The sequence below is a fragment of the Triplophysa dalaica genome, chromosome 15, assembly GCF_015846415.1.
Source record: "Triplophysa dalaica isolate WHDGS20190420 chromosome 15, ASM1584641v1, whole genome shotgun sequence".
In the NCBI taxonomy this organism is placed as follows: Eukaryota; Metazoa; Chordata; class Actinopteri; order Cypriniformes; family Nemacheilidae; genus Triplophysa; species Triplophysa dalaica.
In genome coordinates, this window is record NC_079556.1 from 15,939,962 (window position 1) to 16,084,140 (window position 144,179).

General features: G+C 40.3%; 2 protein-coding genes across 4 annotated transcripts; one reads left to right on the forward strand and one right to left on the reverse strand.

Annotated features, from left to right (window-relative positions):
• The first annotated feature begins 2,547 nt into the window (after positions 1–2,547).
• LOC130437140 (CAP-Gly domain-containing linker protein 4-like) lies at positions 2,548–43,770 on the forward strand. 3 transcript variants are annotated; one of them, XM_056768317.1, is made up of 12 exons: positions 2,548–2,643; positions 2,800–2,971; positions 3,077–3,195; positions 18,141–18,380; positions 19,901–20,036; positions 20,595–20,726; positions 36,830–37,012; positions 37,291–37,428; positions 38,493–38,616; positions 40,425–40,489; positions 40,619–40,688; positions 41,684–43,770. In XM_056768317.1, the coding sequence occupies exons 2-12, from the start codon at positions 2,887–2,889 to the stop codon at positions 42,075–42,077; spliced, it is 1,686 nt and encodes a 561-aa protein (XP_056624295.1). In that variant the 5' UTR covers positions 2,548–2,643; positions 2,800–2,886; the 3' UTR covers positions 42,078–43,770. The 3 variants fall into 3 exon arrangements, with proteins under 3 accessions (XP_056624295.1, XP_056624294.1, XP_056624296.1); XM_056768316.1 differs by having other exon boundaries at positions 2,554–2,643; positions 2,800–2,961; XM_056768318.1 differs by having other exon boundaries at positions 2,554–2,643; positions 2,800–2,961; positions 40,619–40,681; positions 41,684–41,869.
• Positions 43,771–46,485: 2,715 nt separating this feature from the next.
• On the reverse strand, positions 46,486–109,748 carry LOC130437299 (ALK tyrosine kinase receptor). Its single transcript, XM_056768602.1, has 21 exons — positions 109,685–109,748; positions 107,821–107,915; positions 79,456–79,578; positions 74,549–74,714; positions 73,733–73,880; positions 73,448–73,558; positions 72,926–73,067; positions 63,728–63,898; positions 63,520–63,618; positions 62,382–62,537; positions 60,826–60,939; positions 59,396–59,582; positions 57,708–57,798; positions 57,137–57,201; positions 56,899–57,028; positions 56,461–56,558; positions 55,555–55,647; positions 50,456–50,557; positions 50,094–50,228; positions 49,686–49,776; positions 46,486–49,350 (listed from the first exon to the last, which is right to left on the reverse strand). The coding sequence occupies exons 1-21, from the start codon at positions 109,735–109,737 to the stop codon at positions 48,394–48,396; spliced, it is 3,327 nt and encodes a 1,108-aa protein (XP_056624580.1). The 5' UTR covers positions 109,738–109,748; the 3' UTR covers positions 46,486–48,393.
• Positions 109,749–144,179: the final 34,431 nt, after the last annotated feature.

Genomic DNA, 144,179 nt, shown 5'->3' on the forward strand with positions numbered 1-144,179 from the left:
GCTTACTGCTATTTTTATAACTAACAAAGTTAGCTAACTAAACCAATGCGTTCAAAGTTAACGCTATTTGAAAAATAACTTTGTTCCCCAGTTTCTGATTTAGGCATACCTCATGAGATATGTTTAGACACATACCCAAATCATAAATAGCACAAAAACACATGCGTTCTTGTTCTTTTGCTTCGCGTTGTTCTAAAAATAGCTTCTTTTTTTCATTATAGTAATTTTGATTCGGTACTCAAGGGGGCCCTGTAATGGTGCAGGGGCCCTACGCAAGTGCATAATTTAAGTATACGAAGTATCATTTCATTTGAATTGTAAGATGAGGTGTAAAGATAAAGATTCACAGCTGTACTATTAATTGAAGTGTTTATTCGTATGATTTGCAGGGCTCTAGACTAACTTTTCGCTCTGGTGCGCCTAACTTTTTTTCTTAGGTGCATTTAATTGGTTTTACCAGTTCACTTTTTTTTTTAAATGTCCACATAGGCAAAATTGACTCGTAAATGATAAACTAACAATCTAGTCAACATAAAGTTCTTTATTTGAAGCACAAATCTACAAGAAAGGTTACTTACTGAAAAGTGTTGGTGTTTAAAGTGCTTCACTGAACTGAAAGTTAAACTTAAAAGATCTCAAGATAAATGGACCAGGGCCTGACATAACCTGGGCGGTTGATGATTCCGTGTCAGAGCATTGCTTACGATTTTCGTTCAATCAGGCCTTAACTTAACATTATTCACGAAAAGGTTTTCAATCGTTCGTTACATCTTCTCTCATTATCCCTCTGTTTAACTGACGCCCCTAGGCTACTCACCTCTCTCTGTCTGACTGCAGCACACCCATTTTCAAACGTACACATCAGAGGTAGGGCTAGACTTTTTTATTGTCCGTCATTTTGACTGAAAGGCTCTTAAAAATCCGTCATAGTCTAATATTACCCGTCACTATGGTGCAAGGTGGCGTTAGGTGGTAATTAGTATGTTCGTGACGTCATCACGCTGTACTAGCGTCTCGGAACTTGTTGTATTTTAATACAACTGAATGCCAAATAAAGCCGTTGTTGTTTATATTCATTTATATATTTAATCTTTTAATGTTTATGTTCATATGTGATTAGATCTGGGAAAACCAAACACATGGTGCAATTCTCCAACACATTTCTCCTGACCGTTGTGCAGGTCTGATCTGCAACTATAGGAAACGTTTGGTTGAGGTTATTGCTGCCAAAGGAGGGTCAACCAGTTATTAAACCCAAAGGTTCACATACTTTTTCCACCCTGCACTATGAATGTTTAAATGTTGTGTTCAATTAAAACATGAAAACGTATAATGTTTGTGCAGTATTAGTTTAAGCAGACTGTGTTTTTCTATTGTTGTGACTTAGATGAAGATCAGAACACATTTTATGACCAATTTATGAAGAAATCCAAGTAAGCCCAAAGGATTCACATACTTTTTCTTTCAACTGTATATAGGCCTATAACAGTTTTTGATACCATATTCAAGCCCTTTCCAAATTAGTTTTTATTTTGCTCATATCTTAGGTATGTAACAAAAGGTTGGCTGAGGCGCTATGAACGGAATTTGGAGCTTTGACTTGCGAGCATATCACACTCTAATGAAGGGAAACAGGGATTTACAATTTGCCCTCATTTTAATCCGCCGAAATGACTTTTTTCCGTTACAGGTAAATTTTTCCGTTACAGGTAAAAAAATCTGTCAATGACAGAGAATTTTCGGTTAACGCGACCTCTGGTACACACACGTACAGGAACATCTGGACCACGGCCAATCAGAGGGGGGATCCGCCCTTCGCTATCTCTGATTCGTTAAGACCACGATATGGGCCTAATGTTTGTCTGTTGTTGAATGACAGGGAAACTTTCAGAGTTGCGTACACTCTTTTTCTCCCTCGAACGGCTGGTCGCACCGATGCGACCTCTGATTATTTTTAGTTGCACCATTGAGAAATAAGGTCGCATTTACAACCAAATTGTTCGCACCATAGAGCCCTGATTTGCTATGCCGGTCATTAGGTGGTAATTGGAACCACTACTTTATTTTGATCTTAAAAGTTTGAGAACCTGCGGTTATATATATTTTCAATATAGTTGCCATTGACATAGTGCTAATGGTTCCACTTAACTCACAGATGTCTCGCAGAAGTCATTCCATGTCACGCAAACAAAACTAGTGGCCTACAAATGAACAGGATTCTTTAATTTAAATCAAAACTGTGACATCTAGACAGTTTTATTTCATATCTTTATAGCCAGTGTGAGCGTTGATCAAATAAACTGCCTAAGTCATAGTCGGGGTACTCTATAAAGAAAACTGTGTTCATTTTAATTGCTAGTTGGCTTATAGCTATCGTAAAACATTCCCACAACTTTCCCACTCTCTGCCTTTGGTATCAGGCTCTGTAGACTGCAATATTTCCTTTGCAGACAGTGTGTTTGTCTCTCTCAGCATGAAATCTTTTCCTTGAAGCCTTTGCTGTATCAGTTAAAAAGTGAGATTCAGTAAAGAAGTGCATTCTTTTGTAGATTCTGAAGAGAGGATGTGGCGTCAATGACAGAGATGGTCTCACTGACATGACTTTACTTCACTACTGTTGCAAAGCAGGAGCCCCCGGAATAGGTAAGGATGCAACTACATTGTCACTTTAAAACACACTCAATTTAATTGTTTGGTATTGTGGTACGCTTCAGAAGAAAACCAGACATTTTGGCATGGGCATACTATTGAATCAGCTCCTGTGGCAACAGTGTGAAAAAAAACCCCATCTGTTTACAGGTGATGCTGAGTGTGCAGCCAGTTTCGCCCGTCAGCTGCTGTCTCTGGGAGCCGAACCGTCCTCACGCAGTCGCTGGACGAACATGAATGCCCTTCACTACGCTGCATATTTTGATGTTCCTCCACTCATCCGGGTGGTTCTGCAGGCTTCACAGCCGGGAGGTGAGGAGAGGTGATTGAATGACAGTAGGAATAAAATTACTATCACAGTTTGAATTTCATGGATATAACAAACAAGGATGTGATTGGCTGTTCATTCATGGCCGTTTGGTTTCAGAGGTGGACTCAACCTGCAGTGATTTTGACTTTGGCACTGCCTTGCATATTGCTGCATCGAACCTGTGCATTTCTGCAGTGAAGTGTTTGCTGGAACTGGGAGCCAATCCCGCTTTTAGGGTAAGTTTTGTAGTAAATTAAAATATGGATAGATATTGGCCAAAAAATGTAGATTTAGTATATATGTCTGCCCAAATTGCTCATGAAAGTTTACCTGATCTTCTGCTAAGACCAAGTCTTGTTAAAGGTCCAGTGTATGAAATTTAGTGGCATCTAGCAGTGAGGTCACAAATTCCAACAAACGGCTCTCTCCACCTCTTCCCTTTCAAAGCCCTATGTGGCTGACACGGGGCTAAGATGTCGTCACGTTTTTCGCTTCTTTGCCAAAGAAGAAAATATATTTATGAAACACACTCTGTAGAGCAATTAGTAGGTTTAGGGCCTCTGTAGAAACAACGTTGCGAATTCCAGGGGACCCGCGATGCATTTAGATTGAAATAGCTCATTCTAAGGTAATGAAAACAACGCTTCAAAGGTCTTTATACACCTCTGAAATCATTTTATATTGTATGTTATATTTTTATACATAGAAACAAATGTATAGTTTAATGCAATCTAAGTGGTTTTGGATAAAAGTGTCTTGCATAAATGTAAATGTAGATATCGCATTTATGTCAATAAATCCTTCCAAAAAATATACACAGAACCTTAAATAATTAAATAATATTAAAAAAAAAACATGTTAATACTTTGTCTTTATTGACCCTGTAAAAATTCACAGTCCAGGTTGGAAAACATATTTAAATATTTACATGCTTAATGCTACATGGTACTTCCCGGGTGTGCGCACACGTCCTGAAAAGTGAAGCTGCAGGTTCTTTGATGATCCCTGGTGAATGGCTGCAATATAGGACATAGACCCCGCCCTCTCAATGTAAACAACTGGGACAGGTAGTCAGTTTTTAGTCAAGTTTGGTTGTAGTTAGTTATAAGATGTTATAAAAGGGGTGTGGTAAAATCTCATCAGGTATTATGGGCTGGACCTTCTACTGCACAGACTCTTGCTCCAAAAGAGGTCAGTGTCAGTGGCCATAACTCTAACGTTTTTGGCTTCATTTAGGGGTGTTCGATTCCGAGTTTTTTGGAGTCGACTCTGATTCTCGACCATCACTTTTGGAGCCGATGGAATTTACATTTCGTCTCCATTTAATTCAAAACGGGGTCAGGAATACGAATATGAAATAAATGAATGCAACTTCACAAATTTGGGAACTTTTGCCTGGCAATCAATTTCCAGACTAACAAGTGAATACACGTGCATTTGCAGGGCTCCGGACTGCAACAAAAATGCTGCATTTGCAACCAAAAAAATTAATTGTTATTTATCCACACTCAGTTCACCAGAGCCTGAGAAGTCAGCATGTAATAAGCTCCCGCAGGTCTCCGCAGAAGACTACATGGAATTCCGCAGATTTCTTGTTTTTGACAAATATGCAAACACAGGAGTGCATTACTATGATGTGCTGTTTGCTGTGACAGATTAAATATAGAATAAATGTGCCCTTAACAAGGCTAAAACAGTTTTTATTTACTTTTGCTTAAGAATTTAGTTCAACACTTAAAAAAAAAAAGGAGGAAAAACGTTGAGCCTACCATGTGTTCTTTTCTTAATGTAACTCATTGCGTTGGGCATTTATCAATAAAAAATATTAAAAAGTGTTTAAACATATTATTTTTAAAGCAACAAAATATGCTATAATAATAACCCATCAATTAGTCTGTTGCTGGTTATTAAGCTGGATGAAATGCTTTAAAAAAATTACACAAAGTTGATTTTGATTTGTTTCTAGTTATACTCACAGACTCACGTTTAAGCACGCTTTCTTTCAAAACAACTTACAAAGGCTTAACAGTTGTTTAGAGATCAGATGAAATATAGGACCGTTTTTAATAAGAATTTGAGAATTTAACGTGATCTGATTGAAGGTGCGAGTTCTGTTGCTTTGGGCCAATCACAAAGATAATTCAACCGATATGAGTCAGTGAAGACATTAAAAATTACGGAGTCGACTGGAGTCTCCTGTCTTTAAGTCGAATCCGACTTTCTGGACATTAAGAGTCGATGAATCGACTCTTTTGGAGTCGACTGGTCATCTCTTGCTTCATTTTTCTACAATGTAAGTGAATTGTCCATATTTTATATGATCTATGGTACTTCCTAACATCTTTTGACATGATTACAAAACAATGTTTGTGGGAGAACATCATAGACGTACTTACTGCTTTCAGAACTTCATGACTGAACATGTGAAGACAATTTATCCGTATCGTCTTGATGTTACACAGTGCTACTGACACAAAATTTTGTGGACAGAAAAAAACAAAGTTGAGTTGTTTGTAGAAATCAAACAAGCTTTCATCAAGCAACAAATCAAAAATTGTTTTTTAGAAGTGCACCTGTCCACTCCTTGAAACTTTATAAGAGTTGGGTGATGCAACAATACACCAACCACAAGATCACAGGAGTAAATGAACAATAGAATGGCTTCAATGAGAAAATTCACTGTCTGGAGTGGCCCATTCAGAGTCCTGACCTCAACCCAATTCAGAACCTTGACCTTATCCAACTCAGACGCTTGACTTCAAGAGATAAATTTACAGGACAGCCCAAGAATATTGCTGAACAGTGAAGAGACATGATGCGTAATACCTCCCCGCTTGTTGTCCATGTCTGATCCACAGTTACAAAAACATTTATTAGCCTTTTAAGCCACAGGTTTGTAAATTTTTTCCATCCTGCACTTTAAATGTTTACATTGTAAATGTAAGATTTTGTGTGTGTTTGTTGTTTGTATAAGCAAACTGTTTGTCTATGAATACAAAATTCTGTCATGGAACTCTAGAGTGTTATCTATAGCGCAGTTTTTTGGTTGGTGTCGTATCAGCTCAACATTCAAATATGTAGCAGTATTTGCTGTAAGCAGTTTGCAGCACACTTTCAAAAACCCTCCACCTTTCCAAGCTCCACCTGTATAGATCTGGAACAGGGGTTATTTATGCATGATATGTGCCGCAGCAGCATGTATTACGTGCTCACAGCAGGATTGTGAAGTTATTGGCGGTAGCAAGTCTTGGCACTTGCTTTGCAACAGCAGTTTAGCAGATATATTCCACCAAGACCAAATACATTACATTGCCATATTCATAAACAGGTTAATCTCCCAGAGAAATGTCATGACAGAATTTTGATTTTAATTCATCCAGAAATTCAAATTTAGGGATGCGCATCATTATCTTGCTCTTATTTAGCATAGAACAGATGAGATAATTAGCCACCCTTAAAGGGGTCATATGGCGTTGTCTGATTTGACAAAGACCGCCCAAATGTATATGCAAGTAAGGTGGGCGTACCCGTCAGTGCAATTGCCTTGGAAATTGATGTTCCAAATACAGTAAGAGGTGTAACATTTCCGTCTGACCATTACAGTATTCAACCAATCACTACGCACTGGTTAACTGGCCAATCATAGCACACCTCGCTTTTCAGAGTGATGAGCTTTGTAAAAATCTTGCGTTTCAGAGAGGCGAGCAAAGAGGAGATACAAACTGGGATGGTCCGATAGACGAAGACATCACGATGTTGGGCTGGCATCGTGGTTCCCCTGCATGACGTAATTTTCTAAATCAGGAGGTTCCGCGGTCGTCCGCACATCCCGTACACCTACAGCCCGACAAATGTTGACAGCCAAGTCCACAGAATGACATTCTGCGCATGTGTCGAGCTCGTCCGTTCATGCTTTTCTGCGGTCGAGTATGATTTGGAAGCTGCGAAACGCGTGTGCGCCAGACTTGACAGACGCAAGCAAACAGTGAATCGTAGTGATGCACTCATGCTGTGTGCGTGTAAACTTGTCAATGACAACCTGAACTGTGTGCGTCCACGATGGCAGCGAGAAACATCAGTGACGCTTGACCCGCGCAGTTAACTAGTCACACACACACACAGCACACACTGGTCGGCTCAAGAACTAATCGTCTTTCCATGTGAAATAACAACTGGAAGAAATTCAAAATATGCAGGCTGTACATCTCAACTCAACTCAACTTTATTTATATAGCGCTTTTTAAAATTTTCATTGTTACAAAGCAGCTGTACATGAGACACATTGAATACAAGTATGAATTCTAAATTCTAAAGCAGCCCCCCCGGCCAGGCAGAACAATACAAAACAATATGCAAACGGTGGTGAGGAACCCAAAACTCCCATCGAGAAAAAAAACCTCAGGGGAACCCAGGCCCAACCAGGGGATTCCAGTTCCCCTCTGGCAAAAGCTGCTGCCTAAGGCTTAATAAAAATATAAAAATTAAGGATTTAAGATTATCATTAACAATCTAATAGCATTTGAAATGTTGTAGGAAAAACAAAGTTGTCGCGTCCTTTATCCAGATCTCTCCTCTTAGCTCTTGTCAGGTCACCGCTTCCCATTCTCAGCTCTGCCATCAGGTCTGGGCATGAACTGCATCCTGCGGTAACCTTGGAACAAAGAGACAAGACTGGCTGAGAGTAGAGTACTGTTCTGCACTCTTTGATGCAACAAGTACATCATTTGTTGTTGGATGTGTTCCTGGTTCCGGTTGATCTAAACAATGCAGCCTAAATCCTCTGAGGATTAATATTATGGAGGTGTAGTGTATGCAAGATTAAAAAGATGAGTCTTTAGTCTAGATTTAAACTGACAGAGTGTGTCTGCTTCCCGGACCGTGCAGGGAAGAATATTCCAAAGTTTAGGCGCTAGATAAGAAAAGGATCTACCACCTGCACCTGATTTTGAAATTCTAGGTATTACCAACTGACAGGACGCCTGAGAGCGTAATGTACGTGGAGGTCTGTAATACAATAGAAGTTCATTCAAATACTGCGGCGCTAGACCATGTAGGGCTTTATAGGTAATAAGCAAGATCTTAAAGTTAATGCGATGCTTTATAGGTAACCAGTGCAAGGTTGACAGAACCGGGGTTATATGCTCGTACTTTTTTGTACGTGTAAGATCTCGAGCTGCCACGTTTTGAACCAGTTGCAGTTTTTGTAATAGGCCCGCAGGGCAACCACCTAGAAGTGCATTACAGTAATCTAGTCTTGATGTCATGAATGCATGAATTAATTTCTCTGCATCTGACAGTGACAGCATGTGACGTAATTTGGATATATTCTTAAAATGGAAAAATGCAATTTTACAGGTGTTGGCAACATGGCTTTCAAATGACAGAGTACTGTCGAATACAACGCCAAGATTCTTAGCTGATGACGAGGATTTTATGGGGCATCCGTCAATCGTTAAGCAGTATTCTTGGTTGTTACGCATAGAAGTTTTCGGTCCAGTAACTAACACTTCTGTTTTGTCCGAGTTTAGTAGTAAAAAATTGTTACTCATCCACATTTTTAAGTCAGCTATGCAATCCTTTATTCGATCGAACTGCTGGGTTTCATGAGGCTTCGAGGAAATATAAAGTTGAGTATCATCAGCATAACAGTGAAAGCTAATTCCGTGTCGCTTTATTATATCTCCTAGAGGTAGCATGTATAATGCGAAGAGCAGAGGCCCCAAGACTGAGCCCTGTGGTACACCGTACTGGACTTGTGATTTGCGGGACACCTCATTGTTAAATTGCTACAAATTGAAAACGGTCAGATAAATAAGACTTAAACCATTTCAATGCTATTCCGTTAATGCCGACGTAATTTTCGAGTCTATGTAGAAGTATGCTGTGGTCAATGGTGTCAAATGCAGCACTGAGGTCTAGCAGCACCAATAATGAAATACAGCCACGGTCAGACGCTAAAAGCAGATCATTTGTAACTCTGATCAAAGCAGTCTCTGTACTGTGACATGCTCGAAATCCAGACTGGAATTCATCATTAATGTCTTCCCTTTGGAGGAAGGAGCATAATTGAGTTGAAACTACTTTTTCCAGAACTTTAGATATAAAAGGTAAATTCGATATAGGCCTGTAATTCCCTAGTTCTTTAGGGTCGAGTTTGGTTTTTTTTAAAAGAGGCCTTATAACAGCCACCTTAAATGCTTTAGGCACATGTCCTAATGTCAGAGATGAGTTAATAATACTGAGAAGAGGATCTATAATTTCTGGGAGCATTTCTTTCAGTAGTTTTGTAGGTATAGGGTCTAGCATGCATGTTGTTGATTTAGATGATCTAATGATTTTAGACAGTTCATCGTGATCTACTGTAGAAAATAATTGCAATTTCTCCTTAGGGGTGCTGTAGTTAGTTTGTTCAGCGGATTTCACTACAGGTTGCATTGTTATAATTTTTTCTCTAATATCTTGGATTTTACTCGTGAAGTAGTTCATAAATTCATCACTGTTATGCTGATAATCAGAATCTGACGTCGATGACGACTTATTTTTTATTAATTTAGCCACGGTGTTAAATAAAAACCTAGGGTTGTGACGTTTTTATGGCATTCCTGTAATTTCGAGTACTATCCTTCCATGCTATACGAAATACCTCTAAATTAGTTTTCTTAAAGTTGCGCTCCATTTTCCGGGACGCTTTTTTTAGAGTCCGAGTGTGTTCATTATACCACGGTGTTGGGCTGCTATTTTTAATTTTCTTTAAACGCAGAGGAGCAACTGTGTCTAATATTTCCGAGAAAGTAGAGTTAAAATTTTCAATGGTAGTGTCAAAATGGTCAACGTTTTTACTCATGCTAGATATTTTAGACAATTCAGGCAGATTATCGAGAAACGCATCTTTGGTAAATCGTTCTACCATATTTGTAACAAGGTGTTTGATTTGCAGCCGTAGGCCATTGAAGCAAACATAATATCAGATAATGATCCGAAATATCTTCACTCTGCTGAACGATTTTAACATCGTCCACATTTATACCATAAGAAAGTATTAAATCTAAAGTATGATTACGAAGGTGAGTGGGTCCTGACACATGTTGACTAACGCCCATGGAGTTAAGAGTGTCTTTGAAAGCCAGTCCCAAGGCATCTGTATCATTGTCTACATGGATATTAAAGTCACCGACGACAAGGACTCTATCTGCGGCCAGTACTAGTTCTGATAAGAACCCACCAAAATCTTTAATAAAATCTGTGTGGTGCCCTGGAGGCCTATGTATAATAGCTAAAATAAATTTTAAAAATGTTTTGTCCTTAGTATTAGGTGTCGATACGTGAAGTACCATGACTTCAAAAGAATTGTATTTAAAATTAGACTTCTGAGAGGTGGTAAAAGAATTATTGTAAAGTGCAGCGACACCTCCCCCTCTACCTTTTAGACGAGGCTCGTGTTTATAGTAATAATCTTGGGGAACGGATTCATTTAGAGTAATATAATCATCTGGCTTTAGCCATGTTTCTGTCAAAGAAAGCATGTCTATTTTATGATCGGTTATCATATCGTTAACAAAAAGTGATTTATTTGAGAGAGATCTAATATTAAGCAATCCGAGTCGTAACAGTTGATTATCTGTATTTTGTTCATGTTTGATTTGTTTAACGTTTATTAAATTACTTTCAAGAGGTTTACGCAATATTTTATGTTTGCTAATCCGGGGGACAGACACAGTCTCTATTTTATGTTGTTTGTAAAAAGGGATTATTACATGTTGTAATCTTTTGTGTATTCTGTAACGCAAGACGGCAAGCAGACAGTTGGTTAAGCCATTCTGTCTCCTTCCTTACCTGGGCCCTAGGTAGTCAGACTTTAGCATTATTAAGACTGTGTGCCAAATTTCTAGAGAGGAGAGAAACCCCATCCCAGGAGGGATGGAGACCATCTCGTTTCAACAGGTCAGGTCTGCCCTCAAAACTCTTCCAGTTATTTATAAAATCTATATTATTCTGCAGGCACCACTCAGACAACCAGCCATTTAGTGATGATAATCTTCTATAAATCTCATCACCACAGTAAGCAGTAAGGGGGCCAGAGAATATTACAGTGTCTGACATCGTTTTTGCGAGCTCACACACCTCTTTAATATTATCTTTAGTGATCTCCGATTGACGGAGTCTAACATCATTTGTGCCGACGTGAATAACAATCATACTGAATTTACGATTAGTCTTAGCCAGCACATTTAAATTTGACTTGATGTCAGGCGCTCTTGCTCACAGTAAACATTTGACTATGGTGGCTGGTGTCTCTATGTTAACGTTCCGGACAATAGAATCACCGATCACTAGGGCACTTTCAGCAGGTTTCTCAGTCGGTGCGTCACTGAGCGGGGCAAACCTGTTCGAGACTTTAATCGGAACGGTTGAGTGATGTTTTGTCCTGCGACTATGCCGTCTCACCGTCACAAAGTTTCCCAGCTGCAGGGGATTTTCAACCGGAGCCGAACTGTGTGCACTAACATTGCTCGCATCCGAAGTGTTTTCTACAGTCCTAACACTCTTACTATCCTCAAATAAAGATTGGATGCGAGACTCTAATTCTTAGATCTTCTCCGTCAGCCTAACTACTTCCCTGCATTTATCACATGTAATAGCAGCGATGCAAATACTTGTTAAAAAGTACGCTGTCTTGAAAACTGATCGAAAAATGAGATTTGGTGGCAGTCTGGAGCAATGATATAAATTTTTTTGAATGTTTTGGCAGATGGCCATCTAGCAAACTGATATAACCCTGCCCCGTCCCCTATGTCATCGCCAATCACTATGTTTCACCTTAGGCATCGTCCGATACCAATGAGGTCGACATCACCCTAATACCCTTTGAACCTTAAATCATGTATACACATTGCATTACATATAATACAAACGAATAATATTCATTTTAGCCATGTCTATTACCCCTTTAAGGAAAAATGGCATATGGTTTTATGTTAGTTATTGTAGTAATGGTGTTTTCATTTGTATTACTTTAGTTTTTCTACAAATATCATAGTTATAGTTTGTTTTAGTAGTGAGACCATGGTGAAATTGTGGTTATTTAAGTTAAAGTATGGTTACACACACTCACACACACACACAGAAATATGATATATTCCATCCCCTAACCTGACCCCAACACCTTAACCTAATAATCACACAAACATGTTCAAGACATTAGATTTAAAGAAAAATACTTTATTTAGTGAGGACCAGTAAAATGTCCTGACAAGTCGGTTGTATTTATAAATCAATGTATTACTAAGGACATTTAGCCCCCACATATATAGATAAACCTGTACACACACACACACACACACACACACAAATGTTACACATTCACAGTCTGCTTTATTATTTTCCTCTCAGTCTTTTCCCACCACCACAGCGGTTAAATTAGCCATGCTCATTTCTTGATATTATTTATATATATTTTTCTAATTTTTGTAAAATATGTGAATTTTTCCAGAACTGTGGGGAGAGAGACATAAACCTCTGCCTCTTAACATGGCGTTAGTCAGAGTTGTTTGTTTGTGTATGAAGTGTTCATCAATGGTCTTGCCAAAACATAAAATGGGAACTTGCGAGAGGCTCGACTTGAGCAGTTATTTCTCTCATTTGTGAAGCAGCCAACGTTTCCCATTCTTATTTTTTTAACTCTGCGTTGTCTCTGCCAATAATGCATCGTTTTTGCCAGTTATATTTGCGTCTGTCCATTTCTCACTAGTCAGGGGATGTATTTTTAGGTTAGTGTTTTTTGTTCTTGAAGCAGCACTCGGATAGAGATTTTGTGGCCCGTATATCAAATCATCTAGTAATGTTATAACATCGGGCTTGGCAGACTTGTGTGTCAGTGAAAACAGAGGCAAGGTTTTAGCCATAGAAATATCTCTTTTGATAAGTGTTGCCAAGCAACAGCACTGACAATAGGAAACAAAGGTATAAAACGTTAAGAAGGAGTTTGGGCAAACCATTCTTACTCATTGTCTTTAAAGACCATGTCCCACCCTGTTACTGCTCTGTATTCAGGGGAACATGGCCAAACAAGTTTCCATATGCTTTAGTCTTTAGTTGTGTCTGCCTATAATCATCATTATTGTTTAACAAACTATAGCCTGTGACATTAATAAATATTCTGATTGCAGAGAAACTTCAGGGTAATTCAATGGTTAATAATTACTCAGTACAGTGGGATCCTAAATAAAGGGCATAATTCTTTGACATTTTGAACAATGAAATGAAATGGTTGATCTTTCTGTAGAGCTTTTTTTATCCACAAGGGGGTAGTGTGATGCTGTGAAAATGAGCTACACTATTTGGAGCATAACATGTGCTATGATTGTCTGAACTGTAGCTCCAGGAAATATATTTTCTTGTTTGTTCTTTGATACCATGGAAGCGTAATCTAATTACCTTATTAAAATGACCTCAGTTCTATCAGTGATCAGTATCATTTTAAAAACTACATCTGTGAACATCATGCTTCCTACAGCATTGAAGTTTTGTTTTGTTGCCTGTGGCATGGCCACTCGGAGACAGGGAAGTGCTCCTGGGCCAGTGTTGTTTACGTCTTACAAAATGGTTTATAGAGCGCTTGACACTTTGTTTAAAGGGGTCATATGACATGGCTAAAATGAAAATTATCCTTTGTTTTAGATGTAATGCAATGTGTATACATGATTTAAGGTTCCAAAACGCTGTATTTTCCACATACTATGCATTTTTCTATCTCCTCTTTGCCCCGCCTCCCTGAAACGCTCTGATTTTTTACAAAGCTCATCGCTCTGAAACGCGAGGGGTGCTATGATTGGACAGTTAACCAGTGCGTAGTGATTAGTCGAATACTGCTAGCATGTGACGGATAAGTAATTCCTCTTACCATATTTGGAACATCAGGTTTGGGCTGTCTTAGTCCAATCCTACCACCAACTGACGTAGATTTGTGGGGATGTGGTTACACAAGGCGTTTCAGGCAGGTCTGGGTGAGCATTCGCTTTTAGATTTTAGAATGCATCTTTTGTTCTAACACTTTAATTTGTGCAATTTTACGTTTCTAATATTTGCATGGACAACATATAACACACCAAATACACAGAAAAACATGTATTCGCGTCATATGACCTCTTTAAAATGTTCACACAGAGTGGCGGGGCTAGAGTTTTATATATGGGGTGGCCAACGCTACTTCAGGGGGACCACAGACCATTACAGAAAATGTGTGTGTAACCCTGAACTGGCATCAAATTATGAATAAATAAATCCAAGGATTAATGCATAGATGTACAAGTGATAATTTACTTCACAGTTTGTCACAAATGTGACCAATGTATACAAAACAATTGCACAACATAAAGGGTTCAATCTAATTCTAAATTCTAAATAAAAATGAAAATGTTAGATTTTATGACTGTTGCTGTTTTTATTCTCTAAGGAACATAAAAAAGCACTTATTCAAATGGGAAATATGTAAATGGGAAACTAAGAACATCCAAAATCACTTAAACAGTCAATGGCTTTAGGTTATACAGTAAAGAGTCTAACTACTCTAATGAATCTCTTTCCTACATCGTATCTGTATGAGGTTGTCCATGATAAACTTTGTGTGCCTGGAGCGTTCAGCACAGCTCTTATTCATCGGTGACTCATTTAAACGCCTCTGATTGGCCGGTATTTTCACCCCATGTACTTGATTTGCTGTAGTGCTCAAAGCTGTAGCAGAGCAAAAACGTCCACATTCGTTCATTTTCACCTAATCTATTTAGATTGTGACTGTTTTAGCTAGTGTTTTATCATGCAGGTAATGTTTTCCTGTTTTTCGTGTTATTGTTTATTGTCTTGTCGAGTTCTTTTTTATTAAGTTTAGTTTTTTGGGTTTTTCCCCATTGTGGGAAGTGTTGTTTTTTCATGTTTTTATATTAGTTGGGTCCTGGCTTTTCCCCCATCGTTGGTTTTTTGTTTGTATAATAAAGGTCTTTTTGTTCACCCCGTACTTTCGCTGCCTGAATCTGGGTTCTTCCCTCAAAACCCTGACACATTGATATGTATTGCTAAAATTATGTTTTCAATTTTTTTGTCACCTGTTTCCTCTGTTTTGCAGCAAGGCACATCTTAAAAGCACTGTATGAATGAATTGAATCAGCCTTTTTTAGCAAATTGCAGCTTTTTGTAGATTTGAAGCTTGCTGTGAACATAACAACAACATAAAATGTTATCTTTGAAAGATAATTTTATCCCTGATGGAGGGAACGTGACGTTGTGTCGTTGAGATCAACTCTGACTACTTTTTGAAAAGGCCAATGAAATTTGCATGCCGTGCTGCGCCTCCGGATGTCCGGTATAAAAGGAAGCCTACGTGCTTCATTCATTCACCTTGTGTTCTGAGGAGCCTGAGAGCCTCTCACGACTGCTGCAGAGGGCGATACGCGTTGTGGCATAAGGGACACAACTTCTCGTTCCCTCCATCAGGCTACAGACGTAACCAAGACGTTCCCTTTCTGTCGGTCTCTCGACGTTGTGTCGAACAGACAGATGGAGTTCCCACTGAAAAGCCACTACTCTGTATCGCGTTTCTAGGGGAGCGACGGTGACAGACCTAGGCTTGTCATACACGAGAGCTTTCGCGAAATTGTAACCTTCCAGTGTGATGGGTTTGGGGTCCCAGAGCTTTCTCAAGGGAAAGGTGGGAAGCCCCGACCACCCGTTTACGGACGAGTCCTTATCTCTCTTTATCGGTGAGAGGCTGTCCGGTCAGGGTTCACTGGTTATGCACTGCTTCCTTAATTAGGGATGTGCTGCAGCGACCTCTTCCTGCTGTTGTGAAGAGTTTAGTGAGATACCAACATGGTCTCACCGTTTAGGGAAGATCTCATGAAATAAGTGTGGACTGAGGCAGTTAACCACGAGGTGGAGGTCCACCTGGGGAGTTCAAGGGTTTCCAGAGATGGGAACCGTTCATGAGGGTACGTCAGATGGAACAGCCCAAGGGGGGGGGGGGGTGTTTCAGTCGTCCAGTAGCACTAGGTCCGGTTAGAGTTACACGTTAACTCATATGGGATCCCGGCCTAAGGGGCAGGGCTGCTCTGCCCAGCCGGCCCGCATGGGGTGCTTGCTTAGTGATGGATGGAATGCCTGTTCTTTACCACGTGGGGTGGAAAAGAGGTGAGGCTATGTAGAACACTGATCCAACCTACTGGGAGGGTGGGAAGGTGCTTTCGCAGGCATACGCCCAGCCAGCTGCCGGTCCTACACGTAGCCATGCAGGACGCGGGCTGATACAGGTTTACGCCGAATCGCGAGGGTGTTTGGGCGTAGCCCAACCTACAGCTCTGCAGAAGTCTGCCAGAGAGGTGTCCCTGTCCGGGGCCCCCGTGGGAATATCCAACTGGGATCGGGACGCTGTCGTGACGGCGTCCATGATCTGGTGCACCAGTCTCTGTTTGGAGACTGTCCTCCCTGCTGCTCTCCGAATCAGACAAAGAGCTGATCAGAGCTCTGAAAAAGTCACATGATAAAGGGTGGTGTAATCACCTTTGGGTTCAATTATGTGTGATGCATAGCTTAGAACGAGCACTACGATCAGTCAAAGATCATAGAAGACATTGTCATAAAAATGATCAGCATAATGCCTAAATGGTAAATAAACATCACATACACCAAGACAGAGAAAATGGTAGATATAAAGTTTTCCTTCGAAGTTTCATGAGATCCCCTTGCCAGAGTTCAGGAAGTGTGTGTGTGTGTTAACTTCTGATCTGTTTCTATTTCATTTAAAGCTGTTTGGAAAATGAATTATGTGTTTTGAATAGCAACTATAGTTGAACTATTCCTGTTGAAATAAAAACAATAGAACCCTCCCCAAAATACAACAGAAAATGTAATGGCATTTAATGGTTATAATAGGAATTGTATTGTAAGGATCCTTGTTGTTGTCTACTTGTATGTGATGGATTCTATTGGTGGGATGGTAAATCCTATTGGAATAATACCCAAAACACACTACGAAGAGGAATTCAATAGAAAAATCTAATTCACAAAGTCCTTCATTTTTCTGCAGGGATGGTATTTGCAGTAAAACCACAGTATCCACAAATTTACCATTGTCCCTACATAGTGGCCATACTCCAATTAAGCCATTTTTTTCATGTCATGTCAACTCACAGCTAAACAAAGTGAACAAAGTGAACAAAGCTCATATGGCTTTATAAAACGGTCAGTTGTGATGTTTGATTCTGATTTGTTGAGCTGCATTGCCCCTCATGGTCGACGGCCGGTGAATACAACATAAATACAAACATAAACATGTTCGGGCCCGGTCCTCTCTCTTTGACGGTCCGGTCGCTCGTTCTCTTATATGCTCCCGATCTCCTACGTGATTCGAGACCGGTGCGTGCAGGGCTGGCGCTCATTAACAATTACTCACCGGTCTTGAACCACGGTCTCGCCACGCCTACTCCACTACAGGCACAACAAGTCCAATATTCAAGCAGTTGGCTAGAGACACTGCATTTAATAATGTTGTTGTTTTGATGACAAAAGCTGCACTAAATACAAAGGATGGTCATACCAAATGTTGATTTAATTGATTTAATATAAGTTAATTGATAAAGAGAATCTATGTATGACATTCTTTTAACATCATACTCATTTTACAGTCTTTTTATACAAATGTCTAAAACTTTGAACAGTTCTGTGCAGGTAAGTTTCTTGAAGCACCTTGCAGACATTGCCACAGTTCTGTATTTAGACTGTCTTAGTTTGTTCTTTCCCGAAATACTGGATGATGAGATCAGATCTCTGTGTGGAGCACTGGCTGTTGTCAGACCCATTGTGCAAATAAAAATTGTACTGGATTACAATTAATGGCAACATGAATGTTTGGAAATGTAAATGGATATTTCTTACTGACACACTTCAGCAAAAGATACAAAATCACTGACTTAAAACCATTTTTTAACTGGTGAAAATACTACTTTTCTAACTACCACTACCACTGTATCATATCCTGAGGGTCATGACTAAACTGATATCCTTCATCTCTGTTGGTTACAGTACATAATTAAATGCATATTACCCACATTTATGTATTTTGGTTGCTGTTTTATGATTACAGCTTAACTGTAACCACTTATAATAAAAAAATGCTTGTCATTATTTATTTCAGAATGAAAAAAGTCAGTGTCCAGCTGATGTTGTTCCAGACCCTCTAGACATGCCCCTGGAAATAGCTGACGCAGCAGGCCAAGCCAAAGAGTTGCGTGCATTGCTGCAGGAAGTGCTCCCCTGGCCAGAAGCTCCTCTTCTACATGTCCGACCTCCCAGCCTCCTTTCAGACAAGGCCTGTACCCAGCTTTCGAGTATGGGCCTTCACCTTGGAGACAAAGTAGTCATCGCTGGTCAAAAGGTAAAGCATTTATAAATCCAGCATTACTTCACTGCAATAAAGTACATAATAGTACTGTTTCTTTAGATACAAAAAGTTATTTTTTTGCTCCTTACATATAGTATAAAAAAAGGGCTTACTTATTAGGGGTTGCTAGTGCTAGAACAGATTTATTATGACTGGTATGGATTGGAGCTGTTGAGAAAACCCATTTAATAGACACAGTTTCTCTCCTACAAAGCTTACATCTAAAAAAGAATTGTTGAAAAGAAAGTACTTCATAGCTTTCCATGAGGAAAAAAAATAACTTTTCTAAATGATATCCTAAAGGTGGAGGCATTAAGTTACTATAAGTTGTTTCAAACACTGTTCTGTTGAACACAAAGACATATATTTGGAAGAACGTTGGCATATTTCAGTTGTATGACATCATTGACTACTATAGCTGAATAAATTATTATTTTTTGTTCTTTGGAACTCAAAATGAGATATTTTTAAGAAATTAGTTTTAATTTTGCCTACTATGGTAGGTAAATTGGCAACAATACAGAGAGAAACATGTAGTAAATATTTACACAATTTTCTTTATTTAAATTCACAGTCATACCACAAATTGACACTTAAAAGCTTGCAAGGCTGTTAGTGCAACTTTTGAATTTCTAGACTTGAATTTTGCTTCTTTCGAAATGTACCTGTTGTAAACCTAACTTGTGCACTTGTAAACTTCAAAATGTAAGAGTAGCCTGTCTTTAATGATGTCACACAACAGAGCTACTTCACCTACCTATGGCATGCAAAGTTCGGATGGAGGGACCTACTTTTGCAATTTCAAATCTAGAATCCAAAGGCAGGCTCATGACATCATCAGTAATGGATAAAGGCTGCTATTGTTTAATAACCCATTAAGAGTTGGTATGGAAAATAGATGGTCAGGAGACTAAAGAGTTTGCAGTCTAGAGAATTAAAGGGTATTCTCATCTGCATCGTCCTTGCAGAAATAAATCATTTAAGTTGCGTCTGTCTCAAACGCCCTCACATACCCGCACAGAAAATTAGCCATTAATGAAATCCTCCGCCACATTGGGACTAAAGTGAGCAGAGTGCATCTAGAGATTGGCTAATCAAAACACCATTATCTTCTGGGATCCTTGGCGCCGCTGGCTTTCTTTGATTTCCATTTTACTTTTAACCTTATTTTTAATCCAAGCTTATTTGCCTGTTTATGAATGTCAGCATAAGAAAAAAAGCAAGGTTGGCTCTCCAGCGATTGACCAGTACGAGCCAAACTACGAACATTGTGTGCGAATGTGCTTGTTGTTTTCTGGAAAAAGAAGTAATCACTTTTCATTGCTTTTTCGAGAACAGAGCAAGATAAAGATAGCGTCAAACAGGTCTATTGAACGTGTATTTTCTCCTCTGTAGCACACACATCCAGTAAACTATTTCTCACACTTTTCCCAGAGAACCCCCATTTGCTAAAGTGATTTCTGCGAGGTGCTTCTGTGGTCCCATGATTAAATATAAAATGTTTTGTTGGTTAGGTTGGTAGGCTACGGTTCTGCGGCAGTACTGAATTTTCCGGTGGTCTTTGGGCTGGAGTGGAGCTTCACCAACCGGTGGGCAAAAATGATGGATCAGTGGCTGGCGTCCAGTACTTCAGTTGCCCTAATAAGCATGGTAAGTGATATGGACATTGTTTCTCAGATAAATTAAATTTACTTGCATAGTTTAATGTTAACTCTTTAATTAATTCAGGGTTTGGGCAAAAAGTAGCGTATGAGAGGCTGTGCTGTATCCTGACTTATTCACTACACAGCACTAGCACAATACAATACATTGCAAAACCAAAAATAATTTTAGGAAAAAGCTCTTTAAGCCTTCTACTGAAAAATACTGCAGTCCCTGACTGACTGCGAACAGCAACAGAATGTTTATGTTGCTAAGGGTGCGTATTATATTAGGTATGTTAGATATTTCTTTTATTTAAGTCATTAAATAATTTAACCATCAGACATTTTCGTATTCTTGTAGCTCAATATGTGTTTCTGGGGCTCAGATGGTAAACCATGGTTGTGCAAGGTCATGGGTTCGATTGCCAGGAAACATCAATACTGATAAACTGTATACCTTGAATACATTGCAGGGTGCTTTGAATACATTTTCATTCACATACGTAAATTTGGAATTTACATACATTAAAGTAAATGCAATTCATGCTTGCCTGCTCCTTTCCAGGAATCTTCGCCCCCCTTTCTAAAATCAGCAAGCTCTTTGAGCGCAGCAAAGAGATTTCCCGCCAGCCTTACACTCCTGTTCCCCGCCCAAGACGCATTGACTTGGCACGGGTCACGTCAAAGGTCAACACAGGTACACCTCTAATATAACTAGTTGCTTAATGATCCTCTTTACAGCCTACAAACCCAATATCAGATAAAGCCTAGAAGGCACCATAGGCTCAATGCTAATTAGCATCCCAGTGGAATAGCTTGATAAATAAACTCACACAAGTGTTAATGGTGACAGTGGTGATAAGGTCCCCTTAAGGGTTTTAGAGACAGTAAAAAGCAATGTGAGCACTGAAGAATGTAGAATTTATTGAGAGAGCTTGTGAGTATCACTTGTGTGCTAATTCAGTGCCCACCCCAGGCTCTGTTTATGGAGACATGACACTCAACAATGAAACATAAATGTAGGGGTAGCTACATACACAAAATGTGTATTTATCTTGGGTATCTTGCTATGTCATGCATTCTGACTTCTTTACACTTTTAAACGTGCTTGGTTCTCATGCTTAACATGCTCAACTTGTTAAAAAACGAGTTGGAAGTATGACGTCGTATTTCTGTACTTGATACACTCCCCCAGCACTCCAACTAGTTTCGGAAAGTTTTTAATAATTCTGGATCCCTGTGATGACACATTCCGGGAAGCTATTCCTTTCATTGGCCATTCTCCCGGAAAAGCACAGCAAGGTGAAAGAAAAAACACTCCCACAAGCCTACCAACGAGCGAGACCCGCTTACCATCAAGTTCCCTTTCTGTCGGTCTCTCGACGTTGTGTCGAGAACGACAGATGGGGGTTCGCCCTTGAGAACCAATCAACTCTGACTACTATAGAAAAGGCCAATGAAATTTGGCGAATGAAATTTGCATGCCGGGCTCCGCCCCCAGATATCCGGTATAAAAGGAAGCCGGCGTGCAGCATTCACTTACCTTTTGTTCTTAGGAGCCTTCGCTCATGACTACGAACAGAACGAATTCAATGAATTCCTCTTCTTCTACATTGCCGGATCTACGACGTGTTGCAGCGGATCGTCTTCACCTACAGCGACCTTCCCCTGGGCGTCTCGGCGATTCCGGAGGTGTTAGAGATTTTTTTCGGACTGACTGCGCAATCTCCAGCGCGGCATGTCCCGCTGTTCTCTGGGGTGCGGCACCCTCATCGAGGAGGGGGATGGACACGATCGCTGCGTTAGGTGTCTGGGCGTCCAGCACGCTGAAGCAGCGTTCGTTGACACATCTGCCCGCAGATTGTCATTCTGAAGTTGCGGTAACGGGTGGCAGCGTTAGTGATATGGGGAACTCTGCGAACGTAAACCCGCCAGCCAAGTGCTCACGGGCCGATCGCACCCTGATTCGCTCTTCTAAACTTTCCCCAACCGGCGGTGGCAAACCGTCCGGATCCTCACGCACACACTCGGAAACGATGTGTGACATAGATGAGATGTCGCTCCCAGCATCGGAGGGAGACTGGCATCCGACTCTGGCAAATCCAAGCTCCACCCCCAGCGGTCGAGTTCAGGAGGAAGCAGAAGTGATGTCAAATAATGCTAACGCGGGGATGCGTGGTTCCTGAGGTCGGAGCGCGGTGCAAACCGCGCCCACCCCGGGTGCCATGTTTTTCCTGGAGGTGCATGAGGAGCTGTGTAAAACTTGGAACGCTCCACTCACGGACCGTTCCAGTGAAACCAGCTCCGGCTCCCTTACTTCCCTCGTTGGTGGGGCAGCCAGAGGCTACGTCGAGATCCCCCGGGTGGAACGGGCGCCTGCGGTGCACCTGTGCCGCGGGCGGCTACCTCCTTGGGGGAATCGGCCACACCTACCGTCCAAAGCGTGTAGGACTTCGGCATCAGTGGTAGCCTTACACTGCCGTGGGCCAGGCTGCCTCCTCTCTCTATGCCATGGCCATCCTGCAGGTCCGCCAGGCCGTGGAGAGAGCTCCACGAGGGTAAGGCCGACCCGGGTATAACGCAGGATCTCCTTTCCGCCACTGACAGCGCTCTACGGGCGACTAAGGTGGCGGCGCGGGCCCTGGGTCGGACGATGTCCACGGTAGGGGTCCAGGAGAGACACCCCCGGCTATACCTTGTGCAGAAGAGTGACACCAAGGAAGTCCGCTTTCTTGATGCACTCATCTCGCAGTGTGGGTTGTTGGTAACACCGTCAAGGACTGCGCTCAGCAGTTTTTGATGGTGAAGCAGACCGTGGCAATTAGCCAAATTTTTTCACGCCGCGACTCGGCCGCCTACAGGCCTCCGAGATCTCAGGTGACGTCTGCTTCCCTTCGACATCGGCTCCGGTTCCTGTGCCCCCACAGGCGGCACCCCGGAAGAAGAGGTTGAGGGGGAAACCTCCACCCCGTCAACAACCTTCTTCCGAGCAGGGGCACTGACGCGAAGACCCAAGGGAGAAAAACATCGGGCCCGAACCTTTACAGCCACGGCTCTGATCGGTCGGTACGGGACGATTCCTGCCGCGTCCCCAAAGCCGGGACCTTTTCAGGGCTTGGCGCCCACTTATTCGCAGAGTTTTCTGTTCTCCCCGGGTGTACTTGCAGCCTATCGCACACTCCACTGGACTGTGCACGGCGAACCGACCGGCTGTCACCACTCTCAAACCGACAGTGCGTGCCATCGTCCCGCCAGGCAGGTAAAAAGTCGGAGCCAACCTTCCCTCTGGGGACACCCGCGACATGGTTAGCTCCGCCAGCCGACGAACCCCCCCGTGGGAATGATGAAGCAGACCGTCTACAGCTGTAGCGTACACAGATCGTCAGGGTGGCGTTCGCTCACAGCAGCTAACACAACTTGCTCGACGCCTCCTCCGGTGGAGTCAACAGGTGACCCGTTCCCTGCGGGCCACACACACCCCGGGCAAACTGAACTAGACAGCCGACGTGCTTTCACGCCAATTTATGCCTCGTGGAAAGTGGCGACTCTACCCCCGCGCAGTCCAGCTCATTTTGAGACTGTTCGGGTAGGCCCAGGTAAACCTGTTCGCCTCCCGTAACACCACCATTTGCCCGCTTGGTATTCCATGCTCTCGGCACGGATATCCTGGCGCACAGCTGACCGCAGGATGGGTGGAAGCATACCTTCCCCCCCAGGAGCCTCCTTGCACAGACGCTGTGCAAGGTCAGGGAGCAGGAGTACCAAGTGTTATTGGTTACACCACACCGGTCTAACCGCACATGGCTTCAGAGCTGATGCTCTGGACAGCGACTCCCCCTGAACCATTCCCCTGACAGAGGACCTGCTCTATCAGGGGAGGGACACGTTCTGGCATCCCAGATCAGACCTCTGGAACACCCATGTCTGGTCTCTAGACGGGACGAGAAGATCCTGAGATGGCTACTCCCCCTCTATGGCAGAGACCATCACCCAGGCTAGGGCCAGGGATGGGCATAAATACATGTAAATGTATTTAAAATACAAATACAAAATACTGTGTGGAAAAGTGTATTTAAATACAAATACAAAATACTGTGTGGAAAAATGTATTTAAATACAAATACAGTATTTTGTATTTTGAAAATACACAAAATACATGTGAAATTGGTGATTCAGTGCAGGTACCCCTATTAGGCTAAAATCTATCTGGGCCTATTCTAAATGCCAAAAAGCATGATGTGTTTAACTGCTAAGAAACTTTCGTTTTCATTTTATTTACCGCTTCCCTTCCCCTGCCTGGTAGGAAATACATAACTACAAAAAAAGACACTTTATAAAATGTTTTATTTTATTATGTTTTATCACCCACGGTGGCTTAACGGTTAGCACGTTCGCCTCACACCTCCAGGGTTGGGGGTTCGATTCCCGCTTCCGACTTGTGTGTGTGGAGTTTGCATGTTCTCCCTGTGCCTCGGGGGTTTCCTCCGGGACTCCGGTTTCCTCCCCTGGTCCAAAGATATGCATGGTAGGTTGATTGGCATCTCTGGAAAAATTGTCCGTAGGGTGTGAGTGCGTGAGCGAATGAGTGAGTGTGTGTGCCCTGCAATGGGTTGGCACTCCATCCAGGGTGTATCCTGCCTTGATGCCCCGTGACCCGAGGTAGTTCGGAAAAGCGGTAGAAAATGGATGGATGGATGTTTTATCACCATCATAACTTCAAACTCAGTAACAAAAATAGAAAGTTTGTCTAAAATAAAAAATAAATAAAATTAGAATTTGGCATTATTCAACCAAAGGTTGTTTTTTTTCTACTAAAAGCTAAAGATTTTGTGTGGTGTATCATTAATCAGTGTCATCACAGATGCACACAATCAATACAGATTGTTGGGTTGTAGCTACAGCTGAAGCTCACGTGCATGAATGTTAGGGCTGGGGAAGGGCGTGTCTGGCCTGAATTATGTTGGTTGATGCACGAAAACACCCTGATAAAAAGGTTGACTGGCTCAAAGTATTTTGAGTATTTTGAAAATACAAAAATACTCATCTTAAATGTATTTAAATACAAATTACATTAGATTTTTCCAAAGGCTTTAAAATACAAAATACTATTTTGTATTTCAAATACGTATTTTAAATACATGTATTTGAAATACTGCCCATCCCTGGCTAGGGCCCCATCTACTAGGCGGTTACACGCCTCTAGACGGCGCCTCTTCTCGTCCTGGTGTCTCTCTCAATAAGAAAGACCCACTGAGGTGCTCGATCAGGATTGTGTTTTCCTTCTTACGAGACTGGAGACTAACATCTCCCCTCCACACTGAATGTGTATGTAGTCGCTATTGCCACTCATCACGACTCAGTCGGTGGAAAGTTTCTAGGGCAACACGACCTGGTCACCAGGTTCCTAAGGGGCGCGAGAGGGCGGAAGCTGCCTCATCTCCCCCCCATACCCTCTTGGGACCCTAAGTGGTCCTGGGGAGCCTCAGTGCCCCCCAAGAGCCCCTCGGAGGTTCCGATCTTCCTCACAGAGTAAGACTGCCCTCCTGACAGTGCTCACATCCTTCAAGAGGGTAGGGGACCACCGAGCAGCCTCCGTGTCCCTGGATTGCCTTAAATTCGGCCCTAGAAACTCTCACGTTATCTTGAGACCCAGGCCCTGATGCGTGCCCAAGAAGTTCCCACTACTCCCTCCGGGGCCAAGTGGTGGACTTGCAGGCGCTCCCCATAGGGGAGGAAGACCTAACCTGATCAGTGTTGTGTCCAGTACGTGCTGGACCGCACGCAGAGCTCTGAAGCTCTGACCAGCTCCGTGTCTGTTGGAGGACAGCAGAAGGAGGAGGCTGTCTCCAAACAGAGGCTGGCGCACTGGGTCGTGGACGCCGTTACGATGGCTTTTGATCTCAGAATCTCCCATGCCCATTGGCAGTGAGGGCTCACTCCACACGGAGTTTAGCCACCTCCTGGGCACTGGCAGAAGCGCCTCTCTAGCAGACATCTGTAGAGCTGCGGGTTGGGCTACGCCCAAACACCTTCGCAAGGGTTAGCAACCTTCGCGTAAACCCGGTGTCAGCCCACGTCCTACGTGGCGACATGTAGGACTGGCATCCAGGGGGCGTATGCCTGCGAAAGCACCTTTCCACCCTCTAACAGGTTGGGTCAGTGTGCCATCTACCTTTTCTTCTTACCCAAACACATGGCTAAGAAACTGGTACCTCACCAACCTCCCTTCTTACCCAGACACTGGTTAAGAATAGGCATTCCATCCATCACTAAGCAAGCACCCCCAGGGGGGCTGGCTGGGCAGAGCAGCCTTCCCCCTCAGGCCGGGATACCATGTGAGCTATCACAGATAGCTCTAACCGGACCTAGTGCTACCGGACGTCCGTAACACCCCCTCCGTGGGCTGTTCCGTCTGATGTATCCTCATGAGAATGGTTCCCACTCCTGGTAACCCATGAGCTTCCCCAGGTGGACCTCCACCTCGAGGTTGACTACCCAGTCTGCACGTTCCATGCGTTCTCCTCCAAGGACGAGACCATACCTATATCCACCATATTCCTCCCCACGGGTAGGAGGTGGCCTCTGCAGCGCTTCTCTGATTAAGAGTTGGGCTCACCCGTTGTAAACCCGAGCCGGACGGCCTCTCGCCAGTAGAGAGCTAAGGCCTCGTCCGTGAAAGGTTACCGGTCAGGGCTGTACCCATCTTTCTCCAAGAAAGCTCTGGAACCCCCCGACCACCACACTGGAAGGTTACAGTTTCGCGAAAGCATCGAGCTGACACGCCCAAGCTTGTTTCCGTCGCTTCGCTAGAGATTGTGACGCGATACAGCGTTGTGGCGTTTTCCATAGGCAACCCCATCTGTCGTTCACGACACAACGTCGAGAGACCGACAGAAAGGGAACGTCTTGGTTACGTATGTAACCTCAGTTCCATGATGGAGAGAACGAGACGTTGTGTCCCTTATGCCACAAACACGTATCGTATTCTGCTGCAGTCGTGAGAGGCTCTCAGGCTCTTCAGAACAAAAGGTAAGTGAATGCTGCACGCCGGCTTCCTTTTATTCCGGATATCCGGGGGCGGAGCCCGGCATGCAAATTTCATTCGCCAAATTTCATTGGCCTTTTCTATAGTAGTCAGAGTTGATTGGTTCTCAAGGGCGAACCCCCATCTGTCGTTCTCGACACAACGTCTCGTTCCCTCCATCAGGAAACTGAGGTTACATACGTAACCAAGACGATAATCTGCACCAAGATGGGCAGCAGCTCGTTACTCTTGCGATAGTGAAGTTTAGGTGTGTCTGTTTGTTCAGGGCATTTCAGAGATGGTTGTTATATAAAGGGTGGATGTAACGCTGGATTTGGAGATCGTTTGAAACTGATAGATGATACTGTATCAGTGCTTAAAGATGCAGGACTTGAACTGCACGCGGTAAGACAAACTAAGTCATACGTCTGTGTTTTGGTTGCAATCGGCTTGTATGTGCATAATGTACAAAACACAAAGGAATAAATGTAATGATGTGTAGCTTGCTCGTGAAAAGCCTATATTCATTTTGAGAGTGTAGATTATAAATAATTATATGTATGTAGAATATCCTGCACACATTAAGGGCATCAGTTTTAAAAGCAATATAGCTGACACATATCAAAGCGTCCTATGCTTTACAAAACTGCAGTTTCTCTCAGAGAAAGTCTGCAGGGAACGACAGTGTACCCACATAAGTTTCCATTGGCACACTAATGTTGATGAACAGCTGTTCTCCTTACTTCTGTTACACCAGAGACTTCTTTTTGCACTCTGTGTAGGCTACTGTTCAGCGTGAGTGGGTGGTGGTCAGTCACTTTAGGTAGGGCTTCTGGGGCTTAAGCCAGTCATGTCTTGCCAAAAGCCCCTCAGCTTTTTGAATATTTAAAACGGTTCATTTCAAATACAAGACTATAATAATATGAATTTTAATAAGTTTTGCGACGCGGGTTGTAGTACATTATCGTAATTTGACACAGCTCTGAAGCACTCGTTGTTTTTGGATGGTAAATAGTACTTGATACTGTCAGGCGTATTTTATTTACTGAACTGTTGCCTGCGAAACAAACAATTTATTTCTAAATTATAATGATAAACTTTTACTGTTTTCAATGTATCTTTGCAGTTTTGCTGTTTTTGTGCAAACTTTGACCTAAACAGTACATCAACCATCAGGGTGGCATTCGCTCAAGGCAGCTAACAAGATTCGCCCGACGCCTCCTCTTGTGGAGTCACCAGGTGATCCGCTCCCTGAGAGCTACATACATCCCTGGCAACCTGATCCAGACCGCCGACGCGCTCTCTCGTCAGTCGACGCCTCCCGGAGAGGGGCAACTCCACCCCAGCGCAGTCCAGCTTTTTTGGGTGCGGTTCGGGTTCGCCTCCCTGGACACCATCCATTGCCCGCTATGGTACTCTCTGTCCAAGACCCCCTCGGCACAGATGCTCTAGCACACAGCTGGCCGCGGGACAAGTGGAAGTACGGCTTCCCCCCAATGAGCCTCATTGCACAGACCCTGTGCAAGGTCAGGGAGGAGGAGCATCAAGTGTTTCTAGTTGCGCCGTACTGGCCCAAACGGACTTGGTTCTCGGAGCTAATGCTTCCTACAAAAACTCCCCCTGGCCAATCCCCCTGAGGAAGGTCCTGCTATCTCATGGGAAAGGTACATTGTGGCATCCCAGGCCAGTCCTCTGGAACCTCCACGTCTGGCCCTTGGATGGGACGACGAGACCGTGAGTGGCTTAATCTGGAGGTGCTTGAGACCATCACTCAGGCTAGGACTCCGGCCACTAGGTGGCTATACGCCTATCAGTGGAGCCTCTTCTCTTCCTGGTGTTCTACTCAAAGAGAAGACCCACAGAGTTGCTCGATCTGGAATGTTTTGTCCTTTTTACAAGAGAGTCTAACCTCTCCCCTTCCACACTGAAAGTGTATTTAGCCGCTATTGGCGCTCATCACGACTCAGTTGCTGGGACAGCACGACCTGATCATTTGGTTCCTAAGGGGCGCGAGGAGGCGGCATCCGCCTTTTCCGCACTCCATACCCTCTTGGGACCTTTACGTGGTCCTGGCGGGCCTCAAAAGGCCCCCATTCGAGCCCTTAGGAGAAAGCACTCTTCCTCACCTAACAAACACCTAAATGTTTTGGAAACAATCGTGAAGCCGTATCAATTTTTTATTAATGTGATCAAACTAAATACTCTTCGAAAATACAAGTTTGCAATACTACTCTATAGGTACTCAAGATTAATATGAGATTGGCAGAAACCCTGTGTGTTACGCCCGTTTTAATGTCATGGACTGTGATGAAGGTGAAAGTAGTTTAGCTGTGTCAAATGTTTACAATCTCTGATAAACCAAACACTACTCCAGCGGCTCTTCCACTTCTCTAAAGAAGGACCCGCACATTTTGTGGCGTATTTTTTTGGGCGGAGGTTATTATAAGCGCTCGGAATAGTGACATCATGTACCCAGGAAGTAGAGGGCTGTAGTCAATTCACAATTCACTAGTGCAGTTATTTTTGGTTTTATAATTTTAGGTTTTGTTGTTTTGCTTCTTTTCAAATTCAGTTTTTAATATTCAATGACTTTAAATGTATTAACTTGACTTGTTTGATAATCAGTTTTACTGTAGCTCAGTGGTAAGAGCATTGCGTTAACAACGAAAGGTTGTGGGTTCGATCCCAGGGGATTGCAAATACCTATGTAAAATGTATAGGATAAAGCAATGTAAGTCGCTTTGGATAAAAGCGTCTGCCAAATGCCAAAATGTAAATGTGATTATGGTGGGTGCCTCAACAACACCTTTTTTTTTTAAACAGTTTGATTATAAACTGTAATGCCTTCACTGCCTTCTTCCATTTTATTTTACTTATCTTTCTTTTCTAGACCTCTTTGTTCTGTTCAGCCTTACACGCTGCTTTTATAGCCCTTATTCCTAAAGTTAACTTTTCTGTTTCTTCTAGTTTGAAGGACTTTTGGTTATACCAGTGTAGTGAATTCAATGAGGAACAGTATTATTTAAACACTATTCTTCATCAAATATGTAAGAATCATCATGAGCTTTGATCACAATTATAAGTAATATATTCTCCACCACCCTTTGTAAGGGAAACAAATATCAACCCAAATTGGGATGAATTTAATTAATAATGATCATTATAATTATCTTGATCAAATTCATGATTTGGGGAAATCACTTAGCATTACGAGCAGGTAGCAAGAATCGGCATGTTTAGGGACTCCGGATTATGAGCATGAACTACAAACAACATCACGTGTGAAATAAAACAGGACTTTATTACCTAGACTAGGCACATACTAATCTAACACACACACATACAGTTTAGCATTGGAAGAAGGTTGAAGTTGAAGCAGAGAGAAGAACAGAGTATGGATTTATGGCAGTATATGATATTCAGAAGATCAATAGCCTGAACTAAACATCAGTTTCTTCTTGTAAAGCACCTTTGTTAAAAGGATTAATAATGCCCTATGCATCCATTAATAAGACTAAGTTTGATACTTGCACGTCTTGCCCATCAAAAGAAAGAAAGTGTCCTGATGCAATTTCTTAAGGCTCCAGGTGATCTTGGCTGAAAGTGATCAGAGAGAACCAGTTTTATGGAGAGGATCTGTATCTGGAAAGACGAGGCCGCAGCCTGGCACAAACTTATGGGTCAAAGGTGAAGTCTTCTTCTAGTTCATCCTTTGGAGATGCAGAACGCAAGGAGAGAAAGAACAAACCCCCACAAACTGCAAACCTGAAGAACAACTCCTAAAACCTTGACACAAGAACCAAAGAAAAAAAAGACTCTTCTCGTGGTCTCTTTTAAACTGTAAGGATGTCACATCCTACAGACGTGACTGATCCAATCAGGAGATGGCAACTTTGGAGGGAAAGTTAATTGTCTTTGTCTCTCAGATGGTGTTTTGCATGTGAGAGCTGATTGGATGTTCACTAAGAAGATTTCTAAGAGTTTGATAAAACTAATATGAAAAGAGTTAACAAAACACAACAAACATCAACATTAAGGAAATAACAAATGTAGCTCATAGACACCAAACATGATCTAAATATCATCTTGGTTAAATGAGTTACTACAAATCTAATAATTCCAGTAGTTAAACACACATCCATGGATACTTTGGATTAATGTTTAAAACAGACGTAACAACAAGAACATTAATACATGGAAATGGTATAAATGAATATATGTACATTTCCATATAAATGCATTTAGAATTGTATGTCTGTCCCCAAAGTGAGTAAAGAGAGTTCAGCGCCATACATTCCATTCGGTCGTAAAATACTCTATCTTGATGGATTGGTGTGAGTTGCTATGGTCACCAGAGATCTTCTCCTGCTCTTGGTGTAAGTTACAGATTGGGGGTAGACCCCAACCGACTAGCTTGCTGGTGGGGTGAGGGGTGTTGTTGTAATATTTAAGAAATTTAATTTGTTATGCGTGTCTGATCGGTATCAGGTACTACACCAGTGTATATCAAATAGATACAGTTATATTTTCAGGTGAAATTAAAGAACAGGTTTTAAGCTTTAAGTCATGTTTTTTTGTTCAGGGGGCTCAAATATAATTAGACAAATTAATATAATCTTATTTTGTTTGTATTTGCTTAGCATCCTTTGCAGGCAGTGACTACCTGTAGTCTGAAAACGCACAGACATCACCAAAGCCCAGGGCTTTACTACAGCTGCCTTAATTTGTTGTTTGCTCATTGGTCTATCTGCCTTTAGTTTTGTCTGGATATTCAATTAATTTACCTTCGAAAACCGTGGTACGTTTTTGGGTCATTCTCAATCTGTACTAAGAAGCATCTATTGCATTTGGCTGAATCTGGACAGACATTCCATTCTGTGGGTTCACAACAACAGCTTCCAAATGCAAATGTCACACATAGAATCAACTCCAGACATTTTAGAGTTTTCACCCATACATTTAGTCATTTAGCAGACACATTTTTCCAAAGCGACTTACAAGTAAAAAAATCTGGAAGCAATTGGGTCAAACAGTAAGCATAAGAGCAATAAAACGTGTCTCACAATGCCTACTACAGTGTACAGAGCCAAGTTTAGTTTATCTAAGCATGCGTTTTTATTAGATATTGTAAAAAAAAATTGAAATCAGAAATTATCAGTCAGGTGCAGACGGAAGAGATGTGTTTTCAGCCGATTCTTAAAGATGGCAACTTAATCTGCTGATCTTGTAGCAGCAGGGAGATCATTCCACAAATGTGGAACCGATCCAGATTTTTTTTACCTTTTTGGGATGGCACCACAAGACGTCGTTTTAGATTTTTAGTTGTGAAGAAATGATGAATCAACAGCCTTTGAGTTAACTGTCCAATTACTTTTGGTCCCTTGAAAGGGGCTGTTTGGTAAACAGCTAAAATATCAAATTGTGCCTGTGTCCAAATATCTATGGATTTAACTGTAATTCACCCCAAAATCAATATGTATAATTTTTTCTCACCCTCATGCCATCCTAGATGTATATGCTGGCCATTAAACGATATTTTTGACTCGCCGGCCAATTTGTCTACTCTGTTGTGTTAAGTTACCATTCAAAACATCTACTAGACCATACAAATAAATAAGTATAATATTAACTTCATTAACAGGTTATATATAGATATATAGTTAATTATACATCTTTTACACATTCTTGCTTTTTATCCTCCATTCCTTTCACCAAAATGCGTATATAGTGGACAAATCCATACAGTACCTTAACATATATGAAGTTATTTGTGGAGTCTTATAAAAGACACTGACACCCATTTAACCAATTGACATTACAATTATTTTCTTTTCTTTCCCTGTTCTTCTTTTTTTGCATGGGGTACCTTCTTTTTTACAATGGAGTAAGTTATCCCAGGCAAGTATAGTCACATTATCATGTTTTTGAGTCTTCCCCCTGGCACTCCATTATTTGCTGTGAAGTGACAATAATGTTCGAGTAATACTATATGCACAGATACTGTGCAATTAGTTACTTTTTTATATATCACGATGACTCTTCATGTGGCTAGTGATTTGACACCGTTACCCATCCCAATTGGGTAGTCTAGTTGTCCGGTGTTAATTCCATTCCCTGTGATATGTCTTACTTGCTTTCTAAATGGTATCCAACAAAGCACATACACTGATCATTTAAGTAATCCAAACAACTGCAGTATGTTAACAAATATATTTTGAAGAGAAACGATAGGTGTACGAAAGCAAAGTATTTATATTTTGACTTTGTTTAGCATTTAGATATTGAAACCATAACAATCATACTCTAAGAGTAATATTCAAATATGGTTTGTGTCGTGATCTCACTAATTCTTGCATGTCTTGTGACAAGTTGTCATATGATATTCCAGTGAATTTCTAATACAAGAATTTTCTTTTTTGAATGAGCTATTCCTGTAGGACTAATTCGCTGATCCGGGAAAATACTCCACAGATAATGGTCTCCATAGAGCACTTTTAGCTGCCTGACTTTAAATATGATCCACGGTCAAACACCCATTTCCAAAATGTTTCAGGTATACCTCCAATTCGCGCACAATTACCATATCTAAGCAACACATTGTCTGTTTAATGACACTATGATGATGTTACTGTCTTTTCAACCACTGCTGAAGAAATGACTGATCCCAGTTTTCCTCTAATCAGTGCCACTTTGAGGTGTTTCTTGTTAAATTCCATTCACAAGGTGATTTGAATAGTGGACCGTGGTGGATATTTGTGTTCCCTGTTGATTGATTGTCCAATGAAGGCGAGCCTAATGAGCAGTTCTCACATCGGTTTGAACAGACTGGCAGTAATTTGTCATGAAAAAGAATAGAAGTGGCGTGGTTGTTACTGCTGTAACCCTTAGTAGTATAGCTTTTATTTCATGTGCTGGTGTAATACTTTCTTTTGAAGTGTAAATATCCAAGACCCAAGTCCAAGCTTTTTATCTTTTAGAAGGTAATTCACAAATTTGCAATTTGAAAACAGACCACTAAAATTACCTCTGAATTTTCAAACACTCCTAAGGGATTCATGTGATTGTCACAAAACTGGGTCAGCTTTATGCAAAAACATTGAAGTTGCCATGTTGAGTCAGTTCATTAATCTATGTTGAAAAGTAGGCAACAGGAAGCAGCTTTGTGCATTGAGTGAATGAGATAGATTTGCTATTTGTTTGACCGAAGTTAAATTGGTAAAAATAATTCAAGGTGTCTGAAACATGTTACTTAATTTTACTAATAAAAAGCTATAGGAACAGGCACGTTTTTTGTTACATCTTAAGTGAAAGTTGTTAATGTTATACTTGAAATGCCCTGCCCCTTATCATTTACCTCTAGGCAGCCTGAAAAAAAATATATATAAAGCTTATTGTTGCACATAATTAAGTACTGTCTGTGTGAATCTGCTGAGAGATCTGTTTCTATTGTTAATATTGAACAGTGGGCAAAGATCATAATACGGTCTTGTTATGCACGCAATGCAAAGACCTGCAAGTTTAGCTTTCCTGTGGCTCTGTGTTTAGACCATGGCGCTAGCATCGCCAAGGTCATGAATTCGATCCCAGGGGATTGCACATAGTTAGAAACCCATGTATAATACAATGCAATGTAAGTCGCTTCGGATAAAAGCATCTTCCAAATGCGTTAATCTAAATGTAGTGCCGGTTCATGGGAGTGCAGATCTTTACACTGCTTTGGAAGCAGCTTCTTTGGGAGGTCCTTGTGTTGTGTTGCGAATGATGTGTTTTGGCAGTGTTCAACATGACTCCCTCCCTTGTTATTCATGATTAACACATTCTGTATTATATTTTACAGTAGCCTTAGATTTTTATATAATTGATATAGACAAATTGGATTATTTCAAAGGATTAGGTTTCCTTTTCGTAATGATTTTCCTTTCATATTCCTATTGAAAATTTGATAACAATTTAAATTCCAATCAGTTCCTTTCACACAGGTGTCCTAACAGACTATCAACACAGTCCATCTCTTGAACTGACATTTTTCAAAGTAATAAAACTTGTTGGTAATACATTTACAATGTGCTTTTTCTTTATATTAGTAATTTACATTTACATTTAGTCATTTAGCAGACGCTTTTATCCAAAGCGACTTACAGATGGGGTAAACAATGCAAGCAATTGGGACAACATAAGGACAACAAAAAGCATAAATGCAATCAAAATAAAAAGTCATAGTAATCATATTTACTTGATATTTGCCAGTGATAAGTGTGGTATACATAACATGTCCAAATACATTAACCTTTGAAGGCTGGATCCTGAGACCTTTCATAATGTTTCAAAATGAAAAGAAATAAGAAAACATGCTGGAATTCGGCCTTAATGAGTAAACAGGTTGGACCTAGATAACATCATTGCACTTAGGCTGTGTTTGGGGGAAATATACTCTATTACTGATGTCTTTTTTTGTTTGTTTAACAATTAGCCTTGTAAATTGTTTCAATAATGAAGTCTTTAACCCATGATGCTCTGTGAATATAATAGTTTAATGAGATCCTCATTCCCAAGCAGTTTTTTAAGGGCTGGAAGGTTAAGTTGTCTTGTCTCCTGTGGCCTATTTCCTGCTTCTTTAAGTACGGTAAAAATTTTAGGTCTTGTTAGATGTCTGTGTTGCTGTGCCAAGGCTCGGGCACTTTTCCATGGTTCCACAAGATTAACATTTGGCCAGGACTCATACAAGCTTCAAAGACTGCATTTTAAAGGACTGAAATTGCAAAATAATTAAATAACTTGACTCTGATAAGTGCACATTTAATTTTTGGAATGCTGTTGAATTTAAGTGTGCAGAATTAGTGTTTACAAGGACATTTTAAGTAATGTTATTATGTAAAATAGGTTCAAAATTAACTCATTGAGATGTTAACTGTTTTAATTCAGCCAGGATTAACACTGGTTTACCATTTACCTGTTCATAGACAGCAATATGTAAACCAGATTTACGCTTTTGATGTCCATACTTAATGGCTCTGGCACTTACAAAATTGTTAAAAGTGGTAAAGAAATAAACTTGAATGAAGGGATGGCTATGACAATGTGTTTTGTGTATGTCCAGTGATCCTTCAAAAAAACATTCAAATGATCAATTAATGCAGTAAATTACCAAGAGACTTGATTCTCCAGGTCTGTCAGTCCAACAATAGTTCGCAAAATAAAATTCAGGGCGATGTCAGACTGGGCACGTTTGCTGGCGTCCGAACCCGAGTGCAATTGTTCCTCGTCTCATGCATCATCGTAAAAGTGCATGACAAAAACAGAACACAGGTCAATATTTTGTGTTTTTTATTAATTTGGTGCTATAATGCGCACCTTTCTCTATGTACGTTAGACAGCTTTCTGCTGCTTGCAAACTTTTCTGACTGCAATCGCTACACGCAAATATAATGCAGGCTCACCCTTGTTCGAATCCAAGGTAAATCACCAACGCTGTCATCTCTAACATGTGTTTTGATGAAATAAATACACCATAATCTGCTAAAAGGCATGCGCAGGTTACCTTACTTCCTGAACAAATGTGCACTTGGGTCAGTGTTGCTTTCACATTCACGAGAACCGCGCCACAGTTCAAATGCAACCATTCAGACCACCTCCTTCAGGTGGTCTCAAGTTTGACAGCTTTTACTTTAGCGATTTTAAACGCAAACTCTGCCCAGTTCTGAATTAAACAAGTATGAAAGCCACCTCAGTACGCGATTTTAGTCGTGCTTAAGAGTTTCTTTTCTTTCTTTTTGCAGGTCTTTCACGCAGTTGCTCCACCTCCTCATCGTCTCTGGACTCCAGACAAACTTCATCCAGGCGAGCACAACGGCCACGTTCACGGCAAAGAACACCACTGAGTCCATGGCAAGAACGGACCCCTCCGAGTACCAGATTTACCCCACAACCACCCCCCTCTCTAACCACCACCCAACACCCTGGTACTTACTTCTTTCAGACTCTGCTTTTTATCTCTGAGTATGTGGAAAACTGTTCCATTTTAAGTCACGTTGTGCATTGTGTATGGAATAATGTATTGAACTATCCATACATTACTGCAAAACAAACCCTGACAGGTTGGTAAAATAAACAGCTCACTTTACAATATCTTGCTATGCAGAACAGGTCATGACGTATTAATTTAGGTTTTTTATTGTCATACATTTGGAATAAAGAGGGAATTGACAACTGTTATGAAACAAATTTTATTTTTCATCAGTTAATGCTCGCAGCAGGACCCCCTCAGCGAACAGCATGGCACATGAGAACGCAGAGGTGCATTTGGGGGAGCGTGTAATAGTGGTTGGGCAGAGGACGGGAATCATCCGGTTTCACGGCAAGACTAGTTTTGCTCCAGGTACGACCCTATTGCCACCTACATTGCTCTGCCCGGCAGTATACGATTATTCCAAAATTGCTAAATGAACATTTTGAGAAATTCAATTGCCACTCCTTTGCCTGTGTTCTTGGAACTCTCTCCTTTGTATAACCTCTGGATGAATTAAAGCCATATTTCAGTGCCAGGATAAATGTCTATTATCACACAATGGAGGGAGAAACATTTTATAAACGAGTTAAAGGCCAGCCACTCAAATTCGCGTACTGCACACTTTATCTGTCATACTCCTGGGACTTTATGGGTTGCTACACTGCTGGGTCTTGAAGTTGAACACAGCAGCTTTTGAAATGTATTATTAATAAAGGTTATTCATTTAATGTAACTGTATTTGCTATTGTTTAACAATTTTACTTTGAAAGAAACTTCAAAGGCACAAATGTAGCTCACTGACCGCATTTGTCTTTGAAATGTGATGACCACTGCACTTGTAATAAAACATTTGCTGTATGTAGTGTAACATTTTCAGATTGAACCAAATCAGGTCTGTATAAGCTTATACTTCATACTTGTTGCATGACTTCAGTGGAAGCCTTCTTAACATTGTTTCTGAAAATTGTAACACTGTTAAAGTTTAGTTTTGGGAAGAATCCTACATAAGTCCCTAGTTTGGCAGAAATAACAGTTCAACAAGCATTCTGTGTTTAAGAGAGAACACAGATCTTATCTACACTTTTATTGAAGACGTGCTCAAAGCCCTGAGTTGAAATCTGTTTTTCTCTTAGCATGCCCTCTTCATCTGCTATTCCTACATTTATAGAATGACTTTTACCCTGTGATCTGCGAATTGTTTACCATAAAGAAAGTGTGTGGTTGTTTGTCCCTGCATTACAAAGCTTTTGGAAAGGATATAACTGGATTTACTCAAATCACAGGATTTAGTATCCGTTTGTTATAGCTTGGCTGTACTGGGAGATGACAGATTGAAGATTGTCAACCAAAGCCCCGGTCGGCAACCGAATTGCTACGTTTTGTTGAATTGCTGTGAAACACGTCTGTTTGTATACTGTTCGTTTCTCTGACAGGATTTTGGTTGGGGATTGAGTTGGACAAGCCGAGCGGAAAGAATGACGGCTCAGTCGGAGGAGTGCGATACTTTAGCTGTCCCCCAAAACATGGAGTCTTTGCCCCACCCTCACGAGTTCAGAGGCAAGTGTACTGTGCAGGATTTGCACTCATAGCCACGTCTTAACTGAGCCTTATTTCTGGTGTCAAGCTGACTTGTAGTGTGATTATTTCTGGCCGACTGTGTCTTTGATTGTTGGACAGACATCCTGACCTTTCTGTACAGAAGCATTAATAAGATTGTGCATCGACATTTGCGAGTCATTTCTGCATGAGGGAAAAACAGTAACCAAAGAAAATAATCACCCTGCCCTTGTCCTCAAAAGACATTTAAAATTAGATCTCAAGATGTGGACTTTATATTTCGAAATTAGCTTTTGAGTTAAGTTTGCCAAGGCTAAGCTATTGTTACTCTTACACTTACTTTAGGTCTGTTCAGATTGTTAAAGTTATTTTGAATGATTAATAAAAATAGTCAGGAAATAATATCTGAGCTAAAGCTATCCTATCCTTACAACCATACATCAATGGAAATCTTATTTGAGATGATGTATTCATTTTAATTTCATAAAAATTCAGGCACCAGATAATATCTGGTAAACTATAACCAAAAATCAATTATAAAGCAAGTACTGTACATAAAAAGGGTTCAAAACTGTCTCGTTTCCGTAAGCGGATTCTCAAAACTAAGCTTGATTTATAATTTGAGACGTCAGGTAGACTTTGTCTGTAAATGTCAGTTTGATGTTGTTTGACTTCAACCCCCATTAATTTATTTTATATAAAGTAACTTGTAATTTAATACTTCAAACAGAGATGGCGATATATATGTAAATGTTGCAGATTTTAGCTTTAATTCAGAAATTTGGCTTTTGATTATTAAGCTCAAACCTCATTTGCCTTTTTATGTACTTTTCCTCCTCAATCACTCTTCCATTACAGCTGTAATCCTTCCAATCGGCAGCCGTCTGCCCTCCATTTGTCCCTTTGTACCTCTGAGCTTTTTATTCCCCTGCTAGTCATTCAACAAATGGTCGACGTTCTTCTCCATCTGTCATGAAACATATATTCTTAATTCAAAACTTTTCAACTATGCAATATTCCTATTTAAGATTGCATTGTATTTCTCAAAAATCAGCAACTGGCTGATAAGCAGATTGTTCTTGAAGCTTTATCGTTTCTCTTCTTAATTAACCCTCAGGGCAGCAAGAAGAACGCCGCCAGCTAAGCCAGTGGCGATTCACTTCCTACTGCCTTGTGCAATTCACATATTCTTTGATTTTGTCAAAGAAAGAAAACTGCTGCCCACCCACCATACTCATTGCACTAAAGATGTGACTTTACTGATAAACTTACCATTTATTTTGCCCATAATTTGTCAATACACATTTTCCAAATAATAAAATACTTTTGTCTTTGTTATTTTCATAAAAACCTTTTCCTGTTTCGAAACTACTTGCATCACTAAATATTCATATTATACATACAGAAAAGTATGATGGGGATGTCGCTGTGTTACATAAGGGGAATTGTTCTTCACAATTCACTCCTTTTATGGAATTTGTCACATAATGTCTTGGGGTGCGAATGCTATTTCATCTTGCCTCAAAATATTTTATATACCTGTCATAAAAAGATCATTCAGAATCATTCGTTTTTTTCTGTACTATCATAAAAAATGTCAAATTGTTTATGGCACTTTTGACAAGCATTTGTCAAAATAAACCCATGTGACTGTCACCATTTTGAAACGGATAAATTTGTTGTTTGACTGCCTACAGAGTAAACTCAAGGGTAAAATAACGCGCCTTGGCAGTTTTCTGGCACATCGTCAGTTGTATAAACGCTGTGAAAGAAATCACATTGAACATTGGCTTTGTTTTAACTATCAGGATTCATGGCTCAGTGGACTGTCTGTCGGAGCTGTCCTCGTCTCGGATGAGCTATTCTTTCACAGGTGAGCTGTCCCATGCGTCTGCTGTCTTATTCACTTTCCTCGGTTAAATATTTTAAGACTGCGGAAGGTTTAGACATTTCTGTCATTTAAAGCTTTTGATTAATGTTAGACGTGTTTTTGCTTATTAAGGAATCCGTCGCACTCTTAGCACTTCCTCGGCCATTGCCACAGAGAGAGAACCAAATCGAAAAGGTACCAGGTGGGTGTAATATTAAGTAAGAATTTCTTATTGAAGAGCTGTACTGTAGGGGTTACCACATTTGTTCAAAAACTTTTGTTTTTTAAAGGAGCCATTCTTTTGCTGTTTTTGAAGCTTTGATTATGTTTTTTGGGGGGTTTAACAGTGGATGTTCATGTTTCTAGTTTCAAACAATGCTTTATATTTCACATATTTCAAGTCTATTGTTCACCGTTGATCCTCTTCTTGCATAACGACTGGATTTTTTCCGGTTTTTATAAAGTCCCTCCGTCCGAAACTCTATGATTGGTTAAGCTGACCAGGTATGTCGTGATTGGTTCCCCATTTAGAGTGTCTGAGTCTGAAGATATCCCACACACACCATTTCAGCGAGCTTCCGCTTCTCAGGCTGTTGTGATTGGTCGGCCCACCTCTCAGTGTATGTGTATATATAAGCTTTGGCTTTAGCAATAAACAGTAACAATGGCGTCAACTTTCAACTTCATCAGTTAAAAACATGCAGATCGATCGAAGTGTAACGGAGGTCTATTATTGCATGTGTAAAGGTTAATTGTTGTTAAAGATCGATTTATTTCCCCCTACTTTGGCGAGGGAAATGACACCGGACGGATTGGGTCAGACCAGTTAACACTAATAACAGAAGCGTTGGTTTTGCCTTTTTATATTGGACCTAAATTGGATAATAAAACAAGCAGACTGACCAGGAGATATTTGCAAGTTTCATAGAAGTGCACACATGCGCACACACACAGTATCAGTGTATTGCACAGCTTATTGGACACTTAAATGGACACTTTAACTTTGACACAGGTTCAGGTCATCCTGTGGCATTTCCTGACCTTTTTCCTCATTATTTCCTTTCATTTCCATTATGCATATTTTTATAAAAGTGGCAAATTGCCTAAATGACTAATCAATGTATTTGTACTCCCTTGTTTCTCATTCTCAAAATCTCTTTGTCTTCTGTTTTTTTTCTCACTTGGCGTGTTCCACAGGAACCGTTCCTCTAACCTGCGACGACGTTGGAGCACGATAAGTGCAGGATGGGGGGCATCAAAGGCAAACTGTAGCATTGGGCCAGTGGCCAACAGTGTGGGTGGCACAACTAGTTCCTCTGGCTCAGATGGCGCTGTGAAACTCCACTTGGGTATGCAGGTCTTGCTAATTAGTGCCAATGAGATGGGCATCATCCGCTACATTGGCACAGCAGACTTTGCCCACGGCCTCTGGCTGGGTCTTGAGCTGCGGAGTCCAAAGGGAAGAAATGATGGTTGTGTGGGCATCCGACGCTACTTTAGTTGTCGGCCTGGCCATGGGGTTCTGGTCCGGCCCAGTAGGGTCACGTACCGCGGAATCAGTGGAGCCAAGCTGGTGGATGAATGCTGCTAAGACCCTCACACACACACCAGAATCATCTCACCACCCATCTGTTTTATTCTTAATTTTGTTTTTATGAACTTCTTTGAACTTTTCAGCCAATCTAAAGAATATAATCTTGAACTCACTTATTGAAACTTCTTAGACATTCACATCTGAAATTTCCTCAAATGTTCATATCAGATCTTTTTGGGTGAAAATTAAACAGTAGCATTCTGTGAGCACTTTAATAAAGAAAATAAAAGGAAAAGAAAAGAAAAAGAATGCCTTACATAGCAGCAGTCATGAAGCCGATTTGATCACTGAAATGTGAATAAATTAGCTCCTCAAAACATTCCTAAAATCCTTGAGAAGTTCTAACAATAGACCAGAACAGTTTCAACTCTTATCAATAGAACCAACTTTATAACATGGCACTGCAATCATCCGTTCCTGTTCAAGAGCATATATGATTAAAAAATAGGCACTTTAATCTATCATAATCTATGATCTAATCAGTTATTATAGTTGGATAATCTAAACTGTTGATTGAACTTGATTGTTCCACAGATGATGAAGCGTTTTTTCTGATAGGGTTAATAACAGTAGGTTTTCATTTTGGCTAAAATGTCACCCTTTAGTTAAAGTTATACATTGCCCAGAAGATCTAGACTAAATCAAGACTTGAAGATTTGCCATCAATTGTTGGATTAAACCAATATCATAGGCATGGATGTGTCGGATAATTTGGTTCTGTTTATCGAAGATTATAATTTCAGAGGCAAAGATTTGTTAAAATGATTCATTATAATAAACTAATCAGTATTATTCAAATTGTAATTCCTGAAATTCTGTTAATTTAGAAACAAGGTAGAAGTTTGCACTCTCTATATTTGTTTACATTGATATTACGGTTTTAAGTATGTTAATCAGAAAGTCTCCTATAAAGATTTTCCTAATAATTGCTTTTCTAAAAAAATGAAACTATTATTCATCCTAAAACTAAGTTACAAAAGGGAACTGTAGCCTTTTGTAGGGAACTGTAGGGAATTTTTACATTTCAGTTTATTTAATTTATTAATTTATTCTTATTTTTCCTCACATCATTAAAGCCGTTTTCTAAAAGACTTAATTTTGTCAACAATCTCTAGTCTAGGTTTCATTTTTTTTATATAAAAATAGGAATATGTTTGTGTTCTTTAGACTCAACGTTGCTTTTGATTTGTCTGAACCATCCCCCAAACTTATAATATCTACTCATAAAGAGTTACCCACACTTTACCAATGTCTGACTCCTCAGTCATATCACTTTGCACTAATGAGAGAATAAATAGAATTCATCATTACATTTTGGTACAGTAGAAGGAAAAACTTATGAGGAATAAAGATGAGTAAGTAAATGTATAAATTGGTAAATGAATAAAACAAGTTTTAAAACGAGACAAATTCCAATGGAAACTAATGTCTTATTGCACCTTTTAGCCTGTTTCACAGGTTTCTTCTGTACTGTGTTTTCATTCTCTGCACAGCAGTGTATTTGGTGTATATTTTCTCTGAATTTAATTGTAATATTTTAGGAGCAATAAAATGTTCTGCACATAGGGTGTTTGTCAGAATTTTCATATAAAATTACAATTATAATATATTCGATTTTTTTCTTTTAACTCTGGGCTTCTTTGAGATGTATCTGTATAGTTCCATTTGTTTTTATTTTTATGTTTTTGTTTGAAAAGTGTGTCTGTATTTTGAATGTTTTTGTTTAAAAAGTGCGTCTGTACTTTCTTTAAAATTGACATTTTTTTGTTTTAAGTTTAATTTAATGCTATTAATTAAAGAGGTACAAGCAGTGTTAGCTGGGTATTTGTGGTCTTTGTGGTCTTCCTGTCAGATTTAGTAGTTTAAAGCCATTCTTTTTAGACACAGAGCTTTTGGCTCTACAAAACTGCCACTTGTGGAATACAGACTGATTATTTCCAATTTGTAGTATTTGGTATAGGGTCATCCAAATCGACATTTCTGCTAAATGTAGTGCGAAGGCTGCTTTATGGAAATTTTGTAGGTAGCGATATAGCGCTATTTTTTCACACTTCATTCTGAAACCCATATCAGGTGTACATTTTCGCTAACCCGGACACGTATGCAAACTTTTATGGGTTTTCAAGCATGTTTAGGCTCTCAATGATGTGATTTCATCAGTTTTCGGGCCATAATTAACAACATCCCCAAATTTTCCTAAAACTCAAACAAGTATAGAATCCTAAAATAAACTATTCAGACCAAGTTAATATGCCTCAACCCTATCATTTTTTACATTAACTCCGTGCCAAAAACACACTGAAATGATTATGTTCAATGCGGTTATTTTGATACAGTAGATGGAAAAAGATACATTTACATTCAGCATTATTTGTTCTTGAGACTTCCCCCTTTTAGAAGAAATAAAGTCAGGCTTTTTGCAAATAGACTTACATTTGGTATTTGCTTTTGTTTTTCAATAGTTTTATCATAGCCACATTTAGATCCCCATTTCTTTCAGAGATTGAACAATATTGGACCTTAAAAATGTAGTTCCCAAAAGAAGAGTAGGTCAAGCACAAGAACATTAAGGTATTAAACATTTCTTGACTGTAAATTTTGTAAATATAACATCTGTTGTGAAACATGAAAATATGTCAAGGATTGCTAAAATTGACAGATTTTACAAAAATATATAACAACCTCTATGTAAAAAAAAAATATGATAGTGGCATATTTCTCATGTCATTTTCACCCCTCTGATATGTCTCCATATTTCAGGTGAAAATTGTCATTTTACCCTCCTTTACAAATGAGTGGATTACTTGGTATTCAGGGTATTTTATGTTATATGTTTTTTTTAAATTGAGCCGGGGAAATGTTCAAAGTTTGGTTGATTTGACACTAAATAGAAAAGATGAGGAAACACATTTACTTCTGATTTAGAATCAGAGTAAACTTTATTCACATTTACCACCATTTGACCCAATTTGTCCCTGGAACATGCCTGAAACATCAGGTAAAAAAAATCTATTAATGGGTCAGCTGACATCATTTGTTTGCTCTATTTTTGATGGGCCTGTATATGACTCATTAAAGCCTCCAGAGGCTTGTGTAGTCGGGCACTATGCATCGTTTCAGGCATTTTCCTTTGGCCCTGACATGCCGATCGCTTTGGAATAGAATAAATCTGGACTTAACAGTAAACATGATCTTTTCCCGTTGCTCCACAGTCCAATCAATATGCCACCTGGTATTTTAAATCGTGTTCTTTCTCTTCAGAAAAATACTTTCAACAACTCTTTCAACATATGGCCATGAGCCCAGTGTTGGTTCTATATCATTTGTTTTAAATGAAAAACGAATTGTTTTAAAATTGACGCAGTTGTCTTTTCATTATTCAGAAATTTCTGAATGGGTAGGGTTCTCGGAACCTTTTTTTTTGCACTTGCCATGGATATGCCCTTTTTTGCATTCACTTTGTGAAGTATATTTAAAAAAAATATTTACATTGCTATTCGTTTACACCACTGTTCTTATTTTGTGTTGGAGAATTGCCTTTTCAGTGGGTTCTGTAATATTTACATTTATGCATTTGGCAGACGCTTTGTGACTTACATTGCAATATCTTCGATGCATGCCATAAATGCCCTTTAGAGTAGCATTATTTCCATGAACATATGGAACATGGTTGTTTAAGAAATAAGAAGCTACATTACATTACTTAAAAGTAAAGGAATTTAAAAGAAAAACATATTTATTACTGCAATAATGATCCAATCACAAACTCTTAATTATTTTCTTATGTAAATGCAAGGCAGTGTATTGCTTACGACAGTTTTTTGTCCAAAGACCTTTATTAACATTATAGGAGAATTAAGAAAAATAATGTAATTTGATGTGATTTCCATTTTTGTGCCAAAATCATGTACCCAAATCAGTGTACCTCTACTTTATAAAGTATTATTTGACCAATTTATGTATTACGCAATGCCATTTTGTATTATATTCTGACAGAAATTAATACTACACGGCTATATAGATATCCATATTTTAGTGCTTCAGTGGTTCTCTATATAGCAGTGTGGTATTAATTTCCACTAAAACTGGTTTCCCTACAATCACGAGCCAAGAACCACTTTTTGTGCTATATAGCACTATTTTTTTTGAGTTTACATTTTACTACATACATGAATTTCATCATTTATTTTAAGTTTAGGTCTAAGACAAAGATATTAAATAAGTAATTTATTAATTTCTTAGGTCTCGTTATTGAATGTCAACTTACAGAGATTGCAGATACATGAGACGGTAAGATTTTACAACATTTTTACAAGTGTGGTCACTTGTAAAAGGAAAAAAGGAAAAAGGAATTAAAAAGGGAAAAAATCTTCATACATCACAACTGACTTTTTATTCTCCCAAATCCATATCAGGCAGTTTTCAAACCTCAGACCAGCTGTATCAAAACATACATAAATGTACTATTTATGACATCCGAAAAACATTAATGCAAACAAAAAGCCACCCTCTGCAATTTTGTTGTTTTAACAAGTGTTACATAATGTAGAAAATAATATTTTAAACATACTTTTTTATAATTCTTTGATATTACCAATATCACCTTCGTAACAAAGAAAGATAAGGATGAAATAGGATACTTTTTACAATAAGACCACTAGTGACAAAAATACTAGACTTTCTTGGTGATTGAAAAATATTCCACAAATATTCCTTCATCAATTACAGCATTTCTTTTTCATAGTAAATTAAACAGTACAAAGAAATTTGTTTGATATAGCAGCTTGAGAGAAATGAGAAGAAAGATTTATGTCTAACATTGACTGTCAAAAAAATTAAAGGGGAAATGGATGCTTTTTTATGCTTTAAATAATTCCTCTACACAAAGAAACAATAACAAAGAGAGATGGATAGGTAATAATGTTCCTAGCAAACAGGTTTAAGGAAGTTATATACACAAAAAATCACTTTAAATCCAAATGCCAAACAGAAAAAATAGTACCTTACTTTCCAAAGTGAAATTTTGAAATTTCCTCTTACACAGCCAACACCAAAAGTTCATACAGCAAAGTCAAGAGTCTCATATCACTCATATCAACATTCCACAATGCTTTAATCTACGAAGCAAAGTGTCCAGCTATGATGAAACATGGTTGTGTGGAACTTTATCAGTGACACTGAGCGTTCAAACAACTTTGAACCGATTTGCTAATGCTTTCGAAACATAGTATGGTATGGTGTATCATTCTTGGTTGGTGCAGATGTGGAAATGAAAACAAAATCAGTGAAAGATTGAGCTAATGTAAATAAACTGACTTTGACACAGCAACAAAGGTTTCTCTGTTGACAAATAGCTGAATCATCAAGAGTTTCTTGGTCAACAAGCTTACCAAAAAAGCCATGCTGATCGGACTACCTAAAATTTGCTGCAAAATCAGCTTTTATCAGCCTGGCTTAGGATGGTCTTTGTCGCATGTAGCCTATATTTGACAAATCAATTTCTTTCTAATCTCAGATTAAATATATCACCTACTTGCATTTCACACATTTCTGTGCTCTTCCTGCTTTTTTCAAATAAAATGCTTCTACAGATGTTTTCATGTGAAGGTCAAAGCAGTGCATGATACCTGTGGTAAGAGTAGCATTGAAGAGTCCTGTGAAAAGGGACTTAACCCATTGCCATGCTTTTGAATAGAAACATGTAGCAACTGGCAATCTGCAGAAAAAGCCACCAACTCACTAAAACACCAGTTCGTTGCTCACACATACTGTAAACCATTACAGACTATTTTTATTCATTATGTTTGATAGATGAAAACTGAGGCAGTTTAAAAGCGAACCAAGTCTGAGATTGAACAAAATGATACATAATGAATGGGACAGTTTGCTTTCTGAAGCGCACCCATTAATAATTTACATAACCTCCAAATAATAAATTAACAAATGAATAAATAAACAAGCAGGCAAGCAAACATCAACAAACCCGTTTTTATTTAAATTTTTTCTCCCCAATTTTGAAAAAATATCATATAATATAGTTTGTGTGAGGGCTAAATATTTTTTTTGTCTCTCAAGCTTTCAGTTGTGGGCTTCAGAAGAACAGCAGTCTTATTTCTGTATGCAAACAACTATCAATCATTCTTTTTCAGTGACTGTGAACTGAAGAGTTTCTTTGAGCTTACAGTATATAACCTTTTCATTCAGTCCTGTCTTTATGGTAAAGCACAATGTAAAAAAGCACAGAGGGTGGATGTAGCCGGACAGCACAGTGTTTTGCAGAGTGGGCACTGACAGAGAGAGAGAGCGTGCACAGTCACAGCACAGTAGCATTGTGCCCTTCCATTTTTGGAAGTCTGGAGTCCTGCACCGTTCCCATGGTAACCAAAAGTGGGCGGCTGTCCTCAGGCCCACTAGCCCGAGCTAAAGAGATGGGCCTCTGCTGCCCAGAATGGGGAGGTGGCTGGGGCCCCGGCATGGGCTCCAGGGGCAGGCCTTGCTCCTGATAGCCATAACCGATGTTGCCGCAAGGGAAGCGACGAAGTCTGTAGAGAGGGACTGGAGCTAGGGTGGCTGAATCCAGCAGTAATGGTGCCGGGGCAGGTGGGGGTGGAGGAGGTAAAAGCGGCCGACACATGCCTTGTTGCTGCAGCTGCTGTTGTTGATGTTGGAGTTGCTGTTGGTACTGTTGCTGTTTGTGCTGTTGCTGCAGGTTCAGGGCTTCTGCTACTGTCACAGTCCGGCCTGCTTGTTCCTGACCTTCACCTGGGATCCGTGGGCCGCTCGTCTGCCTATGCACCTGAGCCTGCTGCCTCTTCTGTTGCTGCTGGAGGAACCATGATCCATAAGTGGGATTCCACAGGTTGGTGGGCTTCCCATTATGGCTCTCCTTTTCTGAAGAGTTGGCCTGCATGAAAGCTAGGTTCACATGGCCCCCATCCTGGGCGGAAAGGGAAGTTATAGAAGAAGGTTTGGCAGCAGCTATGGGGGCAGTAGTTACTGGGGGGTGTGGGTGGTGATGGGTGTGGGTTTGAGATGAGGGAAGAGGTTCGCATTTGTTATCAGAGGATTGACTGCTCATAAGCAAGGAATCTCCTTCTCTTTTAGCCTGCTCGGTGTTGGTGGCAGTAGCAGATGATGGATCCTCTGCACCCTGAGGGTTTACAAGCAAGGAGGGGGCAGAGGGGTCTTCGGGACGCATGGGTACCCGCTCCTCTTCCTCAGGGATGGGGCCATACTCAACAGGCAAAGGCACATTCACCACATCCGGATCCTTGGGACGGAGAGGTTGAAAAAGCATTAGCTATAAAAAACAATCTAACTTTTCAGTACAGGGTATGTTAAATTGATGAATATGTTGCTTCCTGGAATGGGTTTCCCGAATCCTTCGTATCACTACGTAATTATTAAGAATATATCACTACAACTCTTAAGGTATAACTTTAAATATAGAGTTAAGAGGGTTTTGGGAAACCCAGCCCTGTTCAATAATCACAATAGATGTGGAAAATGAAGTTGTGCTGCATTTTGGTATCGACTGTGCTCTGCTGTGAACTGAATATTTTAGAAAAATAGTATGGAAAATAATGCAACTTTAGGATGTTTTACCTGTAGACAATAGTCAATCCTCTCTAGAATAGTTGAGAAGTTTGGTCTGTCTTCTGGTTGATGCTGCCAATTTTGTGTCATTATCCGGTACCTATTTTATAAACAAAATAATAATAATAATTCCTATTATTTTTACTTTTCTATTTTTTTGTGTTTTAATTGCTAGCTTTTATTGTTGCATGCGCACACATTAATATCAAAGAGAAAAGCCTTTAATACATTTACCTCAATTTTTTATATTATTACAATTTAAAAAATTTATTCAAAGCTCCTCCTATTTCTTGTTATTCTTTGAGAAGAGAAAAATCTCACAGCTCTCAAAAGTTCCATCATCAAACATCATATTATTTTTCTTGTTATGTGGAGTGCATCATGCATAAATGCATTTGAGCATAAGAGCTCACTTACACTGGCCCGGGGCAGTTCTTGGGTGGATCCATTCGGCCTCCATTAGTCACAAACTCCAGCACCTCCTGATTACTGCGACTCGGGTAAGGCATGTAGCCCAGCGAGAAGATTTCCCAAAGCAAAACTCCAAATGACCTAAAAAAGCAGAGAGAGAGAGAGAGAGAAAGAGAGAGAAAGTGAGAGAGTGATACAACGAGATCAAAGCATAATAGAAAAGAAAGAAATTGTGAAAAATAGCAGGGGCTCTTATAACATATGTCAGAACATGTCTTTACAGTAAATCAGATTAAAATAACATCTGACAGAACATATGTTTACTGTAAATCGGATTAAAACAACTATCTTTACTTTACAACACTCACCATGTATCTGTTTTTGAGGTAAAGATTCCCTCCATAAAAGCCTCAGGGGGCATCCATTTTACCGGCAGCATAGCACGGCCTCCTTTCCTGTAATAGCTGGCCCTGTAAAAATGCACACAAGCCCAGATACAAACAAACTGAGATAAAAAAAAAATTAATAAATGCCCAGAGTAGACAGAATAGAAGAGAGACTTATTAACTCCATTTGCAGAAAAAACGAAAGAAACGGCAAGCATATTAAAGAACCAGAAAAGTAAGGGAACAACAACAAAGAGAAACGTATGTCATTGTCAGTAAAGCAAAGACGAATAGGAAAAGAGGGGAGATTCGTATAATTGTTCACCTGTTTTCAGAACCCTTAAATATAGAGCTGAGAAATTAAATTGAAGTTGAATAAATAACGTAATTATTTCAAATAAACACATTTAATCGTGCCATGAACTGTAGCATGTTAAAAAATTAAGCTCTGAACATGAATTCTGAATTGATGATAGAAGTCTGAAGCCAGTCTAAAATGCCAATAAACTGACATTGATCCAAATCCTATTGTTAGAAAAATAAACTTGGTTAAATAATTGTTAATTCAAATATATATATGAAATTGAACTGCCTACTGAGCGTTTGTATTTTCTATCATGAAGATACAGTATTTTTGCTACTAAAAATCTATACATTACAGTGATTTTACCACAAATTGTTCTGTATCAGATCACTACAGCTTATTTCATTAAAGCAATACATCCAAACTTGAGGTAAATTTTATTTAATGTTAAACATGGCCAAACTGCTGATTTAAAAAAGGGAAAAGGCAACATTATAAGTATCTCAAAATTACTGAACTAAAAGGACCTTTATGTCCACTTCGGTTTTGCTAAACCAAAAACACTTTTAAAAGTGTTCAAGAGAGAAGTTCACTCTATAGTTTATGGAAAGTGACTGACATAGATCATTTGCTCATGTACTGCCTAATTTGCATGCTTTACTCATGGCAGAAAATATGCAGAGGCTAAGTAAATTACCCAAGATGATTTAAATGAAACCTGCTCTATAGATCTGGGTATTCAATCGTATGCTTACTAGGTCATGATACAATTGGGCACAATGTGATTTATGCAATGTCAGGATCCATGTTTTTGGATCGACATCCAGTTGGTCTTGGAAAAATATGATTTAAAACTTTACTGTTAAAATGGCTTATTATAATAACCTAATAAAGAAATAAATACTTAAAACAAATCAATAAATATGTAATATGTAATATGTGATATGGGTTGTTTTTGTTTCTATTTGACCCTCTGTAATGAAGCAGGTCTACTGCTACTGGAAAAACGCAAGTGAGAAGATCTTAACATGTGAAAATGTATCCTGATAAAAATGTTGTTAAATTTTCTTTATGTCTCATAATACATAGTAAAGCCATGAGAAGTATTAAGCTGATGTTTTGGAGCTACTGAAAATCACCAGTCAGAACATGTGGGAAAATACAGTCTGCATATATGAAACATTTCCGGGCATCTTATCTGAGGAGAGATAGCTACAGTGTGTCTGAGACTGTTTTTTTCATTCAGAGCTGATTTTATCACAATTTAGAACCAATATCTGACCCTCTGATGACAGCAGCAGCAATGGGGATACAGAAACAACGGTGTCCTGTTTATTCTCTCTTTTTTTTGCAAGGTTGCGAAAGCAATAATCTCAGGAGCGTATTATGCTGAGCATTTATCACAAAAACAAAATGAGAGAGACTGAAGCACAATATATATTGCCCACTATCTCCCAAACAAAGGCATTTGCACTTTTGACAGAATCTTGATGCTGCTGGTCTTATCTGGCTTTGGTTTTATTTAAACCAGTGTGCGGCCTTCAGGGATACGGGCAGCTAGGTTTGCTCTGCCACGAGAGAACGCATCTCGCATACCAACATTACACTCATGTTCTCAGCAGTCCCTCTCATGCGAATTGATCCCACAAGGCAGGACTCAAGGGAAACTAACACTGAAACCCTTTGAAGAATGAAATCAAGAAGATCATAGAAAAGCTTTGTATTGCTATACCGCCTGTCAGGTCCCTGGTGGGATGGTTTGCTGCCACATGCGATAAAAATGGAGGAAGAAACATGAGGCAGGGGATACCAAGTTTGTGATGGTAAAGACACAAAGTTAATTTCTAACTCAGTGTGCGAAATAAATCAAAACATTTCTTCAGCCATGCATGCTCAGGCTTGTGTTAAAGTACAGTCAGTTTTGGTGAATAGTTTATGTGAGAGTGACAATGGCAAAAGTAAACCACAAGATGTGCCAATCTACATCTTTTAAAATATAATTATCGGGTTACCTGAACACCTAGTCAACCCGATGGCCTTTAGAAATGTGTATACTGTTATGTTTATGGACTTGAACATAGGGTAGTTTTTGACCTTAGTTGTCAATATAAGCTTGATATATTTGTCTGTGGACACCCAGCAAACTGAAGCTAAAGGTGACTCTGGAACAAAATGAAGCCTGTGCTCCAAGTAAGATTAAATCAGCATCACCAGTTCCACTCTCTGAAATCTGCAAGAAATTTCATCTCTAAATTTGTCCCCTTCAAAACATGGCAGCTAAAACACATATAAATGACCAGCTACTGTATAAACAATTTATAAACAGCTGTAACAAAGATCAATAAGCTTGTTGTTGGACCATCCTCATTCATACGTAGTGACAAAATATACATATATTTTTTTACAAATACTCCAAAAACCATATCAAACAGAGTCAATGGTCATCTCGCATCTCAAACACATCATGGTCTCTCAGAAAAATAACTTGCACATAAATATTCACGAAAACATCAAAGTACTGTATCTTCCGCCACCGCCCCCAGTTCTGTTTTCCCCGCAGCTCAGAACTCAGTTCCTGTCTGCAAAGCTCAGCGGGAAATTGTTAGAAAAAATCTACATCAGCAATTAGAGTACACTTTTACACCAATGCCCTGAGGGAGTACAACAAGGTTTTGCCTTTCCCGGGTTAATAATACCTTGCTTTCGCCATCTAAGAGAGCCATTTTCAGACACACAGTCCTACAGTGTCTGCGAGGCAGTCTACCTTACATCTCTGTACCTTTCATTTCATCACAGCAGTGCTGCCATTGCATGCAAGGAATAATGTTATAGATAGATTCACACTAGGTAGGCCTAAGCTGTTTATTGCTATAAATACAGCCTCCACAAATAGCTTCTCAAGACAGGAAGATTGTTAGTTGCTTTAGAAACACCACATAGCCCGATTAAGCATTCAGATATGCTACACATCATCCTTTCATTTGAGGTTTATATTGAACATATTTCACTATTTTAACAATGTATACTGCAAATAATAATAGTGCATTTGCATGCTTAGGTAAGCAACTGCCATCCAGTTTTGATCTTAAAAAATTATAAATATTTTTTATCATTGTTAATGTAGAATGAAAATACATCATTAGCCTATTAATCATTTCATTTTTGTTGTTTATTAACAATATATTAAAGTGATAATTTACCCAAAAATGAAAATTGTGTCATGATTTATTCATCATCTTGTCATTTGAAACCTGTATGACTTACTTTTTTCAGAAAATACAATTTCCATTTTTGGATAAATTGTCCCTTTAGCATTCAGTCTGATCAAATAATATTAAACACAAAATTATTGCTGATATGTTATCCAGTTACACAGATATTGCAACCTGATCTCATGAGAATTCGTAACTATGTGATGAAGTGGCTTATTTGTATGAATTTGTGATTCGAACTTATGATTACTAGGAATAAAAGCAATACTGTGAAGCCCTGCCTCTAAAGTTAATGTCACTGGTGCAAAAGCAAATAGTAATAAAAAGGACACGTGAGATCGTACAAATTCATTCGAATTAGCCAAAATTAGCCACATCGTAAAATAGTTATGTTTTTGCCATGAGATTGTGTTGGATATTGATATTGTATTGAAAGATAGAGGTCTCTTTATAGGAGATAAAGAAATGGAAATGTTTGCATTTTCCAACCAATATTTTGATTACAAATTATTACACCAGCAACAATTTGAATAAAGTGAACATTTCTAGATCTCTTCATATTTGGAACGTGACTTTTATTCTTCATTGACAGCAAGCTCTCGAGTTGGAATGGAGTACACAATTTAGTGCTGAACCTGATGATCCATGTTATCTCAGCATGATTTGAGAGCATTCCAAGAAGCGTGCTCTTTACTTTGAAGGAAGCAAAGAAAATGGATCTCTTAAATTACAATAGTAAGGTATTACATGGACTACAAATCTATACAGAAATGCAAAAACAGGAATACAAACATAAACTGGTTCTGTGTAGATTATAAAGCATACCGATATTCACAAAGGCAAACATAGTTTTTTCATTAATTTTCAATAATTCATTTGGAAAACGCTTTTATAGAAAGCAACTTACATTACATTATCCTACACATTTGGTTCTAAGTATTTGCAGTCCCCTGGGATCAAACCCACATCCTTGGCGTTGTTCACGCCATGCTCTTAACACTGAGCTGCAGGAAAGCTAAACTTACTCAAACTAAAACCCATCACACTTTTTACGGTCTCAACGGTTTTTACATTGAGAGGAATGTTACTACACCAAACAGCCATGGTCACATGAAAGAGAAACACGCTGGGAAAACTATTCACCAGAATTACTCTAGAAGAAACTCGTAAATAATATGGAAGTGTAAATCTACTCTGAATGAACACTTATTAAATTAGGTGGCTTGACTTGTGTTTAAAATGAGAAATGTATTGATAATAAAAGCCGTAATAGGGTTTCATAATAAGATATGCCTTCATTTGTCCTCACCTAAAATGTCGTTAAAAAAAATCCCAAAGCAGCCTTTTCCACTTTATGACCAATTGAATTTTAAGATAAAGGCAAAGATAGATAGATATCATGTTTTCCAATATGAGCCAGACATCTTTACTTTCTATGAGGTGGTGCTTGAATGTTAATTATAAAAATAAATATATGTGTTTTCTTCTGTGTCCGGTTGGGGAATTTTAAGGTGAAATATGAACAAGCGCACATTACTGAGCTTGTAGTAAGCAAACTTGCATACCTGTAGATGTCTCTTGCCATCCCAAAGTCCCCAATCTTAGCCACCCTCCCTGGACCTTTGCAGGTCAGAAGACAATTCCTTGCTGCAATATCCCTGTTAATAAAAACAAGAACAAAATATTATTAGACACGATGAAACTAAAACATGTTTACTTCTGCATTTACTTCAGTACAGATAGAAACATGATTTAATTGAAGATTAATCTGCTTGTGCATTGTGACAATTTAAACCAATTTAACAGAAAATTGTGAAAGGGTATCAAACACATATTAGTCTTGCCTAATACAGCTATGGACGATCCATAATCTTGGCAAAACTAGCAGAGTTGTCTGAAATCATCTGATTGGCTGTAGTTAAACAGTTATAGAATGATGCAGTAAATGAGTGAATATGAGAATGAGCAAAATGTATTAGTTCTGAGGCAGATTAAGTAGCCATGGTGACAGACAAATGTGTGATTTTGCAAACATCATTCATGTCTTTGTTCCAAAAGTCACATGAGTCCTGCACATTTTTGCTGCATTAAAAAAAATCAGCGAAAGGGCGAACTGACCTTAAAGAAACTTTTCTTACAAAAAGCCAAAGCTGTACATAAAGTCCCTTGCAACAAACTGTTTGAGAAACTTCCAAATTAAAACCACAGATGGGTACATGTCTCAGTGTGCCTGTTCTACAGCTGGATTGATGACCAGGCTGTTCATCTAGCATAAATGAGCTCTAAGTGGACTAATTTTTCATGTCATTCTAGATGGGAGTGTCAACAGGAAGGAGAACTCCCATAGCAGGGAAGAGAGGGCCGCAAGAGTTGATGAGTACTGCATTTACGTTGACTTCAGAAGAAATCAAGCCATCCATCTGTTATGAGCTGTAAAATGCATTGATGTGTTGGGGTGACAGTAATTATACCTGTGGATGAACTGGTTCTCTTCTAAGTACTGGCAGCCACGGGCTATGTCTCTGGCTATGTTGAGAAGGTCCACCATTGTAAGACTGGAAGGATGCTCCTGGAAATTATGAGAACATTAAAAAAGATCTGAAAGCTGAAAATAATGGTGTCTTGGCATGACTTTTAGCATGAAGTTCAACTATATGCTATTGTAATCTGAAATGTTGATAATTCACTTTTAGCAGGTATACTATTGTATACTGTTATATGCATTTTAAATAATCATTATTTTCTCTTATGAGAAAATGAACCAATAATAATAATCAACTTTGTGTTTTCATAGGATATTTACCAACAAAGATAAATTTCAATCTTTAATCCAGTTTAGTATATATGATTAGAATATGTGCAATCTGCTATAAAAGATGGTACAATTGTGTGAGTGAATGTGTTCTTACTAGTCTGGGTCTAGTTTCTCTCAGAAAGCTCTTAAGATCTCCTCCAGCCATCAGTTCCAGCAGAATAAAGCGAGGCAGAGCCTGAAGACTCACCCCAATACAACGCACAATGTTCTGGTGACTAAACTTGCTGTTAGAGAGAAATAACCTTTAAGTAACAGATGTGAGTTCGACCTTGTGGCCATACATAGCTTTTTTATGTAAACATAAGCAAATTTATTTATTTATTTATTTGTACCTGATTATAAGAGCTTCCATGAGAAAGTCTAGTTCGTCCTGCTCAGAGCACACCTCGGGAAGTGTCTAAGAACGACATTATCATTAGCTTTTAAACTCTACTTATTTTTTTTAACATATGTAGGCTCATTTAATGGCATGCTGTAACTTTGGTCTGACTGAATTCCCAAAAGATAGATAAGTACTTGGATTTCTAGACTGTGTTCCTGTGTAGCTCAGTTGGTAGAGCATATTCTAACAATGCAAGGTTGTGGGTTCAATCCCAGGGAACACACGTTGATTAAAACAAAGACATGTATAGACTAAATGAACTGTAAATTGATTTGTATAAAAGCGTCTGAAAAATGTAAGTACTACAGTACTGGAATACATATAAGGTGTACTTTAGATTTTTTTGTACTGGCAGTTAACCTACGAACAAACATGTTTCTCAGGTTTGTGAGAGTTATTCAAATTTAGGTTAGCCCCAAGCAATGAACGGGATATTGTACTGTTTAAAAAAATATTCTGACCTCTTATTTAAGTCATTGTCTTAATTTAAAACATTTCTCATGTTTATATGCAGATCTTACCTTGACAGCCACCTGCATAGGGCTGGGCTCTCCTGGTATCCCAACAGCATGTCCTTCATAGACTTCCCCAAAAGCACCATGACCTAAACCTCTACAAACAAACACATGTACATTACAAAACATTATTAATAATTTTGCCATAGCCTACATTTTAAATACAGTCAAAACCCAAAATTATTCAGACAACAGATATATTTTTTACTAGTGGGTGCAGGACACTGTAGTACTTTTCTTCCCCATTTATTCTGGACTACCAGTGGAATTGCTAATAATTTTGGACCAAATTATTCAGACACTTTGATTTGACATTTTTATTTAATTGTCAATGCGGCCTTTTTACGCCACATACAGCAAAATTAAGCAATGCCTGGTAAATGGTCGCCCTTAATTGGTTTTATCTAACTGACCTTTGCGTGGGGTTTGATTGACAGGTGACCGTACCAGTAATAACGCCGATATTATTCGCCCTGTTGCTTGTCACCATTTTGTCCGACAATTTAACGGGCTGCACATTATGCGCTTTTAAAAAAGTCCCTCGCGATTGTTGTAGACTTCACACTGGACAAACATGATCCCAGCTAAAAGTCATGTCACTGTGGAATCTTAATTGTCATACTGTAATAACGTCTTAAAAACAGACTACTATAAGAAGATTTATGTAGAGTTTTACCACATAGATTTTCATATGAACTGCGATGAAGGATTGCATCTCATTAAAAATGCAAGACTTTTATCGGAGGTAAAATTGGATCTTTATGGTGTTAGAAACCAATGCCGCTATCCAGACGTTATGTTGCTACAGCAAGCATAGTACGTTAGGCTAAAGCTTCAATCTTTATTGTGTCTACTTTATTCGTAGCCGCTTTTCACATCCTGAATAAAGACTTTGTTATTGCTTTTGGTTGAAAGAACATGCCATTTTTTCCCAGAAATTATTATTTTACTTTAGTGCAGTGGGAGTACTTTGACTGATGTCGGACATAGCAAAAGGAGTAGGACTTTGCGAAGGGTCGACTGCGTACTTAATTTTAACAGCAGACAGCTATTCAACCGTTATATACCTTTCTATCAAAGTTATCTGACATTATCAAGATAATTTTGTTCTGACACAGTTTAACTCTGAGTTCTTGTCATATTTTATTACCATTTTCTAAACTATAGCGAATAAACTGTGATAATGTGAGAAATGTTGAAGTTTGACTGTATATACATGCATATTAGATCACATTATATAACATTATAGGCCAGTCAAATTACTTTGTTATCCTTAAAGTATTTCTAGATTAAAACATACTTTCATAATTAAATTATTATATTACATTTTAATTATAATAATTATTTTAGATGCAATTTCTATTCCTACATTTTAATTAAGAGGCTACATATTTTATTTATATATTTTACTATAAATTCATCTGAAAAATCGCAGAGCAATACACATTCAACAAATTTCCTTATAAAACATATGAGTCTTGATGTTGAACAAATTTCTTCATTTGTTTACTACCCCATGTACGCCATGTTTATCTTACCCAGTGCTTTCCCTTGACAATAAACCACAGTTCAGTGGCTGTATGGATGGTTTGATAAAATGTTCAGTATTTGATACAGCCTATAGGTCCCCAAAAACCCATGGGGGGCCTGCTGTAGATTGACTGAACCATAGCAAGTTGGCACTGGCTACTAACCTGGTCAGAGATATGTTGCGCCGTGGAACCTCCTTTAAATCATTGACAGAGGCAGTCTTTCCGCCAAAGCAATAATTGGGATTGTAGTCTGTCATAATGGTGGAAGCCCGTAGTTTGCTGAGTTTACAGTCAGGACTCTGTAGCTCCAGCTGAATAGACTGCAGCTCAGTGTGTTTACGCCGGTACACTGAAGGATAATCAGCACAGCAAGACATTTTTCCAGTTAGCTACAATGGTGTTGCCATAACGGGATTGGTGGCATTTTTATAATTGAATTTTCAGTGTTGGAGTAACAAGATAGCAGATTGACAAACATATTTCATATGGTAAAAACTACTTGCAAACCCACTGGGGACATTTTTATTGCAAACGAGTTGATATCAATGTGGCCAGATCTAAAATGTCAGATTCACAAACTATAACAATCACATAAACATGCATGAGTTTGGTGGGCCTGACCCAAGCAGTAAACACATTTGTGTGGACTGTGGATGTGATTTATTCATAAAGTGGTAAATCGAAAAGGCTTGTCAGATTCTAGTTAACAGCTCATTTATCACACGCCTATTCAATTCATCAGTTGGAGGCTGTTACTATGCATAGATGGACAGATGATGTGTAAGACTGTGATGGTTTACTGTGTGCATGTTTCTGCATGTGAACCTGAGGTAATGCCTCATGCAAAAAAGAGTCACCTGCATTAAATGACAAATTTTGTGAATGTCTTGAGCATTTCTAAGATTAGCATTCAACAGAACACAAGACACCATTTAACATATAAAAGAGACCCAAATGATTTGCATGCTATTTATGTATTTTGACTGCGAAAAACAGGTTTGCTGCCATAAAAATAAGGCTTATACTGATTGCAAAGGGATCATTGAATCATCAAAAATGGATCAGTCAGGGTAATAAATGAATCACCGCTGCAAAGAACATGTAGGCTAGGATGAAGGTCAAGAATGTTCTTAAATGTTAGTTTACTTCTCAAAACCTGTCTTCAGATGATTTAATGTAACGACTGAATATTGATTAATGACTATAGATTTATAGTGCTTTTGCATCCACATTGACGCCTACATGTGATGCTTACTTATGTATCCAGTCCAAGTTCATTTTAATTTAATAGAAAAGAGCAACCACGACAGTTTGATCAATTATGATTGACTAAAAATATGAAACTTCAGTTGGCTTAACTTAAAAAGAATGCTGTGACGTGGAGCATAATGGTCAGTGATGCATATATGTTACAGAGTGCACAACGGTTGTTCTTTCCTGTGGTCTGTTAAAACCATTTAAGTTTCTTCAACACCCACAGAAGCTCAAAATATCTTCCATAAATTACTTGGCTAAAATATTATGTTTTAGTTTAAGACTTTTGGCAACCGTGAAACCATGTTGATTAAAATAATTTGACATGCTCCACTCACTGATCATGACGCCAGACACAGCCAGGAGCAAGGCGGCAATGAGTGCAGAGGTCCCCACAGACAGGCCCAGTGCCAGATGAGAGAGAGATGGCTGGGCGGGCAACATAGACACATCTACACAAACACACACAAATGGATACAGCTCAGATGAATCAATTATATCTCAATTTGGGCTGAAAGTACAAGTACAAAATAAATATGAACCATTCTCTGAAAATCCAGTTTATGTAATTTTTTTGTGATTTTATGATCATAAAATCTTCTTACTTAATGTAAAGAACATTATGTGAAAATATAAACTTGATATATTGATTGAGTAAGGCCATGTCAGTAATTGAAATCATTGTGAAATCAATGGGTAAAATGTACTTTGATTATCTCTTATCTTGATTAGCTTGTTATCTCATAATTAGATGTTGAGACTGTAGCCTGGACTGGGTTACAATTATTATAACCGAGTATCATATAAGCATCATCTTATATGTAATATAAAGTGGTATGTTTGGCATTACAATTCAAAGGCTTCAAAATTAGGGTTTTAAAGTGAACATCTAGACAAAAGTGTTGTTTAAAAAGGTAGATCTTATTAAAGCAAAATAATTTGTTTGTTGCTTTTACTCTTTCTGTTAGCTCTGAGGCCATATTGTGTGTTCTTGAAGTTTAAAAAAACTTAACATTAGATTTAAGCTTTTACACTTGCACTCAGGTACATATTCATATTATTGTTTTATAAAATGCTGACTAAGAATCCATGCTTTCTCTTATGACCCCAGCCATAGGTAAATTGTACTGTTCAGAGGTTGCTCTTTCATAGCTCAGGAGATCTGATGGAGTTCTCCGTTGGGGTTCATTTAAGTATTAACTTAATCTCAGCTGTTTCTCCAAAAATATCTTAGGATAAATAAAAAAAACAGAAAAAATAAGACAATTGTTCAAATGCATTAAGACTACGGAGGTGTAAAATAAATGTAGATTGTACAGTAACATAATCTAGATGAATGGAAATTTGTTAATGTCTCAGATCATTTATATCTAGGACAAATAATGAGATTTTAAAGAGATCTCCTCTGTGTTTTTGCCTCCCTTTTCCGCATAGCAACATTAAGTAGCAAACCAAGCATCACTATTGTGACAGAAAACATAAAAGTTGCTTACAAAACAAACAACCAAAATAAGTAAATAATAAAAAATTAGAACATTCTATCTCAACAAAGGAAAAGCGGCATTTTATTAGGTCGCCACCTTCAGGGTTAACATTTGATTAATCCAGAATTAATATAAACAGAAAAGCAAATATATAACTACATATTCTTTAATACTGTACCATTAGCAAAAGTAAAACGTATGCTATTTTTTTTCCCAGAAACAGTTCACAGTGTCGACCTCAGTCACAAATGCTATTTTATAAATTGAAGAAAATTGACTTCATAAAGGTTAGTGCTGCACTTGAGAAATAACTTCATCATTCTGAAAACATTTTTTTAAGACTTTCATTTAAGCATTTTATGAGACAGTCATTCTTCTGATGGTGGTAAAGTGTATTTTGATGAACTGACCCGTATAATTAATACACGACACTCTGTCTGGGGCTAGAGTGAGCTCTTCATCGCAGTAACAAACTGTGCCATCAAAGGTCTCGTGGCAATCTCCAGATTCACAGTGACTGCAGTTTTGTACTGGGTTGATGATAACTTCACCAGCGCCCTCCATGCCTGGAAACAACAATTTGGTATCATAGGTATAAAATGGTGGAGCTCATAATGATTAGATGATGGTTTGATCAATGCAAGACTGAGTCATCACCTCCCACCATTTTTCCCCCAAGCATGCCACCAAACCCCAGGTTACTAGTGGAATTGGAAAAGTAATCTGTGATCCCCTTTGGTAAAGAAAAAAACTTCTTGACTGACCAATCCTGCTTTACAAGATACACTCTTAATAATAAATGTGCTACAAAATTTTCTTCACAGCAATGGAATAAAATACCCATGTTTGGTTCCCCAAATAATCATTCAGTAAAAAGGTTCTTTAAAGAACCATTCTTTATTACCTTTTCATGGGTTAAAAACTCTTTCCACTTCAAAGATCCTTTTGTAAAATAAAAAAGTTTGTCAGACAAAAATGCTTCTTCTAAAGTATTGTGTCATATAGCACCTTGATTTGTATGGGTGTAGAGTAAAAAAATAGGATTATTATAAACATAGAATAGGAAATGTTTTTTATTTGAACCACCTGATGGAAGTTCTAGTACATGCGGCATATGAGTCATTTTATCCTTGGAAACACACTACAATAATCTATAATAATCTACCACTTCTATACTACCACCATTCAGAAGTTTTGTATTGCCCATTTAAAATAAAGACCAAAAGTACAATCAAGGAGGTTCTCCCTATCCTGTTAAGTGGCATCCCAATTCGCATTCACTCACAGTGCTCTTCACTTGTGTACTTTGCTGGTGATTGGTACATTTGGGATTTTTTTTGCATCAATTCCAAGACAAGGAACATCAGACTTATGTTATGCAAGGAATAATAGCCCAAAATAACATTAATACATACTGTCTGGACATCTCCAATTTCATTAATGTCCCATGATTGTGGGATGCAATATTTTTATGTTTCATGCTACACAGTTTGGATAGAATTGTAGGCAGACTCTCTCAGACTCATTGTTAAGACTTCATCGTTTCACCTTTAAGTGGCTCTAGATACATCTCTCCATCAGGGCTTATGAAAGATGTTCCATCATCTCCATCCTTTCTGGGATCATTATCTGGTGATGCACTGCCCCCTATAGCCATGGAGGAAAGGAAAGAAAATGTTACACACCATTACAGAATCCAAATGTAGCATTTTGTTTTTTAAAGCAATTTAATATAAAAACCGGTATGTGGTCTAACCTCTGTATCCTCCACCTCCTCCTCCAGCTGTGCAGGCCCCTCCACCGCCACCAAAACCCCCTCGAGTCTTCCAGCCCAAAAGTTGACAGGGCTCTCCGCCCTGAGCTCCCAGGATGAGAGGCCTACCACCTTGAGCAACAGGGGCACTGTCATTCCAGCCTCCACCACCCCCTGTGAAGACAAACGCTTTATTTAGGCACACTATTTCAAATACAACCCAGGATTGGAACGTTTTAAACGTTCTAAACATTGCAGTAAAAGGACAATGTGCTGCCAACACACCCCACGCAATAGAGAAGCACAGTGTTGGCCAACACTACTGATGCATGTATATGTTCCTATTGGTGACAAAAACCTATATATTATTTTAGTATTTTGATTTGTAAAAAAACACATAATTAGTATATTCCTTGTGATCGAATGAATATGCACAAATTAAATGTTATGATTTTGTCATCACTTACAAATTGTGATTGAATTGGTCTGAAACCAGAACACACAATTTACTCTTTAATAATCATACATGTTAATTATTTCAATTATTTTAACATTTAACATAATATTAACAAGTCTTTCGTATATTGGTAGCTCTTGAATGGTTTCTTAGCAGCACATGTTTTGCTGGTAAAATATGTAGAGCTATCCAGTCATGACAGTTATAACCACAATGCTATCTCAGAGAAAGAAAAAGTACAGAAACATATTCAGCGGCATTAGCCTTTAATGAAATTTATGTGAAATATAGAGAAGAGTTGGAGTAAAATATGTCTTATGCATCTCTGCAATACAGAGACATGCATTATTTTTGGACATCTTCATTTATTTACGTCAAAGAGACAACTGAGCCATATGAATTCCATTGCCGACCACTAATGTGTTGGGCTTAGATGACCAAATGAGGCAGAACAGAAAGTACATTAAATGTGCATCAAAAGTTGTACAAGTAGGTCATGCAAACTGCGGCCTTCATGTTGCATAGGCCAAAAAAAGATGAAAAAAGGTTGAACAGAAGGAGATGTGATGGTTTTGCGTTGGGCTGGATCCCAGCAGCAGTAAATCGAGCACAATGGGGGAGCTGTCCTTTGAAAACAGTGCTTCTGATAGAACCCATACTGAGAGCTCAGTGGGAGACATCCAGGGCACCCACAATACATGCACACACACATAGAGGCACACATGTCTTTGATTGCTTATGTTATTATTATACTATTGCCATGTTCCCATCAGATGGCAAAAAGCCTACGTGTGCATTCATTTCTTTGTAAAATAATCTATACAGCGAGAAAACAAAAATCCACATTTACACGCCAACACACAAATGCACACAATAAATTCTCTTTCAAAGGCAATTCGCTATAATATGTGGAAAGTATTTATATCAAAAGTAAAATCCAATCTTGCACTATACATGGTGGATGTTTAAATCTGTTCTGAAACACTATTTTAAAAGCTAGATTAAAAATCAATCAATGAATGCAAACACTGTCTAGAGGCAAACATCTTGGGAAAACTGCATGCATTTCATTTCATGGAAGAAACCCTTACACTGGTGTTCTAAGACCACTCGACTGAGTTCCTTGGAGAACCCCCGGTTAAAAATTTAGTAAATTGTTTAATAGTGAGTGGTATCGTTATTAATGATGCTTTTATAAGACTTCTCCGCTTTTCGCACCGTCTACTAAAGTTAGGATTTTAAATGTTCTGCCAATTTATCTGATGAAGTTCTACAGTGTGAATTAACACGATTTGGAATGGTTGTTAGTCCTTTTAAAACTATCTCGCTTGGCTGTAAACATCCTCCATGGAAACATGTTGCATCCTTGCACTTTAAATTTTATTTAAGATCATAATACAGAGGAACCTCATTTACAGTCCTCAAGCTCATTGTCTAAATTGATAAAACATTTTAAACTTTTAGATGTGTGGAGAATTAAATTCTAATGATAGACAGTATACATGAGTTAAAACCTTTAACAACAGGGTCAGTGTAGGCCGCTTGGACAGATTTTATGTGTCAAAATGTTTTAATAATCGAGTAACAAATTGCTGTATTTTTCCAATAGGATTTTGAGATCACAATTTTATCTCTATGACAATTGTTATGTCTGAGTTGGCCAAGAAGTCTCCACTTTGGCATTCCAATGTTAAGTTGCTGCAGGATGCTGTCTTTTTTGATCATTTTAATTTTGGGAGGAACATTGGAGAGAGGAGAAAGGTAGTTTTGAAAATTTAAAGCAGTGGTTGGATATAGGGAAAATTCAAATAAAAATGTTGTTTCAGTGGTATACGGTCTATTTCAGTAATAGAGTAAAAATGTGATTGAGACGCTTGGAAAACAAATTAACTTAATAGCATCACAGTTGATGGATACATATAACCCTACTTTATATAATAATTTAAAAGAAAAGAAGAGAGAATTGAGTCTGGTTTTGAATGAGAGGGTGAAAGGAGCTCTGTTCAGGTCTCGTTTCCTATCTTTGGCAGAGATGGACACTCTAACTTAATTTTTTAAACTTGGAAAGTAGAGTTGCTCAACAGAGATAGATGCATTGTCTTAAGCTTCCTGATGGGAGGGTGACCTCTAATGCTTTGGAAATGAGGAAACATGCGGTGGATTTTTACTCTAATCTGTATGCTGCAGAGAACTGTGATAATGATTGTATGATGCAGCTTATTCAAGATCTTTTTCAGTTGCATGGTGACTCTAAATTTACCTTAGATGCAGATATAACATTGAAAAAGAACTTACTGCTGCTGTTGGAAACCTTAATATACGATGATCATAGATTAAGCCGATTTAAGAGTTTCTGGAGTTGTATAGGCAAGGACCTTTTGATTTATTTTGTCCTTTCAATATGCTTTTTAACTTTATTGCCAAAAAAAGGGGATCTATCTCTTTTATAGAATTGGCGTCCTGTTACGCTTCTTACAACTGAACATAAAATCTTTTCAAAATGTTTGTCAAACAGACTAAAAAAGGATTTAGAGCTGATTGTACAAAAGGACCAACCGTCCTGTGTTCCTAAGAGGTCTATTATGGAGAATTTATTTTTGGTACAAGATGTTTTGGATATATCTAAAGTTTTTAATATTAATGTTGGTTTAGTCTCATTGGACCAAGAGAAAACTTTTAATAGTGTTGATCTTTTTACTGTGCCAAAAAGTTTTTGGTTTTGGTGACACTTTTGTAATAATGGTACAATTGTTATATACTAATGCTGCTTGTGTAGTTAAGGTATGGGTTGGTTTGAATCAACCTTTTCCTATATTAAGAGGGATAAGGTAGTGCTGTCCAATATCTGGTCAATTGTACAGTTCAGCGATTGCACCAATACTTCCTAAACTTCAAAAGAATTTGTCAGGTAAAATATGTCCTTTTGTCTCGAAAATATGACTTTCTGTCTATGCTGACGATATTACAGTCTTTGTTAACCATAATGTAGATATTATGATGGAGATTAGGCTTTTTGAAGTTCTGAATTGTTATGATAGAGCTTCATCAGCCAAAGTAAATTGGAACAAAAGTGAAGCTCTTTGGGCGGGTCAGGGGCATTAAGAAAAACTTCCTCAATTACCATGTGATCATATGTGAAGTAAAGAAGGAACCAACATGTTGGGAAATTTTGGGGGGTCTGACACTTTTTAAAAGTTAAATTGGGAGGGTACAGTAGAAAAGGTGTGCACAAAGTTGTCAAGATGGATTTTTTTGTTACCTCAGCTGCCTTAAAGGGGAAGAATTTTAGAGACCAATAATTCGTCTGCTTCTACTTTTGCATAACGGTGCTACAACCACCTGCAGGATTTATAGAAGAAATTCAAAGAAAGCTTGTGAGTTTTTTTTGGAGTTCCTTATGTGTTTCCCTCATTAAAGATAAAAATTGCTATGGGGAGTGGGAAGGTGATGAAAAGTGTATTCTGTCATTAAAAATCCCTCAGTTGGATGAGTTTTAGGAATTAAGAAGGAAAACTCTTTATAGGCCTATTTCCTGTGTTAAGTCATCCAATGGTCATATTTTGAGAGGAGTTCCAGAAACTAGATGGACTTGGTTTTTAGGAACTAATTCTTCCCCTAGAGGCTGCTGGCGGTCCCTGCACAAACGACCAATTGTTGTTCTGAAGTTGAAATAGTTTTTCATTTATTTGTACAATATTCTCGCTTTAACAAACTCTTCTTTCTCTTCAATCTATTCTCAATGGTTTATGGCAATTGGTGAAGCTTTCTCTTCAGAAATAATAAAGATGATGATTTGTGATTGCTTTTAAGGGAAAAAAACTACAACATTAAAAAACCGGGTAACACTGTTTATATATATTATTTGTATGTTTTAAAAAAAAAATGTATTTTGAAGGGTCTTTTATGTGATTGAAAATATTGTGTCTAAATAAAGGTGCTTTCAAACTCAACGCTCACACACTCGGTCACTTAAACTGTGTTTCGATCTATGCCACAGCTCAAAATGCTGGTTGATAAAGTCGTTTTACTCATGTCCATGAGATAACGTTAAAGTGTATAATATCATTGATGCATTTGCTGGACGAATACATTCAAGGACTTTTATTACTATAATAATCAGAATCTATAAAATATGTATATTTAATGATGATTATTATACGAATTTTCCTTCAAGTTAAACTAATTCCCTGACTGAAATTAATGTTTTAAATAACTAATTACAATGATTTGTCTTGATAGATCTGGTGGAGAACATCTTGGTTATGTCTGTAACCTCAGTTCCCTGATGGAGGGAACGAGACGTTGTGTCGAGAACGACAGATAGGGTTCGCCCTTGAGAACCAATCAACTCTGACTACTATAGAAAAGGCCAATGAAATTTGGCGAATGAAATTTGCATGCCGGTCTCCACCCCCGGATGTCTGGTATAAAAGGAAGCCGGCGTGCAGCATTCATTTACCTCTTGTTCTGAAGAAGCTGAAAGCCTCTCATGACTGCAGCAGAATACGATACGTGTTTGTGGCATAAGGGACACAACCTCTCATTTCCTCCATCAGGGAACTGAGGTAACAGACGTAACCAAGACGTTCCCTTTCTGTCGGTCTCTCGACGTTGTGTCAAGAATGACAGATGGGGTTACCTATGGAAAACGCCACAACGCTGTATGGTGTCACAATCTCTAGCGAAGCGACGGTAACAGGCCTGGGCGTGTCATCTCGAAGCTTTCGCAAAACTGTAACCTTCCAGTGTGGTGGTCGGGGGTTCCAGAGTTTTCTTGGAGAAAGATGGGTACAGCCCTGATCGGTAACCTTTCACAGACGGAGGCCTTAGCTCTCTACTGGCGAGAGGCTGTCCGGCTCGGGTTTACACCGGGTAAGCGCAACTTCCTTAATTAGGGATGCGCTGCAGAGGTCACCTCCTACCTGTGGGGAGGAATACAGTGGACATAGGTATGGTCTGGTCCGTGGAGGAGAACTCATGGAACATGCGGGCTGAGTAGTTAACCACGGGGTGGAGGTCCACCTGGGGAAGATCATGGGTTACCAGGAGTGGGAACCATTTCATGAGGATACATCGGACGGAACAGCCCACAGAGGGGGTGTTACAAACGTCCGGTAGCACAAGATCCGGTTAGAGCTATCTGTGATAGTTCATATGATGTCCTGGCCTAAGGAGGAGGGCTGCTCTGCCCAGCCAACCCCCAGGTGGTGCTTGCTTAGTGATGGATGGAATTCCTGTTCTTAACCAGTGTTTGGGTAAGAAGGAAGGTTGGTGAGATACCTGTTCTTAGCCATATGTTTGGGTAAGAAGAGGGGTATAGAGCACACTGACCCAACCTACTGGAGGGTGGAAAGGTGCTTTCGCAGGCATACCCCCCCTCGGGCAATGGTGGTGTTGCGGGAGGCAAACAGGTTTACCTGGGCCTACCCGAACAGCATCAAAATGAGCTGGACTGCGCGGGGGTCGAGTCGCCACTATCGGCGAGGCGTATACTGACGAGAAAGCGCGTCGGCTGTCTGGTTCAGTTTGTCCGGGATATGTGTGGCCCGCAGGGAACGGGTCACCTGTTGACTCCACCGGAGGAGGCGTCAAGCAAGTCGTGTTAGCTGCCGTGAGCGTACGCCACCCTGACGATTTGATGTACGCCACAGCTGTAGTGCTGTCCTCGGACCAGCACGTGCTTGTCCTGAACGAGAGGCCGCAGCCTGCTCAGTGCAAGTAGCACAGCCCACAGATCTTGGCAATTGATATGCCAGCGCAGGCAGGGGTTCGTCCAATGCCCCGCTACTGCGTGCTCATTACACACTGCACCGCGCCCCTGCAGGGAGGCGTCTGTCGTCACCACGACTTGCCTCGTAACCTGCCCAGAGGGACCTTAGTCGGTCAAAGGGTCATGGAAGACCAGGGGGTTGTGGTGCGTCGGCAGCAGGGCGTCATCACCATGCGCCTGCTGCCGTTGTGCCACGCTCTCTTCGGAACTTGACTCTGAAGCCAGTGTTGGAGCGGTCTCATGTGCATCAACCCGAGGGGTATTACCCCCGCGAGGACGCCATGTGTCCCAGGAGCCTCTGAATTTTTTCAGGGGGACCGCTGTTTGCCTTTAGTGTTCCAGGCAGTTCAACACAAACTGGGCTCGTACTGCGGACAGTCTCACCAACATGGTGACAGAGTTGAGTTCCATACCGAGAAAGAGGATGCTCTGCACTGGGGAGAGCTAGCCCTTCTCTCGGTTGACCTGTAGTCCCAAACGATCTAGGTGCCGGAGCACAAGGTCCTTTTGTGTACATAACAGATCTCGCGAGTGTGCCAAGATAAGCCAGTCGTTGAGATAGTTTAGTAGCCGCACATCTTCCTCCCCTCAGGGAGATAGGGCGGCTTCCACGATCTTCGTGAAGACCGTGGGGACAGGTACAGATCCAAAGGTAGAAAAGATCGATTGTCACGAAACCAATCCTGACACCTGATGGATGTCATGATGCGCTTCTTGCAGCGGCTGCAACCAACTGAACATCTAGGTTTTGAGGGACGAACTCGATGCCTGTTTCGCCAAAAGGGTGGTGACCTCTTCCCGAAGTACGGAGGTGTCCCTGCCTCTGACAGAGGGAGAGAGGATGCCCCGAAACTTGGGAGTGTCTCTGGCGAACTGGATCGAGTAACCAAGACGGACCGCCCTTATTAGCCACCGAGACAGTTTGGGCAGCTCTCGAGCTCCCAGGGACTGTGACAGGGGGACCAAGGGGACGGTCTGCTTCACCATTCCCACCGGGGGTGGTTCGTCGGGTGGCGGAGCCAACCATATGTCGCGGGGGGTCCCCGGAGGGTAGGTTGGCGCTGCCTTTTTGCCTGCCTGGTCGGTTTGAGAGTGGTGGCAGCTGTCGTGTGTGTGTACGACCCTACGCCTCGCCAGGGCAGTCCAGTGGAGTGTGCGATCGGCTGCAAGTACACCCGGGGAGAATGGAAAAACTCTGTGAGTAAGTGGGCTCCAGGCCCTGAAAAGGGTCCGGCTTTGATGACGAGGCAGGAGCCTGGGGGGACAGAAACCAGAGCCAATGTCGAAGGGGTCCTGGGCTGCCAGGAAGCAGATGACACGCGAGATCTCGGAGGCCTCTAGGCGGCCAAGTCGCGGCACGGTAAAATGTGGCTAATTGCCACTTTCTGCTTCTTCACCATCAAAAACTGCTGAGTGCAGTCCTCGACGGTGTTACCAAAAACCCACTGTGCGAGACGGGTGCATCAAGAAAGTGGACTTTCTCAGTGTCACTCATCTGCGCAAGGTAAAGCGGGGGGTGTCTCTCCTGGACCACTACCGTGGACATCGTCCGACCGAGGGCCCGTGCCGCCACCTTGGTCGCCCGTAGAGCGCTGTCAGTGGTGGCACGGAGATCCTGCATTTTACCCGGGTCGGCCTTCCCCTCATGGAGCTCTCTCAACGCCTTGGCCTGGCGGACCTGCAGGATGGACCTTTGGCTGCCCCACCATCGAGGGAAGTGAGGGAGCCGGAGCTTGTTTGACTGGAGTGGGCCGTGAGTGGAACGCTTCAAGCTTTACACAGCTCCTCATGCACCTCTGGGAAAAAATGGCGTCCGGGATGGGCGCGGTTTTTCACCGCGCTCCGACCCCAGGAACCACGTATCCCCGGGTTAGCATGGCTGACATCACTTCTGCTTCCTCCTGAGCTCAACATCTCATCTATGTCACGCATCGTTTCAGAGTGCGTGCCATGCCACCGCCGGTTGGGGAACGTTCAGAAGAGCGAATCGGGGTGCGATCGGCCCGTGAGCACTTGGGTGGCGGGTTTACGTTCGCAGAGGTCCCCACATAACGCTGCTAACACTGGCGGGCATCGGGGCTTTAGCCACCGATGTCATTGCCCGGGTAGCAATGAAATGGTGGCTGGTTCCCGTAGGAAGACAGCCATCTGTGACCGCAACTTCTGTATGATCATCTGCCCGCAGTGCGGGCAAGATGTGTCAACGAAAGCTGCCTCGGTGTGCTAGACGCCCAGACACTCGACGCAGCTATTGTGTCCATCCCCCTCCTCGATGAGAGTACCGCACCCAAGAGAACATCGGGTCATGCCGCACTGGAGAATGCTCAGTCCCTTTTCCTCTAACACCTCCGGAACCGATCCGTTGCTCTACGTCATAGATCCGGCAATGTAGAAGAAGAAGAATTCATTGAATTTGTTTTGTTCGTAGTCATGAGCGAAGACTCTGAAGAACTAAAGGTAAATTAATGCTGCACGGCGGCTTCCATTTATACCGGACATCCGGCGGCGGAGACCAGCATGCAAATTTCATTCGCCAAATTTCATTGGCCTTTTCTATAGTAGTCAGAGTTGATTGGTTCTCAAGGGCGAACCCCATCTGTTGTTCTCGACACAACGTCGAGAGACCGACAGAAAGGGAATCATATTTAGTGAGCTAGGGTCATCACTATTTTAACAGCAGCAAAAAACATTACAGGGGTGTGGTTACACGAGGCGTTTCAGGCAGGTCTGGGTGAGCATTTGTTTTAGATAGAATGCATCTTTTGTTCCGACACTTTATTTTTTGCAATTTTACGTGTCCAATACATGCATGGGCAACTTACAGTATAACGCACCAAAGACACAGAAAAACACGTATCCCTGCCATAAGATCCCTTTAAACCATATATTAAACACAAGTTTAGCCTAATTCACATGTAATTCAAGTATTTATAAATCAATGTTAAAACTGTGTTGAGGGGCGGTTAAAGGACACCTGCTGCTCCTGATCTGCCATTACGTCCGGGAATGCTTGGATCTTTGTCCATCACTTCTTCCGGGTTTTCTGATTGGCTGCTGTAGCCCCGGCCACCACCTCCAGCAGCAATGAGCAAAGGAATGTGGACTCCTTTCTCCACCTGTAACCAATGGAACATAATGTTAAACTAAAGGTATAAAACTGCATACACATTGAAAATACTCAAGACACCTAAACAGCAGGTGTCTACATGAGAAGCTAATGTTGCATTTTCCTCTGATCAGACACATGCAGACTGTGTATTTCTCAGCCAGGTAAAATATTGCTTGACTGTTTACTTAAACGAAAAACTGCAACTCTTTGTCAGTAAATGTATATAAGTTACAATGGCTGATTTGGTTGTATATAAGTTTGGAATCTGAAAGTCTTTAAGGTCCTGAATGAACACCCATACATTATGGTTAAGTTCCATAAGGATTGGGTTAGTGTTTTTGATTTTGAGGAATGGTTAAGGGTTAAGGATGGAGGAAGACTAATCACCCTGAAAACGTAGGTTGCCCCCCCTCCTCCGCCTCCCCCTCCCTTAAGCTGGGTCTTGTTGTTGGAGGGTCCTTGCTGTTCTCTACAGATCCGGTCCATTGTAGGTACCATCTAGGAAAATCATTCCAGCAAAACATTATTTGTCTCATTTTATTTAAAACATTTTGTTTCTATTCATATCCTTAAGCATGAAGTGTAAAGGCTTCAATTCATTTTGATGCTAAACATGTTTCAACTTCAACTAAGGAACATCACAGATAATTGTTGATAGAATGGCTCGCTCACATTAGGGCAAGCGTACTCTCCTTCCTGTCCTACTAGAACATATAGCAGCTCATCCTTCTGCAATAGAAAGTCTCCGGTGATGTAGACCCCATGCGACTTGTGAACAGCCAAGACACTGCGCCCGCCAGCTGCTCCATATGCTGTGATCCTGAACCAAAAAAAAGACAATTTAGGGATGGTTCACCCAAAACAACATGTCTCTGATGAACCAGTGAAAGATACTTGGAAGAATGCTTATATCCCAACAGATTTTGCCCCCAATTGACTACCATAGTCAAAGGTTTGCTGTCCTATACTACTCAAAATGTTTTGTCTTCAACAGAACAAGAAAAATATATAGTATTTTTATAGTATTAATATATAATATATAGTATTTTTCCCTACTATGGTAGTCAATGGGGGCAAAATCTGTCTGGTACTAAGTATTTTTCCCAATATATTTCCCTGTGTTCATCAGAACTAAGAACTGAATACAGATTTGGAACAACTCGAAGATGAGTAAATGATGACAGAATTGACATTTTTGGGAGAAGAATCCCTTTAATATATTTGTTTATCAGATATCTACTCTTCTCTACTGAGTTTGCTATTGGAATGTCATGATCAGTCTGCATACTACCTCAAATATTCCTTTGTTTCATAAAAATGACCTTAATAACCGGACAGAGCTTGATAACAGGCTGAAATTGTCCCAAAGACATTTAACCATTACCTGTTAACAAAGTTACAGCTAAACTTTTAAAGGAGCATACAGGCGTATATTTTACCTTTAGTAGTCGGGACATTATGTGAGAGAGAGTGTGTTGTTCTTTGCACCTGTATTTCCTTGTCTCTGGGACCCGCCACATCTGTATACCCTTGAATGGTCCCTTAGTTCCAACAGTGACATTGACATTGGTGTTGCGATAGGAGTTACTGCACTGAGTTGGCGTTGGACCATCTTGTCCTGTGGCTCCGCATGTGTGGAATATCCACTTGACAACTGCATACAAAAATGCACACAGATGCATCAGGTCTAGTATCTTCATACGATAAGCCCACTTCTCATTAAGCAGAAGTATCAACACTTACTGCGTTGACAAAAAGTGTGAAAAAATGAACTCTGTACTCTTAAATGCAGGCTAAAAAGATGCTATATGACATGTTCGGCGGTCTGAACCATTGAAAATCCAAGGTAACTAACAGTAACAGCCATTAAGTAACAACAGAAACTTACAAACCTATAGAAGGTGTTTTTCAGACCTTGAAATAGTATAGAGCGCAACATAGAGTGCTCATTCAATGCTAACTGTCAAACTCAGGTATTTATGAAAATAACAGTATAAAAAAAGATTTTCGCTTTCAAACAAACGTCTGAAAGAAGTTAAATGATGTGTTACAGGAATGTCATCCTCTATTTTATTATTCTGCTGTTTAAAATATTGTTTTCAATTAATGTTTTCTTTTCTGTGCAAAGTACTGTATATAAACTACAGAGATGTAATTAGATCTAAAGCAAAAGAAAACGTTTGAGACGTAAGACAGATCCTGTGGCTTGGACAAATATCACCAATTACGGTCTCATACAAGTTCCTTTTATTAGACTTCTCAAAGATTTGATTAGTGGAAATGGCTGAGTCATCGGAAGCCGAGCGGTGGAACTCAGTCCATCATGAGGTTAGCGGTCCGTCTCTTTTTTCTCATCATAGGACGCAATCACGCAGGCAAAGTCGGAAGAAGTAATCAAGGAGACAAAGGCCGAGGGAGCTGATCTGACAGAAGAACATGCTCCCTCTCACCATAGCATTAAAAGGTTTGAGCCAGCGTAAAGCAAACTCCCCCTTTTGGCTGGGCTTTACTAGGCAAAATAAGGTGCCATGATAGCAAAGGGTGAAATCGATAAGAGATTGATAGAAAAGTAGGAGGCGAATGAAAAGAGGCAAAAATTAAATGAGCTGGGCCCAGATTCACAATACTTTATTGAGAGGATAATTTTTTTTCTAAAGCTGCAATTTGTTACTTTTGGACAAGAATAAACAAAAATCAGTTCTTGACCATGTAAGTCACTGCTTACCAATATTTTACTTAATCCCCATTCAATAATTCAATAATCTTAAATTAATGATTTATAATTTAAACTTTTGGGTATCATTTCGAGGGATGACAACAGATGCTGAAATGTTTTGGATTGCCGTTATAAGGTTATTCTAAAAAACTTCAAAGGTTTTTACAAACTGTCAAAAATGACATCTTCATTTTTACATTTATTTCCATGTATTCTATATACATTTCATAATTTTATTTTTCTATTTGTGTCAATACTATTTGTATAAAAGGGACGCAATCCCAGAAAATGCTATTTTAAATGTTTATCTAACAGAAATTGAGTCGCCAGCGTGTGTGCAGAAACACCCTGTAATTATACAAATCCATCTATTCTTCTTTTTGTAATCTCCTTTAAACAACAACAGTGACACAAAACAGGCTTTTGGCGATCCTCTAACAATCTGATGCCACATTGTTTACGCCTGACCATGACTGCTCACAGACTCCGCCTTCCGCCAGAGACACGCTGTCAGACATTTTCAGGCAAGAGCAGATGTAGCCACTAGCCAGCGACAAAAATGTCTAATAAACAACAAATATGTGCTGTTGTTGGATGCAAAATGAAACATAAAAGGAGACCCGGAGGAGACCTTTCTGACGAGCGTGGGTTTGCAGAAGCTCATTTACATTAAAAGAGACACACACAAAATGATGCGTTTTCCATTGCATCCACAAATGGCCATGTTCAACATATTGTACTGAAAGATATGTGGTGTAACTTTACAGAGACATTCTGGGGGTACCACTGACTATTTTTTCATTACAGAAAACCCCTGGATTTGCGGCCCTGTAATATTAACTTTAAAGCTTAATTAAAAAATCCAGTGTTTAGAAACACATTTCAATTGAAATTTGCATTATGACCTGATGGATACATCCGAAAGCTATAACATGCTGCCCTCAGAGCTATCAAGGCACTTTCAAATCCAATGTTTGCTTTACTGCCTGTCTCCTGAGATACTTGGTTGATTTTTGAAAGCCTCCTTTGCTGCCTTCCATGTCCCACAATGTCATGCATGTGCGTGCACACAAAAGGTTATTGGTCAAGCAGGGTCAAGCTTGAATATATAATATTATGACGGAGAAACTATGGTATTGTTTTTTTAATGTGATCGGTTATCGCCAAGGCCAATGAAGCCTGTCTGAATCGGTTTCTCAGAGCTGCCTGCTTTGTGCACAAACACCGGCTCCATCAATAACTGATTACAAGTCTGCTGCCTAAACATACAAACGCAACCTATAAAATAATCTGCATACTCTAGTCAAGTCAAATGTATTTATTTATTTTATAGCATTGCATTAAAGCATCTGTAAAGAAAGAAAATAAAACAACAAAAAAGGAACATATGTTGAGAACTTGATTAAATTCAATACAAATATTGCACGGTGTGTTTTTCTAAAATATTGTTGCTTGACAAGGAGCTATTAAAATGTATCTCATTTTATTCTTATGAAAAAATATGAATCCTATGAGAAATATTAACCTCTTTAACTTCCTTTAGAAACTTTCAAGAATTTACTTAGCCTATGTGTCTGGGTGTGTGGTAGTCTGGTATGGACACTCACACACCGAGAGTGTTTAAATATTAATATGTCTTTATCTCGAGTTATTGTTTATAACAGCACAAAATTACAAGCTGTATGAAGGTTTTGTTTGAAGTTAGGTGTAAAGTATCACAGTACAGAATGAACAATTTTACAACTTTTGGGGGATTTAACTATAAAATAAAAAGAACACCAAAGGAGCCACACTGTTGGTTGTCAGTGACACCAGATATTGGCTCTTGTGTTTCTTAAATATGATAACAATGTGTATGTTCAATAGCACAAATTCAAATCTATATTTTCCTGACCATTGCAATGAAGAAATTAGTCTGTCATTTCATGCAAAAATTTGGTTGCATATGTAAATAGCAACAAAACACATTTTTTTTTATTACGGTTGAATTAATAGGTTTAATAAATTTGGGATACACTTATATCTAAAGCACCTTACGGCGGCTCAAGGTACGCATTTTATCAGGAAAACAAACATGTTTAATCCATGAGCTTGATTTGGTTTAAGGGCAATAATCTACCAGTTGAGCTATAGGAGATGGATAAGGTGCTTTAATCGAGCATGCCACCAAAATTGTATAACACCATAGAAGACCTTGTGTAAGTGAGGCTTTGCTAATGAGTCTTGATGAATAGCAGATTATCTCCTCACTCAGATTTATTTAAATTAAAATGTCATTACACAAACAATCGAGTGCTCCACATTTATTGACACTTTACTTCAAAGACCTCTATCGGAAGAGGGATGCGTGAATATACCATCAATGGACAAAAATATCAGTATTTTCAATAAGGATGACATTCGTATGGACAAATTTGAGAGGCCATATAAAACCTCTCTGAATAGATTTTGTTGAAAAAAACAGATTAGATTATAACATATTTCCTGTTTAGCTGTGCTTGTCTGGTTGGTGTGCCAACACAGCCATATTCACCAGTCTAATATCCCATGCTGGGGATTAGCTTCCAAATCACTAGTTATGCCTTTTTTGTCAGCAGGGTAGTATCCTTTCTAACTAAAATCTTTTAGTTCTATACTCGTTCTAACCTGCTTGTCACGTGAGGGCTGGAACCTATCCCAGCATCTAGGGAAATGCTTTGTAAAGATGACAAGTCTATCGCAGGAACCTCATAGACTCACATTCAAGTTCACACAAGTAAGCTAAACTCCATTTTGCCTAATATTTAGTTCTTTTGACAGTGTGCAAAAACAGAATACAGTGAAGAAACACTGCTGATACTGGGAGAACTGACTCAGAACTGGGAATCAAATCAGGAACTTTTTTAATGCGACAGATGTGATCCACCACGCCATCCTCAGAAACGTATTATTAATTTGTACAGTCCTGATGAGTAATTCTTGTCAACATGTACTTGCTCTCGGGACCCCTGCACTGCATACAGTAGTTTAACAAACCATATTAAAATCGTAGGAACAGAGCTCCATTAAATAAAATGCAAATTGGCAACATGTTGAAAATGTGCAGAGTTGTAGTCCCTAGAATTGATAACTGAGAACCACTGTTTTACTGATGGCCTTTTAGATGGCCTTTCAGATTTTAAATTTAGGAAAATGATGTACATATAGTCCAGTAGATGGCACACTTTAGTTTCTCTGTATTATATCTCCATGCTCTGTTCATAAGCATTCATCTTCTATATTCGTTAGAAGTCCAACATATTTGGTGTACTCAAGCATTTAATTTCTTTTTCTGAGCTCAGAAGGAAAAACATGGTCCAGACTGTGAATTAGGTGCTCTGGTGTTTGGAGTACATAACTCTGTGAAACCTAAATTCCAGGTTCTTTTAATGCATGAACAGTGAAGTAAATTGGAATTTGAGGATTCTTCTTTTTTTGTCACTAAAATATGTAAATAGCACCATTTGATCAACTAATCAGTGTGTGTAAAATCATTAATTACTACCTTCAATGTTCTGTACCAAAATATTTAGAAAAATGTAAATCGAAAAAGTTGAATCGCATTAGTGCAATTCACAAAGAGCATACACTGTACAAAAGTAACAACAGGAAATATATCAAACACTTCAAGCACATGAAAAAAGTTGAAAAGAAAACTCACATTCTGTAAACGTGGGATGAAGAGAAAATGCTCCAGTCACTTCATAACGTGGTGTAGTGGTCTTGATGTTTTCATTGATTGGTGTAGGGATGGTGGGAAATACTGGAGGATACTCTCCATTGGCTGAGGATGAGAGAAAAGACACAATACATGATTGCAGTCAAACACCACCACTACAGCCAGAGAAAAGGCCCCACGCATTGATAAAGCACCGTATCCAACACTGTGAGCCTACTGAAGCAACTCAAATAAACAACACTTTCACAAAAAACTTTTTTATAATAATGGATGATATCGGTATCCTTTAAAACAGGTAATGATATCAACTTCTTGAAGTTAAAAAAAAATTACTTGAATATGCATGCCTTCACATTTCTAGAAATGTTAATGATATGCTAATAAGACTGATTGCTGATGATGTAGAAGTCTCAAATAGGTTGACCTTAAAATCTTGAAACGGAACCTTATACACAGAAAATTCATCACACCTGGTTAAAGTCCTGTACAATGGACAGACTTTATATTTAAGGTTACCATGTCCCATTACATGTCGGGGGAGGTCCAGCCATCCAGATATTTTTGTGTTTTATTGTGGTATTTTAGAAATGTCAAAACTCTCTTTTGAGAGTTTTTGAAATTGTTATTACCCTCTGATGTGATGGGGTAATATTTTTTTGGGTTTTAAAATGCTGATGCACATAAGCATCGCTATTAAACTAGCTGTGTTGTGCTCACTGCATTACAGATATCATTTCGGCACATCCAGAGGTTGCTCTTTCACAGTTTAGGAGTTTTGAAAGAGCCTCAGTTCTCCTCCATTTAAGAACCTTAAGTCTCTAGCTTTGACACAGATGTTACTTATTTGTTTGAGTTTATGTTGAAATTTTAAGTAATACTTACTTTTAAATGCATATTTGACCAAATTTGAGCTTGGTTATTAACATTTTAAAATGTCTTATTTTCTCAGACACGAAAGACAAAAGTTTTAAGTTACTTTCTGTTAAGTGAAGACAATTGGAATGTTGAAGAGATTTCATCTCTGAACTTTCTTATTGGATTCCTACTGACATAAGTTTTCAAACTTGCAATGACAGCTTGAGCTATTCCAGCCAAAGTAATTTGTTTAAACAACAATTCAGGGATGGAAATATAAAAAATGCCCCGGGAAAAAAACACATGTAAATGGAGTAGCAATAATATGACTGTGAATATTTGAAAATTGTCGCAAATGAATTCATACCAAAGGTTCACATCATGTGGCCACATTACCACGTCAGAGACGTGCTAATTGAAAGTGGAGTCAACTATTTCTGACGTATCAGACACATAAACAAAGCATGAAAGAAATGGCTGAATAGCTTTGAATTAAAAGCAACTAGCAAGAAATACCCTAAGAGTTAGTCATCAAAATTACCAAGCACAACAGGTCCAGATAGAATTGGTTTAATTATGAAGCACATTATGATTGCCCTTATTGAACAAAAAACATACAACTAATCTCCACAAAACCAGACAACCACCACCAAGGGTGTCAAGAGCCAAGTTCATGTTTCTTAATTACTATGACAAGCCACATGAGCTCCTACAATGTTCCAATTGTCAACTCCTTGTGAAGACAAATCATCCCTGTCCCCTACATGTAGCCTCCTCAGACAATACTGTGAATCTGTGAAAAATGCTGCCTTAATCATCGCTTTAAAAATACTCATCTACTCCCACAAAACTCCCGTACCACTCTGACTAGAGTTGGTATCATTCATCACAATCTGGACTCCCTGTTGCAGAAGCCTTCCCATGATGCACCGTCTGGAGTTGTTATCTGTCCTCTCATTCCAGGCATCAGGATGGTGGACATCTTAGATGCTCTTCTTCTTTTTTACACATAAAGGAAATAAAAGTTGTGTTTTACATAAAGCACAAAGTATGCAACCATTGCTGCATGTGCCTGATGTGCCCCAGAAAGCAGTGAAGGACTACCAACTCACCAGACATTGCAGAACATTGTATAGCTGCCTGCTATCAATGTGCATGACATTGATAATTTGAAGCTGATTGAGTGAAAACGATGGGTCTCAGTTGACTAATTTTTAATCCAATCACCCTAAATGCATTTTAATCTTAATATCTAACTTGCAACAAAGTAATGTCTATATGACTTTGTTATACTAATGTTCATTCATATTTGTTAGTAAATTAGATTATGTACATAGATTACATAGTGCATACTACATGCATTACCCCAAACTGTCACTATTCATAGTATTCCGATACAGGTAACAGAAACTGCAGTAGGCAAGTCTTGGTTGGTAGTCTAAAATCAAGATTCCTCAGCTGTGGAAGAATGTAATCCCTTGCTTCAGGGAAAACTGTCATTCAGCAAAGTTTCATTTTAAATCTGCTGGGAAAATCAGGAAGGAGCTTAGTCATCACTCTTTAAAAACTTCAATATGTCTCTATATCCAGTTGGCCAGTTGTGGTAGGTCTACTGTAATCCAAATCCTAAACCTTAAAAAAAACTAACACCACAGAGAAAGAATCAAAGAGTTAGCATCACAGAATGTAAACATTGAAGTTATTCCAACAATACTTATCAATATTATTGATATTTGACCTGAAGTTTTTTACTGAGAGAAATAATGGCATAAACCAGACTCAATCTTCTGCCTTTCTAATGAGCACTGCAGCTCAATGCTCAAACCCGCTAAACCATGACTCTTACATGTGTTAGTATTCTAATCTTCTTTACACCCAGAGGTGTGAAGGAATTCAGATGGATCTGAAAGCCAGAGCTTTCCGGCCCAATGTCAGTTTCTGTAAAGGGGGATGCCAGATGAGGGCTTTTATATACAGTATGTACTTTGTAGTTTAGAAAGCAGTGCTTATTGCAATTTTCAGGGAGAACAATGGATCAAAGCAAACATCCATTGAACTAACATCCCTATAATCTGGAGTTGAAACAAGAAGTACAAAAACATTGAAACATTTGTCCTAAATTCATAGCAATTACCACTGGACCAAATAATGTATTCAATTGCTCGTAACATTCATATTTAAGCGTGAGGCTTGATTTATTCCCCAACAATGCCTCAATGAGTCCATGCTGTACATCTGGATCGTACATAGACAGTATCTTCCCATGTTATTTAGTTCATTTATTTTTATACTCAGTGAAGTCAAAAATCCATTATTGTTTGTTTCTCCAAAGGATTTGCTCAATTTATGTTGACAACTGTATACTATATAAGCTATCAAAACCTATAACTTTGAGGATTCCTAGCAAGCTGTTCTTTGTCATTCCCTTGGTCTACAGTTCATAGCTTCAGATGCCAAATGGCATCTTTGGCAATCACAACCCATGTGAGTTACATTGGAGCATTCCACTCATGTTGCTAGGGAGCAACGCATTTCATGTTGCTCAGTAGGGAAACACCAAACCATCGCTGAGCAGCTGGCATTGTCATAAAAGCAACACTGGCTGATTTTATGAGGTCTGGGCACCACAGGTAGTACCGCAGAATGAGTATCTCTGGGCATAAAATCCTCAACAAAAAAAAAGTCAGACTTTTTCTGACAGCTTTTTTTATTTAACTGTGCCATCAGAGTCTGCCACTCAGGGTGGGATATGCAAATTTCACACTGATATGACTCCCTGTTCTGGCGAGAAAACTAATAAAAACAGAATAAAAGAGTCTGCAGCCATGCCAAAACTGAGGAATAGAGGTAAACACCCACAAAGTGAATTCAATGCCATCTGCTTCAACTGGAGGACAGAGAGCGGAATTGATGGTCTTTTACAGAAAATTGAATCTAGAAGCAAGGCCACCTCCTAGAGCAACCTGGGGTTAAGATGATTGCTCAAATGAACGATAGGGCTGGCTTATAAACTGTAAGGGTCCGAAGCACATTTCCCGATACCATCTGTGACCTTTAACAGGTAATCACAACAACCAATCACAATTCAAACCCAAGTTCTTTACCAACAGTTCTATGATTCCAATAATTTGTCTTGGGTAAACTTGAGCGTGGTGTCTCCACTGCCAGGTGACTTTTACCAACAGTGAATAGAGTCATGCATTACAATGAAATGCAAGTATGACATGATAAAGAACTGTGGGTGGTGTTAACTTATAATAAGTATTTCTGTATCTGTACTCCCAGAGGAATTATTATATTGTATACTTTGCTTTAGTCTCCTAAACTTGCTTAGAAAAGTCAAAATTGTTGACCTACAGTTAGAGTCTATGAACTGCAAGGATTTACTGAAAAATATTTGAGTTTATCTTAGACCTTTGCAGAGTTTGGAACCTTGGCAAATTTGAAAACTGTTTATAACGTCTTGGTTACGTATGTAACCTCAGTTCCCTGATGGAGGGAACGAGACGTTGTGTAGAGAACAACAGATGGGGTTCACCCTTGAGAACAACTCTGACTACTATAGAAAAGGCCAATGAAATTTGGAAAATTAAATTTGCATGCCGGGCTCCGCCCTCGGATAGCCGGTATAAAAAGAAGCCGGCGTGCAGCATTCATTTACCTCTTGTTCTGAAGAGCCTGAAGGCCTCTTACGACTGCAGCAGAATACGATACGTGTTTGTGGCATAAGGGACACAACATCTATTTCCCTCCATCAGGGAACTGAGGTTACATACGTAACCAAGACGTTCCCTTTCTGTCGGTCTCTCGACGTGGTGTCGAGAACGACAGATGGGGTTGCCTATGGAAAACGCCACAACGCTGCATCGCGTCACAGTCTCAGCGAAGCGATGGTAACAAGCCTGGGCGTGTCAGCACGAAGCTTCGTGAAACTGTAACCTTCCAGTGTGGTGGTTGGGGGGTCCCAGAGCTTTCTTGGAGAAAGATGGGTACAGCCCTGACCGGTAACCTTTCACGGACGGCTCCTTAGCTCTCTACTGGCGAGAGGGCGTCCGGCTCGGGTTTACACCAGGTGAGCGCAACTCTTAATCAGAGAAGCGCTGCAGAGGCCACCTCCTACCTGTGGGGAGGAATATGGTGGATATAAGTATGTTCTCGTCCTTGGAGGAGAACGCATGGAACGTGCGGACTGGGTAGTTAACCACGAGGTGGAGGTCCACCTGGGGAAGCTCATGGGTTACCATGTGTGGGAACTACTGTCATGAGGGTATGGGGGTCTTACTGCATCTGATAGCACCAGGTCCGGTTAGAACTATCTGTGATAGGTCATATGGTATCCCGGCCTAGGGGGGAAGGCTGCTCTGCCCAGCCAACCCCCAGGGGGTGCTTGCTTAGTGATTGATGGAATGCCTGTTCTTAACCAGTGTCTGGGTTAGAAGGAAGGTTGGTGAGGTACCAATTTTCTTAGCCATGTGTTTGGGTAAGAAGAAAAGGTAGATAGCACACTGACCCAACCTCTTGGAGGGTGGGAAGGTGCTTTCGCAGGCATACGCCCCCCCGGATGCCAGTCCTACATGTTGCCAGGCAGGACGTGGGCTGACACCGGGTTTACTCCAAGGTTGTTAACCCTTGCGAAGGTGTTTGGGCGTAGCCCAACCCACAGCTCTACAGATGCCTGCTAGAGAGGCGCTTCTAGCCAGTGCCCAGGAGGCTATACCCCGTGTGGAGTAAGCCCTCAGTGGGCATGGGAGATTCTGAGATCGGAATGCCGTCGTAACGGGATCCACGACCCAGTGCGCCAGCCTCTGCTTGGAGACAGCCTTCCCCTTCTGCTGTCCTCAAATACAGACAAGGAGCTGGTCAGAGCTACTGAAGCTCTGCGTGCGGTCCAGGACACAACATGGATGGGGTTGGGTCTTCCTCCCCGATGGGGAGCGCCTGCAAGTTCACCACTTGCTCCCAAAGGGGAGTAGTGGGAACTTTTGGGCACGTCTCCGGGCCTGGGTCTCAGGATTACATGAGAGTTGCCAGGGCCGAATTCAAGGCAATCCGGGGACACAGAGAATGCTTGGAGGTCCCCTACCCTCTTGAAGGAAGCGAGCGTCAACGGGGGGGGCCGTCTTACTCAGGTGAGGAAGATCGGAGCCTCCGAGGGGCTCTTGGACCCACGTTAGGGTCCCAAGAGGGTATGGAGCGGAGGTGAGGCGGATTCCGCCCTCTCGCGCCCGTTAGGAACCTGGTGACCAGGTCGTGTTACCCTAGAAACTCTCCATCAACTGATTCGTGATGAGTGGCAATAGCGACTACATGCACTTTCAGTGTGGAGGGGAGATGTTAGTCTCCAGTCTGCATGTCCTCTGTTGACAGTGTGACAGGGTGACCAAGGGGACGGTCTGCTTCATCATTCCCACAGGGGGTGGTTCGTCAGCTGGCGAAGTTAACCATCTGTCGCGGGGGTCCCCGGAGGGAAGTTTGGCTCCGCTTTTTTACCTGCCTGGTGGGACAACAGCACGCACTGTCGGTTTGAGAGTGGTGACAGCTGTCGTATGTGTACGACCTCACACCTTGCCAGGATGTGAGGTCGGTTCGCCGAGCACAGTCCAGTGGAATGTGCGATCGGCTGTAAGTACACCCGGGGAGAACGGAAAAACTCTGCGAGTAAGTAGTCGCCAGGCTCTGACAAGGGCCCGGCTTTGGTGAAGAGGCAGGAGTCGTCCCGTACCGACCAATCAGAGCCGTGGCTGTGAAGGTTCGGGCCCGATTTTGTCCTTCCTGGGGTCTTCCCGTCAGTGTCCCTTCTCGCGAGAAGGTTGCTGATGGGGTGGAGGTTTCCCCCTCAACCTCTGCTACCGGGGTGCCGCCTGTGGGGGTACAGGAACCGGAGCCGATGTCGAACGGGTCCTGGGTTGAAGGGAAGCAGACGTCATGCGGGATCTCGGAGGCCTCTAGGCGGCCGAGTCGCGGTGTGAAAAAATGTGGCTAATTGCAACTGTCTGCTTCACCATCAAAAACGCTGCTAACGTGTGTGATCATCGGGGCCGTATCCACAGATGTCACAGCCCAGGTAGCAGACGAAATGGTGGCTGGTTCCCGTAGGAAGACAGCCACCCGTGACCGCAACTTCTGAATGACGCAGTGCAGGCAGATGTGTCAACGAGACGTGTCCATCCCTCTCCTCGATGAGGGTGCGGCACCCAAGAGAACAGCGGGACATGCCGCGCTGGAGAATGCTCAGTCAGTCCTGAAAAGGACACCTCCGGAACCGCCGAGACACCCAGGGGAAGGTCGCTGCAGGTAGGGACGATCCGCTGCAACACGTCGTAGATCCGGCAATGTAGAAGAAGAAGAATTCATTGAATTCGTTCTGTTCGTAGTCATGAGCGAAGGCTCTGAAGAACAAAAGGTAAATAAATGCTGCACGCCGGCTTCATTTTATACCGGATATCCGGGGGCGGAGCCCGGCATGCAAATTTCATTCGCCAAATTTCATTGGCCTATTCTATAGTAGTCAGAGTTGATTGGTTCTCAAGGGCGAACCCCATCTGTCATTCTCAACACAACGTCGAGAGACCGAAAGAAAGGGAACCTTGAGATTTCTTCTGTTACTTCTCAAGATAAGGGTTTGTTTCAGAATAAAATTTAATACATCTGAGTCTCATTTGTTATGATCTTTACCATAGGCATTTTCCCCATATTATGAATGTTAAGAGAACCATAGATATTGTTACCCCTAGAAATAAGACTGGACACTCCACTTCAGACTCTAATGCTGATTGACTTATGATGTAATGCAACTATACTATTTTATTTATGCATGGAATAAGGACATATTATATGCATCAACACATTCAAAAGTGCCATCGGAAACAGAGAGAGAGGCTAAAAAGAGGATGCCGCAGTGCCATGCCGAATCAATGCGTGGCAGAAGATGATATCAGTTACAAATTGCCGGCCAAGTAAGCCATTCTATGTTAGTGACACTCTCTCTATGCCACCTGAGAGAGATATGATATGCTGTTGTCCGACCCTTAGATCTTCTGAAGTTGAAAATCTCATTGCGTTTAATGATGTTATTATCACACTGTGAGGATCAAAGTGTCAACCATCAATTTCATGTTCATTGATCTAACCGTTTACTTTTAAGACCGTATTGTCTACCATCCAATAATAATATCTATTATCATTTATACATCACAAATACAGCATTTTATGACAACTGAAGATGTTATGGTGCTCAAAAGTAGAGCAACAATTGTTTCCTTCCCATATTATTTATGTAAGTTCATGTTCAGCTGTTTTGCTTTTTATTACAGGTCGTTAATGCAACATAAACAAGATATTGCAATAAACAGCTGTAAAACCTTATCCACTCATTCTGGAATTATTAAATTGTTACCAGTGTCTGGGATTATTGTCTTTAATGTGGGCAAAATTTCAAGGCAGATACCAAAGGTAGAAAGGGCAAAGTGATTTTATTGTTTTATCCAGGATCTATTTCTTTATGTTCGTCATTCTAGGTCTTTTCCCACCAGCCCTGTATCCTGAGCTGATCTTCAAAACCATCTAAAGAGTTTGCTCAGGCATCTTACAATTTTGTGCACAGAACATGAAACTCGAGAGTCTTGTCAAATGTCCACTTAGCACAAGCTTAAAGGTCTTGTCATTCTTGTGTCCTCATTGAACTGGCATCTCAGTTAAAATGTGACTGAGTCTTTGCACAAAGAATAGGTCTCAGGCTCAATGTGATTTATATGAAACTTAAAACACAAGCTATGTCTCTGTAAGTCTGTGGTAGATCACACAATGAATTAGGCTTCTGTGTGTAGAACCTTGAATATAAATTCCATGACATATTTTAGTCATGACATATTTTTAAACAGATAAGTAACAACCCAATGTTTTATGTTAATGTGTAATATGTTGAAACTTTGTTCTTGACATACTATGTAACATTGGACATGAATTTGGTAATACTGGTACTACCATCTGATGCCATTGCTGCAACCCTGTACGACTGTAGGTTAGTTAAGGGCAGCTCTTACGTAATGTAGTACAAATGTCTGCACTTATATTAAAGGTTTGCGGTTAAATGTGGGTACACATCAAAGAAAATAATAGATCTAAGTTTAAAAGAGCAAACTGGTTACACAGAATAAAATTAATTCAATCAATTCTGTCCCTTATCTGCGCAGAAAAAAAAATCTTGATATCAACCAGAAAAAGTAAACCAGTCAACATATTCTCATTGTAACAGTCATGAGACACCGTTCCGTGTTTTTCTTATGGTTATGCCTCTCCACACCTGAAGGGGGAAACAGGGTTATGTCAGGAGGTTTATCCCTTTAAAAAGGGCCAAGTAAGACCAGTTAGCGCATAACTAGCATAAACCTGGATTTCAACCACTTTTCTTACTCATTACCTGGACAAAATAAGTCATCACAGCTATTTTCTTGCCATCATCCTGTGAGCATTAATATTCATCATGCAAAGACCGTTCCCTTTACCGATTAGTAAGCAAAAGTTCATTGATGAAGAGATTGAGAGAATGCTAAGTAAGGGCATCATACGGCCATCTACATCCCCTTGGGCATTACCCGTCGTATTTGTTTCCAAGAAAGATGGGAGTGTTCGTTTCTGTGTGGATTACCGAGCTTTGAATGCCAAAACTCCATTGGACTCCCTATGCCTCAAATACAGGATATCTTGGAGTCAATGTACGGAGCCTTGGTATTCAGCAGGCTAGATCTACGAAGCGGATATTGCCAAGTGGTGATGGATGACTGCACTATCCAAAAGACTGCTTTTAACACCAGGAACAACCAATATGAATTTGTTCGCCTGCCTTTTGGATTGAAAAATGCAGGAGATACCTTCCAAAGATTGATGAATAGGATGTTGAAAGATTTGATTGGCAAGTGTTGTTTGGTATACATCGATGATATAGTGGTGTATTTCAAGGATATCCAACAGCATCTCCAAGATCTCAAGGCAGTGTTTGGCGAACTGGAAGTAGGTGGAGTAATGCTAAACCTCCAGAAGTGTAATCTTTGTAAAAAGTTAGTAATTTTTCTAGGACATGTTATCTCTGAGGAAGAGATTAAGACGGAGGGGTCAAAAGTGGAAGCTATAAGGGACTTTCCAACCCCATGGAATCTAAAGGATGTTCAGCATTTCCTTGGTTTAGCAGGCTGGTACCATTGATTCATTGCAAGTTTTTCGGAGATTGTGCCCTCCTTTGCACGCTCTGAAATGGAAGGATGCCGTATGGAACTGGACAGACGAGTGTCAACAGGCTTTTGAGAGTTTAAAAAAATGCTTTGCAGAAGGCTCCAGTTCTTATGTCACCGGACCCTAGCAGACCATTTAAAGTACAGACCGATGCCAGTAATCTTGGATTAGGGGCTGTTTTAACTCAAGAAACCGATCAAGGGGAACATGTCATTGCATACGCCTCTCGGCTACTTCACGGAGCTGAGATAGCCTATTCTAAACCTGAGAAGGAGTGTCTTTCAGTGGTATGGGTATTCATAATGTATGGGCCGTGGAAAAATGGCAAAAGTATCTGGAAGGAGGGTGATTTCAAGTTCTCACCCACCATGCCGTTCTTGCCTGGGTGTTCAACCATCAGTGACCTACCTCGAAGCTCCTGAGATGGGCCATCCGACTCCAAAGTACTGTACTGTCAAGTACAGAAAAGGGCGCTGCAACGTTGTTCCAGACGCATTGTCACATGCCATACCTGGGGTGGAACCCCCGAAGACAGTGGCAATATGTCAGGCAAAGGAAATGGGCGAGGACTTGCCTATGGCAAATCTCAAAAGGATGACCCGGCATGGAAAGGTTTTTGGGAAAAGGCCAAAACCCCCCTGTTAGACCAAAATCACATCCATTTACGATATACAGAATCCGTACTTCTTCCAAAGTATTCTGGATTCTTTAAAAGGAAGCAACTTGCAAGTAGTCATTTCTAAAGGCCTTCATCAATATTTCTCAAGTTTGCTCACGACAATCCATTGAGTAAGCATATGGGAGGTATGAAGTGTAGGATCTTACCCAGACAAAAGGGGACCATTTGTCACCTCATAACACCTCCTGACCTCTCAGTAGGGGTCGACTCCCCCGTGATTAGAGATCCGGGTGTCGAAACAGAGAAAACCATTGTGGGACATCGTAAAACTGTTGATTTCTCTGTTGGGCCTTACCGGCATCCGAAGATTTGGGGTGTTGTTTGTAATAAAGAGGACCATTGACGGTCGTTAATTACCATGACCTTTCAGTGGGACCCAAATCGGTGCCAGCAAGTCTGACCCAACTGTCTTCCTGTAACACATTCGTCAATTGACCAGGATAAATCCAAAAAAACCCTAGTGGACTTCAAAGATCTTCGAACAGGGAGGATGGGGTCGTGTGACTATAGATGGACACCAGATGTGTTAAACAGGAATGAGGGCAAATGGTCAGACTAGTTTGAATGTTCCCTCTTTTTCTTTAACCACACAAGAATAGTTTAAAACGGGTTTAAACCAACATTTTCACATTGTATCTTTGTCCCCATGTTAAGCGGCCTCGCTTGTAATCTCAAAAGCATGTGTGTTTAAGTGTATTCTCTTTATATTGTGTTTTTATACAAACTTCAGGTCAATGTACTTATAATCATGGCTTGTTTTATATCCAAATGTTTCCCTTTTCATTCCTTAAAAGATGGTGTACACCATAGAAATGTATTTCACACTATACTCAATATATCATATTTCATGAATTAATACAGCCCAGATTATAAGTGACCCTCAATGCAAATGAGCTAATGTCCAGAACAAAGAACCCTGGATTCCCCTCCAAAATCGACTCATCACATTGGATAACCCAGTTCTGAGGGCGTGAATCTGTTTAGGCTTAAATCATCTCTGAAAGAAGCAAACAGTGCTCAGTTTCTTCCGTGTTCGCGCGCTCCTGTTCGAACCACCTCCTGAGTCCTGCCTCTTTTCGGAGACAGATTCTCTTCGGCAAAATTACTTCGGCAAAGTTCGCTTCTGACTTCATCCGCCAATCCGGCTACCCGAGAGAAGCCGAAGGATCGAAACCATCAAGACTTTGAGAACCACCTTCCACGGGCACAAAACCTTGTCCAGGCACACTCGAAGGAGACCAATGCAAGTATTAGAAATTATTCTATACAGCTGCGTTTAAGCGTAACCCCTTTTTAAGGAGATTTGTCTGATGGTTCATGCAGATGTGAATAGCCGTTTTGTAATACTGCCATTATTTCCTTTGTCTATTTTCTTACTTTTCTTTACTGCATTTATGTTTCATGTTTTGTTTGTTAGCATTTGTTATTTTGTTAGTCAGTCGTTTGTTTCCCCTTTAGTGTAGTAAATAAACCCGCATTTGTGTTATCCACAATTAAACTGTTGCTGTGTAATTTTATCACATACTAACGTCACTTAAACTGCTTGATTTCGTTATAATTTCTGGAGCGGTACTGTACTACATACAGTAAGAGTGTTATGTTTCCATGGCCAGGAAAGTAATATTTCTTAGATTTGATATACGATCTGCGGATCACTCGCTGGACGAGTGAATTTAGTTTGTCGCTATTATCAGGTCTGCCGAATCCGTGTATTAAGTGTATAAAACAGGTATAGTTAGTCATCATTAATTATACGTCTTTTACTGTGATCAAACTCATAGTTTTCCCCGAAATACACTACATAATTGGTGGAGAATGCGGGCAGTTTTAAACGTTGTTTGTGAGGAGAGCCAGTTTCAGTTTCATTTGTGTCTGCATTTCAGGTAGTGAACTGACGCGTAGCTTAGATCCGCCGAGATCGAACGTCACCATCCGTGACGCCCCCAAAGCGGGCGATTTGATTTGAATTTATATCAAGCTGACGTCAATTTCTGTAGCATAATTGTCTTGTAGACCCAGTTAAGAAAGTTATTGGTTGACTTGTGTTTTGAGGTTTATTTTATATGTAAATTCTTTTCTACAGCAATTGCCGCTTGAATGTTCAAATTAAAGTGATTGTTAAAGTCTTTGTGTAAACGAGATGGTAATCACGTTGAAGTCAGAGGATATGGTGTTACGACTCACTAACACCAGAGGGCAGTGTAGCGTGTGTAGGTGACTAACACTTTCCTAACTCCACCCCTTCCTCCCTGACTTCCTTTTGGCGTGGCTCGACCACGCCCACCTTTTGGGTCCTCTCAGTCAGTCTCTTCCTTTCTTAACTTCTCTCATTTCCATTTTTCTTGTTTTGACTTCTCAGTTTATTTTTATTTATTTACTTATTTGATTTTGAGTTTCAGTTTAATTAATCATTGTAATAATAATAATTCGTTTTCAGGTTACTGGTTCTTATTTTTGTTTTTCAGTTTTCAACATTGTAGGTTTATTTGTTTCCATTTCCTCATTACTCCCTATAAAGCCCCCCCACCTAGGAACATCATTAATTTAATTTGATTAAAGTATCAAATGTTTTAATTTATGGATTGAATATTTGACAATTTGATTTCAAATTAATTCACAATTTGTTTTTAATTTTTTTATTAAAATCTGATTTAAAGAGTTTTTCGCCCTTTAACAATTTGGTTTGCTCATCTCTGTGTAGTTCTAGCTATGTCATTAATTCTTCCCCTAGAGCTGCCTGGGTAGTGAAGTGACGGCTCTCCTAAGTGGACCTGGTGAGCGGATCCGGCTCTCTTGGCGTGTCTGGCACTGGTGGTGGATTTCTCAGATACCTTTGTCCCCGGCTCTAGGTGACGGCACGCAGGGAGACTTTCAGCCACTGGCACTCCTATGTTTAGTGGGGGCCGATGGGTGGTGCACTGCAGTAAATTCTGGGGTACATAACCCCGGGAAGTGCCACTTAGCGGGAAGAAAAGCCTACGGGCTATGTCTGTTGCGAGTGGCACCCCCGGGTAAAATCCCAGGTTTCTCTGTGCCCACCAGTCGGTAACCCACTCGGTACGGTCAGGTTGGGCTGAGAGTTGTGACTGTTTGAGTGGTCGCACCTGAGTGGCGTGTAGGGCGAGGGGTCTGGGTGATTGCTGCTGTGTGTCCGGAGATGCTGGAGAGTTGGATTTATTTACCTGGGACCCATCTGGAAGCCCTCATTTCACGCCAGGTCTATGCAAATAAGGTACAGCCCCTACGGATTTTCTATAGGAAGAAAGGGAAGTAGCAACGCTCCCTTCCCCCGCTTTTAAACTGTGTAGTTTTCCCTGTTGTTTTTGAGCTTAGCTGCCTCCCTAGGTTAGATGACACCATAGCGCCCCCTACCTGCAGGCCCTGTCATAACCCTAGGGTTCCCAACCAGCGGAGCAAAGTTAAGCAACCCTCTCTAGCCCTTTTCTATCTCTTTATTTTGTTTTGTTATTGATTTAATTTTGTTTTACTTTTTGTTTTCTGGAAGACTGAATCTGCATGAGCCATCAGGGAATTCTCAGTAATATGTTGATGAAGTAAACTCCCCGGTCATTAGAATGACACCCTAAGTTTAGACCCATCGAAACATTTACTCCAACCATTTCCCTGTGCCCACACACACTCACTCACACACCTTCTATCCACCACGCCAATTCACAGAGTAGGATAAATAGGTGTTTGAGTTACGCCACTGACTGTTCACCCAGTTAGCTGCACAACACATAACATATAAGTGTTATAGAGCTCACTAAACTTGTAAGGACTTGCATTGGCCCTTTGTGCTTTTCTCTCTCACCCTCAGTTTGCCAGTATGTCCAGATCGCCTAGCCCTGATGCCCCCTGGGACCAGCTAGAGACCTGGTTGAGCGCAATGACGGATGCGCTCCTACCCGAGGCGACTAAAGACATACAGGGTCTGAACCGTGAGCAGCTGGATGACAACTTGGACCAGTTGATGGCCCAAGATCCAACACAAAGCTACGCCCACAAGGAGCTGGCCAAGGCCATGGGTAGCCTCGCCCACAACCTCATCGCCCAGTTGAAGCTGAGCGACGGAAACGTCACCCTCCTGGAGCAGGAGACAACGGCATTAAAGCTTCAGGCTGAGGAGGCCCGCAGGAACCAGGCAGACGCCCAGAAAAGCCTAGATCAACTAACCCTAGAGACCAAGGAGCTGGCAAAAGAGGAGTGCGACTCCGAGCTAAAGGAAGAGAGGGAAAAGCTTCAGGACGCCTTGACCGACCTCCGTGCAGACATAGAAGCCCGAGAACGGTTGGAAAAGCAGGCCCGCAATGACCTAGAATGCAAGCTCCATGAAGCAGAGACTCTATTACGACGGGCTGAAACCGAACTGAAAGAGAGGGATGCAAAATTCAAAGCCTCCGAGAGACACTTTCAATCAGCCCGAGCTGAAGCCCAAAACTTGGCTCAGCAACACGACCAACTTCAGTCTGAATTTGATACCGTGCAAAGAGAACTAAAGTACGCATACATATTTCAAGCTGAACGAAAGGGGGAGGGTTACACTACCGATCCCCCCCCGGCAAGCAGGATCAGACTTCCCAGCCAAGCACCCTCCGAGAAAGAGGAAGCTGATAGCCTGCGGTTTAAAACATCACCTGCCAGCATCCGAGAGCCTGTAACTGCCAATGAGGGATGGGAGCGTCAGCAGAGAATCCCTACAAACTGCAGCATGGCTCCCAAGGACCTGGACAAGCTAGCCAGAAACATTCCCACGTTTACACCAAATCCTGCAGGAGGACATGACATACACGCCTACCTGCAAGATATTAACTTTCATCTGCAAACCATGCCAAATGTTCCCACAAGAGACAGACTGTATTTGCTCAGGATAACATCCAGTCGAGAGGTGCGCAGTTTCCTAGACCGGCAGTCCGAAACTGTAAAAGGGGATTACAAGCAACTGCAGCAGGCTCTAATTAAGGAGTTTTCAGACCCAGAATCTGAACAGGGATTGGTTGCTGCCATGGACCTTAAACAGGGCCGCCTCGAAACCCCACAGGCCTATTACAACAGACTGAGACGAACATACTTTGGTGCCAGAAATGAGCCAGAGATGGAGGAGGATTTTAACTTCAGAACTCTTTTCCTGCGTAACCTGCATCCTAGCGTGAGCCACCACTTAGGAGTCACGGCATGCCCCCGCACCATGACAACTCAACAGCTGCGGGACTTAGCCCATAAGGCCTCTGTAAAGGTCAAGACTGCCTCTGAAAAGACTATGAAAAATCCTGTCATTCTTCCTGTCTCTGAGCAATACCCCGAGCTCACTTTGGAGGGCTCTCAACCACGTCACGATGCTAGGCCTGTCCACAGAGAGGCAAGGGATTTTATTGGCACCCAAGAACGGCGCGACCACGCTGGTGCTCGACCTAAGCATCAGACAGGATATCCCGAGAGGCCCTGGAGCAGGACACGTTCGTGGGACGATCCAAGGGGCGGTGCTGCATGGGAAGGTAATCGCCGACCTAGGAATCACCGATCGGCAGTAGCAAGGGCAACCAGCCCAAACCGTCACCAGAGAAATGCACCTCAACACCCCTGTGATCGGTCCAAACCTCATTGTTCTCCAGAGCAGAACGGCACAGAAACCTCAGAGTCAGCAGAGATCCTGAAGATACTAAGGGATTTGATGCACAAAGGGCCTACCAAGCAAAACAAGAAGGATAAGCCAGATTCCTTGTGACTACGAGTGGCGAAAATCAACGACCCTTCAGAAGGCTCTCCTCCTAAAGACAATTCACAGATCTCTGCAAACACCCCCACCAACTCAGAAACAACACATCAACCGACGGCCGAACATCCAGATTCAAACAGAACATTTCAGTCAGCCATCAATCAAGATCCCCAAATACCCGAGAGTGCTGTGTTAGTTATCTGTCTTCATTCCGAACAACCAGATACCACCCCTAACTGCCTGTCAGTCACCACGCAGGCCCCTGTACCAAGGCTTTTGGGAAATCTGATTGAAAAGGGAGTGGCCAGGAAACTATATCTGGCCATCACGTTGGAAGAAGAGATGAGGTTAGAGGCCCTTGTTGACACTGGAGCTGACCTCACGCTAATGTCATCACAGTTGTTTCACAGACTCATGGAAGAAGCTAAGAAACAGAATCGGACTCTCCAGCCGCAGAGGTGCGCATTGAATGTTCAATCATACAGCCAAAATGAGGTCCAACTGGAACAAATAGCTCCCATACACTTGACCATCGGTCCCATGAGCCTGGTACACCCGGTGTACATCTCACCAATGGACACTTATCCTCTCCTCATTGGCAAGGACCTGCTAGATCGCTTCGAGCCACTGATGGATTTCAAACAGCTAAAAATCTGGGCTCAAGTGCGAGAACCACTGCCTTTTCCCGCAATCAACTCAGTCAAAGTGCATTGCCAGGTCACAGAGGTCAATGGCCAAAACCCAGCCGGTCGCGAGAACACCGACTCAAGGTCAACCCCAAGTTCAGGAACTCCACTCTGCTCCCTAAAACCAGCCGAGGACCCAGACAGCTACTTTCCTCTGGTCAAGGAAGCAATCTACCTGAACGACATGGCAATAACAGACACTGTTTTGGCATTATGGGCAGACAATTCAGCCATCAGCCCCACGCTGTTTAAAGCACTCACTCTACACACACCGGACATTCCTTTTGTAGCTAAAAGCACGCGATTCCCATTGGACTCTCACCTGTCAACCATGGTAACTGCTAAAGGAGTCTGCGCTTTGAACTTGAACTGGAATGGCCGGTCTTTAACCCATTACTTCCTTGTTCTTCATGATTCACCACACGATGTCTACCTTGGGGCAGATATCCTAGTCCGCCTCCAAGCTCACATAGACACTATTAATGATGTGGTGTGGGCACCATTGATCTCACAACCCCCAAAGGGCCCCATTGATCATAGACACCTTGCATCAGGTCAGACCATCCCAGAAGTCTGTACCCTGGTGAACGAACTTGAAACTGCAGTACCGGCCTACACCAAAGGGGTCACTATTCGGCTCAACATGCGGTGTGGCCAAACTCTCAGCCACACACTGGCCTATTTCCAGCCATCAATGGAGTGCACGGAGCTTGGCCTCACCCTGGAAGCCACACCCCTCACTGAAGTTACATCCCGTGCAGTGTACATCCTGTTCAATAAATGCACGGCTACACCTATTAAACTTCCCAAAGGCTACCGTGTAGGATGGTTAATGAGCCAAAATTTCCATGACTTTGAACTCACTGTACCAGTCATAGGCCCCATCCCACCACCACTGATTCCAGAAGGAAGCTTAGATAACACAGTTTACACAGCCCCCTTCCAGATGATCTCACTTGTCTCTGTCATGCCAATCGCCAAAGAACAGGTGTGTAGGACCGAGATGATTAAAGACTATCTTTCAATATACACAGTCTGTAGCCAACCCATCTGTGAAGGCAATGAAGTCACCGCTTCAGTAACTGTCAACAAGACGGATGACGCAACGATGGAGGAGCCCTATCCGGGATTTGAGGCACAAGTTCAACAAATCCTGAAGGATGCAGATGCCATACAGGACATTGAAGACCTCCAAAAACTTCGACAGGTCCTGTACAAGTACAAAGCATCATTTGCCAAAGACTCTTTGGACTGCGGCCTCACCAACCTTCATATGGTACGCATTCCCTCGCACCCAAATGCTCCCCCCACGTTCGTCAGACAGTACAAAATCCCCATTGCTTCACATGAGCCAGTACAAGAGATCATCAACTCTATGCTGGAAAAGGGTGTCATCCGGCCCTGCAACAGCACCTACTCAGCACCCATCTGGCCTGTCCTTAAGCCAAATGGCAAGTGGCGACCAACAATCGATTACAGGAAACTTAATCAACAAGTACCTTTGTCACGATGGCCGATGACTCAGCTGGATCAAGAGATCCCCAGCATAAGGGGGGCTACCATCTTCTCTACACTTGATGTAGCCTCAGGATTCTGGACTATACCGGTGCACCCGGAAGATCAACACAAGCTGGCGTTCACCTTTGGAAACCGACAGTACACCTTCACACGGTGCCCCTTTGGTTATGCCAACTCACCAGCTGAATTCAACATCTTCCTCAACAAAGCGTGCCCGGATGCCAGAGTAAGAGGCAATCTCATCTACGTAGATGACGTCCTAATGAAAAGTAAGACTGTAGCCGACCACCTAAAAGAAATAGACCACGTCCTGGACCAATTAACCACAGCAGGTGCTAAGATTGCTCTTCATAAGGGACAATGGGGTAGAACCAAGGTGAACTACGTCGGACTACTCATAGGACAACATGGTATTGAACCCCAATCTAGCCGAATACAGGCCATACAGAACATTAAAACTCCTGCAAACATCACAGAACTGCGAAGTTTCTTAGGAGTGTGCAATTACTCACGACAATTCATTGAAAATTACTCTGACATTGCACGACCCCTAACTTTCCTTCTTAAAAAAGACTGCCCATTTCTGTGGACTGAAGCCCAGGACACGGCTGTAACTGACCTCAAACGACATCTTTGCTCAGCTCCATGTCTTGCCTACCCGGATCCTCATAAGGAGTTCTACCTCGAAGCTGGATTCTCCAACCACTGCCTCAGCGCTGGTCTGTACCAATGACACGATCAGGACAAAAGAGTGGTCGCTTATGCCAGCAAAACTCTGCTCCCACCCGAGCTTAAATATTCAGACTGTGAAAAAGCCCTGCTCTGCACTGTTTGGGCAATTCAGCGATGCTCCAATTACATTGGAGCACAAAAGGTGATCATTGAGACCTGCCACCAGCCTGTCATGTTCCTCAATAGTCAACGTATCAGAGATGGCATCGTGACAAACGCACGCATAGCTATGTGGTTGATGGCCCTCCAGGGCCGTAACATTGAAGCACGGTATGCTCAGAATCACAGATCTGCACTTGGCAATGGACTTGCCGCATGTCAAAGTTGCTCTGATGACATACCAAACGCCACGTTGGAGCCAATGGAAACCCAGCTGCAACAATCCACCAGTCATAGGTACTTTGAAGAAAATGTATGCCAAGGCATGCCAACGGCCTACGTCGATGGTTGCTCATACAACCACCAGGGTACCCTAAAGGCTGGAGCAGGAGTCTTGTGGGTGAACAACAAACCTTGTCCACCCAAATACTTCAACCTGGGCCCACAGTCGTCACAATGGGCAGAAGTGGCAGCCATTCTGATCACCCTCCAGATTGCATCGGATAACTGCATCAAAGAACTCCTTATCTGCACGGACTCGAACTACGCCAGACTGAGCTTCACATGCCATCTCTCTGGCTGGACACAGAATGGGTTCAGAACTGCTAACAACAAGCCAGTCAAGCATCAACACCTGTTCCAATCATGCAACGCCATCACCAATGAACATGATATGCTTGTCTACTGGAAAAAGGTTAAAGGGCACTCGAAACAGCCTGGTCAAGACAAAGACTTGAATGATCAGACAGATGCCCTTGCGAAAGCAGGTGCACTCCATGGCGATCTGTGGTCGCCTCCAACCCCCCCACCCACCCCTTCTGTGGCAGCTGTTACACGCAGCCAACGTCTCGCTGACGCTGTTTTACCAGCATCACAAACTCTGTCACTAGCTCCCCAAATTTCTAAAGACGACATAGCTTCTCTCCAAGCCTCTGACGACACCATACAAGCTATTTTACACCACCTTGCTGACCCCTCCACCTACCCAATCATGTCTGCTGACCTCGCTAAGCTACCAGGCCTCAAACGATTGAGTGACATAAAGCACACGTTGCGCGTGACAGACAACATCCTCTGGTACGTCCCTGATGAACTCACAACACCAAAGCTCGTGGTTCCCCAGTGCAAAAGGGGGGTCATGCTAATGTATGCCCACGACGCACCATGTGCCGGACACCACGGTATCAGAGCCACCTATGAAACACTAAAACAGGTAGCATACTGGCCCGGCATGCAGCAGGATGTTACAGAGTATGTCAGGGGATGTCTGGTTTGCTGCCAGTTCCAGCCGGCAAACCCAAATCACAGAGCCCCACTGCAACGCAGAGGAATAACATTCCCATGGTCAGACTTACAGATCGACTGGGTCGGACCCTTACCTAGGTCAACGAGGGGCAACAAATACTTCTTGACGGTTGTGTGTCAATTTACCAAGTGGGTAGAGTGCCTTCCAGCACCCAACGACACAGCCCAAACAACAGCATACCTTTTGATGAACCACGTCTTCTCCAGGTTCGGATTGCCATTGAGGGTTAACTCGGACAGAGGAACACACTTCACGGCAGAGACTATGCAAGAGATGTGGAAACTATTGGGCGTGCGAGCCCAGCTCCATATCAGTCATCATCCAATCTCATCCGGCCAAGTGGAGCGAACCAACCGGACGGTGATCGCATGTTGAAAAAGTTTGTGGCAGGGAACCAGAAGGACTGGGATGTGAAACTTCCCCTTGTGCTTACGGCTATTAGAGCAACCCCGAATCGGTCAACCAGTGTGCCTCCCTTCGAGCTGATGACTGGACGACAGATGACTCTGCCGTTACACCTGTTATACATGCCCGGAGACTCCAACCTGGTCACAGCGTACACTACTCACCAGTACCTCGAGGAGCTGCACAGGCATCTGAGAACAGGGTTTGCATTCGCGCAACAGCAACTCCAGAAGAGTGCGGAAGGCCGAAAAGCATACTACGATCAGAAAGCATCACGAGAGGAACTGGATGTGGGTGATAGGGTCTGGTATTACCGCTTCGCCAGACCATTGCAGACAGCCTCACATCGGCTATCCAAAAAGTTTTTGCCACACTGGGCTGGACCCTACGCGATTGTTGACAAACTATCCCCTGTTGCCTACAGGATAAGGATTAGTCGGGGACAGACAGAACCAATCCTCAAATGGGTCCATCGCAACCAGATTAAAAAACACTCAGTTTCTGGGCGAGAGAGAGAAGGGGGGACCAACACTAACTAAATGTTACTCTCTCCTCAAAGAATCAATGCCAGAGAACCCACCATTAGAGAAAGCCACGAACAAGGCTGACCAGCTAAAGAATGTCACCGCTTATCCACTGCTTTCTTTCTTTTCTTTGTCACCAGGATGCTGCTGGGGCTTGCCACCCTGATTCTTTGCTTAACTGGAGGACTGCCCCAGCCGGATGTCGTGTCGCTAGGCCCTACATCGGGCATCGTTTTAAGGGAGCAACCTGGCCTTCTAGTAACCAACTGCCGGACACACACTCAAAAGGTCTACGTCCGACTCAACTCCCGTGACGTCTATAGAGCACACTACCCCATCGTAGCACCACAGCTTGGATGGGCTGGAGGGCGATGGACACAAACTGCGCTGGACCACGCGGAGGCCGACATCAGCCACATGCTCACCCAACTTCAGAAGATGACCGTCACTCAAGCCGACCTGAGTGGGCAAAACCGGCGCAGCAAACGTTTCCTGGGAGCTTTACTGGGGGCCGCCGCCGCAGTCGGAACTCTGTTCAACCTCGGAATCACCAGTGTCAACGCCGTGAGCCTAGCCACTGTCAGGCGACATGTGAAGGAGATCCAAACTGAGATTCCCCAGCTAAGAGCACAACTGACAACTCAAAGCGAAACCCTGCAGACCATAGGCAAGTCATTAAAGGGCACTGTAGTGGTCCTCAACACCCACAGTGTCCTCCTTAACCAGACTGTAAATTCCATGAAGCAGCTCTTTTCGGTGATACAGAAGGATTATGCACATGCTCAACTTGTGACAGCGCTGATGTCAGACATGCTGCGAGAAGTGAGCTCGTCTGTGGACAGTCTCGCCATGGGCAGAATTCCACCATACCTGGTACCGCTGAGCCTTGTACAGACTGTGTTGAACTCTGCCACCTCAGGACCAACCAACCCCCTTCAAGCACATCTTGCATACTCTCTGGGTAGTGCCATTCCTCTATACATAGCCCCCGAGCAGGGCGAGATAGCATTTCTGTTGAACTTACCCATTATTGAGTCTAACAACATTTACAGACTCAAGGACATGGTAAATGTCGGGTTTTGGCAAGGTAGCACCCACATCCGGATTCACACCCCCGACGTGGTGGCCTACCACGACAGCAATGACCAGCTGTACCTAGCCCGAACCTGCGCATGTGTACGCTGACCAAGGACATCCATTACCTTTGCCCGAGTAAGCCATTCCTCCGGGACAACACAGAAGGAATCTGTGGTATGCACCCCATGAGAAGCGACACCCGCTGCCCCGCGGAGGCTAGACCTCGTGTCCAAGTCACCTACACCCAGGCCGAAATTGTGGGAGACCGCTGGTTAGTCAACACCCCAGCTCGGGTAGCAACTCTAACCTATGACCAGCATGATACCGCTACTCGCATCAGCTTACTTGATCAGACTATGTGGATTCAAGTCCCGAAGGACGCAATCCTGCACATTGATGATTTGGCACTCTATCATTTACCCAGCGAAGAATACCACACCGAGCTGGAGGTTTCTACCTTTTTCAAGGACTTTAATTTCACCCTCGGTCCTGAACTAGAGATGAGGATTGCAGAGGGAGGGCTCCAGTTGATCGATATCACCCCCATCGACCAGGCCTTACTGACTCTTGATCGGATGTCTGCTCTTACCAACTCCCCTGTGGTCCGATCCTGGACCGCTGCGGATACCGCACTATGTTTAACCACCACGTTAGGATATGCCCTTACCCTTGGCCTATCTTTTGTCCTTTACAAAAGGGTCAACGGAATGCAGGAGTCAGTAAACAAGTGTACCGCGGTGTTTCCTCGGACCTTCAAGCGGAGCCGCGAGAAAAGGGACACGCAAGCTGAACCCGAACCTAACCTGATCGAGATCGACCCACTGTCAGTGCATCACAGCACTGAGGACGAATAAGACCAACCTGTCACCTGGACTATTACGATCCCACCAAAAGTCGCCCGCCTAAGCTTCTATGCGAACCCCGTCGGCCGAAGGGGGGAATATGTAGGATCTTACCCAGACAAAAGGGGACCATTTGTCACCTCATAACACCTCCTGACCTCTCAGTAGGGGTCGACTCCCCCGTGATTAGAGATCCGGGTGTCGAAACAGAGAAAACCATTGTGGGACATCGTAAAACTGTTGATTTCTCTGTTGGGCCTACCGGCATCCGAAGATTTGGGGTGTTGTTTGTAATAAAGAGGACCATTGACGGTCGTTAATTACCATGACCTTTCAGTGGGACCCAAATCGGTGCCAGCAAGTCTGACCCAACTGTCTTCCTGTAACACATTCGTCAATTGACCAGGATAAATCCAAAAAAACCCTAGTGGACTTCAAAGATCTTCGAACAGGGAGGATGGGGTCGTGTGACTATAGATGGACACCAGATGTGTTAAACAGGAATGAGGGCAAATGGTCAGACTAGTTTGAATGTTTCCTCTTTTTCTTTAACCACACAAGAATAGTTTAAAACGGGTTTAAACCAACATTTTCACATTGTATCTTTGTCCCCATGTTAAGCGGCCTCGCTTGTAATCTCAAAAGCATGTGTGTTTAAGTGTATTCTCTTTATATTGTGTTTTTATACAAACTTCAGGTCAATGTACTTATAATCATGGCTTGTTTTATATCCAAATGTTTCCCTTTTCATTCCTTAAAAGATGGTGTACACCATAGAAATGTATTTCACACTATACTCAATATATCATATTTCATGAATTAATACAGCCCAGATTATAAGTGACCCTCAATGCAAATGAGCTAATGTCCAGAACAAAGAACCCTGGATTCCCCTCCAAAATCGACTCATCACATTGGATAACCCAGTTCTGAGGGCGTGAATCTGTTTAGGCTTAAATCATCTCTGAAAGAAGCAAACAGTGCTCAGTTTCTTCCGTGTTCGCGCGCTCCTGTTCGAACCACCTCCTGAGTCCTGCCTCTTTTCGGAGACAGATTCTCTTCGGCAAAATTACTTCGGCAAAGTTCGCTTCTGACTTCATCCGCCAATCCGGCTACCCGAGAGAAGCCGAAGGATCGAAACCATCAAGACTTTGAGAACCACCTTCCACGGGCACAAAACCTTGTCCAGGCACACTCGAAGGAGACCAATGCAAGTATTAGAAATTATTCTATACAGCTGCGTTTAAGCGTAACCCCTTTTTAAGGAGATTTGTCTGATGGTTCATGCAGATGTGAATAGCCGTTTTGTAATACTGCCATTATTTCCTTTGTCTATTTTCTTAGTTTTCTTTACTGCATTTATGTTTCATGTTTTGTTTGTTAGCATTTGTTATTTTGTTAGTCAGTCGTTTGTTTCCCCTTTAGTGTAGTAAATAAACCCGCATTTGTGTTATCCACAATTAAACTGTTGCTGTGTAATTTTATCACATACTAACGTCACTTAAACTGCTTGATTTCGTTATAATTTCTGGAGCGGTACTGTACTACATACAGTAAGAGTGTTATGTTTCCATGGCCAGGAAAGTAATATTTCTTAGATTTGATATACGATCTGCGGATCACTCGCTGGACGAGTGAATTTAGTTTGTCGCTATTATCAGGTCTGCCGAATCCGTGTATTAAGTGTATAAAACAGGTATAGTTAGTCATCATTAATTATACGTCTTTTACTGTGATCAAACTCATAGTTTTCCCCGAAATACACTACAGAAGACCTTACGCCGACTGCTCAATGGGGTATACTTGCCAGATATTTGACGAGATGTCTGTAATTACTGCAAGCAATGTCAGATTTGCCAACAATATAAACCCCGAATTACAAAACTCTCTGGATTGTTGCAATCTACACCGATCAAGGAACCTGGATATATGTTGGGACTGGACCTCATTGGACCTTTTCCAAGAAGCTCTAAATTAAACGAGTACCTGTTAGTGATTGTGGATTATTGTAGTAAGTGGGTAGAAGTGTTCCCCTTACCCTCAGCCAAGACCCACGTGATGGTAGATATTCTTATAAAGGAGATCTTCACACGCTGGGGCACACCGACCTACCTGGTGTCAGATCAAAGACCTCAATTCACGTCTCAACTTCTCAATTCTACATGTAAGCAATGGGGGGTGGTTCAAAAACTGAATACTGCATATCATCCACAATCCGACCTGACAGAGAGAGTGAACCGCACGATTAAAACCATGATTGCCTCCTATGTTAAGGATAACCATCAGCACTGGGATAAGTGGGTACACGAGTTCCGCTTTGCGATAAATTTTGCATGGCAGGAGAGTACTTCATTTACACCTGCTGAAATTGCTCTAGGACGCAAGTTAAAAGGACCCATGGAGTGGTTCCAATATCAACACCCAGATCCTGATCATTCTGCCAAGACCATTGAACGACAGCAATCTCTATTGGACAGGGTGAAGGAAAATGTAGAGAAGGCCCAAGAACGGAAAAAGGAAGTACTATAACCAGAAAAGATGTCAGGAGACCTTTGAAAAGGAAGATCTGGTATGGGTTCGTACTCACCCTTTGTCTCGAGCAGGAGATACATTCATGGCCAAATTACCCCCTAAATGTTTTTTTTTTCATTAACATTTCGTGTGGACTATGGTTCATTTACCATAGATCTGATGGATCCTTTGCTGGATGATATTTCCCGAATGGAAGGTTACAATGACCGATTTTTACACTACGAATGGTGAACTGCAGATCGGGATCTCAGCTGTGTGTATTATTGGACACATGAACTCTTGAACCTGTGCAAACTTGTATCTGGACTAAATGTACTCAAATCAATGATGGATTAAAGTTTATTGATGTTGTAGGGTTATCGTCCGTCTATTGTTGAATATGATTGTAGTAGAGTAGGCGGGGCGCGGCCGTGGTTCGAGACCGGTGAGTAATTGTGAATTAGTGCCAGCTGTGCGCACACCGGCCTCGAATCCCGTAGGAGATGGGAGCATATAAAAGGAACGAGCGACCGGACCGTCGAAGAGAGAGGACCGGGCCCGAACTTATGTTATGTTTGTATTTATATTTATGTTCATGTTTTGTTCGCCGTCGGTCGTCCGTGAGGGGCCGCCGGCTGTTATATTAATTTATTAAATGTTTAAAATGTCTTCCGGTTCCCGACTCCTTCCTTCCATTGTATTGAGATGTGTTACAATGATTTTCTGTACCCTTGAATGATTCCATCCCCCTTATTATGAAGTGTGGGTGGCTTAAATTAGCAGTGATACATCATGATACACACACAGGGTCATTTTTTTTTTCTAATTATAACTAACAATTATAAAGTTTTCAATTTAGGCAGTTCACTGAAAAGAACACACCTTAAAAATGTTGGGTAATTGGGTAAAAAATTGACAAACTTAACTGTTGGGTTAATTTTACCCAGCAAATGATTTATATTTAACCTAACAATGGGTTGAAACAACCCAGTTTACATAATTTATAACCAAACATTTGGGTTTGCCTAGGGCCGGCCCCTGCCTTTACGGGGCCCTAAGCAGAATTTTATTTGGGGTTCCCCCTTTAACCCCAATACAATCGATTATTGTTAATGTTTGATTATTTGCACGCACACTTTAAATCAAACAAACCCAATTGTATTAGTTGTTGCAGTATTTGGGTTAGGGTATGTATGAATGTCATAAAAACAAAAACACACAATTGTCAAAACATTGACCATTTCATTGCTTCCAATTTAAGGTGAACTGTCCCTTTAAATTTTGAGCACAGACCATACAAAGGTAGTGGCATTTATTGTTTAATGCATTTAAGTACTTGGAAAGATTTTAATTGAATTTTAACCACAACCTATAAAAACCCTTTTAGAGCCACATACTTTAGCCCTTGAGGATGATTTAATAGAAAAAACATATTTAGTGCATATATTTGATGAGCATTAACCTAATTTACAATATGCACACAATTATTCTTAACCTAATCCAAAAAAAAACACTGAATTGACAGATAATTATGAATTATATGAATCACGTAAATTACATATTTTTCATCTAAATCAGCATTTTGTCATTTGCATCAGTGAATTGGAGATGGTTGTCTATAATGGAGATGGTGGTCTAGTGGGTTAAACCACTGAACTGGTAAATCAAAAAGGTTGCTGGTTCGATCCCAGCAGCCACCACCAGTGTGTCCTTGAGGAAGACACTTTACTCCATGTTGCTCCAGGGGGATTGTCCCTGTAATATGTGCACTGTAAATCGCTTTGGATAAAAGAGTCTGCCAAATGACTAAATGTAAATGTAAATGTGAATTGGCTACTCTCGATGTTCAATATTTCTATCGTTAAACACTAAACAATTTTCAAATATTAAATATTTTAAGTCACTTACAATGTGTCGTGTGTTGAAAAGTACTCTTTCAACTTTAAAATTGAAGCGTCTTACTGAACAACTTAGTTCGCATATAGGGAGGGCTCTGTCTATGACCAAACACTTGGCTGACATAACCAACATTTTATGAGTGTATTTAAGGTGCCTGAGTCCCAGAAACAAAAAAACTATTTAACAAACGATTAATAGTTAGATTAATTATGTCTTTTTAAAATGCCATAGTCGCTGATGTTAAAAATAGTACAAATGCAATTAACTTACTTTCAAGAAAACATTCCATGCTTAGAGTAAAGTTGTCCACAGCAAATGCATTTCCTGCACGAGAAGAAATATCTGCATTGAACTGCAGGTAGAACCTAAAGTGTGAAAGAGTTATAACAACAGAGATAAAATAATTTACAACAGTCCTTAAGTAAAGACAAAAAATATAAAAATCAGAATAAAATAAAAATAAAAAAATCAGAAAAACATGATCATAATTCAACAGGAGAATGGATTAAAAACACCATTTGTTAGCTCTTTAATCTCAATGACACTTGTACATTAAACCTGGTACCTGAAGGCGTGATAACACAAGATGTGCCGGCAACGAGTGCATTTACATGCACAAAATAAATGGATATCTATCAAAAATCAGCTTACAAATAAACCTGTTTTCTCGTGTTTACATGCATATCAATAAACAGGCTATGCCAAAATCCACATTTAAATGGAAATTTGAGACTTGGTTTCTCACGTGCAGTGACATCATCATCGATAGTCCATCTAGTCATAATACATGCTGCAGAAAATCATTCAGAAGCTGTATTTTATATCTTGTCTCATGTTCGCAGAACCTGCAAATGCAACAATATTTTTTTCATTTTGCCGTTTCTACACCGACTGCATGGTTCAAGAGCAGATGATAATGCGTCATTTCACTCTTACCTCTGTTTGGGACTTTTACTATAATGCTGTCAGGAATGCGCACATAAACAAAACTGAGAGAAAACCGGCAAGGAGTTTACATGCAGTGCAAAATCGGGGTAATGGGCAAAAAAATGTTTTTTGCTTATGCTATTATGCCCTTTCCCTGATAAAAGAAAACCGTTAAACGTGTTTACATGACCGTTTAAGCAGCTTTTAAGCAGCTTATTAAGCATAATCAGAGTAATACTGTGCATGTTAAAGCACTCAATGATGTCATATGCCATTTTCGTTTGAATGTATGCACAACTGAGACTACAGAAATATATTTTTTCTCTATGGTTCAGATTAAAAACATACTGGTTTGGAACAATGTATCAGTGGATGATAACAAAAACATTTTTGTGAACTATTTAAATCAATGAAAACACAACTGTAACCACATAGATGTGCTGTAAATGTTGTTCTCGGAGTTTCCCACAATCCATTATGTTCTTCATGCTAGTTCATTTTGAATAATTTTTTGAAAGAGTTTCATTTACTTGCTCTATTGTAAGATTGTCTCGCTTATCCCAACAATTGGGTCAAAAAAGGCACCTTGGGTCACAGGAGGTATGCTGTGATTTCTAAAGGTTGCATAAATTGTCAATAGTGGAACTGAAACAAGGTAGGGCAAAGGGCAAGAAATGAAATTTTAATCACTCTCTGTGGAACGGGATTAGTAAACCTTTAGATAACAACAGCAGAGGTTGGGGCAAAGGGGATTGTGGGGGTTTTGAGGGGTGTTGATAAAAGTCCAATCAAACACATAGAGATGTAACAGACTATTATTTTGATCTGCCCTCTCAACGCCTACAAGTCAAGAGCGGTTGCTAATTGGTGTAAAAGTGAGAATGAATGAGCCTCTTCATTGAATTTTTCTTCTAGAGAGAGAGTGATATGGTAAGCGAGGGATGTGGTCGCTCTACTGGGCCCATAGGCTGGGACATGGCACCAGTGGGATCTATTAGGATATATAGGGAAACTTGTGGGTTTGAGCAAAACTGAAAGCAGATGAGAACAATTTGCACAAGAGTAAGTGATCTCAAATCTCAATTTGTATAATATTTTTAACAGATGCTTACTGACCAATAAATATACGTGATTATTTTAAATCCCGAGTGAATACTTATGCGAAAGACAACATTAAGAATAAATGAATAAAAAGTTTTCGACTTACAGATCCACCAATCCAAAAAGAGGTAAGGTAATGAGTTTCCATCCGTTCCCCATATCAGCCTCGTTTGTTGTGTTCCAGAGATTGCGATGGGCCTCGGGACCTGTGCTGTTCTCTATAATCCAGAGGGAGAGCACTCCATTTGAAGATCCACACACCCAAAACTTGACCTAAAGATGATGTTACAAAGTCAGAACTAAGCACCGCTCTTTTGCCAAAATTACACCCTAATCCTTCGTTTAAGGTCTCTAAAATGGTGGATGTTTTAAGATTAATTATGTGATCTACAGCACAAACACAAATGTTTCATTATATTTGGATGGCCTACTGTTAACTAATTTGATCGAAAGGAAATAAATCAACATTTCCTCTTATTTTATTGATGCTGTCTAAATAACCATTTATACAGTGGAAACTGCAGTGTTATTTTTTCAACAGTAACAAATATCATGTTGTACTTACAGTCAACTTACACTACCTACGAAAAATACTGGGGAGTATAAGGTACCTATACTTACACTACATGGTATAAGTTTAGGGGTATGTGTAGGTTCAGGGTTAGTACCTAATTATTACCCAGGTATTATATTTATTGTAATGAGTACACAGTATGTACATGGGAAACAGGACTGTAAAATAAAGTGCTACCATCAATTCAATTCAAGTTTATTTATATAGCGCTTTTCACAATGTGTATTGTTTCAAAGCAGCTTTACAGGGAGAAACAGGAAAAACAGAAAAGTTAAAACACAGCACAGTGCATCGGTTCACCACATTTCAGTTCTTATATATTTCATGATTCCTGCCACTAAGTATTGGATAAAATGCTTAGAGGCAGGAGACAATGGATTGTGATTGCTTGCTTTTATATGTCAATCATGTCAGGTTTATATTAAGTATGCCTTTGCATGGGACGATTAATGAAAATACCAGTTATCTTCCTATCACAGGTGGAGAACAATGTCTCGAGACAGAGGCGATCATGGTCATAATCTACAGTCATGCCTCGTGTTTGGGTCCAGTCCAAAATGCTGTCATGGCCCGCTATGCCTTCACTACGCTCTGGGGTCTGTTCAAACAAGAGCAGCTTTCACTGCGCATCCATCCAAAGCTGTCAGTCAAGATGTCTCATAAAGCCCAATACAACGCCCTTCACCTGTTTCCCTATATATCTACCCTCCATAATCTCTCTGACATTCTATCATTCTTTCTTCAGTTTTTTATCGTTGTTTGTCTCTCTGCTCCATCTCTGTCAGTCTGCACCCCTTTATTCCATTTGCAACCCTCCATTTCAGTGTTTTTCCTCAACTGTATTTCAGTTGTGTAATTTACCTTTCCCAGCAGGTTTGTGTGTGAGGCAAAGAATGATGGGGACAAGGTCTATGAATTGAGAATCTAAAATGGACGGCACTTCCTGACTAAAGTCAGACATTTCCATGCTTTAAATGGACATTTACATTCCACATTTGGTTGCCAAATTTCAGTGTAATTAAATTCAGACATTAAAATGTGGGTGCAACAAAAACCTCCTGACTCTGGGCTGTAGTCTGTCAGTAGCTTTAAAAAAACAGACCATTTGGCTATTACACACCCTAAAAACATCACATATTGCTTTAAACATTGAAAGAGTACCAGCTAAAACCAGATTTTTGGTGTGAAACCTTTTTTTATGACACCTTATGCTAACATTAAAGTTATAAGAACAAACTACATAGTAGGATGATATTGTGAAATGAAAAAATTAGATGAATTTAAGTGAAGTCAGAATCACTCGTCGATAGATTATTGTTATAGTCACATGTTCAGAATGGAACACGGCTTTACTATTTGTTTAGTACAATTACTATTTTGTTACACTATTATGTTTTAAAGGCTATTTTTAGAATAGCGTACTACAATATTATTGACTTTTCAGTAGCTTATTTAGCATGCATATTGTACATTATATGTAGACAATATGTTCATAGCAGGTAAGCATAAAATGTCCAAATACATTACATTTAGTCATTTAGCAGATGCTTTTATCCAAAGCCACTTACAAAGAGTCTAGGGAGCAGTAAGCGATATGTCAAACAGGAGCAATAATACCATAGGGGCCAATACAAGGTTACTGGTTTCAACAAAAGCTAGACCACAACCTGTTGGGAGAAAGAGAGAGGTTTAGTCTTTTTTTTCATTTGTCTGTTAAGTATTACCAGAAGAGATGGGTTTTAAGTAGTTTTTTGAATGTTGTGAGAGATTTGGTTGACCGGACCGAGTTAGGAAGAATGTTCCACCAGGAAGGTGTGAATGAGAATGAGAGGGAAAGCGATTTACTGCCCTTACGGGAAGGCAATACAAGACGCCGCTAGCTTAAGGAATGCACGGATCTTGATGGGGTGTAGTAGTGTAGGAGGTAAGGTGCAGATCCAGTTATAGGTCTGTTGGCAAACATTAGTGACTTGAATCTAAAATGGGCTTCAACCGGTAGCCAGTGGAGAGAGATGAAAAATGGTGTCACAGGAGCCCTTTTGGGTGGTTGGAAGATGAGGCGTGCTGCGGCGTTCTGAACCAGCTGGAGCGGTTTGATAGCCTTTGCAGGAAGACCAGCAAGGAGAGCATTAATAACCTTTCTAATGTTGAATAAGGCATATCGGCATGTCTTTGCAATGTGATAATTGAGGGACAGCTTTTCATCAAATACGACTCCTACGTTCTGGCTGTTTCGGAAGGAGTGATTGTGGTATTTTCAAATTGGATGGTGATATCGTCTTGCACCGTGGGGTGTGTCGGAAACACAAGTAGTTTTGTCTTGGCAGGGTTCAGCTGGAGGTGATACTCATTCATCCAAGCTGTCATGTCTTCTAGGCAGGCTGAAATGCGTGCAGCTACATTGGTATCGTCTGGGTGTCGTCAGCATAAAAGTGATTTGAGAGGCCATGTGCCCGTTCGATGGGTTCCAAGGATGTTGTGTAGATTGAAAAAAGCAGCGGTCTAAGCACTGATCCCTGAGGGACCCCAGTGATCATGTGGTGAGCAGTGGACAGCGAGCCCCTCCATGACACCCTGATGATCTGTTGGAAAGGAGGATTTGAACCAGCGGAGTTGAGAGCCTGAGATTCCTAGAGATGACAAGGCTTCTAGAAGTATCTGGTGATTGCCAGTGTCAAACGCTGCAGTTAGGGCTAGCAGAATCAGGACCGAGGATGTAGATTCAACCTTGGCTAGCCGCCGTGCTTCTGTGATCGATAGCAGTATATAAAATTAAACTTAAAGGGAAAAAGGATTTTTTTTGCAGATTTAAATCACAAGCTTGCTTCTCAAACGTAAAGCAGACACCAATTAAGGATGTTTTTCTTTGCATTTGATTTCTTTTTCAGATTTGTATGAAAAAAGCTGCTTACTAAACACAACACACATAGAATCTGCAGAAACAGTGTAGTTACTATAGCCTTTCTCTTTTCTTCTCTTACTGGCCATAATGTAAAATCGCCCCAATTGCTCATCTAATATTTGTATTCTGTGCAAGGCTAAAGATGTAGTGTTGAGATCTTTGTGCAAAGGCAAGAACACATTTGCTAGCAACACCAAATTAGACTTGATAGAAACTGCTTAAACTGAATTTCCTCGGATATCCAGCCTATTGCACAATCACAGCATGCCCCAGCTATGGATGTTTGCGGAATACAGAAAATGGTGGAGCCTTCTTACCATGCAAGGGGCATTCCGCAGTGGGTAGAAGAAAAGCGGACTTCGGACTTGGGCTAATCCCCGCTGACCTTTGGGCTGACTGTCAATGGCCAACACAGCCCCTGCCAGAGTGATGAAAGACATGAAACAAATTCACAAAAGGTAATATCCTACCAAAAGAAAAAACATGAAATATTGACACCTTGTCCCTTAAAAGTCCACCTCTAAGTTTTATTTGAAAATAAAGGCTTGTGAGCTTTTAAAAATTACTAACAAAAATTTTGATATTACTTTTGTGGAAAACTTCTTAAACAATTTGATTTTAATTTGAAGAAGTTTGGGCAGAGCACCTGATGATGGACAGGTGTTTCTTAGGCCTTTGGGAATGGATGGATGGACCCGCCATTGGGGACCGCTACCTGGAACCACTTGCCAGCTGCAGTCTTCCCTTCCAAATGAGCAATAGCTTCCATTAAGGAACTGACCTGAAGAAAAAAAACAATAAAATAAGACATTTTGAGAATACTGAGAGACCAGAAAGTAAAAGAAAGTGGAGGTGGAGAAAGAACACTAAGCCGAAAGCAAGAGAAATTGGGCTCACAATTGTACCCCTAGTTCAAGCACTGGAAAGCCTTGATGAAAAAGTCTTTGACCATTTATGAATGTCTGAAGAGGCATAACAGGAAATCTGAGAGATAAGCAATGCTCCTGAGTGCAAATGAGGGTATGTTTTTCAGGTAAAGCAACAGAAAGACAGGGAATAAAATGAAGAAAGGCCATATTAGCAACGCCCCCCTAGTCCTCCTTTCAACAAACAATTCATTCAGGCCCTCTCTGGGCTGCAGGGAAGGATCTGACCTTCATTAAGAAACATGGGGAGAAGAAACATGCTTGCCCTCCAGCGATCAACTTGCATTACTGAGGATAAATTGCCTATAGGCTTAGCTTGAAGTGATCATATAATCTGAGTTTAAGCGTATAGAATGACATGTTGCCAAGCAGTGTCTCTATCCACAGGATCAAATATAACAAATAGATAATAGAAAGACATTGTTAATGTAGAACAGTTCTTTTTTTCCTTGAAAAAAGAATAAGAATAGTCTAAAAATACAATTTATGGGTTTATTGACAATTATTCCATATGCATAATATATTCCTAATGCATAAAAATGCAATTATGTTGAAGGTTTAATGCAGCAAGAAAACATGGTTGCTCTCCAGTGATTTACTGAATTACTAAAGATAAATAGCCTGCTCGCATGCAACAGTAGATGCATAAAATGACATGCGACATTGACATGTTTTCAAGCAGTGTCTGCTTTTAGGATGAAGCGTGACAGTTCAGATTGACAGTCTGTGCTAGTGTTTTGCTTCTTTAAAGTTGCCTTGTCAAAACGTTTCATGTTTTAATTAAATAAAAGAAGATCCTCTGCTTCTTTATCATTATTTTACTTTTATCAATTTCTTTGTTGTTTAGACCATTTATAGACCAATATCTGTGCCCTTATTTTAATTAAAAAATAAAATATATTACATTTATATTCTCAAAACTGCAGAGTCTCATGTAGACACATCTTATCTGTTTTTTGTAAGTCTATTATCAACCAGCTTGACAAAAAAGTAAATTAAAGAGTCAACGAAACCTTTTTGTGTAAATGAAATGTGTTCGATGCATGTCAAAAGAGAATGATTAGGAAGTTGCTAATCGATATCAATTCCTGTGGTGGCATATTGAGCATGAACAGTGACATTCAGGTTTGTTCTAACAATAAACAACAGTAAATGCTCAGAATCTTGTTAAAATCTCAACATTTGAGTGGGTGTCATTTGTTTTTGTCTTGAATGCTGCAGGCAGAAAAATTAAATTTGATTTCCGCTTTTGTGATGGATTGATTTGAGAGGTGTGAGGTAGCATCACCTAATCATCCACTGAGGGAAGAAGTGCAACACTTAACTCACTGCCATTAACTAGGAGAGAGTACACACATCGACCACACGTGACCACACTCATGAGGATTAGCAAGAGAAGCGATGACAACTTTAGAGAGGCAGCACTCTGCATCAGTGATTCAAAAACTGCAGCCCACCCCCAGGTCTTAAGCAGCACTGCTTTAAACATGTATAAAGTAATAACAATATATATTAATTGTTTATCATTTATGTATAAAATATATATTTTGTTGTGCTTTCAAATAGGTTAATTATCAATAATCGATTCCAACATTTTTTTTTTGCGTTTATAGTATGTGTGTGTGTGTGTGTGTGTGTGCCATAATTTTTTTACATAAATACACAAAAACATGTAAGTGTATTAATTTAGGAAATTACTAATATACAGTATAATTAAACACAAGATACATTTAAATATAAAATGTATTTAAATGTATGTAAATATTTGTTAAATATATTAAATATATAGGCTATGTGTGTGTGTGTGCATTTATATAAATAAATAGGTATACACGTATTTATTGACACAAAAAACTTTTGGTATCAATTAATGCTAATTAATCAATTTGAAAGCACTATAATTTTTTTAAATACTTTCATATATTATATTATATAATATTTAAAATGTATATATATATATTAATATATTTATTTATAATTGTATAAATCCATCTATGAGGAACCATCTTTGTTTATTTATTAATATAATTTTTTGCCCAGGCCTGTATGACAGTCATTATACTAAAACCTTAAAGATGCCATAGAATTGAAAACTGTAATTACCTACATTTTCAAAACGACAATTAATTCAATGTTGGAAGGGCAAAAATATACAAGTTGAACCCGTATTTTTGTTCGGGCTTAGTAAGGAAATCACAATATTTTAAATTACCAAAAGTATATTTTAAAAACATTAAATTAAGGGTTATTTTCAAATCCAGTCAACATTCAGAATGGCGAATGTTGGCTGAACTAATTAAGACAAATCTAGTCCATATATGTACTTAAGACAGCAATACTGTAAAACTGTACGCAGTAAAATGCCCATAATACTGTTATTTGGTCATGAAATGTAGTATTAAGAGTTGTTCAGGCGAGAATGTATCTGTTTTAATTTCAAATATACGATTGGTTAAAGCGGCTGTCCGCAAGTTCTTTCGAATAAAAATTTGTAGTAAAACTGTGTCATTATCCTTGCGGAAAGCTTGTAATCATGGTTTGTAATTTGCCCTGTCGGGTCGACTATCCCGGAGATCCTTAGATGGTTTCTTTCGTCTATGCGTAATTTCGTCACGTTCGTACACAGAACGAAGGGGTTCCGGCTGCTAGCCAGCGTGTGGATGCGAGTGACAGGCAGTTTCTGTCCGGTTCACTTCATGGGAGTTTCCATGAAAAATAACAAAATGACTCCGCACCGAAATAATATCAAAAGACTTCAACACAGAACCATTTGCGCTATTTGTGTCTGTTTATGTTCTTATTTGTTTCGTGCTATATCATCTGCAATGTTATCTGTTTTTATTATGCGCTCCTGATGTACAGCGATGATTCTCACAACTGCACTGTCACAGGCCACAACTAAAAACATCAGACTCATCCATGCATATGAGCAGTGCCGAATCACAACTCACGTAAAGAAATACCTCACCTGCAGTAGCAATTACAAACTGAGATGGCGACAAAGAGGCTATCCTACAGATTGCCGCTTTAATAAAGATAGCGTTTGTTGAAAATTTGCTCGGATACTTTCGGATGGCGAGATCCAGGCAATCACCAGGCGTTCAGTGCTCATGAACCCCGCCCAATGCAGCCTCACCTAGGACAAGTGCTTCTGAAATTTGTCGCTGGCTCTGATGTCTCTGTGGCGAAATCTATTAAACTTATTGCTTAACGTAGAAATATGTTATTAGGGTAACGTGGGCTTAATTTGTGTGTTTTTGCCTGTGCAGTTTATTCAACTAAAATGGCATGAGTTTGAGTATTTATTTGAGAACTTGGGTGAATTATTCATTCATGTTTTTCTCTGTTATCCAATGTTAGTTCCAGGTCCAAGCAGAAATTTAAAAGAATCACTGGATGAATCTACACTCAACTTTCCACAAAGCCTTGGAAGTCCGTGCTCAAGATCTGATCAGGATGTATCAAACCAGAAGAGGTGATAGTCAAGATGATTTAAATGCTACTAAGAAGCCTAACGTAAATGAGGCATACATGCACACTGTTCTCGAATAAATTCATTTGTATATTTGTATATTTTAACCTATGTTTTCTTTATTGAAGACCGCAGATACATGCATCGATGGATGGTAGCAAGTGATTCATTATAACAAACTCAAAAAATAACTATGTTTTGCATGTTCAATCGGCCTTTTTGTAGTTCAGCAAATAAGTTTGCTGTTGTATTTCAAATGTAATGTCTGTCAACCAGATCACTTTATCATGTGTGCTCAGTCAATATGAGAAGTACTTTTATGAATTAAAAGCTATGTCTTGGTTTATTAGTGTGGTTTACTTTTTGTGACTGAAAGATTCCAGTTAATATTTTTTGGTAACAACCCTGATGTCCAATTATTTATAACTAGTTCCACCGGTTTTTCTAGTTAAAATTCCCAAATAATAAAAAATTACTTGAAGTAACAGATAAAACTGAAAATACTAAAATTTTAATTGACAGACTTACTTTGGTGTAATGTATATTTCAAAACTAATAAAAACACTTTAGTTGAATGAACTATAAAACTAGTTAAGCAAGAATACTTTTGTACATGGAAATGTCATTTCGTGAGCCTCAAACACTATTATTTCGTCCTGCTCATGTAAATCTTGTGCATGCAAAAGACCATAGAAAAAGAGGTCAATCCCAACATAACACCGACTACGACGTTACAGTGGGTATGTACATTGCATAGAGCCGCCCCATGTTCTTGGCCAGCCGGACGTGCACAGCCGAATGATTGGAAGTTCTGCGGGTATTGTCAATTGGGTTGGGCGAAGTCTACCAAATTGGTAGTCCATAGTAAAAATAAGTTATGAAGTGAGGTGTGTTGTCTGTAAAGAGCAAGCTTCTCAGTTATAAACTCATGCGAGTCTTCTTTATACAATGCAAGCTGCGAAGCCACGCGTCTTCTTTATACAGGTATAAAGTCAGGAGGTTCTGCGCAAGCTGAGCGTCTTCTTTAAACAGCGCAAGCGGCACTGCTATAAAGTCATGCGCATCTAATCTGAATAGTGCGATCTAACAACGGAACAGGGCAAATATTAGACATACATTCTGCATATTTTGCTTGTAATTGGGATTAAGTAAACATATGTGAAGAATTTTAACATAAAGAGCTTGATTTTGTTGAATTAAAAGCCCAAAACTGTAGCAGGTCCACGAGAGCCACGGACACTGACTGAGTAACAAAAAATAAACGCCAAACATGGGTTTAAAAGTGTTTCAAAATTCTGTACAATAAAATTGGCTTCAAAATAACATTATCCTCTGTTGGTGTGGATGCTGATATAGTTATCATTATTGGTGTGAATAAACTTAGGGGTTTCAAATGGATGTAAATGCAGTAAAAAACACAGTTTTGTCTATATAGTTGTCATTTCAAATAATTTAAATTTACATTTAACACAATATTCTGTACCAGTTAACTGAATTTAAGTCATTGGTTGTTTTGCATTAAGAAAAGAAACATGCAGTGCATACTTAAAATATTTGTATTTACAGATAATAAGGATAGTCACTATTTTTTTACAACCTGTGTTTAAAATACACTTTAGAGCTTTAAATGTGTAGACACCCAACAAAAGTGCTTTCAGGTTCATGTTTTCAACTTTAAATAAAAGATACTACCGTTGTAGAGTCTTACTGTAGGTCAGACGGGCTGCAGAAGGAAATGACTTAGGGGACACCTGAAATTGTTAAGGGGGCTTAACTTTAAACCAAACTTTTTCAACGCAGTGCTCCCTAAAATACTATATATAAACACGTATATACTGTACAGCTAATCAAACAGACCAAACTAAAACAAATTGAACTGAATATTTAAAAAAAATGTAGAATAATTTTATCAGACATCTTACATTTTTAGAAGAGCTGCAGTCTTCTTGATTTGGCATTGGATATCCTCACCAATTTGTCCTGACATTCTATTTGTCAGGTTATGTTCAAATGCCAGTTGAATGCTTTGTGCTTTCCTCTGATGCGACATGCCACGTCTGTGCTGAGTGAACACATTAGTGAGGGATGAAAAATTGTTTTCACAGGTGGCTGTGGATGCCCCAAATGTTATTCTGTTCCTAAGCACTGTGTAAACCAATAGCATGGCAGTAAGAAACGCAGTAAATTGTTGCAGTACATCAAGAGGGCTCCATCAAGGTTCGAACAAAAGATTTCGGTCTGTACAAATTGATCAGCGATTGCGTTTGTTGAACCATGATGATATTTACATTTACATTTACATTTAGTCATTTAGCAGATGCTTTTATCCAAAGCGACTTACAAGTATCCAACGTACTGAAGAAAAGTATTTTGCATTCATTCTTATCTACTTTGTCACCCTGTCCAACAGAACTTTCAAATACAAAGTGCTGAAGCCCTTTACTCTGGTATTTTGGAAGAAATTCCTTCTTGCTCATCATTACATTAAACTCACTATCACATCTGAGATTGTGAACACACTCACACACACTGTGTACAAGTTTTATGCACGTGTAGAGATCAGTTGATTCAGCCTGAAGTATCTTGTTTGCAGGATCAAGGAGAAGGAGGATCTTATGTACCATTACAACAATGAACTTGAAATCCTCTTAGAATATCGACCTTACCAGGCCTGAAGCCTGCTGCTTTCACAATTTCTTCAGTTACAAGGTCACTCGTGATTCCCTTTCCTTCCACAGAGCCATGCATTTTCATGTTCTTTTGCAGACGCATGCCTGGAAGATCCTTTTGAGGAATCCATTGCATGTCTCCAGTTAGAATAGCCGGTTAGTGTGAAGGCCTTGTAAGCATTAGCCCAAGTTCTAAACTACATGGAAAACAAAAGTCTGCATCGGATTTTTGTGAATATTCCCAGCCATTCCCTTCCATTAAACCAACTACTTAAGAATGCACTTTTTTTTTTTGCCATTAAACATTCAACATGGGTATGTTTGCAAGCAGATCTGAAGTGGGTTCTCTATTCGGAAGTCATCAGGCACCAGCAGGGGTGGTTGGGGTCAAGTCTGGGACTGGGCCTGTAGCTGGTGATTTGTGCTCGTGCTGGCTGCTGGCTCCGAGTGTGGGGCTTATTAAAAAAAGCAGCTACATTTTAATGGCTGTCATCTTTGTAAGGCTTACCCCCACTTTCAGTGTTCTTCTTCATGGCTGAAAAACGATGTGTATATTTTCTTATGTACATTCTCAATTTTTTTTACTTCACACGCAGTGTAGATCAAACTACAATCTATGATTTCATAACATTGCGAATAAATGTGGGGTAAATCCACACCTATACTATATATATTTTTTTTAATATTACTGGTTCCGTATTGTTTCATGTGCCTGAACACAAATGCCTAAAATGGAAAATTGTAGCTCACAACTCGACAAGATTATTGTTTGATTACACACATATTAAACATTTTCTATGTTACCATGACTCAAACTTATAATAGTATTGCATTTTACATTCATATTAATTTTTATTTTCAGAATCATACGACTCACCGCTGACCTTACACGTGGAGGAGTGTTAAATGAGATGCATGCAGTAGATAGGCAGCAAATAAAAATAGTTATGCCGCTAACAGAAATTAACGTTTATCCCTTTCTGTCCAATCATCTTGTAGTGCGATTATTAATCTACATTTCCCTGGAAAATGGAGACGCAAAGCCAGAACGCGTCTAGAACAAATAGATAAAGACGAAACCTAAAATAAATGTTCATTAGCCTATTATCTTTATTTCAGTTAGTCTTGAAAACACAAACACAATGCAGTTTTTATTTTTTGTAAAGCCTCGTTTTAAACGTTGCCATAGAGAAAATAAACTGAGGGGGCACAAATCAGATCTGAGAGTGCAATTCCCCCTTTTGCCCCCTCGTGGCGCAGGGCCTACTGTATGTACTGCTCTTGTGAGGACCTATTGATCTCAAAATGAGTCCTTCAGCAGTATGATTTCTCCTAAACAAAGGAACATTTATCTGAATGTGTGTGCTCCACACAATCCTTAAGTTTGCTCTCAATGTGATACAAATTCACTCGATGTTAAAAATTACATGAAACACTGAAAGCACTTGGTGTACTGATATGTTTGACACCATAGAGAACCTCTGCTCTGTTCAAATTGTACAATGCTCTGTACACACTAAGATAGCTCGCTTTCTTTTTAATTTCCAATTGCATCTGGCAGTATACAGTATGTAGGCCTACTGTGTTTGAGAGATGTGCTGTGAAGTGATATCACGGTTGCCTGCATCAATCAAAGTAGACCATGAGAAGAAATGGCAGAAAAATAAGGCGATGAGCGCTAACCTTAAAGGTCAAAGAATAGTAAGAATAGTAACATGCATAAAGCATCAGGAAGTGAAGGGGTAGGGCTGTCAGACAGGGAGATTATAAAATAACATGCTGTAAAATGCTGTAAATGTGGGATATATGTATTCCGAATGTTAATTGTACGGCTGTAATGACTTTAAATGTATAATTTGAGAAAATTACAGTGGAAGTGTGACTGAAATCTACTGTCCCAAATCCCTAATAGAGTAAAACCAATGTCAGGTCAGCTCATTGTTATACAGTAGTTAGGCAACCCTATTTACAACATTTACAGCACACTAACAAAATTGTACAAAAGTGTATTGTAGCAGTTCCATGATAAAGGTATCAAATGGCAATACCAATTAAATACAGCATCTTCTTGTAATGAATAATGCCATATTCTAATCTAATGGGATATTTTCCACCAACATTAAAACTCTGTCATAATTTAACCTCATGTCACTCAAAACCTGTAGGAAACTCTTCCATCATATTTAACATGACACAAGGGTGAGTCGATTATGAAGGAAGTTTTTGGGTGAACTATCCCTTCAACTAATCTACCTTGGTACTTTATACATTTTCTTATACTAAATTTACAGTTACATTTAAGATAATATAGCATCAATCACAATAGTTATACTTACAATGAAAAGTATTATGTTCTGTTATTAATGCTATTATATATACTCTTGTGTGATGTGAATGATATCTTCAGTGTCTATTGTATACTCTTTAGATAAGTTGTAGGAGAAAAGAGGATAATCTTATTTTATGTAAAAAGTGACATTAATTGATTGAACATTTCAATGCTATCTTCCCAGCATGACATTAGAAACAGTGTCCCTTAACAAACTGAAAACAAATATACTGCAGTATTTTTAAAGATGCATGGTAAAACCCCAGCACATTTAGTATAAAAGGACAGGCATTAACTTCTACCCTAATAAAATAATTCGGTAACACTTTATTGTAGGGACCAATTCTCACTATTAACAGGTTACTAATTACCATTCATATTATTAGCATGTTGGCTGTTTATTAGAACTTATAAAACACATATTCTGCATGACCATATTCTACATCCCTAATCCTACCCAATACCTAAACCACAATCACACAAACTATTAAAAAGCACCAAATTAGGAGTTTATTGAGGCAAAAGTCGTAGTTAATTGTTTGTTAATAGCGAGAATTGGACCTTAAAGTTTGAGCGATAATTCAAATTAAAGAAAAATTATGGACTACTACATTTCCTTCATTTACCTATCATTGGTCATTTTATTTTATACACTTTATTCAGAAAGAGATGGCTGCTGAGGCAGAACAGTTCCCACAATGTCTAATGAACACAACTTCTGTTATATATTGAGCAAACACCCTATGGTTTCATTAAAGACCTGCTGTCACCCTCCCGCTCCCCCGTCCTCCAAATGGACTACACTAATACTCACGGCAATGTTCTCCCTCATCGTCCCCTTGTGGACAGTCAGGGTTGAAGTCACACAGCTGGCTCACATTGATCTCTCTGCCCTCTCTGCAGTGATAGCGGCCCCGGAGAGTGACGTTTCGAGAGGTTTCTGTGAGTAAGAAGACAAGAGGGTATCAGAGACACTAATTACAGAGAGAGTTCCCCTGAAGCAGCCTAGGTTTCAATACCTCAAGGGCACAGTGGTGATAAAACAGATTTTTAATGCCAGTAATTCTACGATTCCAGGGTCACCCCTACTTGGGATGTACTGTTTGCTCAAGCAGTTCAAATCATTAACCATTAGCCTACTGCCACCTCACTTTCATCATATATCTTTTTTACAGCAGGACATTAGGTGTATTGCTAAAGACAGAGGATTGCTTTATGTCTCTCCAATAGAGTGTCTGCCAAGAAAGTAAATCGGAGCGATACATTAAAAGCTTTTGTACAAACAAACACAAAGACATCAAGTAAATTCAGCACTTTGTGAAAGTAAATGAGCCAAAAGAGAACATAAAAGAAGCCAAGTCTCACTTGTTTTTATAGCTTCAGCAACAGGAAAGGATACTGACAAAGGCTATCAACAAATAAAAACACAAAAGCCCTTTTCCGTCCAATAAAGATATAATAGGCACTCAAAAATGTGGCAACAAAACACAAACACAGGCATGGGCAACATTTTAACATGAATGTATTCCACTTTCTGTTTTGTGATATGAATCATTTTTCTACAACACTATATTCATTGTGTTTTGTAGATTTTTTTTGCATATGGACCATTAGATGTAAAGGCTTTTTCAGCGTTAGCACATTTTAGAATATGTGGAACGGAACAATGGCCCAGATAAGTAGCGTGTGGTGACTGGATTTATGCGAGTTGAGTGTCTGATAGCATCACAGCGAACACGATCTAGCCACATTTTGAATATCTATGCAAATGGCAGACAGTCGGCTGCTGGAGCTGTACAAACGGGCCGCGCTCACCAGGGGTTCAATGATAAAGACTGATTGTACAGCGAAAAAACCGAAAAAAGCTTAGGCTCAGTGATGTGATTCATTTTTACTTCCTTCTTTAAAAAAATAAAACAAGGAAGATGTGATTTTTATCACTGGCAGCTACAGAGGCATAATGTGCCCTTGATCCGGAATACTGTTTTTGGTAAAATACAGGGTGAGAGCTGCCTCTCTGAGATTAAAATGTTCCAACGCTGAGTGACGTGTCCAAGTATTCATTACCGCAGAGACCCAGATCAATTTTGAGAATTTATCAGTGATCAATCATTATTGTAAAAAATCCCCTTTTGTATCTTGGATCATAGCTAATACAGTTTCAGTTGTGGTAAGAAGACAAAGCAAGTGTGTACATAGCGTTTACAACGGATAAGAAATCACCTTTTAGTAGAGAAGACATTCTATTTTCTCTCTTTCACTCACGCTTTGTTTTTTCTCAACACGCTTTCATTTGTCTCCTAGTGACACGTCTTTAAAAGTCACATTTGCATGCGTTGAGCGAGACCTATCAGCTCATTTAATTGCATAGCAATTAATAGCTCTGTTTTACAGCTCAGCATGGCACTCTTGCTAAAGACAATATATATATATATATATATATATATATATATATATATATATATATATTAGTGTTTTTAATCAAACTCTTTGTAAGTATGGAGAGAAAATAAATATAAACAAAGTTAAAATGTATTAATACACCAATCTCCTCTAATGCAGATGCTTTGTGATAAAAGAACAAGCACGTGATGGATATGTCGTACTAGCATCAGTGTGTAGATACAAAAATGATTTAATTATTGTTCAGCAGGCATTTGACAGTCAGCCGTAACAGTGAGTCATAGCACTGCCAGGAAAACATTCATGAAACTAAGCTAAGATAAAAGACTCTGAATCTGTCACTGCACATGGGGAAACCATTATGGTCGTGGATGGACTCTGCTGCACAAACGCAACATCTTGTAAATATTGCACCACCATGCTGAATTGTGGGTCACCAATGAACAGCATGGAAAGAATCTGAAATATTGTTTCCTCTCCATAAGAATATTGCAATGTAAGTACCACACTTCATGCACAACAAATGATGTGAAATAGTAGCCAGTTCCACTTTGGAAGGGGTTAAGTAACTTGTTTGTATACAAATCATGTAAATATTTTTAGATGCACATACTGTATGCACAGATTTTTTTTGTATCCTTTTTCACATATTACTCCACAAAAAACAAACCATGTTAAACATTGGGACCAGCTATTTTACAAATTTAGTATTAAGTGCTATTTGAACTTCATTATTAATTAAAAGCTTTTTCAAGCCACTTTGACCTTGATCAAACACTAAAGCTATGACCCTAATGTAAAGGTAAATGGGGCAAAGAATAAACTCAATGGATGAAAAGGATTTTTGTGTGCAAGTATAAAGGATGATGGATGCGTGTGTGTTCGCCATAGCAGAAAGATCAGCGTTTGCATTGTGCCCTGTAGAAAGACGCAGCTACAAGACGGCACAAAATGTGTTAGCTGAAAACGAGATGACAGTAAAGCATCTGAGTCATAGAGGACACACTGTGCTTCTCTCAAAAGTATCAAGGATAACATTAAAAAAAAGAGGTTTTCTGCATCCTGCTTCTGAGAATCTGGCTAATGGGATGAGACAAAATAAACAAATGGTTTTTCTCTGCAAGTTCATTGCACATTGTAGATGTTATTGTGGTACCTAGGGACTTAAATACAGCATGGAAAAAGCTCATATAAAAAAGTAAGTAATAAATATAAAATAAGTGAGATAATGGTAAATCTGAACCGGCCTAGATCAAAGACATTGACCGGTATTTTATTCTGATGCCCTCTGCTTTTTTTTCATACCAGCATTTTCCTATCTTTCCATCACTTATCAGTACTTTCCTGCATTTCTTCCTTCCTCTGACCTTTAAATTATTTTTGTATCTTTTATTAATTTCACTTCCTTGTTTTAAGCCTACTTCAACTTTAAGCAATTACTTATATACAGTGCTTTCAATATAAAGTAACCAAATTATATTATGTTTTTAATGTCTACTTTCTTCCTCTGATGTAGACACAACCTCATACTTAAATACTCTGTCATGTTTCATTGCGCCACATAAATTACTGAGCCACATTAAAATATTGTTGTTTCATGGAAATTGTGAACTTACAGCCAAAACTGTACAAGACATGACTCAAAATAATAAAATAAAAATAACATTGTAACATTTTTTTTTCTTAGCTGAAAATGTTCCCTAGTTTGTTTTTAAATCTTCTGCACCATTGTAATGTATGATGGACAATGTAATAGACCTTTGGACTAAACAAGTGTTGCTACCAAAGAAATGCCATGGTTCCAACAGACATTCAGAATCAAAAGCCATCAAGTCATTTAGGAACCAGAATCATTAACTACAATCCAACTTTAGTTACACAATTTTAAGTAAAACCTGTTTACATTCTAAACTTTATCATTTAATAATGAGGTGCTTAGATGAGAATGTGAACTTGTGGACTCTACTTTCAGATTCAATCATTTTCAGCGGCCTCAGAAAGCCCCCAACTCCCAGGAATGGTTAGATGAGCACACAGGTCTTAGTTGGGGCAGTCCAAGCCAATGTGTCTGATCTATGAGGAGAGTCATGGAGTTAATGCCCTTGGATTACACACCACCTTCCCTCAGGACAAGAGTCGAAATGGGGGGCATCTATTTAGGGATTCAATGAACTGTTTGGAACCATGCTTGATTGGCCAACGAAGGTTTGTGGCATCATTTGTCTCTGTCAGATTATTCCACATTGCCTGAGGGGCAAACGCATGCAAAAGAAAACTGTTTCATTTTGTTTTACTACTTTTTGGAGACGTTTTGGGGCTGCTGCATTAGAGAAGCAGACAAATCAGAGGAGACAAGTTGGTGAGGAAGACAAAGTGAGCTGATAAACCAAAGCTCTTATTGGTAAAAGGTGGTGTGTGTTCCTGCAAAGAAATATATAAGAGCCAAAATACATGTTAGTACTCCCACCATTTTCACTATTGCCAGAAACTGCGAATGCTTGTTCAATACATTGCAAGTATGCAGCAACATTGTCCATGCATACATTGAACATGCTTAATACATTCTTGAGTTGCAGTTATATACCTGTGTCAAATTGGAATTAAGGCTGTCACGATAAACCGACGATAAATATCACATGATTTATGCACAGCACAACGGGAAAATGCTGCTGTATCTGAAAGCCATAGGCCGGTCTCGAGCGGAAACTCCAATTACGGACTGCAGAAGAAGACCACAACACGTTCTAGAATCTAGGAAATGCCTATGGACATCTTTTTTGACTGTTACTCAAGCCTCATCAGGAATTTTTATGATAACATAGTATATTTATAATGATCATGTTTGACGGGTGTTGCTTATTGCACATTATAAATTACTCAACCTCGCACTGCTTTTAGAGCGAGCAGCATTTCCTACTAATCCCAGAGCCGTGCTTCATGGACAAGCTACGCATTCAAAAAAATATTGACATATTGCATTTCGCAGCCATTTTTTTTACAATAACATTTAGTGGTATGGCGATTAATTATCGTGCAGCCCTACTTGGAATCATTGACACCTCCTGCAAGATTCATAGCTTGAATTGTCCTCCTTATCAGTAACAAAAAGATTTCTGCAATCATTCTCTGGAAAAAAATGAATATAAATGGCTGAAATGTGACTTCACATGATAGATTCATTTTATATGAGCTGTGTACTATAACAACACCCACTTTTGGATTATCACATTGTTGGCTCCGCCCACTGATGGTCAGTCTGAGGAGTGAGTGGATCTTAAGGAGTAGCCTGCATGTTTTTCTTTCTGAAATTGATACTTCTTTAAACCGATAGTGAATATGCACTGTCACAAATCATTACTGCAGTTCAAAACACAACTACAGTATGTGTGATGGGCAGAGCTGCCACCCACAGCATATGAAAGGGTTAAAATATGTTTGTTTTTATTCATTATGAAAGCCTGTGTTATGTTTACTAAGAAAAAAATCTGTTTTGAAATCCAACAGTGATTACAGTGCCATCTAAAGAAAACATTTAGGATTTGAGGAAAACACTGTTCACTTCTTTGAATGACACTTTTAACCATTTTAACACATTTTTTAAGCTCTACCCACTTTTGAACTGTAACCATTAAAAAAAAACTACTATAACTAAATGGTCCATTTATGTGGAAGAATGACAGATAAGTCAAAGACAATATTAACCCGAAGCTATACATTCACAGGGTATAGAATGCCTGACATGGCTATCTCATGTTCTAGACCAAGTCGAGACAGGCCAGTGTGAAGGCCAGCAGCGTTATATAAAAGGCTGCCCAAGAGAGATTAGAGATTAGGCAGTCTGTCTGCTTCGTGACATCTCAGAGGCCTAGACCTTCTTTGATTCCAAGGTAGCCAGGTGCCTTGATGTTTTCTACGTGTTTGGTAAAGCTGGACGGACACATTAAAGCTAAATCTGCTTCATTTTGAAGATGATTGAAAAGGAGACTCCAGAGGTTAAGGGAAAAGAACTAGGCTATATGGGGAATTCAGTGGCTACAAGAGGAGTGGACACTTTGTATGCTACTGCAGTAAAACATAAGACGGATTCAGCTCTAACACCTACAGCTAAAACGAAGGTTTTGCCTTTTAGGTCTGATGACATGCCCCCAATATTTATTTACCAGCTGAAAAAACAGCCGTAGTTCTGACCAGTATGGATTTACATGCTAAGTCAGACTGGATAATAGCCATGCTGTTTTTCCACATGCAAAACATATGATCCTTCTGGCAAAGCCGGTTGACAAAGGAACTCTTGCTGGGAAAGTTGTACAAGAAGGGGACATTTGTTAACCAACATTCCATGCTGGAAACAAGCATCCAAAACAGAGCACCCTCTTTTACCACAGGTTTACCATTGATATTAGCCACGACATACATACGCCTAACAGAATATGGTAAATGTTGTAAATTTAAGAAAAATGAATGGACTTAAAGGTACAGTTTGTAGAAACCGCCGCTAGAGAGCGCACAATCTAAATAACAACACTGCTGTAGCTTGATGACAATGTGAAGGAGTGGGAATGATTGGATCTTCTGTCTTCAACTCGCTAAAGCCCATCAATTAGACGGGAAGGAGAAATCATGTTAGTGGATGTGGTAAAGCTTTATAAATGTTGCGATTAATTGTGGTCCATAAATAAGGGACTGCTCAATAGACGCTAGACTCTACTTCCGCATTTGTCCACCACACTGTTATCATACGGTTTCTACGTCATGAAAGGCTGTAACAAAGGGTAACGCGGATATGACGCCATTGACAGGCGACTGGACAGCCCATTGTCACTGTTTAGAATGGAGATTTTCCCACGATTTATGAGTAGTTGGAAACATTTGAGATATTGTAAGTACTCAGCTAAACAAAATATATACCACTAGACTAGTGGTTTTTGGATATTTTACCGCAAAATTCTTACAAACTGCACCTTTAAGTAAAAAAATAAGTATTGCTTTTAATGTACTACTGAACAAGTTATTTTACAGGGCTGAAACCACCAGACGCATTGGTTGCTATGAAACGCCGAGCGTTGAAAAAACGTTGAGCGCTAGCTTTCTTAAAAAAACTAGGCACTTCCTTGGGAACAAAATAAAGCAGGCCTTTCGCAGACATAAATGCATCAGTAGACAGCCCCTAAACATTTCCACAGAATAAAAACTTAAAATGTAGTCATTCTTCTAATCCTTACCATTTTACAATCTTAATTTCTCAAAATCTGCTTTTGTCAAGTGTTTTAAGTGACTTACAGCACTCTCAGTTTTAAATGAACTTTTTAACTACAAGTTAAATAAATTGTTATTCGTAGCAGAAAAGAATTACAGCTTTTGTTATTTCTATCACAGGAAATAAATGTAAGTGCAACCTACACACACTGACCTTTCTCCTGAAAAAATAAAAAGTGTAGGTCCTTTGAAAGAAGCTTAAATATACAGTGGCACAATGATGATAGCTGCTGCTGATGGTAGACTTTCTAAATATTTCTGTGGAAGACCTGGGGCAAGACAGGTAATAAATGCAGGCTTTTACAAATAATTTGTAGTCTGAAAGAAGAACACGGATTTCACAAGTTAAGAATTAAGTGCCTACAGGGTAGGAACATGGGAGACGATGAAGTGTGATGTAGGAAGGGGTAGAAACTAAAGAGCTGAAGCACAGGCACACAAAAATGTAAATGTATTTATTGACGGCTAATCAAAATGGCACTTTCTAGCAATTTTATCTCAAAAGCCATCTTCATAACGTTAGTATGAATATTAACTAATGGTATGTAATAGTATGAGGAAATGAAACAACCCATAAGAAAGACGTATGATCTGTTTAACTGTTTCTCTTAAACTGCAATGAGATGAGCAATCAAACTTTTGCCATGGAAACAGTATATTTCCAATAAATGCTTCCAACATCCACTTGTCTGGACAGTGCTATCCACATAAACAGCTTTATTGTTACAGTATTCTGTATGTCAGCAAATACTCGCAGCATGTATACTTAAAGTACTACACAGGAGAAAGATCATGTGCTTTATTTTCTATGCTACCATTGGTGGTCAACACAGAGCATTGCTGCTTATTTGCATAAAGTCAAACTCTGCTGAGACTCTCAATGGCAACAATCACTAATATCCTATTAAACTGGCCACTTTCACTAACAATTGATAACTTCTGGTCATTGTCACTGCAAAGTGTTGTCAATTTTAATAACTATTATGAGTCATGATTTGAAATATAAATATAGAAGCCGGTAGTTTGTTTAAACAATGACATTTGTTTTATTTCTTGAGGCCTGTCATTAGTGCCCAAAGCCAAGCTCAGTCCAAGAACATCTGATGCTGTTGATTTAAGCAGTGGGCCAGTCCAGCAGGGAAACAATTCATTATGGTGACATTTTAATAGCTGGCAAATGAAGGGATAGTATCACAAATACTTTTCTAGCTCTGTTGTGTACAGATTTGTACTGATTTGTGACACATGGGGTAATACGCCCTATAAAGACAAAATATTTACAAGATGTGGTCTACAAATCAGTAAATTGCCATAATGGTGACATTGGATGACACTGTGAATATCACTATTCTTACAAACTTGCAAATTCAAAGGAAATTCTGTCAATGTGAGTGTTTTTTGCAGAATAAGCAGCAAAATGAAATGTGACAATGCAGCGAATATCCTTCTTTAATGTCTAAAATGTTGTGTAAATTATGATATAACAGTAGCATTCAACAACACCATTAAATACAGATGCAAGGGGGATGCTAATACACTTTTTACACACTCATTATAGAACTTCTGATACCTAATAAACACCAGCCATCAGATCAAATTATAGTCAGTAATCATTCCGCTTTTACTCATCTAACAGTTATTTAATTATCTCATGGTGTAATATAATCAAACGGTGTGTCCTCTGCTGCTGATGACACTATCAACTTAATCATCATCACCACCAAAAATCATATTTTTTTACTTCTTTATCTTAAAAGCACTATACGCTTTTAAAGCTTGACATCATATGCCATACAAAAGTCCGTTCAAAACTCCTGTTTTGCACCTTTGAGCACAGACTCTCCAGCCATAATCTAACTAGAAGACCTAAGTGTCATGCCCACTAGACTTCTCCTGAGATTCGTGTTCACTCCGTTCACAGCACAGCTCATTTCACTGACTCAGTCTCGCGGGTCTGAATGATTGATGGTTGGGGGAAAGGCTTGGCGTACTTTCACGGTCCATCCCAGGCTGCAAAGCAGCAGGTATTTCAGTGTTAAACCCTGACAACTGCACAGCTTAATAGGGAAGGGTATAGCCTGGGGAAGATTTGGTTGCTGGTTCAAATCCCTAGAGGCAAGTTGCAGTAATAAATTAATAAATGCAGCTCATTTTCTTGAATGGCTGTTGGCAAAATAAGAATGCATTCAGAGAAAGAGAGGGTTTTGTGTATGTAGTATCTTGATATTTTATACAATTTTATCTTAATGGATGTTTTGCTACATTATAAACATTTAAATTCCTAAAATTTGTGTAACTTAATCATTAATTTTTTAAAGAATGGAAGAAATATAACCTTGAGGTTAATACTTTATGAATCTGAACAAAAAAATAAATAAACAAATGCAATGGAAGTCAAAGCAATGCTATTCATTAAAATGGCATGACTGTCTTGCTCTGAGACATGGTTGTTTGTCTGGTTCACTCAAACAAACAAATGATGGCCCACAACCTGTCCTCTTTGTAACCGTTCAGCTAGATTTGTTCAAGTAGGGCTCACTCCTTAGCGCAAGCAAGTTAATTAGCGAAACACCCTTTAAAAGTGACCGTAAAAATAATCGACCGAGGAGGAACACTTTCTCCGAAAGTCATTTGACTCACAGTGAGAGATGATAGGAAATTGAACACCTTCACTTTGCACTTGCAGGACGGCACTGCAGTGGTCCTTCACCACGCACTTCCACCAGAAAAAGAGAGGATAACTCAAAGAATATAAATGGACCTCATCAAACCTCTGCAGAGCTCGACTCAGCCTGCCAGACACATTTTTATGATAGCGGTGTAATCAAAATCAGATTTGCCGGAGGGAGCAAAAAGCAGATGACTCAGACAGAAACAAATAGGGAGTGAGTTAACATTTTATGATTGGATGATCTACACCTCCGCACTGTCTTGAGTATGAGGTGAAGGCAGCAAGAGGGTGACGGTGGTTACATATGGTTACAGACGTCAGTGCTCTACCAGGAGTGTAAATCACACAGAACCAGAAAATCTCACTGGTTTTATTAAGGCAAGCATCACTTCCACTTTAATTCATTTGAACAAACTCCTATCTGTACGTATCACAGTTCAGTATACCTCACACCTTTGTGGTAGGAACATGAATCATACCTTAAATCGCACTGCCTGTTAAGGAGGTGTGCTATTACTTTTCTAAGATATTGGACCGCTTCATCTGGTGGATAGAATGGGTGAATAAAATAATTCCATGGATCCCAGTGGATGAAATTGAGCCATGTCTAAGGGTCAAAGTGTTGTACTGTATTGTAACAATCAGTATAACTATAACACCTCTGCCATTTGCTTTTGCATAAAATGTCAAATTCATATCATTTCTCCCTAAATTTTGCCATGGAATTGGCAAAAAAACAAATTCCAACCATTTTTACCTGGCAAAAATCAACCATTATTATTAACTAATAAGACAATTAATAGTAACTTATCAAAAATCATCTTTGTTAAAGGAGTCAACATCAGCATAGCAACACCCAGAACACAATGCAGCAAATTTTGCAACCAAACACATTTTCGTCCAAAAAATAAATGATTGTTTTGCCTCATGAACGCTCTTGATAATTTAGCAAAACTGATGCAACAAAAACAACCAACTGGCTACTTGTAGCGCATCTTAGATTACAGCAATTACTTAATCTCATTAAAAGAGAATTTCAAGCCTTATCAAGCACATCTATCTAACACAACCACACACACACAGGCCTCAGCTTTGCAAATCAGCACGTCAAACGAACACCTTTTCGGGTGGCAGCCTGCAGGTAATTCGAGATCTAGTGGCAGGTGCTTCAGGAAGACAAGCCATGCTGTAAAGCGTGTCAATCTGCTAATATCTATTATGGCAAGCGAGAACAGATTAGAGAAGGAGAGAACAGGGCATTTAGCAGCAAGAACAGAGAACACATCGTGCCTCAAAACAGGAACAGCCTGTCGAACGTAGTGACTCCCGGAGGGATTTGTTTGGGCAGACCCAAGAAACTAGGCTACTGAGCTACACCACCCTGAAACAATTAGAGATCTGTCTGCTTCTGAATTTGCATGACAAGCAGCGTTCTGTTCCCTGTGGTCAGACATGGGCAATTTCCCCGCCAGTTATTGAATCAGGAAGCACAGAGCAGGAAAAAAAGAAAATAAAAAAAATGTGAGGAGAAAAAATTGAGTTGCTGTAGTTGTTCTATAAGGCATGAAGGCTCTGCAGAAAATGTGGTTTAAATGAGGAAGTGGGAAAAGACAGTTGCTCAACAAGCATGGTTGTAAAGTCTGGAGAATACTGAAAAGCATTGTTTCAAGGCATCAGACTGTTGTATAATGTGTTTTTCTATCTTTGAAATTGATCTTATCTTATAAATTTGAGTTAAGTCCAGCACAGCTTTTATAAAATGAATTAATAATTATTATATTATATTTTTTTATTATTCTATAAATATTTTTTCTGGTCTTCATGTTCATTTAAAGTCTATTGGTAATTTAGTTTATTCATGTTAATAAATAAATGTTGAACTCATGTTTATACAACTTGAATGTGATTATGTGATAATATATGTAGAAATTAACATTCAACTAGATTAATAAACGTTGTAAAACATTGTTTTTTGTTGAGCATATTTTTTTACTCCGATGATAACTAAATAAAGCTAATGTTAACTAAATAACGTTAGTGATAAATAAAGAACTAATTTGAAAGTCCCAGTGACAATTCTTATTTTTTCATGAAATACTGCAGTGTTTATAGTAAATAGCTTATCAATGTGGGTCATTATATTTAAAAAATTCATGTACCCTCATAATCTTCAGTTAAAATCTGAAAATGCACTGCCTCCCTGAAATGAGATAAATGAGATGGCTTTTCTCCTAATTTTCTCCTTCGAAATTACGGAATACGGAAGTAAAAACTATTGCAACTTCCGGTTCACAGGGACTTTAAAAAACCTGCTGAAAATGTGTAAGCATTAAATTGTATATTGTGACTTGGCAGTAAGTTAACAATATGTATTGTACATTGTTCCAATACATATTAATCAATCAAAGCTGAAGCTTTGGTCTCTCCAAAATGGACATAAAGTGACACTTTATTTTTGTTATTTATGTCTTGGTTATTGACATGACCCTCTAGTCAATTGCAGCATTCTGTGGTCAAAAAGTTTTGAATATTGACCACTGAACTGTATACTTTCCTGCTGTCCCTGGCAACATCACACTGTGCTTTTTCAACACTACACTCTGCAGTCTTTATAATCCAAATAATCCAACCAGTTAAATTTCAAAATATTGTTCATGTCCATTTGCTTATTTTTTTTATAAATACCCATGTAAGAAGCGCCAAAGTGTACAGTCAGTTGGTAATTATTGCAACATAAGATAAATAAATACTTGTATTCAATGTGTCTCATGTACAGCTGCTTTGTATTAATGAAAATTGTAAAAAGCGCTATATAAATAAAGTTGAATGAATGAATGAATGAATGAATAAAAAAATAAAAAAAATAAGATAAAACAGCAAAGCAAACCATCACAGTACTGTCAATCTTTGAAATAAAAAGAACATTGAAGATTTAAAGGTAGTTCTCTTCATAGGATTAAAGAACAACGTTTAAATCAAAGAAATACAGCAGAAATGTAAAATCTCAGGAAAAAGACATAGCTATTTCAGCTTGAAAATCATCACACACGACAATACTAACAGTGAATCATGAGTATAGAAAAAAGTCTGTTTGTCAGTCGATTTTAAACTTTTTGTATTTAAAATCAAAAAGGTCATGCTGAAAAACCCTCACTCTCACAGACAATTTATTTGTTTTAGCACCACAAGAGGTTTTAAAAAGTTATCAAAAGGTCAAAACCTTACCTATGGTGCAATTGGTGGTGAAACCAGAGTCAAAGATCGCTGTCTCCATGTTACCGGGCTGGTTGTAGCTAGAAGAAATCCTGAAGGGTTTGCTACGATTGCCCAAGCTCAGATGCACTACCGCCCAGCTGAAAAGAAGAGAAAGAACCAGCAAGATCAGCACCAGGACCAGACAGCAGGGTCGGTGCAGTGTCTGCAGTGGGCTGTATGAGGTCAGGGTAGCCCCTGGGAGACCCTCCTCAGTTTGCGTTAGTTCAACAGTCTCCGGAGAGTTTACAGAGGGAGTCGGCTGGTCTTCTGACACCAAGCCAGCGCCCTCTGCCATTTTGGGGTCATCCTCTGCTGACGCATCACACATTTTTCCAGATACCCACTGTGTTCGTGGAACCTCGTGTAAGAGAAAGTCAAAAGTCAAAACCTAGTCCCACGAACGTATTTGTCTATAAGTCTTTATAGATGTTGTTTCCGATGGATGTCTTTGCAAGAATGCAGGGATGTGCAGTTGCACTGCGGGTTTGTGTGCATTTAAACAAATCACCCCTCATGAGGAAGTCAATGATCTAACTAATTTTATTAAGCAAATTGCTAAGATTTCAATTTGCTAGAGGCTAGTGACCACTGGCTTTTCCCCCTCCCTTTTCTCTCCACCCTATTCCCTGGACCAGTAACCTGCCAGTTGTGTTGTTTCTAATCTCGCTGCAGGATTTGCATTGACGTCTGATTTGCTCAACAACAGGAGTTGAGACCCATGACTAAATGGGCGGTGATTCTCTAAACAAACATGTAGACAGCTAGCAATCACAGGAAAATGAAGACAGGCAGTTCTCTTACGTAGACGATACACTTGGATGCACTTGAATAAAGAATATTGTTCCGCATTTCCCTAAAGTTTCAATGAGCTAGTGTTTGTAGTGTTTTACGACCAATTTCAGTTGATTAAGTGCGACTTAACCCAAATATCTGTATAGTATTTCCATGTTATATATGTTTTTGCATGCAAATCCTAGCATGACAGCACAACAACAATGTGTTCAGTGATGTTTTTTATCTCATTTGACTGAGCATATGGAGAGTTGAACTTGTCATCAAAGCCTCTGGTTTTCATCATTGGTAATGTCGTTTTGATAAAAAAGAATAATACATATTTATGTGTACAAATGTGTAATATATTATCATTAGGGTTGCATTTGTAAAATCACTTCAATGCTCTTAGCAGTCAACCTCAAATTACTTTTGCAAGATGGAAAAGACAAGCTCTCACAATCAGAGTTGACTTTCTCTAATATCAACTTTTTTCTGGTAGAAGCTTGCTTCTATATAATTATCATGCAATTTCCAAATGCTTGGAATAATGATTAGCATACCAAACATTACATTTGCATAATTTTAAATTCAGCACTATTTTAGACTAAACATGCGGCTCTGCATGGAAGGAAGGGAAATAATTATATCCACATATCCATGTTCTTGGACTTTGTCATTACTAAATACACTGTGTGATAGCAAAGCACTTTTGTTCAAGGCATATTGAAAAACAATGTCTGTGGTGCAGTTATAGTTTGACAACCCTATACTGACATAACAGTATGCATTATTACAGTCAGTGTGACATAGAAAATAGTGTTTAAAAAACGAATAAATTAAAAAACATGTTAGGATTAAAATGAACTCTCATCAGGATACCTTTACCTATGTATTTAAATCTCACACCCATAAACCTTATTTATTATACACGCTTTAGTTAAAAAAGACTAATATATAGAAGAAAAAGTTTTTTATTATTTTAGGGTTAATGTCATTTGATCATTTCACTTATCCCTAACTTTTTTGGATCAGACTGTGTATTTAGAAAACTGCGGGGACAACTTCTTTGCATCAGCATATTTTTACAACTAAATCAGTCAGAAGCAACTTTAAAACTAAACAAACAAATCTTTTGTGATGAATTAATAATAAATCCAAACAGCATGCAGAGATGCGGAAATCACACATATACAGAAGATAGTGTGCCATCTAGGAGTGTGATTTGGGATGCACCTATTCTAGTACCATTTCATAATATTCTTATTGCTCAGCAAATTCAGCTTTTTTATGTATTCAGCACAAACAAAATGTACTATTTAATGTAGATCTCAGAGGCACACAAACATTTATGAGAGAGAGAGATTTTTGAGAGATAGATTTGATCTCAAAACAATTGAGACGGAACTACACTTCCTAACAGAATGCACAAAAAACACGGATATACGGACAATGTTTTATGGAAAAATCAAGTACACACACCAGACGTTTGTCAAACGATCAAAAACGTATCTGTAACACAAGGACTACTGTCTGTTAGCTGCACAAAATTTGTCTACCTGTCACAACAAAAGAGAAAACAATGAATCTGCCCTGACCTTCCCAATATATGTTCAAAACATTATATTATTATATCTCTTTATTCTGCTACTTAAATTGTTTTTTTTTTGCTTTTGTAATCTTTGTTCAAACTTTACTCTATTTCTATAAACCACTTTAAGTTGCACTTCATACGTCACACTTTATTAAATTAAATTTATTACTATGATTATCTTTGTTTTCGTTTGTTTACATACTTATACTATTTTCACGCAGTCCAGCTCCAAATGCTTTGGCAATACGAATGTACATTTTTGTTATGCCAATAAAGCAAACTTAAAATGAAATTGAGAGAAAGAGAGAGAGAGAGAGAGAGTTAGAGAGATGTTGTGTACAGAAAATTCAACATAATTTTGTACAGTGACCTGCAAGGTTAGAAATGGATTTGATCTGTTAATAGCGGAGTGTGTGATTTAAGGGTCACATTTATATTTCACTGTGCTCAGATATTCTCACTGCTCATATTTGCCTTCACATGCTAATCAGGAAGTGTCTTGGGTTTATCACCATCTGCTGAATTAGCAAACACTCCGATTATTGTATTCATTTCCTGGGCTAATGAATTCTGAAGATTATTATGGAAAACAGAGTGAGATAAAGAAGTAAAACACCTTCTTGATCACCTCTCACCAACGCTGTGATAAGTATGGGCATTTCTGTAGCACCTCAATAAAACATTTTGATCTAATTAATCAAACTCAACTGAAAGAAAAAATCTCTCATGCAAGGTTTAATAAAAAGACTAATAAGTAATGCCCCTGATAACACTTTTCATTATTAGTAGAATTATAACTCATTTAACATAATCATTCCACCTGATGGGTTCCAGACCAGCGCTGACCTCAGAGTGTCTTTTAAATAGATACACATCAATTACGATATATTGTCAATTCATCATGTGTGTTTCATTAACAGGTTTTTTTCTCTAATTAGATTCTCTTGTTTCAATCCATGATTTGTTTTGATTAAATCTCAAAGTTTTTTTTGAGGTCACCAAGGCTGTTGCTTTGTGGTTGCTACACTATCCATCAGCATTCTGAAAGATGCATCTGCCATTCTACACAGTAAAGAACACAGTAAAGACACATAGAGTGCTTTTCCACCATCGCGCCGAACCATTTATGTTTCTTAAACGTTCCACTCTGTCCCGATCCAGGTCAGCCGGTACGTAAATAGTTTCATTTTCACAAGGAACCCAAAAATGTTCCCAAAATATGTAAATGTTTGTTTTTGCTCATGTAAAATTCATGTGGCTTCTGGGGTATAAATAATGGAGGTTAAATGATATAGTATATATAAAACAATATGGTGTCAGAAAATGATACTTTACTATATGTGTATACGTTATTTGATCACTAATGCTGAGAACAGCGCTAATGTCTCTGAAATGTATCCACTATAAAAATATGTATTATTTTACGTGTCTTGGTGGTTGTGTCATAGTAAATATGAGAGCATGCAATTTTTTAATTTATATTAATTTATTTAATTTGATAAAGTCATTTTGAGCACAGATAGATGTGTCCTATATGATGTTAATGGATGACTATAGATTAACCATGTTCGGGAGAAGCCAGAGCATATAATTAAGACCAATCAGCAATCATAGACTCTACCCTATCAGCTCAAGCGAACCAGCACATAAGTAGAGAAAGATTCTTACTTGAAGCCATCTCTAAAGGATTACACATCTACACATCACAGGAAGGACGTAAGGTTTTCAAGGGCTCATACGGGTTTGCAATCGATGCAGTCACGCAGCAGGGCCGATCCGTGAGGCAACATTTCCAATTAAATCTTCCCGCAGATTAGGGAAGCGATTCCGTATCCCCACTTGTTTACGTCGCGCAAATCACCTCGTTCGTTCCCACGTGCAATTGCTGCCGGCACGCTAGCTCGCTGCTAAACGCCAGCTCATTGCAAACGCTAGCTCGCTGCTAAACGCCAGCTCGCTGCTAGCGTTTGCTCACTGCTAACGGGGAACGAGCGTGAAGACGCCGACACCAGTAAACATATGCTAGCACGCCTCACAAGATCGCCGTGATTCGACCCAATCCAATAAAGATACGCTCAATGACAACACGTCAACGTTTCAATGGCTGCGCAATAATTTTGGGGGAAACGATTCACTCTGTCGTTCCATGCAGCAACGTTGACTCTAATCAACCCCGAATTCTATGACTCAATTCCGATAATTCACAATATATGAGAATGTACATAATTATAAACTGACTTTACTAGTGTTTGAACAGCCGAACTCGCTGTCACGCAAGAAGCTGGGTGAGTACAATCTTTTAATACATTTAGATTTATCCACTGTCATTCCGCGGCGCCACTGCACTCAAGATTGGCATATCGCTTGCCAGCACGGAACCGTGCCGTTCAGCGAACGTCAGTCATACTATTGTAAAACTTCCGGAGATTAGTAACATAATCGGCACTTCCGAAAGGGATTGCTGGTTAACAAATGTGTCCGTATCCAACGGGATACGTTTCTACACAGGGTGTCATTCCCATTTACATCTTGCCCAAATAACGCACGCACCCGTTACAGTTAAAGGTGCAGTTTTTAACAATTTCGCAGTAAACTTTCACTAAACCACAAGCAAGTGTTTCATATAGTAAATACTCTGTTGAACAAAATATATATCTCAAATTATTCTTTCTACTTGTAAATCGTGTTTGTCACCGCCTTTCTGACGTAGAAACCGCATGACCACTGTGTCTTGGACAAAGGTGGAAGTAGTGTCCAGCGTCTAGTTAGCCACAACAAGCTTGTTACAAGCAGTAACTTATATATGGACCACAAATATATGCAATATAACCATAAACTTTATTGCTCTACTCAACACGCTAACATGATTTTGCGTTCCTGTCTGATCGATGGCAGTCAGCGGTGAAGACAACAGATCCCATCATTCCACCCGCCTTCACAGCGTCAAGCTACGGCCTGTTGTTTAGATCGTGCACCATGTAGTGGCGGTTGTTACAAACTGTAGGGTTAAGCTACACAACAAGGGCACGCACCAGTATATTTACCAGTTGCTTAAACGCAAGATCTCGATGGTATCTCGTCTGCCAACCTGAACACAACCGCATCTTGGAATCGCAACGCAGTCACAATGTTACCTCTGAAATAATTCATTGTTTTGTTTTTTTTACCCACACAGTGCGCACATCAACTTAAAGATACATGAGCATTCCACAAGTCGGCTAGCCTAGGCCGTGCTCCAGGTGAGCCATTGTCGATGCCAGTTGGGGGGCAGACGGGACATTTCCCGCTCCCTCGCACGGCAACCGCCAGCACAGCTTGAGCTGGCCTGCAACAGCACTGTCCGGTCCGTTTACCCGCTAAACATCACTCCTCCACCTACCCAAGCACCCGCCTCATGGCCAGCGGATCCGCTACTAACAGCCGTCGCTTGCCAGGATGCCGTCACCGGCCTGCGGAAGCACCAGTTGGTCGCTCCAGCGGAAGCCACAACTACCCTCATCTCTGCGACTCAGGCAACGTCTCCGCATTCTTTGGGGACTGCTGTCCCCTCTCCGATGCCTTTAAACGCTCCGGTTCTGGGACCTCCTCCAGTCTCTAACAGCATCAGGGCGCAGATTTTAGCAAAAATTCAGGCTGCTTGCACCAGAGGCAGACCAATCACCAACACCGGTCCCTCCCCTTTCGGCCTTAATATTCAATTAAATCATCCTCTAAATACCTTGCTAACAGCCTCCAGAAACTCAATCATCCATGCCGTTTCTCACAGGACCCAACGGACATACCTCACGCCTTGGAGGAACTTCAAAACGTTTCACCTCTCATACAACATCCCCTTCCCGGATTCTTCCCTCCTCTCCATCACGTCATTCATATCCTTCCTCAACACGAAGCATCTCCAAGCCAGCTCCATCAAAGGTTACTTGATTGGGATCCAATTTTTCACAATTGATGTTCAAAGCACCTTCCACAGACATAGGAAGTTCTCAGACATCCATGTTCCTCAAGGGCATCCAAAGAACCCAACCTCCTCCTCGAGACGCCAGGCAACCCATCACATTAGAGATCCTAACAAAATGCATCTCCACTCTTCGCAGAGGCTACCTCACAAAGCACACTGCACGCACCCTTGATGCCATGTTCATCCTGGCGTTCTTCGGTTTTCTCAGAGGTTCAGAATTCACCACTACATCTCACTTCGATCCTTCAGCTCACCCTTCCATCGCTGATTTGTCCATAATCGATCATGAAACCATCTCATACTTCATCAAGCAGAGCAAGACAGACCAGGCCGGATGTGGTCATTTAATTTAATCTCCAAACTCCCTTCACCGATCCAGCCGTTTCAAACATTAGCAGGATACCTCCACTCCAGGACATCTCAGGCCTCATCTCCATCTGACCCTCTCTTTGTGGACGATTCAAATCACCCTGCATCACGTTTTTGGTTCCAAAAACACCTTAAATTGGTCTTATTACAATCGGGCATTCCGGCGGATCAATTTTCCACCCATTCCTTCCGCATCGGCGCTGCAACCACAGCCGCCCAAAAAAGGCCTTACAAAATCGAAGATCCAAACACTCGGCCGCTGGTCGTCCGACGCATTCAAGAGCTACATTAGGACCGACCGTGCCCACATCAGGAAAACACATCGGACTCTCCTCACCCACCTCGTCAAGCATCAGCCTGCATCCACCCACCAAGCATTGCCTCCTAGATGAGGCATCATCAATGTGCCTCCCCGCACCAGAGACACCTTCACTCCATGCCACCCATCCCTTCACGTTCTGCCGCAGCAGAATGTCTTTCTCTCATTTATTGAATCCCTGCATGTCTCCCTCACCTCTTCCTGGAAGTATTGTGCTTCCTCCCTCACTCTGCAGCAGCAGTCTCAATCACTTTCCTATCACCTCCTCGAAGCCAGTATCGCCGCAGCGACCGCCCCCGCAGGGGCCCGTGCTTCTTTCCGTGCTCTGCAGCGCAGTCACAATCACTTTCCATCCCTTCCAATCACCTCCTCGAAGCCAGTATCGCACCACACGACCGCCCCCGCAGGGGCCCGTGCTTCATCCCTCACTCTGCCGCAGCAGAACGTCTCTCCTCCACTTAAAACGAATCCCTGCATGTTTCCCTCACCTCTTCTTGGAAGTATCGTGCTTCCTCCCTTACTCTGCCGTCACAACCACTTTCCTATCACCTCCTCGAAGCCAGTATCGTCGCAGCGACCGCCCCCGCAGGGGCCCGTGCTTCATACTTCTCTCTGCCGCAGCAGAATGTGTTTCCCCAATACTTGGAGCCATTGCTTCAAACTCCTCTATGCTGCAGCAGAACGTGTTCCACACCCCCACCCAAGCTACAGCCACCCCATGCTAGAAGCCCGTATCGCCGCAGCGACCGCCCCCGCAGGGGCCTGTGCTTCATACTTCTCTCTGCCGCAGCAGAACGTGCTCCCCCCCCCAAAACCAGAAGGGGACCATGGCTTCAAAACTTCTCTCTGCCGCAGCAGAACGTGTTCCACACCCCCACCCAAGCTACAAGCCAGTGTCACCGCAGTGATCACTCCCGGCTCTACAGCAGTTAAACATCAAGCAGCACGTAGACAGCATCGCGTCTGCGAACACCCCCACAGGGGCACATTGATGTATACTTCTCTCTGCCGCAGCAGAACGCGTTCCAAACCCCCACCCATGCTAGAAGCCGGAGTCACCGCAGTGACTGCCCCGGTCTTCCAAACCATGCTCTGCTTCAGCAGCCGACATGCATTTCGAAGCCAGCATCGCT

Excerpts from the sequence above, each read along its gene's own strand:
- LOC130437140 (XM_056768316.1), top strand. The coding sequence starts at position 2,598 with ATGACTTTACTTCACTACTGTTGCAAAGCAGGAGCCCCCGGAATAG. Across the intron at positions 20,037-20,594 it reads CAGTTGCCCTAATAAGCATG|GAATCTTCGCCCCCCTTTCT; the intron begins GTAAGTGATATG and ends GCTCCTTTCCAG. Across the intron at positions 37,429-38,492 it reads CAAGACTAGTTTTGCTCCAG|GATTTTGGTTGGGGATTGAG; the intron begins GTACGACCCTAT and ends TTTCTCTGACAG.
- LOC130437299 (XM_056768602.1), bottom strand. The coding sequence starts at position 109,737 with ATGGGGAACGGATGGAAACTCATTACCTTACCTCTTTTTGGATTGGTG. Across the intron at positions 107,916-109,684 it reads CTTTTTGGATTGGTGGATCT|GTTCTACCTGCAGTTCAATG; the intron begins GTAAGTCGAAAA and ends TTCACACTTTAG. Across the intron at positions 57,202-57,707 it reads CTATGCAGGTGGCTGTCAAG|ACACTTCCCGAGGTGTGCTC; the intron begins GTAAGATCTGCA and ends TGTCGTTCTTAG.